Source organism: Xenopus tropicalis, chromosome 1 (genome assembly GCF_000004195.4).
Source record: "Xenopus tropicalis strain Nigerian chromosome 1, UCB_Xtro_10.0, whole genome shotgun sequence".
NCBI classification, from domain to species: Eukaryota; Metazoa; Chordata; class Amphibia; order Anura; family Pipidae; genus Xenopus; species Xenopus tropicalis.
Genome location: NC_030677.2, coordinates 67,735,744 through 67,879,922, shown reverse-complemented (window position 1 = coordinate 67,879,922; position 144,179 = coordinate 67,735,744). Strand labels below are relative to the sequence as shown.

The following is a 144,179-nucleotide window of genomic DNA, read 5'->3' as shown; positions in this document are numbered from 1 at the left end:
CTTTAAAATTGTGTGTGTCTTATAGGGTGAAAAATACGGTATGTCTCTTACAGTTAACACAGGTTGCGGAATTTACCGGAAAAATTGCAGAAAATATGACCAGTTCTAAGACTTTGAAAAAATACGAATTTATTTTTTTTCGGGCACAATCGGCCTTTAATGAATTAGTTTTCTTGAATTTTAATAAACTTTTTTTTGAATAAACTAAAAATGTTTGCTTTATTATTAAAAATGTTCAATATAAAAATACTTTATATAATCAAACTATGGAAAAAAATCGAATGAATCAAATTTGTATTCTAAGCATGATTTTCAATTGGTCCACAAACTCTCCAAAAAATTTGAATTGAAAAAATGCATACATTTTGCCTAGAACAACTCCCATTGAACTTGCAAACTTCTAGATGCTAAAGTTCTACATTCAAGTCTTTGGGTTTTTTGTGCTTATTAAATATTGAACATTCAAGTTTTGGAAACCATGACCAGTACTAAAGCAGTTGCTTGTAAAGGTGCTCATTTTTCTGACTATACAGGAATAAACAAATAATTCACATACACAGTAGTTTAAGCCTTTAAGAACCTGACACCTCAAAGAGGGATTTGGGGGATAAATATAAGGTAAAGCCTTTTTTATTTGTGAAAACAAGTTTTATTTAGCTTTACATCTTAGTCATGTTAAAAACTAAAGTTACATGCTTTTATTATTTTCTCAAATAATACTGATTTTATTTTGCTTGACTACAATTAATTGTGTTTATTTTTCTACTTTTCTACTGTGCTATCCATGATCAGCAGGATCTTTACCATAGCATTTTAGAATTATACAGGTCACACTCTTTTATAAAACTTTAAACCTAAAACATTAAAAAAAAACTCCTAGCACCACTAAGCATTGTTCATGTGAGTGTGCCAACCAATTGCTTTCTCAATTTGAATTGGATATGTTCTAACTATATTTCACCAGCGCTACATGCGAGTGGGCATAAAATAATTTTTATTTATGAATGCACCTGCAAGTGCTTTAAAATGGACCCAATGGAGAGCACATACTGACATAATTCATTAAGGTACTTGAGTCTTAACATGCCCATGGACTTAGTTACCAATGTGTCCATTCAGGCAGTATTCTGATGAATGATGTGCAACTACTGAAGATCACAGCAGTTCCAGCTTTCATCAACAGTGCTGGTGACCTGTTGGGCATTTGCAGCTTGGCGGGCAGCAAATAATTTCCTGCATGAGAAGTTTCAGGCCTATACTCCTGGCTAAGCTCACCAGTGAAACCTTCCAACCTGCTTCCCCAAACTGTCTCTCTGGAGAGTGACTGCGGGTGCCTCGCTCTTGTTGCCCATCAAATCAAGAGTCCTATCAGGAGTCTCCCGGTGCTCCTACCCAGCATTCTCTGAACTTTTGCTCAACAACCTGGCCAGCTAGATCACTCCCACTGCCTACTGCCTATTGATGCTGGCAATCGGTGCCAAGCCAGACTTCCTAAAATATAGCTGGAAGACTGTACAGATTTGGGAAAGTGCCTTTTACCCCTCCCCCCAAAACACATATTTAAAAGTTTTAAAAGTGAAACTGAGCTAAATAACATTAATTAGTAAATATACATACAAATAAGATGAAAATCCGTAATCCAGTAATAGAATGGAACTGATTTGCTCCTACAATGCCATAATAAATGTTAACTATCCCAACATTAATTGATAATGAAAGCAAAAATAACCTTACTTTTAAAAGCTTTAGTAGATTTTGGGTATCATGCTCCATATTACAGAAAGTTCTTTCTCCAGAAAACACCAGGCCCCAGGGGTTCCAGATAATAGACCCCATGTCTGTATACATGTGTTAGAATGTGCTGAAGCAATAACAATTGGTCTCCTTTATACTGTGGGTTCACAATGCTCATAGCCTTACAACAGAAGCTTAAGTTTGTGTGTCTGGATATTAATATATATAATGTGTGTCCAAGTCTCTGTTATTTACACACTTCCAATGCATATAAAATTTGACTTGCTTCACTGCACTCTGACTTGCACATCTGGGCACATTTTACAACAGCTTGATAACAGCAGTAAATCAATGGCACGTTAATGGACTGGTTCCACTGTTCTTTACTAGGTGGATAATATGAGTGGAATTTTGCAGATATTCTTTAAATTACTGTGACAGTAGCAACAAATAATTCCAAGGCACATATTTTCATATTTTTCCCAGATGAAGAGGACATCTGCTAATAAGTCCTATACTTCTCCTTTCTAGTTTAGCAGCACAATAAATTAAAATGATGCGTAAAAAAACCTTTAGTAACTCAATCTCCCTCTTGGCTTCAGCTTTTCTTACTAATTGTACCATATTTTGCCAAACTATGAGTGGTGGTTTTGTGCGAAGGGTTTGAATGTTTGCACAGAGCCAAGTTCATGAAAACATTTCACGTTACTTTAAAACATAAAAGGCTGTCCTAATCCAACCTGAGATATCAGAATGTATTACTCTGCTTCTTTGGCATCACAGCCTCTAAAATATACATTTATTTATTTTGTTCCAAAAACAGTTTTAGCAGATTTAGTCTAAGGAACACACTGTGCAATTGTTATGTATGCACATAACAGGCCCCTCTCCACAACTGTGTCACCCAAACCGCCATTCCCTTTTACCTTGGGGCCTAATGCAAAGCTGAGCAGAGGGGTAGGCAACTGTCATGTTTTGGCTACAATCATATCCCATCAGAGCCTCCATTTCTTTTATCACCATGTCTGCGCAGAAGGATTGTTCTTAAATGCTTTAATTTACATCTATTTTTTATATCAATGTAGTGGATATACCAAGCTTTTTAAGATCTTTATTCACATCAGTGTTACTCCACCATAATTCATTAATTTCTAGCCAACCCTATCACATTGGTGCTATGGTTTGATGTAACACAGCCACCCCAGATGCAGGATTTATCATGGTTTTTGCTTGTAGGGTGAAAGGAATACTAGTACAAACAAAAGGTTACATTATCCGGAGTGATTACTGTATCTTTTTGACCTCCAAAAATTGCTATTTCACTGAATTCCCCAACCAGCGGCTCACAAAGCAACATGTTGCTCACTAGCCCCTTGATGTTGCTCCCAGTGGCTTAAAAGTAGGTGCTCGTTTTTTGAACTTCTTACATGGAGGCAAGCCCTTATTGGTCACCCCCAGGCAGGGCCGCCATCAGAAATCACAACACAATTTTCTGGGCCCCCCTCCTCCCACGCCCTGCCCCCCAATGGCCCCTCCACACAGACATTGGTAGCCAGGGCCTCCTAAAACATTGGTAGCCAGGGCCCCCCTAAAACATTGGTAGCCAGGGCCCCCCAGCATCCTCCAGTTAACCCCCTCCCCGGTCCTCCAGCTCCAGCATTCTCCAGCTCCCACCCCCCCAAGCATCCTCCGGCTCCCCCCCAGAAACCTCCAGCTCCCCCACCAGAGTCCTTCCCAGCATCGTCCAGCTCCCAAACCCCCCAAGCATCCTCCAGCTTCCCCCCAGTTCCCCCCCCAGAGTCCGCCTGTGGCTTCCCCCAGCTCAACCCCCAGTGACTTCCTCTGGCTCCCCGCCCCAGCTACTTACTCCCGCCCTCCACCCCAGCTACTTACTCCCGCCCTCCACCCCAGCTACTTACTCCCGCCCTCCACCCCAGCTACTTACTCCCGCCCTCCACCCCAGCTACTTACTCCCGCCCTCCACCCCAGCTACTTACTCCCGCCCTCCACCCCAGCTACTTACTCCCGCCCTCCACCCCAGCTACTTACTCCCGCTCTCCACCCCAGCTACTTACTCCCGCTCCCCTGCGGCTTCCTCTGGCATCCTCCAGCTCTCCCACTGGCAACTTTCTTCTTCTGCATCCTCCCCGCTGCATCTTAACATTTTAAAAGGTTGCGCCCGTGCGTAGGGACGCACGCACGGGGCGCAACCAATAAAATTTCCCGCTGGCCACCAATGAACCAATGGGGCCCGGAGTTCTTTAAAGGGGGCTAAAAAGCTGTATCATGGCCGGGCCCCCTTTAAAGCGCCGATCGTCCGGGCCCGGGACAACTGTGCCCCCTGTGCCCCCCTGATGGCGGCCCTGCCCCCAGGAACCTTTTTCATGCTGCATAATTAGAAATGAGAAAATTAGTTTTAAAGATTTTCCCTAACATTTTATGGGTTGTTCACCTTTGAGTTAACTTTATTAGGATGTAGAGAGTAATATAGATATCTTAGATAATTTGCAATTGGTCAGAATTTTTTATTTGTAGTTTTTTTAATTACTTCAGTTTTTGTTAAGCAGCTCTCCAATTGGAGTTTCAGCAGCTGGTTGCTAGGGTCCATAATATCTTAGCAATCAGGGCGTGGTATATGATTAAGGAAAGGACCTAATTAGAAGAACAAGCAATACAAAGTAACAATAACAATAAAACTGAAGCCTCACAGAGCATTAGTTTTTTTGGTTGCTGGGGTCGGTATCCCCAAATTAAAAGTTGCAAAGGGTTAGAAGAAAAAAATGATGATCAATTAAAAATGTTGCTTAGAATTCTATGACATACTAAATGTTAAATGAAAGGTTAACAACCCCATTTAAGAAAATATATTTAACATCTGCTTATAGACTGAGTTAGTTAAAGGAAGCTCTAGAATTGTGCAAATAAGATCATATTCTTTGTTGCCTCCACACTGTTCCTTCTAGAAAAATATCCAGGGAATGTCAGTAAAAATAATAATAGAAAGTAGAATCAAGCAGTCCTCCTCAGCCATGTGGATAAAGGTGTGATGTAATGATGAGTTTGCTACGCCCCTCAGTAATTATTTATGCTATACTGATACCTATTATCCTTAAAAGTAATAACTGTAATGCATATTTGCTGAAACATGGAATAAAGTTTTCAAGAAGAATTACAGCTGCTCCAACTTCATGGAGAGGAGATGGATTTTCCTTGGCCCAATATCTCTCTATCTCTTGTTTTGTTTAGGATCTGTTGCCAAAGCACTGTTGCTGTATGGGACAATCAATGCAAATGTTATAAATAGCAAAACATGTTTGCGTCAGAAAGGTTTTATAAATGTCAGTCCTTAACTCCTCAGAGACCAAACCAATCCTTGATGCATCCCCAAGAAAGGCTTTTAGGTTATCCGGTATTGTCTTGAAACTTTTGACATGTAGCCAAGTAAATTAGACAGTTAAATATCACATACATAAATAATAATGCACACTTCTATAAATTGAATTAAAAACGTGCTCTCAGGAAAACCTGCAGCCTCCCCCCCCTCATGTTAATTAAGCACTTTGTTGTGAAATGATGTTTGCTCTTGGACATAAGATGCACAGACACAAGCTTGTATTGCTTTGCTGCATAATATAAATAATACATTGGGCTCTGTATGCTTTATAACTTTGAATGGCATGGTTTTGATATTGAGATTAACACAAGTTCAACACAGTTATGGAAAGTTGTTTTTTACTTTACACCATAAACTGAAGATAAAATACTTGGTTTTTGGTTGTGGGTACCTTCATATGGAAGATGAAAGGAGTTACAGAGTAGAGGAATACAAACGTGAGATATAAGATATTAGAGATTATAGATAAGAATCTATACATCCAAACAGTGACAATTATACATCCAAACAATGACTTTTTGGACAGTAGCTCTCTGGTTTGGAATTTCAGCAGCTATGTGGTTGCTAGGGTCTTGTTTATCTTAGCTACCAGACAGGGGTTTAAATGAGAGACTGAAATAGGAGAAGGATTATATAAAAAGATCACAAGTAACAATAATAATAATATAATTGTAGCCTCACAGAGCAATTGTTTTTTGATCTTTGGGTCAGTTACCCCCACTTGAAAGCTGGAAAGATGTAAAAGTGAAAAGTGAATAATTATTATATATTAAAAATAAATAACGAAGACCAATTGCTAGGAATAGTACATTCTATAACATACTAAAAATGAACTGAAACGTGAACCACCCCTTTAAGGTAGGGATCATCTGTATGATGGTAGGGGTCCTGTCAGATATTGGTAGTATGTAGTAAATGGGTACCTGGCATTCCCTTAAAACCAAAAATGTAAGTCCTATTCAATACTTTACAGGCTGCTCTTTTATGTCAGTTACTCTCCTTGTATTTATTTAATGTACAACTGGATTAAGGATAACATGGGAAGAGGAGATCACAAAAATGTAGAACTTGCGCTCATTACACACGTTTGAAGGAAAGTCACAGAGTTTGCTTGTGGCTCCACACAAGGTATTAAAGCAGTGAATTGTGAGCAGAGGACCGACGGTCCATAAAAGGGGAGTAGTTTCATTGGATGCAGATTGTCATTGGTTAATCCCAGATTGTGATGGTTATCTTGCATGCATGTTTAATAGTTAATAGGCAATAATACTAAATCAAATAATAATAATGCAATGGAACAACCTGCAACTTACCTATAATTTTGAATGAGAACAAACAATATTTTGCTTTACTGCCTCTTAAAGCATTATCTGTGCTAGTAAAACATGGATGCTTTGTTGGCCCGGGGATATAAAGGAGTTATTTGGATAATTCATTCCATCATTCCTTGAGCAAGAATTGAGAACTCTGATGCTATGTGTGTAAGATAAGGTATGAAAATACTTTATATTTCCCTGAATTTATTGCAAAGTGATAGGGCCTTTTGTGTCCTGTCAGTCCTTCTCACCTAGGGTTGCCACCTTTCTAAATAACTGTTATCAGCTGGTTGGGAGGTGGGAACAAAAGGGGCGGGGCAATGCCATAAAAGGGGTGGGTTGATGACATAAAAGGGGCAGGCTATGATGCGCAACAACCAGAGGAAAGGATCTGGGAAGAAAAGAAGTTTGGGCTAGATTGGGGACAGATTAAAGGCAGGCCAGGGGCTTATTTTAAGGGAATTACAAATTTACCAGCAACTACATTGCCTGTAAATTTGTAATATTGGTCCTGGCCTTGACTAGTGTTTTACAGCCTAGGCCTTTAAAATATTAGCTGGGTGACAACCCTCTCCTCACCCTGTTCTTTCACTTGTATACCCCCTCATACGCTCTGGTTCTTTCATTTGTATACCTTCTACGCAAAATCCATGGAATCCAGGAATTTAGTCTCATTAAATTTAATCTCATTAAATATCCTTATGCAGGCACCAAAGTGACTTGAAGCCCACCAATACACAATTCATTTGCATTTCTTTGTTTTATGAATAGGGTGTCCTTGTGTAAGTAGCTTAGTGATGCAAATTTAATTTGCATTCCTCCCATCCTAATTAAAATGCAGTTGCCTACCATACTCTCATCTTTCAGTTAAAGTAGTCACAGATGTTTGTTGTACATGGAGAAAACAGCTGCTTATGGAGTACTTGAGGGCTTTCCTCCAAATACATTGTTTTATGTGACAGATATTGTTATAACACCTACTCAAAAGGAAATGCATTAGGAAGCTGGTTGAAAATTACAGATTTAATAGAGACTATGAGTATATTGTCTTTGCTAACAAACACTGAACTAAAACTCTTTCTTTTATTGTGAACACAAGTGTGCATGGATGTAACTAGTTTTGTTTTTTGGATAATAAACCGAAACTGAGTATGAGACCTATTACCCAGAATGCTCGGGACCAGGGGATTTCCATATAAGGGATCATTCCATAAGCTGGATCACCATACTTTGTCTAATAAAAATTAATTAAACATTAAATAAACCCAATAGGATTGTTGTGCCACCAATATGGATTTCTGCATACCTCACTAGTGTCCCTGTTAAGGTGGAATTATTTGTGGAATTATTGCGTTACTTTAAAATGTTAGTGGGGTTTGGAGCAGATTGCTAGGAATATGTCTAAAATTTCCATAGAAGGACCCAGTTCATTGGTCAGGGGTAATTAACAGCACTAGGGGTATGCATAGGAACCTCAGAACAAGGTAAGCCTATAGCTCTGTTTGAATAGGGAAGAGGAATCTGATTCAAAACCAGCAGTGGCACAAACAGGGGAATGATTCCTCACAAGTTGACTTTACGTAGCCCCAGCAATCTTTGGTAATTGTATTGCTGCAGAACTATGACACTTTCCCTTTACTGCATGAGTCCCAGAAAACTTTTTCACATTCTCAAATCATGTCTTGAATGTGTCATTGTTGCCCTGTTTTTTGATTTTACAGGTGATATATTGAACAGACAATCTAAGCAATGTCGCAGCCAACACATGAGCGTTTCATTCCATAGGGGCAATTTATTACACTAATTAGCTAAACGCCTTTATACAGGTATACTAACAGAGCAACAATGTTAGCATATAATGATATGCTTTTACAGCAGTATATTAACCTTACTGTTATGTATTGCATTTAGTGGCTTTATGCCTCTTCTGTTATAAACAGTACACTTTCTAATTTGCTCTGCTGTTCATTTATTCATCTTGCCACAATGCCTAATTCTTCCTCAACATGGTGCAACAGTGACTCCTAGTGGTGACATTTTTATACACAGTCACAATACAAGGCTCATTTCTCAAATATTTTTTTATCAATTAGCCATCTCAGTTGATTGGCCTCATTTGCAAAGCCCCAGGATTCAACTGCAAGAACACTGAGGCACAAGACCGCATATATGTGTCTCCCCCCACCTGTCCCTCACCAAAACAATGCTGGAAGGGGAGCCACAGATCCTCTGCCCCATAACAAAGTGTAGATGACTGTGGCTATTTGTACACAACTGAACACTGTGCAAAATGCAAAAAAAACCAAACCTTGAATCTTTAAAATCAGTAAAGCTAAGTATCCTAAAAATATACATACAATTGGCCTATTTATCAAATGTAAAACACCATTGCCATATCGACACTCAGGATTGCTGCATAAAATCCAGCATAATTGTAAAGCTATGATTTTAGGCCTATGCAAAGGTCCTGTTTAAAATTCCAATGGAAAAAAAGCAACTTGAAACCCCCTTAAAGGAACAGTAACACAAGAACCAAGCACCAACCTCTCCCTCTGTTCCCCAAATCTAATTATTCACCATGCATCACCATTTATTGACCTTACTGAGGTATATTATTTGTATGGGAATGGGAGTTAGGAAAGACTTTACTGGCCCTTTAACAGCACCTGTAGTAACCAGTGAATTAGCTACAGAGAGAGGAGACATTGGTAATACTACAAGCATTGAGAGAAGGGCAAAGCCTGGAGCAGGAACAAGAAAGAAGGAGAGAGAAGCTGAGCAAAAATCACAACCGCAAGAGCTGAATGGGAAAACAGTTATCCTTTGTGCAAGAATGAGAATTTCCCTTCTGTGGAGTTAAGTGAATGACAGTACTTCACTATTAGAGGCCATTTTATCAAGAGACCTGTTTAGCTTATTAGTTACAATTAGTTAGTTAGTTACAATTGTTAACTTTCTAGGCTCTCTGCCAAAAGCCCACTTATTTAATTAAATGTGAGAAACAATGTTTCTATGTGCAGGTGACGCTTGTTAAGATTTATGGTCTCTTTGCCAAAAGCTACTTTTAATAAAATGTGAGAAACAATGTTTCTAATCCACAAACGGATCGAAAGCGGCCGAATGCGTTATTTTCGTAATGATCTGTATTTTGCGATTTTTTTTCGTCGTTGTCGCGACTTTTTCGTAGCAGTTACGACTTGCGCTAATTGTCGCGACTTTTTCGTAGCCGTCGCGAAAAAAATCGGAAAAGTTTGCCCGCCGTTTACTAGCGTTCAATAAGAAAAAGTCGTGACAATTCGCGCAAGTCGTAATGGCTACGAAAAAGTCACAACGGCGAGGAAAAAAATCGGAAAAAAATACGAAAAAATCTAAAAAAAAATACGAAAAAGTTGCAAAATGTTCGTTTCCAATCCGATTTTTTCCCATTCGGGATTCGGATTCGTGGATTAGTAAATCAGCCCCTAAATGTAGCTGAAGCTTGTTAAGATTTCTGGGCTCTCTGCCAAAAGCTACTTTTTAATTAAATTTGTATCTTTTTTAGCTTCAGTGCAGGAGATCGAAGAGAAATGAGGGACTTTTCAGTAAGAATTGCGGACTGTGGGCTGATCTGTCAAAAGAGGGTCTGTCCCACAAAAATCGGGACATTTGGGAGGTATAAAAGAGGCTGATTGTGGCTTTAGCACTACTGACTGCAAACCCTAGAAAGATTTGCAATCCATTTACTAATACAACACAATTTTTTTACTATTGTTTTGTTCATGAGATAGAGACCAACATTGTTAATTTAGATCAAAATTACTTTTTCCTTTATCCAGCACTGGTGTCTGTCCCTGTGTTTACAGATCACAAAATAAGCAAGAGTTTAGTAAACAGAGAGGTCGCCATACAATGCAATACATAGAGCATAATTCAAAAATGCTTACAGGTACAAAGCCTTTGCCTATGCCAACTATAATTTCAAAATCTAAACAATTTCTAATCTAAACTTGCAAACATATTAGGGAGGTTATGGAAACCTTTTATAAATATATTAATTTACACCTTTGAACTACGAACAACACTGGGCACGTTGCATCATTACGTGACGTGAGTAATGGTCAATGAGTTACGGCTGTTGAAAAGAATACCATTCAACAGAAGGGCATTATAGAGGTCTGCGATCAGTTATACAGAGACCTATTATCCAGAAAGCTCAGAATTACAAACTGGACATCTTCCCCAGACCTATTTTAATCAAATAATACAAAAATGTAAACCACATTTCCTTTTTAAACCATATTTTCCTTTTTTGTTCCTAACTAAAATATTATTAATCCTTATTAAAATATAACAACCCTATGGGGTTTAATTAACATTTAAATTATTTCTTGGTAGATAGTAGAAGTACAAAGATGCAAATTACAATAAGACTCCTTATCCGGAAAACCCAAGGTCCCAAGCATTCTGGGTAACAGATCCCATACCTGTACAGCATTTGTGTCTGAAGTAACAGGTTGCAGCTCCCCTGCAGATACCAATATATTGTGCATAGGAGCTTTATTCCACGAATGAGCAAAAAAAAAAAAAAAAGGCAATATCACTTAATGGGGAGAAACTGAGCGTCGTGTTCATATGCTCTATTTTTAATTAATTTTCTATGTAGACAAGGCTCTTGACTTCTTGGGCTAAGATAATTAAAAGGAAAGTTCTGTCATTCCATATTGTTTATCACACAAGAGGTATAGGATTGCTATTCATAACATAAAAGCGGGACACCTAATACATGGGCAACATTCTGTGAATAATGAAAGGCTCCCCGTGACTGTGACGGACGACATTTAATATCTTAAAATTAGAAAACAACATGACCTTCAGCTAGAGAGTCGTACCCTCTTATGACAAGCATGTATACAGAACATTAAAGAAAGGGTTGAAGGGCTGGAGGAGAGAAATTATGATTAAGAAATTATGATTAAGATTATTTCTGCTTAATCAAAGTGAATTTGTTTTACAGGCAGAGCTAAGTTAGGTGCAAGCAATCAACACAGGTCCTAATGGAGAATGAGCGCTCAAACAGAAATGTCACTGCAGTCCAACAGTAAGTTGTAGAGCGACACAACAATCATTGTAATTCATTTCAAACAAAGATGACCTGTTATAGTAACTTAGCAACAACATTATTTTCAGCATTAATAAAAACATATGCTTTAAACCTTTGTGTGCCAGAAAAAAATGATTAGCAATCTTATGGGTACCTTGTTGTTTTATTTTACCATATTTTGTTTTTGTGTTTGACATGTTTCCCAAAAAATCAATGTATTCTGCCAGTGACTATGTTGTATTTTCCAAAATAAATGTCTTGCAGCAAACCTGCTGAAGCTTTTTTCCTATTTTTTGGATTTCTACAATTGTATTTGGTTGCAGCACATATCAACAACTAGGAGCTAAAGCTTTTTGTTTTTCACAAGTATTTTATACAACGTTCACCAACAATTTTTATTTTTTGAATGTTGTATTTTCCTGTCTTCCTAACTGATTTCTGACCAAGCATAGATCTGTTAGGGAGGCAATATACGTCCCTGAATTGTCAGCTTTAAGGCAATGAACTGTGAACATTTTGGTTTAAAAAAAGGTTTTACCAAAGAGAAAATCAATAAACAACTGTAGATATACATATAATCATCATTTATGACCCCAAGTGCAAGTGTGAGCCCTCTACAATAGATGTATGTTTGTGCACGCACTTCTGTTATTTATTAAAGGTACAGGTATGGGATCCGTTTTTCTGGAAACCCGTAATCCAGAAAGCTCCAAATTAAGCCCATCTCCCATAGATAATCATAAATTAAAACTAAGGCTAATGCCACACGGGCATAATCTCGGAAATCCAAAAAACAATTGCAGAGAATACACCCCGCTACTGTAAATCCAGCCTACTTTGTGCCTGCACCCGAATGAATGGAATACGCTCGGCTGCAGGCACATGTAGCCGATATCAGCCAAAAAACGCGAGACTTCATATTTTCCATACGATATGTGCGACATTAGCCTAAGAGCTGCACAAACCAATTATCTTTGCAGGTGCTAAACCCATTTATTGAGTCATAGCAAATTCAATATTTTGGGAGGACCCCTGAAAAGTTGAATTGATTATGGCTCAATAAATGGGTTAAGCACCCGCAAAAATAATTGGTGTGTGCAGCCCCTATTTTTGATTTGCACACAAGTTAGTCTGGGCAGTGCGGCCGGTTGAACAAAGAAACTCTGTCATTTCCATAGATATCCATTATGCTCTCACCAACAAGCATAATGCTGTTTATAACGTATCCACCAGAAATGAAAATGTTAGCTATCAATTGTTCCCAACTGCAATAGCAAGTCTGCACAATAGCTTGAGTTCTGATGCATCACATGCAGTTGCAGCAGACATAATTTGAAGCAGGGCCACAATGGTGCTGGAAGTCTGGGACACTTTCTACATTGTGAATAAAAAATGTGCTGATTTGTTCTCCAAATTTGCAGAAATGATTCACAAAACTGTTATTAAATAGTCTAACCAGACTTTTTATTTGACCTTCTATTGTGACATATGATTGAGCTAAATTAGTGAAGGCTGAGTTCCCAAAATGTTGTATTGTGCTTAATAATATACACTAGGAATATATGATTCTAATCCTTACTTCACTTCACTTTTGGATTTAAATAAATACATTTCCTCAAATTGAGCCTGGCACTGAACTTTCTCCATGGCCTGACCAAAGCTATTCAGGTCACGATATTAATCAGGACAGCATTATTTTAGATATAACAGTATGGGACCTGTTAAACAGAATGCTTGGGACATGGGGTGTCCTGCATAAGTCATTTGGATCTTCATCTTTAAGTCTGCTAAAAAATAATTTAATAACTTTAATTACCCAATATTCATTAATAATATATTAGTTGGGAACAAGTACACGGTACCCTTTAATTATCAAGAAAAAAACAGAATCCAGCTTTTTGGATAACATATCCCATAACTGTACAATAAGAAAGAAATTAATAGAACAGAGGTCATTACATTAATAAATACAAATATATATATATATATATATATATATATATACAGTATCTAAAATTATTAATACTATAGACAGGAGGTGAAATGTTACGTTTTCTGTGGATAGTGACCATTTGATATAATATTGTAAGCACAGTACTGCTTTACAGTGTCTGCTCTTTATGTATTTTATGTATAACTCATTTATGAATCCTGATATATATCTGTGTGTATATATATATATATATAAATATATATATATATATAATTGTTATATACCTCTATTATCTGCATACTGTAAATAGATTTGTTCTGTAGCCATTTCCAGGATTGTTGCTGCACTCATATCTCACCATGAAATATAGTTCTGCTTTGTAATGGTTTCATAATTTCATAAACAAAAGCATCCTTGTTAGCCCGTCATGGCTGCAATTCATCTAGCTGTCAGGCAGCAGATGGACTTAAGTCTATCTGTCCACCATTTCAGTTCATTATTTTCACAATTCACATACAAGTACTCATTTGCAAATATGCCTGTATCTGTAATTTTATGTGAAACTAAATATACATTATCCACAAACCATAATTTTTTGTTCAATACAGTACATTCAGTTCTATTCAGCCTACCATTCCAACGTTCATATTTAATACTGTATGCTTTGTGTTGAAAGATTACTTTGATGTGTTGACTATTGTATAGGGGAGGGGAGGGTTCTTACTAACTACCAAATCACAATTTGCTCACAAGTTTGTATGGGGAAGGCTGTCTTTTCTCAAGTTATCCAAGTCCACCACTTTTTTTCCTAGCTTGCTTTGTATGTCTTAATTTTATGGTGCTTCCGCTAAACACGGCCACTATCATGTACAGCAAAACCATGCTCCATTTTTACCATTTGATGAAAAGCAGACAGAATACATTTTCAATATAAGCCTCTTTTATTGTGCTTCTGTTGAGCATAGGTATATACTGTCCATTAAACAGTGGCAAGAAGCATAAGCAGGTTAATCTTAATGCTACCCCAGCTGTATCCATGGTGTGAATGTTACAATTTGCAGTGGCATTTTTTTATGACAAAGTAAGCAAACTGTAAATCAGTTGCCATTACAATGGATTATATAATGTGTATGGTCAGTGTAGAAAGTCCACTGTAGAAGTACTTTTCATCCTTGGTGTGATTTGTAATAAATGCAACTATTTATGCTGCACAGAGAATTTCTTCTTTATTGTAGTATGTTTATGTATTCTGTTGTGTGATGTATTTCTTTAAATATGTTTTTGATGTTCTGACTACTTCTCCAAAGATCTACAACACAGTAATGTGAGCTGTACTATAAGGTAATTACTGTGTGCAGTTATGCATGACAATTACCATCACCAGTATTTCTATGGAAAATTATATTTGGTGTCCCTGATTTTAATACTTTGGGGCACATTTACTGAATCCGAATGGGAAAAATTCTGATTGGAAACAAACATTTTGCGACTTTTTCGTATTTTTTGCGTTTATTTCGTCGGCGTTACGACTTTTTCGTAAATTGTCGTGACTTTTTTGTAGCCGTTACGACTTGCGCGAATTTTCGCAACTTTTTCGTAGCCGTTACGATTTGCTCGTATATTGTCGCGACTTTTTCGTATTACATAGTTACATAGTTACATAGTTACATAGGGTTGAAAAAAGACCATTGTCCATCAAGTTCAACCCATCCGAGTAAACCCAGCACACAACCTATACTAACCAATCTATACACTCACATACATAAACTATATATATACAACCAGTAATACTAACTGTAGATATTAGTATCACAATAGCCTTGGATATTCTGATTGTTCAAAAACTCATCCAGGCCCCTCTTAAAGGCATTAACAGAGTCTGCCATTACCACATCACTAGGAAGGGCATTCCACAGCCTCACTGCCCTCACCGTGAAAAACCACCTACGCTGCTTCAAATGGAAGCTCTGTTCCTCTAATCTATAGGGGTGACCTCTGGTGTATTGAGCGCTCGTAAACGGCGGGCAAAACTTTCAGACTTTGCATGATTTTGGAAGCCTCCCATAGGACTCTGCATCTCCAGCCTGGCCCAAGGAAAGTCACGATACTGAAGCTTGAATGAATATGAAACTTTTGTACTCGGCGCAGCAACTACGAAAAAGTCGTAACGCTGTGAAAAAGTCACGACAATTTACGAAAAAGTCGTAACGGCTACGAAAAAGTCGCGACAATTTACGAAAAAATTGCAAAATACCGATCATTACGAAAAAAACGCATTCAGACGCTTTTCGGACGTTCGTGGATTAGTAAATGTGCCCCTTTGTCTTGACTAGGCTCCCACATATCCTGTTTTTCCACTAAGTATTCAAAAAAATGTGACACTGTCCTGTTTTATGCCCTTCCTGTAAAAATGCAAAATTACAACTGATTAATTATGGGTTTGGCTAACTCCTGTTAAATTATTTATTAGCGTATGAAGGGGACTAACCCCCCCACCCCCACCTTCACAGTCTCTAAAATCTATAGACTCATTTTTTAATATAAGAAAACAATACATAGATGCTCTAGCTGATAGAATAAGGGGGCGCCTCCCATGCCACTTTATTCAAACAGCAAGATCATCTATATTCTTGCTGATCAGCCAAGCAACAGAAGGGGGGCAACTAAAGGGTGGTAAGGGGAACTATACCTCAGAGGATGCTAGTTTGGGGTCCTATTTCTCAGCCCACTTCAACAGTACTCTAGTCATCAGGTAATCTTGAGTTTTATTTGTGCTACTACTCCCAGGGCAAAGCTCAGTTACATTCTGCACCGCATGTGTAGGCTAAAGAAATGGGGATAAACCCCCAGGAATAAAAAGATATGGAGAACCTAATATGAGATAGGGAAGAACTGAAACACTTATCTGCACTTAACAACGAAATGCATTTTGCCTGGAAAAGTGAATCAAAATTTAGCAGCTGAACTTTGTTAAATATAAAAAAATATCATTCAATGAAGTCATTTGAATACACAGGCAGGCTTGGGAATAGTCCCAGGGTTACCATTTTTACGGTGGCAAGCACCCTGCATGCAAAGGTAATGCTGTACTAGAAGTTTTAGCCTTGCTTAAACTGCCACTGTTAGTTATCACCGTCCATCATTATCCTATGGGCAGGCTAGAAATGCCCATGAATATCAACTTCAAAGACAACAGCAGGTTCGTTGGGCACACTTAGTTTTTACTATATCTAGTTGAAAGACCTGTGTGAGGCTGAGCAAAAATCTGCATTTCTGTTTATATCTGTAGAGCAGTGCTGTCCAACTTCTGTAGTACCATGGGTCAGAATTCTTCTGGCCTACATGGCGGAGGGCTGAAGCAGTTTTGACCACTCCCCTTTTTAAACAACACCCAAGTTAACACAACATTTTTAAAACCATATCCACACCAATGGTGGTAGCACACCAAAAAGACAAATGGTTGGTGCTCACTGCAGAGAATACAACCATCACTCATGTGTGAAAGACATTTATTATGAAATATTAAGACCAGCGCTGCCTAAGGGGTCCTGTCTATGCTGCCCCCCTCGCGTAGCTTTTTTCATGTAAGATGGGGATGAGGGGGGCCGCATCGTTAGTGCAGAGCGTGCAATAGAAGAGTTGAAAATTCCAATTTAAAAATAGGAATTTTGGCTCTTTAAGTTACCAGGAGTGGCTTTTTACCACCCCTGGTAATTATCCAGTGCTACTGCCTGAGGCGAGTGTCTCAACTCACCTCATGGCAGCAGTTCCCCTGATTAAGACTTGCCCTTAAATCCATATGCCTCCTCCCCTGTGGATAGCACAGCAAGCCCCAGCAGATAATTATACACCTTAGGGACCCCTAACAACTATTTACAAGTGATAAACTCCCAGAACAAATCCCCACCAGGTTACCTCCCACAGGCAGAATAGGGCAGGTAAAGAAAGTATGGCACACACAGGCAGCACAGGGCAGGCAGAGTATGGCACACACATGCAGCATATGACAGGCAGAGTATGGCACACACAGGCAGGGTTCGAGTAGGGAAAGGGACAGGGAAAAGGAAACCAATCATAACTATGCAAGTAAAAGATCTGAAGTGTGAACGATGTAATGACATACAGGTGTGAACAATGCAGGGCCTTAGATGTGTGAACGGTACAGCCTGAATTACAGCCCAAATCCAAGGTGTGAACAATGCAAGATAGCCAGATAATCTCAATACTGATACCATTTAAAGTTTATACAAAGGTAAGCAGTCACAGCAGCGAGACAGATGTGGTCCACACAGCGTGGGCCGCGGGCCACATCCGGCCTGCGAGCCACCAGTTGGACAGCACTGCTGTAGAGTATTAATATAGCCATTTAGGAGCACTGACCATTATAAATAAAGGACTCTCCCATTAATACATATTGTTCTTGGAATCTACAGATCAGGATCTTTCATTTCATTCTCATAAAGAATCATCAAAACTATTCCATGTGGCTTATTAGTTCTAATCTTGCTTATCATATTTTACATTTATGAAAATACAGAGGAGGCCTGGCTAAAATAACTCTAAAAGTCTTATAAATGTATGATATACAGGACCAACATACCAGAGCAATAACAAATGTAAGGTATCAACTTTAATTATAAACATTATTATCCTTTAAATCTGTTAGGATAACATTGCTTTATGGTCACATTTTTTAGTGTACATTTACATTATGGTCAGAAGCATAGCTACACAATTATATCAGCAATATATTATAATTTATTTATTATTAATGTTTAGATTTTTTTTTTATTACTAGAGTACATATTTTGCAGGACGATATGGGCCATTAACAAATGCAGGTGCAGTGTGTAAAATACTATTCAGACACAAATTGCCGTGTTTTTTTACCCACAATGCAGGGTTTTATACTTCCAGTGTAATTTCAACCAATTTGCTAAACTGCACACAACTGCTTTTGAATGTTTTTATACTTTTTCTCTGTAATAATAAAACTTGTACCTAACCCTAAGTAGGGAACCTGCTCAGCCTCAATTAAGCTCACTAGCATGGCTACCTGTTAAGCAAAGGATAGCTTACAAAATCCTTCTGCTAACATTCAAAGCCCTTCACTCCTCTGCTCCTCACTACATTTCTTCACTGGTCTCCCTGCATATTCCTGGTCATCTCCTCCGCTCCTCTCAGAGCCTCCGTCTTTGTACACCATCCACACCCACTGCGCTCTCTCGTCTTAAGCCTTTCTATCTCGCTGCGCCTTACCTCTGGAACTCTATCCCTGAATCCCTCCGTAGGGAACACACAGTCACTCTCTTTAAGAAAAAGCTTAGCTGTTACCTTCTGGAGCACTAAAAAATTATTTTGCTCAGTCCTGCGCTTAAGGGCAAATGCCCATACCTGGTGCGCTCTTACCTTCCAATTTGTGCCTGTATGTTACCCAACCACTTAGATTGTAAGCTCTACGGGGCAGGGACCTCCTTCCCACTGTGTCTCTTACCACATGGCACTTATTCCCTGTGTATTTATACGTATTTATTGTATTTATTATAACACTTGTCCTCCCTGTGTGTAATTGTACAGCGCTGCATACCCTTGTGGCGCTTTATAAATAAAGTTATACATGAATTTTGCATGAATTTTGGTGGCAAAACAATCCTAACTGGATTATTTCAATTTAAATTATTTTTAACAAAGTATGGTGATCCAAATTACAAAAAGATTTCTTATATAAAAAACCCCATGATCACAATCATTTGGACAACAGATCCACCTTTGCCTTGAATAGGGTCATTACGCTCAATATTTGCCATTATTTTATCGCATCCACACTTGCACTTTTAGTCATAAACGGATTATAAATGTTATCTTCCTGTTATATTCCTCCTTGAAAATAAAATTAAATTATAATGTATAAGTGTAAAGAAGTTACCCTAGACCCCATTACCACTACGAAGATATAATCCAGCATACCAGATCATTAAACTCCTTAATAAAACTTGAAATAATAATTACTTATCACCTCTACTTACAAAAAAATGCATGTGCTTACACATCTATAGATAGGTCTACAGAGACCATTCTTACTCATTATCTGCAGCCTGAAATTCCCCTTTGCCTCCTTTCACAGTGACCAATGGGAGTTACATAAAAATGCAAGATTTACAATGGAAACACAATAAGAAGCAAAATGCTTTTTGCCGCACACTTAAGTTGTAAAGTTTAAAAAGTGAAGATTGGCTAAGGGACTACAAATAGAAGGCTTGACAAAGAGTCCAGGATGGCCCAAAACATTGGCTTCTATTGTGTGGTCCTTGGGTTAATAAACTTTTTGCACTCTACAAAACTTCACTGTAGCAGTACTTTGTGCTGATATGGGAATTTTTGAAGCCAAAAAAGGCTAACAGTGTGGTTAGAGCTCTCCACTTTTGTATACATTTTTTAATAGAATCTTGAAAAGGACACATTGCTGTTATAGGTTACATAGTCACACTCCTTGTGGATTCCTTAATGTCTTGAGTCTTCAGGGACAGGAAGAGTTTAAGCTTTGCTTACATTCAGCACCACTATAAATAGTGTGCATCAGAGAGATGTTGATTATTTATCCCCTGAAATGGAGCACAAATAGATTCACCTCACTTTGAAGACAGCACTTCATCCGGAATGTGCAGGAGTTGGCATGTGGGTGTACCCTAGTTTGTTCTTTATTTAAACAAGCAGGCCAGGGTGTGCCAGGGGCCAAAAGGTGCTGAAGAGCCTTGTTCTCACAATCTACCAATGGTAGGTATTAAAAGAGAAGGAAAGCTAAAATCACTGGGCGGGTGCTAATTATTATAGTGATTACTGCACTGGCCTGGGGCACTTCTGAGCAAATTCTCTCTTCATCTTCTTCACCCTTCTTAATGTTAATACCTAAAAACCTTGGTTAGCACAAAATACACAAAGTATTTGGCAAAAACAAATACAAAAATACTTTCACTGTACATATTTTTTTGTCTGCAATATCAAATATAAACAATATTTTTAAAAAAATTATTGATTTAAAGAGAATTAAGTACAAGTGCCATCTGTTTCTGCCGGAGGTACTTATTATTTATTACAACAATTCCAGACTGATCAGGGTATAGTCTCCTAAAATAACTACTATTTGAACATTTTAGTACAATATATTAAGCTGTGAGGATTAGTGTTAGCGTTTTGCTGAGTGCATCTCAAGCTGCTACTAATCCCTTTTACATTGTATATCAACAAGAGTCTGAAAACAAAATCGGAAAATATGTTATCACACACAAAAAATGATATTCGAGCTGCACATTTGTCTGAGCTTGCAGGCTATATGACAGCATTATATTTATATGTATGAATTCAATAGGCATGTGAAATTGCACATCAAAGGGAACCCCTTTGCTATATATTTAATAACATGAAAGAAACCAGATGTTTATGTTTTAATAGAAAAAAATATTGGCATACAATATTGAGTGAATTATATTGCTGAGAAATACTACTCTCATATGGAGAGGACCATTCCCCAACAATGGCGGTTTTACAATTACAATATTTAGTTTTTTTTTAAACAAAATAGATTTCACATTTGACTGCAGAAGACAAGGAAGCAAGTTTTACTTGAATTGGCATATCATTCTTCCACCATTTCTCAGCTGTTGTTAAAATTTACAAGGCATTTTCTATAGGGGACCCAGCATTACCTGGATCCTCTGTGAAAGAACTATTAGATTTATGTTACATTTTATGCCATTAATGTCCAACTTGCATGGGGCTGGAACTAGAAGTAGGCAGGAGAGGCATGTGTCAAGGGCTCAGTGAGGGGGGAGGGGGTACTACCACTACCACTGTCGGCTACCACTAGTCCGGGCCCTTGTGACTATGCATTCTTCTGCTCAAACAAACATGGTGGAGGGGGGGGCGGTGGGTTGACAGCCAGGTTGCCTAGGGCACCCGGGGGGCTTGGCCCAGGGCTGCCAACTTGCATCTCTTCAGCTGTTGTTAAGGAGCTGTAGTTCAAAATAAGCTGGCGGCATGCTGGTTGGTGGTCACTACCGATTTGAGGGTTCAGTGACTAAGCTGGCAACCTTGTAAGTACAAGGTTAGAGGACTAGGAATTTGTTTTCATAGAGCTTGGGTATAAGAACATTAGTATATCAGATGTTAGCCAGAACCACTCGTGCATTATGCAAGGGTCAGAGGGCATAGTTACCCATGGTGACACTGTGACCCAATTAAGTAGAAGTTTGTATGGTTTGCATTAACCTGCGCCAGCTGTACGAAATTGCATTTCTCCATTTAGAACATAGGTACTGTGGTTTCATGGGGCTTTCACTGTAATTTCAATGTTCTTTCTGTATTACTGCAATCACTTGTTCAACTTATGCAGTGGACATGCTATTTTGTACTCTCATGTTCTGTTTAGTTTCAAGTAGCCAGCTAATAAAAAAAGAATAATTAGAATTCCAGTGAAATATGAGGAGCAGGTTTACAACAAATTTATGTTTAAAATGTGTATCACATACATTTGGTTTCCAGGGATTTTAATCTCATTTATGTATGTCATCATAAATATGTAGGCTGTTTCTTTTATTATACATGTACTATAAACTATTTAGAAAATGAACTTGTGCAAAATGAACCGTTTCATATAACAAAAAAAAATCACAAATAAGAGCTAATTTTCAAATACAGTGGAATGTGTAAGGTGTAGAGTTTGGAAGCCAATTACCATGTTTTTCAATTAAAAATTTCAAGAATAATTCCAGTATAAATGTGGGCACACACTCATTTGCATCCAGTTGCTCACAATCCACCTATTTTGACTCCAATTGCTGTGATAATGGCTAAGTTTCCCTTGAGACCCCTCTCCCTAGGCCTGTATGGCCAGATAGCAGAACTCACCAGACACTTAAAACAAAGGTCCAAGACCAGATGGGATTCATCCCAGGGTATTAAATGAGCTTAGCGCTGTGACTGCCAAACCTTTTCACTTAATCTTTCAGGATTCATTGAGGTCTGGCATGGTGCTGAGAGACTGGCGGATTGCTAATGTGGTGCCGTTATTTAAAAAGGGATCCCGTTCTTAGCCTGAAAACTATAGGCCTGTTAGTCTGACATCAGTAGTAGGAAAGCTTTTGAAAGGGGTAATAAGGGATATGGTACTTGAATACATTGCAGTTCAAAATACTATTAGTTTGTGCCAGCATGGTTTTATGTGTAACAGATCTTGCCAGACTAATTTAGTCGCCTTTTATGAGGAGGTGAGCAGGAACCTCAATGCTGGAATGGCAGTTGATGTCATCTACTTGGACTTTGCTAAAGCGTACCTCACAGAAGGTTAATGATAAAATGAGGAATATTGGCCTAGAATATAATATTTGTTATTGGATAGAGAACTGGCTGAAGGATAGATTACAAAAATTGGTGGTAAATGGAACATTTTCTAATTGGACCAGAGTTGTTAGTGAAGTACCGCAGGGGTCAGTCCTTGGTCCTTTGCTTTTTAACTTGTTTATTAATGACCTGGAGGTGGGCATAGACAGTACTGTTTCTATTTTTGCTGACGGCACTAAATTGTGCAAAACTATAAGTTCCATGCAGGATGCTGCCACTTTGCAGAGCGATTTGACAAAATTAGAAAACTGGGCAGCAAACTGGAAAATGAGGTTCAGTGTGAACAAGTGCAAAGTTATGCACTTTGGTAGAAATAATATAAATGTGAGCTATCTACTAAACGGTAGTTTGTTGGGGGGATCCTTAATGGAGGAGGATCTGGGTTTTTTTTGTAGATAACAAGTTGTCTAATTCCAGGCAATGTCATTCGGTGGCTACTAAAGTAAATAAAGTGCTGTCTTGTATAAAAAAGGGCATTGACTCAAGGGATAAAAACATAATTTTGTCCCTTTATAGGTCCCTGGTAAGGCCTCGCCTTGAGTATGCGGTGCAGTTTTGGGCTCCAGTCCTTTAAGAAGGATAATAATGAGCTGGAGAGAGTGCAGAGACATGAAACTAAACTGTTAAAGGGGATGGACGATTTAAGCTATGAGCTTAAACTGTCAAGGTTGGGGTAGGTTCTTTATTTGGGGTGGATAAACAAATGCTGGAGCGGATAAACAAATGCCGGAGGTAAAAGAATATTGCTTTCCTAACCTCTGGAGCAGCTCCTCACACATGGAAAGTATGAACAGTAATGGAATGATGGGAGGAACTGATATCACATATAAGGAAAGGGTATGGGAGGGTTTACAGACTTAGAAACAAACACCTTGCAATATGACCTTGGTCACTAGGTAGCAGTGTAACAATGTATATGCATATAAACCCTTAATTTTAAACATAATACACAAATATTAACTGCTGGGACAGCACACCAAGAATTAGTATACATTTTGGTAAATCATGTTCAATTAAGTTGTGGTACAATTTTTTAATCCCTGGATTTGACTTTAAAGAGTCTAACTTTCAGTACATGGCTTTAATAAGACCAGTAGCTTTCAATTTACTTGGCTCAAGTCAATTACCACCAGGTCCTCACTGAGTAAATCAGTGTCCTTCATGCATCTTTATATTCATACATTCTTTATAATTAATCAGAGCAGGCACAAGGGCCTCTTTAGTGCCAGACGCTAAACCTTTCTGAATAATATCAATGTACACTCTACTTTGTATTATTTTAGTGCCTTGCACTTACCCATGAAGTTGAAAGCTTGTCGCTGTTAGTGGGTAACATTTAAATTCTGACTGTTCTGACAGGATAACACCATAACACAAAATCCTAATAGAGACAGGAAAGTCTATAGTATATCCCCAAGTTTATTTTGTAGGACTTCCCAGTTTGCAGATTCCAACATGGGAGGACTGTGTGACTGGAACATCGCCTTGGTTGCTTAGGGCAGAGGTCCCCACCCTTTTTAACACGTGAGCAACTTTTAAATGTAAAAAATGTTGAGGAGCATGCCAGCATGAAAAAAATTCCTAGGGGATGACCAATAAGGGCTGTGATTGGTTATTTGATAGCCCAGTGAGGACTGGCAGACAACAGGAGGCTCTGCTTGACAGTACACATGGTCTTTATGCCTCCAAATCTTGTCTTCAAGTCGTAAATTAAAAAATGAAAACCTCTGAAGCCACTGGAAGCAACATCAGAGGGGTTGGTGATCCACTGGTTGGGGATCAATGGCTTAGCAAATGGCCAGAACTGTCCATTTACTGATACCCTCTTACCTTCAGTTACAGCTGCTGAATTTAAACAAGCATATCCCACATAGCCAATACGAGAACAGGTAAGAGAAATCTTGCAAAAGAAAATGGCCAAACTCTATGGAGTAGATTTTCTAGATATTATTATATAGTAGTATTCAAGCTTTTGTTACTTGTAAGAGCCATGTCAAATCTAATGCCACATATATCCCACCCCATCAGACAGCAATTTTTCACTATTCAGCATGGGAGATATTTCTATTGATGTGGACTGCCCATTTGCTATAACCTTGAATGAGAAGGAAAGGTAAAAACTAGGTAAGATTTATCAGAAAGGTCTATGTATATCCAGCCATAAGCACTCACAGAAATGCTTCACTGAGTCCTCTATCAAAAGGATTTTGTTTCCCCTTTTTTGGTAACATGTTCTTCAGTATCAAACTTTCTCTCTTTTAGGGCTCCTTCAGGTTTGGGGTTGAGTCTACTCAGTTCTCTCCTCTCTCCCTCTGCCCTCCCTTCTCCTGCTCCCCCCTCCCATTAGAATGCATAAGAACTCACTTCCCCCACCCTTAGGAATGTGTGATCTGAGCTTCCAACAGCTAAAACTGCAGCAGGAAGCTACCAAGACCAAGCTAAAATAGCAGCTGCTTTAAGAGGGAGCTTCTAGGGCTCTTTACTCAGGTATAGTAAAGCTTTCTGCTGAATAAATATAGTGTTCTAGGTGGCACTAATGTGGCGAATCTATTGGCAGTAAAATGCCAAAATGACTTTTCTTCTCTTTAAACAGTAAATTACAGTAAGTACATATCACTAAACAGTCTTCAGCTGGAAAGGTAACCTAAGGCAATGGAGTACAGTTTAGATCCCATTTGTTACAAATAGTATTTTACAATTGACTAATTGTGAAGACACATACATGCATTTTGCATCTCATAAGAGGCTATCTGGCAATTCACATAAATTTTTTGTCTATATAAATATTGCATCAGGTTTAGTTTGCTGGTGCCAATAAAGTTTTATTATATTGATTTTTAAAGTTGTCATTTATTTGTAGTTTTATTTATCTTGAAAAAATGTACGTTGTTAGTTACGGTGCAATTACAAACACTTGTATGTATGTATGTATATCTTTATTTATAAAGCGCTACTTATGTACGCAGCGCTGTACAGTAGAATACATTAATACAAACAGGGTGTTAATAAGATAATATTAGATAAATACAAAGTATAACAATAAATACAGATAAATACAGCTGCAATGTTAAGAGTCGAGGACACAAGAGGATGGAGGTTCCTGCCCCGTAGAGCTTACAATCTATATGGGAGGGTAACTTACAGACACAAATATAAGTGTTGCAGGTCACAGTGGGTGACACTACAATATAAGTGCCAGTTCCCTGGTCAGGTGCTGGGTGAGTGCTTATGGATATAGTAGCTGTCACCTTATATGATATGTTCTTATAACCCTTCATTTCACTAATACATTTATATGTATTTCACTTCTTAATGATATATTTTTATATACTCAGTATACACATGTGATTACAATGGAGAACAGTTTGTCTGATTTGAGTCTGAATCGTTCCTGAGTTACAGAAATACTGCCCATAGGAATTGTAACAACCTATGCAATGCTTTCTGAATAACTACATGGCAAGCAAATGCACAGTTACATACTGCAGACATATGCACAATGCACAGTTACATACTGCAGACATATGCACAATGCACAGTTACATACTGCAGACATACAGCAGATGAAGGGTATTGTCTGGGGGGTTAGTTTTTAGACATCAGGAAATGTATAAAATGCAAGAGAAGCACACTTTTAGCTTGGATCTCTGGTCAGAGTTAAGTGATCTATATTAGTTAAATAGAGACAATCCAAGTTTACTACAGCAATTAAAGTCAGTGAAGACAGTATACATATTAACAGTCTAATGGATGCATATGGAATGCCATTTGCCTTGCTCCTGTGTGTTGGCACAATAAAATTAAGTACAGAGGTTGATTCTGTCTGTGAGTACAGACAAATAAGCAATGGTGATTTGGATGGATAGACTGTAACATTTTGAACAAAACAGATTGGAAATGGTGTCTGAATTGTCTGAATTAAAACTGGTGGGTGTTAATCCCATTAGGCATGGATTTGGAGCTCCATTAGATGAAGGGCAGCATTATAACAGATGTCAACACCAATGGGGTTGGAGAAAATCAACTTATTAGTTTTACTAAAACATATGGACCAAAGATGATATCATGTAAAAGAATACATGGTAATGGGGGAGTTTAGTCAGCAATGATGACAGAGGCCTAGAACTGAGCTCTGAGACCTTCCAAAGTGGAAGAATCTATCAAACTCTAGCTGCAGAACAGCTGGAACTAGAGATGCCTGCCAAATCCCCTAAAAAGGCAGCACAAGCAGCTGTTTCACTCACATCAAGCAAAACTAAACCAGCTATGTAAGATGGAGCCTATTCCTCTAATCAAAACAAATATATCAGTGAAGCAGGTAAACCAAATAGACTTCTTTATAGCTACAAGATATACCAGTTATGGTAGGAATAATAGGAAATCTACTGATCCAGATGGAAAAATCTTTACATGATAGTATAGAAGCTATAAATTATTATTATTATTATTAATATTGCTGAAGTAGGTGACTGAAAAAAAAGGACAAGGTCCTCTACTCTACACAGTTCTGCAATAATTTTACTCACCACCTTGTGCAGAGAACTATTTCTTAGGCAACAGATATAAATGGGGTCTTAAGGCCATGACTCAATACATAGCCTAAATGCTATTTTCTCTTCTTTTCTGTCCGCTCTCTTTTTCTAAATTTAACTTTTTTTGTAATGGTGTTGATACTGAATAAGTTAAATGTTGTAAACTTATCAATTATTTTTCTCACACCATTAATATAGAAACTAAATATTCTATTCTTAAACGTTAATGAGCTTAACTTTAAAGCTTTAAAAAGCTCTCACATATGGAGAAAATTGTAATATTGAAAGTGTTTGCTTCCTAGAATCCCATTTTGCTAAATTTAACTCGCCCAATTTATTTTCAAAACCATTTCCAACACCATTTTAATCTAATGATTAATGATCTAATGAAATTCCTATTCTGTTTAAAAATTCATTACAAGTCAACATTTAAGATACATGTTCTAATAATCTAAGATGATTTGTTATAATCACTTTTGAATTTTATAATGAACAATATACTTATATTTTTAATTAAACACTAAAAAAAAACAACATGTTGTAATATGTGGCAATGTCAACTCACCACCAAAAAGAAAAGCTTTAAAAATGCTAATAATTAGTCAATGGGATTTTTAAATGCAATTAAACAATAATCTTTATGCTGTATAAAGCATACATATCCACATAACATACTCCCCAAAAGACCTTTTGATCAGATAAGTTACTAATGCAGAAAGTGCAAAAGTCAGTGGATGGATACTTGAAAGAATTTTTACAAAAGAGTGAAAGTTGAAATTTTATGTATTATCACCAAAAATAAAAATATATCCTCTAACATCAGAAGTTTAGTATATATGTACGTATATCTTTATTTATAAAGCACTACTTATGTATGCAGCGCTGTACAGTAGCTGGTGACTTTAATATAGCCCCAAACCTAAATCTAGACATATCAGCACAAGAGATCCTATTCCTAAGGCGCAACTCAACCAATCTAAAACTTTCAGGAGCATATTACATACTCATGATCTAATAGATGTATGGAGACCCAACACCCCAACAGCCAGAGATTATATGTATTATTCTCCTTGGTTTCACACCCAACTAGAACAGACACATTCTTGGCAGACCCCCAATTTATCTCCCAAGTTACAAAAGCCTCTGGATGCAGAGAAGGCGTTTAAAAGGGTAAACTGGGACTATATGGAAGAAACGGCACTAGACAGGACTGTCCATTGTCATCCTTAATTTTCGCAAAGATAGTAGAGCCTTCGGCTGAGAAAATCAGAAAGATAGGGCTTTTTGCAGTTGTTATTTTATTGGTTCTCACCAACTCTGCAATATCCCTCCCCAGTCTCCTCAAAGAATTGACTGAATTTCAAACGATCTTATGGTACAATATCAATGACACCAAAACACATGCACTACCTATCAATATTCTGCAACATATACTCCACGGTTATAAACATAGATATAACTTTGTCAGGATAGATTTTCATATTACTTACTTGGGCATAAAACTTCCTGAAGAACCAATAAGCATATACCACTTAAATTATCAAGTACTATTGAAAATGGTGAAAGCAGAATGCACTAGAGAACAAAGACCATATCCTGGTATCCCAAAGATTTTATACCTATTTAGGACTCATACATATAGCTTTCCTCCCCAATACTTAAAGTCATTGCAATGCATCATTAACAAGATTATATGGCAAAATAAACCACCAAGAATAGCCTTTGCCTGTTCACAGTTTCAAGACTCTGGGAGGTTTAGGAATACAGAACATAAAAGCATATTACTTAGGGGCACATTTACTAAGCCACGAATCCGAATTGGAAAAGTTCCGATTGGAAAACGAACATTTTGCGACTTTTTCGTATTTTTTGTGATTTTTCCGGCGCCTTTACAACTTTTCGGAAATTGTCGAGACTTTTTCGTTACCAATACGATTTGCTCGAAAAAACTCGAGTTTTTCGTAGCCATTACGACTTGCGCGAAAAAATGCGAGTTTTTCGTAGCCATTACGATTCGCTCGTATCTTGTCGCAACTTTTCGTATTGAGCGCTCGTAAGCGGCGGGCAAAACTTTCAGACTTAGCATGATTTTGGAAGCCTCCCATAGGACTCAATGGCACCCTGCAGCTCCAACCTGGCCCAAGAAAAGTCACCATACTGAAGCTTGAATGAATCTGAATGTTTCGTACTCAGCGCAAAAGCTGCAAAAAAGTCGCGACTTTTTAACGCTACGAAAAAATCGCAACATTTTGCGCAACTTTCGGAATGGCTACGAAAAAGGCGCGACAATTTTCCAAAAAATCGCAAAATACAGATTCTTACGAAAAAAACGCAATCGGACGCATTCGGCCCGTTCGTGGGTTAGTAAATGTGCCCCACAGTCTCTATCATAGAGAATGTGGTGCATTTGCATTCTTCAATAGGAGAATAGGTAGACCACGAAACAAGCTTGACACAAGATGGAAACTTACTTCAACTCCTACAACCAAAAATCTACTAACCAAAACAAAATTATCATTAACTTGTGTGAGACAAAGCAATAACCAAACACAAACTCTGGGTGCTGATCCCACAAAAGACACTGTGCACCAGGTGGAATACACTTTGGAAGGGTCAGGGAGTGCTGGTGAGTTTTCCATTAATCACTGGGGACTAACCACAATGGGCCACCTTTATTCAGCTACTTTTATTAAGATATTTTGAGGATTGGGTGGAAAAATACAACCTACCACAAACTCTAAAACACACCCATCTTCCAATATTTCATCTAGTAAAACACTTCTCCCAGATGTCAAAACTGGGATACAGGATACTATGATAGAATACCTATGCAACAAAGCCTGGAATAGCAAAACAATTCTCTCTGAATGATACAAAGAACAATTAAAAACAAAAGAGGGACACAAATTCTCATATATGTGTATGGGAAGAAGAGCTTCAACTTCAACTTACACCTCAACAATGGCAATATATCCTAACAGTCCCTAAAGGAGCAACTAGCTACTGTACAAATCACTCAAATGATTTATAGATAACTTCAACGAAAAGTGGAATTCATTCAAGCTTTGGTATTGTGACTACCTTTTGGCCAGGTTGGATCTGAAGAGTGCCATTGAGTCCTATGGAAGGCTTCCAGAATCATACATTGAAGGTTTCAAAGCCAGAAAGGTTTTAACGGTGTTTACGAACATTCGTATCCGAAAATTTCATGACTTTCGGAATGCAACCACAATATTTTCGTATGACCGATAAAATAATTTGTCACATTTTTGAACATCAGAAATTATTGTGGTTTCCACTCATGATTTTAACCACCCAAAAATTGTGGTTTAATGAATGGGCCCCTTAGTATCTCTTTGATGTATGTGATGTGATAACCATGTACACACATGTTCTTTTATTATTTTCCTCTTTGCAGGTTTTCCTGCCTGAACTCAGAGATGCCAGAATAATTGTTCAATAAAAGTTTGAGTTACAAAAAAAATAAATAAAAAATGCTTTGATAAATGTGTGAATTCATGTAAACACTTTTCTGACACTCAAAAAAGTATCAATAATTCTAAAAGTCTTTGAACTGCTGGGAATTCCTATAGATACCTTTCATTGGCTTACTAAGTTAATTTAAAAAAATGCAAGCTCTTGGGACTACTTAGGTACCTGCTCCTAAAATCTCACATTTAATAAAGGGTATCACCTACTCTATATTTTCTGATGCTGCTGAAGATCAGGTAACATAAAACATAGTTTTTCACCACTAGATGGCGCACTAGCACACAAAATGGAGCAATTTATTATATACAGTTAAACATACTTTAAGACTGAAACATTTTTACAGTGGTGTAAAAGACAGCAAAGAATTACATTTTTACAGTGGTGCTGTAAAATGCATTACCTTTTGCTGCTTACCTTGTAAAAGTAGCTCATTTGGGAACGGTGTGGAAACAGTAATGCTGGGAGTAAATATTTGATTAAAACACTACAATTGTAAACTTGAGTTAAAACCAGTGAAATCACTTTGTAGAAAAGTTGCAGATGATACACAAGTTTCTTAAGCAATTTTACTGACTACGTTGGTTTCTAGAGCTTTTCAAGAGGCTCCCTTTCACTTTTATAAACTTCGACTTAGTTGAACACAGCATCATCCACAAACGGCTGACTAAATATCTAACTAAGTCTAAATCCTCCACAAAAGCCTGACTGAATATCTAGCTAAATCTAAATCCTAATTTGCTTAACAACTGACAAAAACAAAATTGCATCATATGTTCACAAAAAAACTTGCATCACTTTTAAAAGTCATGTGAATTTAAGGTTTTAGCGAATCCGAGCACTTTTTAGTTTGGCATATTCATGAACTGAATTATAAACTATTCCATGTATTATGCTGAACTAGAGCACCTGGATAGAGCTACACAGTGCTACTTATTTGTAGGTCACTGCTAGCTGTCAGGTTGCCAAATAAGCATATCTTTCCTATATTTAGCGACCAATGCTTGATGCATCCCTTGCCCAACAGGATTTTCCAGTCAGCAAATATGCAACCCGACACATTCCCAACCAGATATATTAAGTAACAAAGTGTCGGGAGACATTTCCTGTTGTGATCTGCATGCCGGCCCGAAACCCGCAGATTTACCCTTGGGTCAGGGGGGTTTGGGCCCACACTCACACATGTTCGGGTTGCCAAGCTCTTCCTGCTGCCTTCCCCACCCGTGACCTAACTGTACCCCTTCCGCCACCATCTATTTATACACGTGCACCTGCTCCACCCCACCCCCTCCATGACATCAGAGATGGGGAGGGTGCAGGTAAATAAATAGATGCAGATCCTGGTTGAGAAAAGGGTTAGGAACGGGATTGAATTTTTGTCGAAAAAGGGGGGGAGTCAAGTTCTTGAGGGAGGGGGGAGAAGGAGAGAGGAGAGAGCTGCGTGTCTCTGACACAGGAAAACAAAGAGACAACAAATTCTGTTTGAGAAGTCAGTGCAGCGTTTCTGTGAGTGCTTATGGCTGTATTTACATAGACCTTTCTGATAAAGCTTACTTAGTTTTTACCTTTCCTTCTCCTTTAAATAATCCATTGTAAGTGGCATCATTATTATGACCTCAGTAGTACTTGAATATTCCTCTGGAGATTCAGAAGGCAGCACAATGCAGCTGGTGCACTTGGAAGACTTACAGGATAATGTAAAAAGCACAAAGTTTGCACAAAGGTAGCATTCTCTGGTCAACCTTCTGAAAGCAATCCTCCGATTTGTTGCTGAGTTCATAGACCTGGTACAAACTTCTTGAAAGGTTGGTAACATTCTGGGGATTTGTTTAACAACATGTATGTTTATATGATTTTATTACAAAGTGCTACAGAATATAGTGGCACAGTATAGACACTTGTTAATAATAATAATATTGTTATTGTAAAACCTGCCCCCACCCATATCACCTCCCTGTTTACTATACGAAAAGTTCAGGCGATGAATCATCCCTTCCTTTGGAATATGCTTCAAAATGCTTCAAAAATGGACAAGTGTCCAGACTTTCCGGAGCCCATTGCTTCCTCTACAGTAGTATAAAGCCATTACTTTGTGATAGAGGTTTACATTTGTATCATAGCACTGAACTGAATTGTACCTCAAGGTTACATTCTAGGGCTTCTACCATGAGGTGGTATTATGTCCCTGAGAAGTTGCATAAACTCTTCCTTTCCCTTTTAAGATGTGTTGGAGTTGTAGCTCAGTCTCCTTTAAACATATATGGTTTACATTTTCTGTAATTAGACCATATTGGTCACAAAATACACCTTTACCAGTAAAAAAACAAAAAGATATTGATCTCCCTTATACAGATTTACCTCTCCTTTTATCCCACTTTGTCAAAAAGCAAAAGTCTTTGCTATCAGATAGGTTAGCTCTCCATTTGCTACAAGCATGGAAAGCTTTCATTCCTAAAATGTGGAAAATGGTAAAACCTTCTTTAGTGGGCTGGGTGAACATAGTTGATTATGTTGTTTATTAAACAACTAAATATCTTATTACTGGGCCTAAAATCTCTAATATATATATTGTGACATGCTGACTGCCTGTACACGCAATTTTGAGGGAATTAGCTATGGTAGGCAGGCATGCAGAGGATCTGGAGCATAGACACAGGAACACCACGTCTTCAGGCAAAACACAGGTTTATTTAGGGCCAAGTATTCCCAACAGCAACATAAGACAGTTCATCAACATACAGTTCAGGATTATTGTTTGTCCCTTCTTCAGGGCTCTCACCTAACACACTCAGGCTTCACCTTAAGCCTTGCTGACTCCTGTCAGCTCTCATCTGCCTGGTCATGACTCCCTCAGCTCCTTGTAGTGGCAGGAGGCACCCCCAGCTCCTCTGGGAGTTCCTAACACAGGCAGGCAGCCTTCCTGTCCTGTGCCCTGCTCTGAGAGACCTTACTCAGTGACTCCTGGCACTTCTCTGGGTGACTACTCACTTGGTTACCGCTCCCTCTGCTCCTTGCAGTGGCAGGCAGCACCCCCAGCCCCTCTGGGAGTTCCTAACACAGGCAGGCAGCCTTCCTGCCCTGTGCCCTGCTCTGAGAGTGACCGTCTGAGTCAAGAAACAAGCTCCAACTCCCAAACCCCTAAGTAATCTCACAGCCCTTTTATTTGCTGCTCACCTGCAGCCTAATCAGGCAGCTCCCTACAGCTGGCCAACTGAAACCAATAAACGGAGTATGGAATGGAAAGTCTTTCCTGCTCTCCCTCCATTCACTCTGCAGACCTATTAATTTGGCTTTTCCTAAGCCAGTAACAAAAACAAAGCATTACCTGCTGTGAAACCAGGAATTTTACCTGGTGCTACTTGTATTCCACCTTCAACACTGGTGGAAACCACACCAAACAATGATCTTTTCCATTGCACCTCTCACAAAATATATACATATGTAATGACTTGCTTGTTAACCCTTGTTCATGGAAACATGTGAATATTCATGAGTGATAATACTAGCTCTGTAATACCCTTCCTCCCCCCTGTCTTTTTCTTCTTTCTGTACCCCTTTCTTGATAATTGAAAATTCAATAAATGAAAGATTTTTTTTTTAAAAAGAAAGTTTGTTATGGGAATGTAATAAAAGTGGTAAATGAAAAAAAAAAAACAAAAGAACAAGAATTCACTTGAAGGTGGCTTTTTTTTGTGCATAAACAAAATGCCAGTAAGATATTCTATTGCATACAATTGGCACCCACAATAAACAGCTTTACCCTGTGCACAGCCTTCTTTATCAGAAGGTCTATACTGTGCTGGTGGGCTACAGATGGGCAATGTTTTACCTATGTGTACAGTCACAGCTATATCTCTATATAGGGGATTCACAACCTTTTTTACACGACTCACATTCAAATTATTTGGTGTGCCAAATAAGGACTGTGATTGGCTTTTTGTAGCCCCTGTGTGGACTGGCAGCCTACAGTAGGTTCTGTTTGGCAGTACCCCTGTTTTTATGCAACCAAAATTTGCCTCTAAGCCAGGAATTAAAAAATAAGCACCTCCTAAGATCCACTCCTTTATCAGGGGAGCAAGCACTAGGGGACATGTGCAATTGCAACTCTGCTCATCCTCCGTTTATGCTACACTTAGGCAGTGCTTAGGTACAGGTTGCATGCTATTTATCATTTTGCGTTAAAGTATTTGGCCGATGATTTTCCATTACCTATCTGATCCCCCATGTTCGATGATGGGGCTGCCATATTTGTGCTGCAGTAATCAGATTGGTTAAACAGTCAAGTTTAGGAACTTTAAGGGGGTTATGTATTGCAAGGCACTAAGTTTACCCAGGAGCAGTAACCCATAGCAATCAATCAGCAGGCAGAATGTACTGGTCACCTGTTTAAAAGCAACCATCTATGGGTTACTGCTTCTAGGCCTGGATTTTATTACATATGGATTTTATTACATACATATTACATATTTACATTTATTACACATGGGGGCTAGTAACAATTACTGACAAAAGCAGCCCTATCAGCAAAAAACAATCAACATAACCTATAGGTAACTTTTAATTTACAATAATATTTTAACAATTAGTTTTTTAGTGTCAGTATCACTTTAAAACATTATGATTCATTGCGAGTAAATTACATATCACTCAAGGAGATTCCAATGTGCATACCCAGGCCTTATTGTGCGTAACATCCATAGTAACCACACGCTTACAAAAATATAAAGTACAAAAAATTAAAAACACCTGTGAACAACCACACCTTTTTTGATTGTAAATACATCATAGTAAATAAGTCATGAAGGGAAGTAAATAAAATCAGAAGCAAACTGACAAATGTAAAAGCATTGTGCAACAAAAAGAAATATAAACAGAAACATGTTTCTTTTTTTTACTTTTGGTTACAGAATTTTTACAACCAAAACTTTCATAAGAAGTAGACTATAGAAAATAACTTCCCCTGGTGTTTCTGTTTGTTGCTTTAGGGATACTGTCTTGCAGTCAGAGTTTTTACCTTTGTCCCCCATTGTGTAATTCAGTCACAAGTAGCCCCAAATGTCCCACTTGATCAGCAATCTAAAGGGTTACAAAAATGGCAGCCCTGGTTATTGAAAACATTTGATACAGGAGGATGCTGAAGAGCTGTGCAGTGTACTAATGCAGCATTGGATAGTAATATCATGCCTTCAAGGGTCCCTGCTGATTCACGGTAATGGAGCAGCGCTGGCTGAAAGAGTTTTCTTTAAAAGCAAAAATTACAATCATTAGGACACTGGATTTAGCATTTAGGAGGCAGATGTGCAGGAGTGCAGATGGACATACTAAAATTAATGAAGCAAGTATGTGTAGTTATCATACATGTAAGCAAACACAAAGACAGAGGTTGGTGCCAAGCCCAAATTTTGCACCAGGATACAATGATGTCTTCAGGGATGGCTTGCCACCACATTCAAATATAGAAATTTGTCACAACAGGCCATGCTGTTCATAAAAAAAAATAGGCAAAATAACTGCAGGTGTGCTGTGTTTTTAATTTTCTCTTTTCAATTAGTGTTTAGTGGATTAAATCTGACACTGAATTGCTTTCTCCTCACACTAATTGCAATATCTCTATGTGCTTAGCAAAAACAAAAAATCTGGGACATTTCCAGACACTGTTATTCCAGTTACTGACTAAATTCAGGACACATTTCAACTGATAAATAACAATAGCACAAAACTGGAAGAATAAATAAATACAAAGAAAACATTTACTGATATGCAATGAATTGTCATTTGTTGCTTTTCTGCCTGTGTACAATTGTACACATGTGGCAGTGCCTCAGACAAGATAGCCTTAGCGGCTCTTCAGATGTTATTAAACTATAAATCCCAGTTACATTTCAGAAACAGCTGGCCGTTACACTGCAGGTTAAATAAGAGCTCTGATATACAGTGGCTTGCAAAAGTATTCGGCCCCCTTGAACTTTTCCACATTTTGTCACATTACAGCCACAAACATGAATCAATTTTATTGGAATTCCACGTGAAAGACCAATACAAAGTGGTGTACACGTGAGAAGTGGAACGAAAATCATACATGATTCCAAACATTTTTTACAAATAAATAACTGCAAAGTGGGGTGTGCGTAATTATTCAGCCCCCTTTGGTCTGAGTGCAGTCAGTTGCCCATAGACATTGCCTGATGAGTGCTAATGACTAAATAGAGTGCACCTGTGTGTAATCTAATGTCAGTACAAATACAGCTGCTCTGTGACGGCCTCAGAGGTTGTCTAAGAGAATATTGGGAGCAACAACACCATGAAGTCCAAAGAACACACCAGACAGGTCAGGGATAACGTTATTGAGAAATTTAAAGCAGGCTTAGGCTACAAAAAGATTTCCAAAGCCTTGAACATCCCACGGAGCACTGTTCCACCGATCATTCAGAAATGGAAGGAGTATGGCAACTGTAAACCTACCAAGACAAGGCCGTCCACCTAAACTCACAGGCCGAACAAGGAGAGCGCTGATCAGAAATGCAGCCAAGAGGCCCATGGTGACTCTGGACGAGCTGCAGAGATCTACAGCTCAGGTGGGGGAATCTGTCCATAGGACAACTATTAGTCGTGCGCTGCACAAAGTTGGCCTTTACGGAAGAGTGGCAAGAAGAAAGCCATTGTTAACAGAAAACCATAAGAAGTCCCGTTTGCAGTTTGCCACAAGCCATGTGGGGGACACAGCAAACATGTGGAAGAAGGTGCTCTGGTCAGATGAGACCAAAATTGAACTTTTTGGCCAAAATGCAAAACGCTATGTGTGGCGGAAAACTAACACTGCACATCACTCTGAACACACCATCCCCACTGTCAAATATGGTGGTGGCAGCATCATGCTCTGGGGGTGCTTCTCTTCAGCAGGAGCAGGGACAGGGAAGCTGGTCAGAGTTGATGGGAAGATGGATGGAGCCAAATACAGGGCAATCTTGGAAGAAAACCTCTTGGAGTCTGCAAAAGACTTGAGACTGGGGCGGAGGTTCACCTTCCAGCAGGAGAACGACCCTAAACATAAAGCCAGGGCAACAATGGAATGGTTTAAAACAAAACATATCCATGTGTTAGAATGGCCCAGTCAAAGTCCAGATCTAAATCCAATCGAGAATCTGTGGCAAGATCTGAAAACTGCTGTTCACAAACGCTGTCCATCTAATCTGACTGAGCTGGAGCTGTTTTGCAAAGAAGAATGGGCAAGGATTTCAGTCTCTAGATGTGCAAAGCTGGTAGAGACATACCCTAAAAGACTGGCAGCTGGAATTGCAGCAAAAGGTGGTTCTACAAAGTATTGACTCAGGGGGCTGAATAATTACGCACACCCCACTTTGCAGTTATTTATTTGTAAAAAATGTTTGGAATTATGTATGATTTTCGTTCCACTTCTCACGTGTACACCACTTTGTATTGGTCTTTCACGTGGAATTCCAATAAAATTGATTCATGTTTGTGGCTGTAAGGTGACAAAATGTGGAAAAGTTCAAGGGGGCCGAATACTTTTGCAAACCACTGTAAAAGTTATATTTAAGAAAGCATATAAAAAAATAAATTCAAACACACAACTGCCTATTAACTTGCATAGGGTTTTGGAAGTACTTCTAGGGTAGGGCTGAAGGCCTGGATGTGGCCCTCCAAAGGACTTTTGTCAACACCCCATCTGCTCAAAGGCTCCATATACTTTATTGTATGATATCATTATTTTCATTTAATCCAGTCCTTAAAAGTGTCACATGAGAAATAACGGGCCCACTATGTGTAATAAGTTGGACAGCACCGTTGTAGGAAAATGTGGGGTGAATTGCCACTTCACCTTTAATAAATGTCTCAAATGCGCCTTGCAAAAAGACTACAGTACGCCACAGTTTGGGGGAGAGTGGAAGTGGAACTCTCTGAATAAGACTTATCCATGACATGGTTATCTGACCATACTGCTCGATACAGGAACTTCAGCAAAAATCATTGGGCTGGGCCCCCTACTGCTTAGTTGTTAAGGTCCCCTAGGGGCCTGTGTTATTAGCCCACTAGCCACTCAGGCCCCCTACTGCTTAGTTGTTAAGTTCCCCTGGGGGCCTGTGTTATTAGCCCACTAGCCACTCAGGCCCCCTGGTGCTTAGTTGTTAAGTTCCCCTGGGGGCCTGTGTTATTAGCCCACTAGCCACTCAGGCCCCTGGTGCTTAGTTGTTAAGTCCCCCTGGGGGCCTGTGTTATTAGCCCACTAGCCACTCAGGCCCCCTGGTGCTTCGTTGTTAAGGTCCCCTGGGGGCCTGTGTTATTAGCCCACTAGCCACTCAGGCCCCTGGTGCTTAGTTGTTAAGGTCCCCTGGGGGCCTGTGTTATTAGCCCACTAGCCACTCAGGCCCCCTGGTGCTTAGTTGTTAAGTTACCCTGGGGGCCTGTGTTATTAGCCCACTAGCCACTCAGGCCCCCTGGTGCTTAGTTGTTAAGTCCCCCTGGGGGCCTGTATTATCAGCCCACTAGCCACTCAGGCCCCCTGGTGCTTAGTTGTTAAGTCCCCCTGGGGGCCTGTGTTATTAGCCCACTAGCCACTCAGGCCCCTGGTGCTTAGTTGTTAAGTCCCCCTGGGGGCCTGTGTTATTAGCCCACTAGCCACTCAGGCCCCTGGTGCTTAGTTGTTAAGGTCCCCTGGGGGCCTGTGTTATTAGCCCACTAGCCACTCAGGCCCCTGGTGCTTAGTTGTTAAGTCCCCCTGGGGGCCTGTGTTATTAGCCCACTAGCCACTCAGGCCCCTGGTGCTTAGTTGTTAAGTCCCCCTGGGGGCCTGTGTTATTAGCCCACTAGCCACTCAGGCCCCTGGGTGTGCGGGATCTGGCACCTTAGTAGAACCGGACAATCACCCAAATAAAGAGTTGCTCTATTCCTTCAGGACGGCAGAGTGGCCTGTAAACACCCACCTTCCCATACTGGTATATACAATATGTATCACTTTATATAGCGCTAGAAGCCTTCCAACATGCCACTAAAATGCCCAAACTACCCAACCAAATTTGGGCAGATATAATCAGAGCTCTACTTTCTATTTTGCAGAAGCCCATACAAAATGGATTTGCAGTCGTTGGCAAGCGCTCTGGTGCAAATGCGCGCCTCAGGGACGCAGAAGCTTCATTATTTTTCCCGCCATAAAGCTTCAGCTCTGCGGGGCCCCCCCCACTAAGGAATAGGTCCCAGCTGATCGCCCCCAACTTGCAGGCCAAATAAAGACAGAAGCAGCCGTGCTGTCAGTCCTAACAAAGCCATGCCTGTGGGTTATTATGAGCAGTACGGAGCCCTCCTGGCCTGTATGTTCCTGGCACAGACAGTTCAGTTGCTGAATAAACACACCCAGCTGACATGCTCGGCTCCAGGCCCGCCCCCGCCCTGTGCAGCGGCTACAGCAGGAAACGCTTCTGTGCCCGGCCCGGTTTTACTGAGCGCCCGGCCTTGCCGGGACACTGCCAGAACCAACACAGCGCAGCAGCGTTTCCTTTCTATGTGCGGCCGGCACTGACGCGCTCCTGCTTTTATCTCGTCCCCCGGCTGGCGCTGCGGGGCGCGGCTGTGTGTAAGTGCAGGAGGCGGGGCTGGAGTTCTCCCCAGGAGACCGAGCGCTGCGAGGGGGAATGAGCGCAGTCTCGCACTGACAGCTGAACATGGAGCGTACGGCCGGCAGGTCCATAGAGGAACAGAGTAGCTCTACACTAGGCTACCCGGAGGAGCAGCGAACATCTGCTGAAACGTTTAATGGCAGAACTGTACCTCACTCGGACATCACACACAACGCACAGGTGAGGAGAGCACAGTTATACGGTATCCTGCTGCTGCTCGCAGTATGGACTGAGTGGCTCATAGGCGGTAGGATTGTGTGACCAACCACCACCCTGTTGTGCTCAATGTGCTGAGTAAGTGGGTGAGTGTCAGTTGGATTTTGTGAGGATATGGTGAACCCGTGGAATGTAGGGGATACTTAAATATGTGTATATTCCACATCCTGGCAAATAGTTCAGCTATCTCAAGCCTAACAGAGCAGCACAGACTGGTAACTGATCTACTCTGTAACACTACCAATGTCCCAGGCGTCACAGACCAGACTTTACTGGGCCCCACAGCAAAATTATTTTTGGGAATAAGACATTTTTTATAAACATATAATGATTTGTTTTACCAATCCTTTTCCCTGTGTTCTAGGCAGTTGCAGGGTCTGCTTCCTCTATAGTTGCACCGCTGCATAAAGTACTCAGACTTTTTCACATCAGTCTTATTTTTACAAGTTTATTTTTTTTTTTATCCCACTCACCATAAATGCATAACTGAATTCCTATCTCCAAAAATCCCATTTGGAAAATATTTTTAAATTGAGTAGAAGGAAATTTGGTCTTTTTCCCTTCAGGCTGTACAACCCTTGCTCCATAAGGGACCAAATAGGAACTGTCATGAAAATGGCAATGCAAGCAATATTTGTTTTTGTTTTTTAAATTTTGGATTAATGACATATAGAAACTTAATGACTGGAAAGATGTCTGCACTTTGAAGTATATTTTTTTTTTATAAGTGAATTGTAACACATTTAAGGGCAGCTATTCATGATGATAGGGTTGCTGTGCTGATTCTCAGAGCCTATTTAAGATTTTGCACTCAGATCTAGTTTTCCAGCACTATCTAAAAGACCAACAAACAGAAATTTGCACCTATATACTCCTATATAACATATCTTAATATGCTTTTGTGTGTTGTGGGTCTTTAAAAGTGCCTTCCACCCCACTTTCGTATTAAAACCACCTAAAGCTGAAAGTCTGGGGCATGTTTATCCAGACCCATCGAATATTTGTGAGCTTTTACATTCAGTCACCCTTCAATGATTTACCTGGATCTACCCCCACTCTCTGCTTTCTACTGATATGATCCTTTTTCTCCTGTATGTTTGGAGTACAGTACACATGAGGTACATCCCAGAGTGCTTGCATTATGGCTGCTGAACCAGGCCTTTTTATTGGCACCCCCCCCCCCCCATTCTTATGCCATTGATTCAAGATAATATGAAGCCTCATGACTGAAGATTCAATGTTTACAGACTCAGAGTTCTCTTATTGACAGTAGCAAAGCATTCAGCAGTGCTGTACATTTCAGTTCTACTTTGGGGGAAAAAAAATTCAGGTAAATACAGTCTAGTTTTAACAATTTTAACAAGTGGACTACCAACCATATAGCAGACCACGGGGGTTCCCCTGGGGCAGAGCAGCCAGGTTTGCTGTTTGATCTCTCCCCAGCCCCTTCTGCTACTTTAATTATGCTTAGATGTCAGTAAAAGGAATTGCTTGGCAAACAGTATGAAAGGGATATAGAAATATGGGCAGTATGGGTAATACCATAACACTATAGTTGTTCTATCTAGACCTACGTTTCCAGGTTGCTCCTTTCAGTTATATCTTTGTTTGCAGTTACAGATATAATCTGAGGAATGAGTTTGTTTATATTTGTCATGTAGTACTAATAATGTTATCAGAACTTGTTTTGCAGCATTTCAGCATACCAGCCTTGTAGTTGTATCATAATAATAGTGCAACCATAGCTGGAGATTCATACAGACTTCCTGGTCATTGTTCTATATTTGGGGATAACATTATTCTTTAGAATACCTTGGGAACATGAATAGTTTACAGGAACTATGTTTTATAAGAGGCAGTATCTATACAGTCACTCTTAATTCCTTGCTGGTTCCATGCTGGCTACCATTTTCTAATCAACAAACCCATTTCTGGGGGTCCACTGAGCCTTCACAGTTGATGTGGACAGTGTCTGCGAAAGCACCTACATATATATAATATATATATCTTGACTTTAATTTCCAAAATAGAATAGGTTGCTGTACACAGAAAAGTACATTTGAGTTTTTTTAATATCCGTGTTAATTTTTATTGAGGTGATCTTGATTACTCTTATAAGATAGCATCAACCACAGACTGTAATAAAAGTGTACTCCAGTGGTCATGAAGGAATGCTTGTTCCCTTTTAATATTCAATAACATTAGTGCAAAACCTAGGATCATTATAGTTTTACTGAGGAAGCCAAGCCTTGCAAAGCATGTGTTATCTCCAAGATACTTGCTATAATGTTCCTTTAGCATTGACACATTCTTTAGCATACACAGATAGGACTATTGCTTATTTAAACTGGGTTTGCTAGTTTATCTAGTTTTGCAGCACATCAATTTCTTATTGATCTGCTTAGAACTCGCAAGACTACAGGAACATTGAGAGGGATTAACTGCACATATATTGCTACATTGTAATGTATTTTTTGTTTTTTTTTATACAATCCTTTCCTATGTAGCATAGTATTTGGTTCTTGGTGGGTGTATGTATATAGTTATATGTAGGCTACAATAATGTTGGAAGTAGCTTATGAAATTTCCGCCTATTTATCATACGGTCAGGTTGCGCATGTTGATGGCTAGTGGGAAAGAAAGCATTAAGGGCAGTTAGCTAAGATACTACCAGTTTGGTAGGTGCAATAAGCCAGTTTTGGAGAACCATCATTGTGGCCTTGGTATTTACACTGAAGCTAACCTGAGTTGTGATCTAAGCAGCACTTTCCTGAGGAGTACACCTCCTCCTCACAAAAGACAACACCACTAGTCACAAAACTGTGACTTTTATTTATTCCCATAAATCAACCAGGGTACATTAGCTTGAGACATGTGGAGGTCGTTGTGAGTGAAGAAGCAGGTTAAAAGATTAAATGAATGTTAATATTAAAGAGATCTGGAATGGTGGAGACCAAAGGTGGAAAACAAGCAAAAGTGCAACTAAAAATTTAAAAAGTTAAACAGAAAGTCAAGAGGGAGAGCACAAAAGTAAAGTCAAAGGGAATGATATGAGCAGAAGGAAACTTTCTAAATATAGGGCAAATAAGAGAAAATAGAATGGAATGAACTCAGAATGGCAAAGAAAAATCAGTTGAAAAGGTGGAAGAACACAATGCTTTGCTAACTGTTCATTTTACCTATTGTCACTGAGGCACACTATATGCCATCACCAGTGAATGAAAAGCTTTTTGCTTACAGAATCATGCAAGTTGTCTTAATTTTATCAGTCAATCTTGGTATCATGCTGCCACAATCTTTCTATGGTATAAATCTGCAATTCACTTTTCATTATCCCCTGTGACTATCATGGGGTTCATGGCACACAAGACTATTTAAAGCAGGGGTGGGCAAACTTTTTGGCTCACGGGCCACATTTACTTACCCCCGGGCCGGACCGGGCCAGGGCGGGCAGGGCCAGGCCAGCGTTACGCCCCCTTCGTCTCTTGAATTCCGGCCCACCAATGACACCAAGTCTCGCGTGATGAGACTTGTCGTCGGCGGCGGGCCGGATTAAAAAGGCCAAGGGGCCGGATGTGGCCCGCGGGCCGTAGTTTGCCCCCCCTGATTTAAAGCATGAAATTAAAACTCCCAGAGTACCAAAAGCCTTGCGCTCAAGTCACAGATTCAAGGCTTGTCTGCACTGTACAGATTTCTTATATAATGCCATCATTAATGAGAGAAATGCCACCTGTTCTACCTCCTTGATTGGCAATGCACGTATGTTTTTATGGGTATAGCTTGGGAAAGCACACATGCTTGTACAACCTGATTTGCTTAAAAGATAAACTGACTGCTCTGAGTAATTAAGAAAACATGCAGCACAACCTGAACTTGCCCAATAAATTGTCATTATTAATAAAAAAATATTTCGTTATTATGCAGTGTACAGGCCAACTTTAGAACATATGGTTAGTGTTAAAGGGAAGTGTATAGGCATGAACCATATCACCGCAACAACCATATTACTTTGTAAGTTCTGAACCTGATTAACAACTAGTTCCTCTATCAGTCTGCCAAAATAAATAAATTCCTGGCATTCTTAAAGCATGAAGGTAATCAACACAAATATAAAACTGTTAATTAGCCCAGTACACCGCCAATAAAACATACCAATATATTAGAATTCATCCTTTACCCATGTTTCAGTATCTATATGTATAAACCTAAACTATAGTTTTTAGAAAAGTAAAGGCACCACTCCAGGGTCGCCTGTCGAGGGGGAATGCATTGGGTACTGCACTTAAATGAGTATGAGTAGAGTTCAGTAGAGAAGAATGAGCTGCATTTCATCCTGTAGTGGAACACAGAAACGATCCACCTCAGGAGAATGCAGGGCAAAGCACCTGTATGTAAGAACCCTGAAAGTGTCATTTATGGGGGGGGGAGAGGTTTAAGCATACTCTGGTGTAACTGGGGTGTGTTGCAGGCATGGTTGTGCATTTTTTTTTCACTGGGACTTCATTCTGCATATTGGCATGGTCCTCCACCTCATATGATCAATGAGTCAATAACTGGGCACCCTGGGGGAAAGAAGTATGGGGCCCTGATGGCAGCCCTGTTGACATCTGCCATGTTTTTTCTTTACATCTTGACTTATTTTCTCATACACATATATAACAATGGTAAAAACAAAAGCTGCAGAACTAAGGTCAAAATATCCCTGTTTAAGAAGACTAAAATATGTTTGCTGATGTTGTTAATGTGCAATGTCTGCACTAGTGTATAATCATTTGGGCTACTGCACTTATAGCAACCAATTAGCAATTAGTTAATTTATGTGTAACTGCACAACTGCAATTCAACACCAATTTTATTAAACAAGTTCCCTTTTGTCTGCTTTTTTTTTTTTTTTTTTTTAATTAAAAACATTAGTTGCTAGTTATTTATATGGTAATATCAAACACATTTTAGTAAAACAAAAAATATTATTGCATTGGTGTTCTTGGTAGTAAAGCGCAGCAGATATAGAAAAAAGTAACCTGAATGTACTAAAAGAAGTGCCTCTCAAAACAAATATGTGGAATAGAGGTAATACAATATGTTCTGTACCCTGTGACATATAAGAGAACATTGACTTACCAAAGAGCAGTGAGCAAAGTGCAATTTCAAGAGAAATCGCCATGCTTTTTTCCAATTCACCATTTTGTCCAGGAATTCTGGCATCATCATGGACGCAAAAGAGCAATACTCTTGATTCAGTAGTTCTATGCGTACTGCAGTTGCGTCTGATATGCCAAAATGGACAAAGCTGCACCTGCTTTTTATCATAAATAGTGCATAATTGTGCATAAAGTCTTAACCTCACCATCCTTCCGAACACATTATTAGAACCCATGTGGACCTTTGTAATGATCTTATGATTATGTAACTAGTTGCATCTCCAGCCAATAAAGGTGTTATGGAAATTTAATTTGCTGTTGGAAAAAGAAGATATGAATTCAGGTGGGACCGCTTCTCTCTAGGGAATATCTTCCACTGGCATTTAATTAATTAGGCAAGCATTAACTAGCTTAAAATAGCACCTTCTGTACACTTCTTGTATGCAATGAAATCTAGTATTTAATCTGATTAATTGCCTGCTCCTCTTAATTAATTATTTTTGAAGATCCAAGAAAATCACTAGGGAGAACTTGCAACAAATCACACTATATTGCTAGCACATAAGCAAGTTTACATACTCAAAATTAGTTTTATAGTTTATAGAGCCTATATTTTAAGGGTGGTTTATCTGTACTTTAACTTTTAGTTGTAAAATGTCCTATTCCTAGCAACTTTTTAATTGGTCTTTATTATTTCTTTTATAGTTCTTTAATAATTTGCATTCCTCTTTTGCCTTATTCCAGCTTTTAAATGGGGATCATTGACACCAGAAGCCAAAAAACTACTGGTCTCTGGGCTACAATTTTATTGTTCTTCTAATATTTTGGGGGTTTTTTTTCATTCAAAGTTTTTGTTACACAGAAAGTAGAGTACATTATGTACAGATATATAAACAGAGTTTACAAAAATATATTTTCTTATACATTTAGGAGATATATATACAAGATTCCCAGAGCTCAAACGTGTTCTTCTGCTATACATTTAACACAGAATATCAGAATGACAGATATTTCTTTTAAAATATTTTTTATTAATAAACAATCGGAAACTTGTGGTGTCCTATTTTCGCCTTATGGAGAGAGTATTACACCCTTTATTTTATTAAGTTTCTGTGGTGTCATATACTACCTAGCTATGGTTTTATAGCCTCCTTCTCTTAGTAGGGTGTTAGTAGAAGCTTTAAAAACCTTCTCATATATGTCTTTCAATACATCCTCCTCTAGTGGGCCTCCTTGGTCTCTCACCCACTCTAATTCATAGCTGGTAATTATTCATCCCCTCCCCTTTTTTAAATTATTTTAGCCAGTGTAACAGTTGTATATCTCTAAAACTCTCTGGCTGGGATGTTATTTTTTCCCCGGCGCTCATTAAAAGTTTTTATCATGTTTCAGGTAAGCAGATTGCCTACTCCTGTGATGCTGTTCTAGATCAGATCTAGATCAGCAGTCCCGATGCCACCCCGTCTCCTGCTCCACGCTTACAACTTTTGCACTAGCAAAGCCAAATTTATGTTTTAAAAAACAAAAAATTTTGTCTCTTAAAGTTACCAGAGGCGGCTTTTTTCCGCCCCTGGTAACTGGCCACTTACTGCCATCCAAAGCATGGTTGTTACCTTGACTCATGGCAGGAGCAGCCCAGGGTATCATTAGTAAGTGGGCTTTACTTAGCCATCTAAGTGAACTATGCATGCGGGGGGGGGGGGACTGCTTAATCTCCATTGGGGAGGTTTTGCCCTGAGTGGAGTGACTGTTCCAGTTTGACCCATCATGGCTGTCTAGTCTCAAGATGCCAAGAATGCATTTGTGCGAGTTTGCCCTCTTTGTAATAAGTGTGGAGATCTGGATCCCCTAAGCCCCTATTGTATTTAGATTTCTGTAATATTTTGTTATTTGTTCTGGGTTTTTTCCCTTCCTATATTAATTGGCCCATCGCCTGCTGTGGAGATTTGCCCTCTTGTCTGGGGAACCTCAGGGATAAAGTCCTAAGTAGTATTCTAGGTAGAATAGTATTCTAGGTAGAATGTTCATTTTTCAAGCTATAGATGTGGCCCAACCAAGATATATTGTAATCATGCCATGATATCATATCATTTTTCAGTTTGGTAATTAATGGAGCATAATTATATTTAGATATGTCCTGATAAGGTTTAGGTAACATTATCCTCAGGTATTTGATAGCAGCCTGTTGCCATTTGAACATACCATTTCCGTAAATATATCTTCATGTCTTTTTATTTTACATTGGGTCTCCAGATTTTTTATTGGAGGGTATATTAACCTCGGGGTGTCTCTAAAGCTGGCCATTCATGCAAAGAAATTATCAGACGAAACCTTGTTTTGTACAATATTCGGTGTGTGTATGGTGGATGGACGAGACGGCCGATATCAAAAAATCTTCAGATATCAGTCATCTCATCGATCAGGCGGGACAAATGTACTCTAGCCCTGCACTGTTAAAAGTTGTGTGTTTGCTACAGACACCCTACTATAATTTATATAAATACCCTGCTGTGTAGCCACTGGGGCAACCTTTCAAAGATGAAAAAGGAGAAAAGGCACAGGTTACATAGCAGATAACAGATGAGCTCTGTAGAATATAATGGTGTTTTATCTGTTATCTGCTATGTACCCTGTGCCCTTTCTCCTTCAAATGGCTGCCCCCATGGCTACACAGCAGGGTATTTATATAAACTATAGTAGTGTTTCTGAGGCAAACACGCCAGTTGTACCAGTGCAGGGCAACATGATATCGTTGGTGTTACTGTTCACTTTTGAAAGTGAGTTAGCCCTACACTCCAATCGGCTTTCGAATGTTACTGCACCCAGAACCACTGTGCTGGCAGAGGTGCAGTCACACAGAATGGATTTTGATGCCAGAATGTGCAAGTATGCATTTTGGTGCCAAAATCAGCTCCATGTTCTTGCATCCGGACCAACACAGTGGTTCCACGCACAAGCATATGGAAAGACTGTTCAGAGAGCAGGGGCTGATTCTGCAGGCCATAACATAAACTTTTTGCCTGTGTCTGTTGTTGAAATACACTGCTTTTAGTGTGTGGATGTTCATTTAGTCAGGACTAGGCCCCAGTGGAATCCAGACTGGATAAACAGAGGCTTAGTGATTAGATATCAGATATATGGTGCGATAGAGGTGCTATTAACATCCATCTATTCTGTTAATGTAGCCATCAGAAGCATGAAATTCTACAGTAACTTCTTTGCGTGTCTACAGCTACACATTAGCAGCTACATTTACTTTTTTTTTTTTTTACAATTAACCTGAATTTTGGGGTTTATTCATTACACACCGCCAATACTAAGGAGTTAGAGTTTTTGCTGACTTCTAGATAGCAATGCATGCAGGACCTTTTTGGCAGGAAAAAAATCTCCTATAAACCTGCTATGCTTTATTTTATTAATAGTACAATTACTTTAATATAGGCATTAGACATTAGTCAGCTACCATATGTGGAATTTTAATATGTTAAGTGTATGGTTAGGTGATATTTGTGGTCTTATAATGTACAACACAAAACTATTATTTAGATTTGTTTCTATTTTTAAATATGACACAAAACATCTGTAACATTGTTTGAGCATCAGAATGCCTTGGGTAAGGTGTGTCTTTAATTAAAAGAAGCTGATTCACTGCAGTTATATTCTTACATGAGCATTAAGTGTCAGAATATATATAAATATAATATAGTAATTAAGTGTACAAACAAGGGAGGTTATAAAACAATGCTATAGCAAGCAATCTGTGCCCCTGACATGCAGAGTAGTTACGTGCCCCACTACAAATCTCCTTTTGGTCAGAATGAGACACTTGTTTGCTTTGCAGGGAGAAAAAGATGTTTGTGAATAAATGAGCTATTATTGAAAAATGATAAAACATTTTTGTAGAATCAGTTTGCAGTAGGGTTTAAAGCAGCAGGGTTTAATTATAGCTTTTATTTTGACACCAGATTTTTATGTAATGGTAAATAGTAATGGTTTCCCTTAAGTTTCAGTTGCATGATCTGTTAAATTCTCTTTTGATTTTGCATAAAATCAAAGACATACCATTTTGCCTTTATTTTCAGCATGTCATAAAATGCTTGATATGGGACAATATTCCATTCTTATATAATTTCAATAGAATGTTTATTACAGTGCTTTGGCTTTACAAGACTGGTCAGGACAATCAAGAAGAATATACAGCCATATTAACCATATTTTAAATCAGTGCTGTCCAACTTCTGTTGTACCGAGGGACGGAATTTTTCCGACCTACGTGGTGGAGGGCCGATAATGGAAGCCAGTTTTGACCACTCCCCTTTTTGAAACCGCACCCACTTGAAACCACACCCATGTTATCACATGACCATACCCATATTAATGGTTGTAGTGCAGCAAAAACCTGCCATACTCTGCCTTCCCTACCCTGCCTGTGTGTGCCATACTCTGCCTTCCCTACCCTGCCTGTGTGTGCCATACTCTGCCTTCCCTACCCTGCCTGTGTGCCATACTTGGCTGGTTTGTGCCATACTTGGCCTGTGTGTGCCATACTCTGCCTTCCCTACCCTGCCTTTGTGTGCCATACTCTGCCTTCCCTACCCTGCCTGTGTGCCATACTTGGCTGGTTTGTGCCATACTTGGCCTGTGTGTGCCATACTCTGCCTGCCCTACCCTGCCTGTGTGTGCCATACTCTGCCTGCCCTACCCTGCCTGTGTGTGCCATACTCTGCCTTCCCTACCCTGCCTGTGTGTGCCATACTCTGCCTTCCCTACCCTGCCTGTGTGCCATACTTGGCTGGTTTGTGCCATACTTGGCCTGTGTGTGCCATACTCTGCCTTCCCTACCCTGCCTGTGTGTGCCATACTCTGCCTTCCCTACCTTGCCTGCGTGGGCTATACTTTCACTGTGTTTGCCATTCTTGGTTGGTTTGTGCCATACTCTGCCTGTGTGTGCCATACTCTGCCTTCCCTACCCTGCCTGTGTGTGCCATACTCTGCTTGCCCTATGATGCCTGTGTGTATGGCACACACAGGCAGCATACAGTGACACAATGCTGGCACTGCTCCTACAGTCTGCACAATAACTATATATTAAAAAACTTTTTAATTGCAGTACCACCTCAGTATATTTTCTTTTTGTAGTGTGCAGGGATTATTTGTGGGTTTCTACTGCTCCTGATGTGTGAACAGGGGAACAATGGGAGTGATTACAGCCTGAGCCTGAGGTGTGAACACTGCAGGGGGTGAACAATGCAGAGATTAAATATGTAATCCCCTGTGTTGTTCACACCTTTTAAACAATACAGAGGGATTACAGCCTGAATCTGAGGTGAGAACCATGCAGGGGGGGCAGTTAATCACAGTACTGATACCATTTAAAGCTTACACAAGAGTAAGCCATCAAAGCAGCCAGACAGGTGGGGGGCCACACAGAGGGGGGTCGCGGGCCGCCAGTTGGACAGCGCTGTTTTAAATGATTTTCTTTATACTGTGTTATTAAGTCTCAAGTTTTAAACCATAAAGCAGGGATCCCCAACCTTTCTTACTTGTGAGCCACAGTCAAATATATAAAGACTTCGAGAGCAACACAAGCATCATAAAATTTCATGGGTCTGAAATAAGGGCTTTGCTTGGCTATTAGGCAGCCTCTGTGCACACTATCAGCTTACAGGAGGCTTTATTTGGTAGTAAATCTTGTTTTTATTCAACCAAAACTTAGAGCAACATACAAGGGGTTGGTGAGCAACATGTCGCTCTCGAGCCACTGGTTGGGGATCACTGCCATAAAGGAACAGTAACCCCAAAAAACAAAAAAGTTTTAAAATAATTAAAACTGCTGTGTTTTTGCTTCAGAAACGGTACTGTTGCCCTTCGCTGGTAAAAGTTGTATGTTTGCTTAGGAAACACTACTGTAGTTTATATAAACAAAGAAATCCAAGTCCGGCTTGGGACTCCTTCAGATACATGGGAGCAGGAGAAACAATAGGTTACCTGAAAGCAGTTCTAATGTTTAGCGCTGGCTCCTTCTGAAAGTTCAGACTCAGGCACAATGCATTTAAATGGCTGCCTACACACCAATAACTAAAACAAATACATTTAAATGATAGAGTGAAGTATTTGCTATGTAAACCATTTAATTTTTAATAAAAAAATAAAAATCATGTTCTGTTTTATAGATAGAAATCATATGGTCTAGTTCTTTTTATTTATTTGTATTTATTATTGGAATGACCCATGTTTGTTCTATTAATTTACTGTTCTTCTATACAGAGCTGCACATGAGTAGCATGATATAAAATATCATGTACTTGAAATTCCATGGCCTATATTGAATTTCAGTCTTGACCTGCTGGGTGTATCCTTCCTGTGGTTGGAGTGAGGAGGGGAGAAGGGCCAGTACAGACGACCCCTGTGAATGTTTGGCATTAGTTCTTATTTAACTTTCTTCTTAACCAGAATCTCTGAAGCTGTGCAGTATCATAACCATGCCATGGAAAAACAAACACATAATGCTGAAATAAAAGTGAGTGTATTAGAAACATAAAAGGGAATTTTCGGTGAAACTTCCCCATGATTCTGCAAAGTTAGCAGGGGAACTTGGGTGGAGCTCTTTCCCTGTCTAAACTGTCCCGTATTATAAATGTAGCAGCATTAATTTCTAACCGACTCATTTAAGGATATAATGAGGAGCTATCAAAATATCATATTTTGTTTAACATACCATGTTTTCTACTTCACATCCATTGCACTTTTCGGAAAGCTCCAGTGATTTTGCATAGAACTGCTGTAGTGTTGCATAGAGCATCTTAAATTACACAGCTTAAATTATGGTGTCTGCAAGGTAGAATTAGCCTGCTGTTCTGACTGCAGTAAGAATAGTTTGGCCAGTGTAAAAAAAAAACTTGCCAAAACATATGTGCAGTCCCATTGTTAGGGCTGTTGACAAGTTTCAGAACAGTAAAATATGTTCTTGCCTTAATATACGATGAGTAAAGAGAAACTATGTTTTAGTAGCTGATCGGTATGTCACCAGTGATCTGGATTTTATTGATATCTATACTTTTTCCATGCATAATATTGTGCAAGCAGCCCTTAGGAATGCAGTTTGCCAGCCTGATTTTTATGACTATATATTAAAATAAAGAATGTTTTTACAATTTAATTAAAATTTTACATTTTTAAATGGTAGAGTGAATTATTTGTTATGTAAACAATGTATTTTAGATAAAAAAAAAGTACACCATAAAAATCAAGATAGAATCCCTTTAAGCTCCAAATTTGCACAATAACATTGTAGGACTGTTAATATAAGAAGAAAGGATGTGGAAGGATGTACTAGTGCATAAGACATCAGAGAGTTTATTGTATGGTCTTCTTATATATTTATATGTAGTTATAAGCAATTCTACTCCAGTGTAAACATTCACAATTTGGGCAGCCTTCCATACCCTTTATTCACTTAGCTGGCCTTCTCTGGACATTCTCTAGTTGATTAATGAACTGGAGATCAAAGGTATACTGCGTATTCTGAAATATATTTTGCCATCCTGGAGATTATCGACTTTCCTAACAATGGCATTTAATAAAAGGCACAAAGTTTGCACAGGTTCAGTAACCCATGGCAATCAATAAGATGTTTGCTTTTAAAGAGATGGCTAGTAAATGATTCCAGCTGATCTACAGCAAACTTTGCACCTTTTATACCATAGCCATCTATAAAGTCATATCACATGGACGGTTGTATACTTAGTCTTGGCTAAAATTCTCAGTCACTTTGTTTCCAAGAATGCATATTTCCTGTAATTTGTTGCAGTAGATATAATAATTTTTTTTTTTATTTGTACTAAATATTTTCCTGCATTTTTACATTAGAAACAAAAGAGTTAATGTACTAACAAAAGGTCTGTGTGTGCTCTTCACCTCTAGATAGAATTTTTCAGTAGCTGTATGAATAACCTCAGTATTTTGAAAAATATTTGTGGCTACGTGAATAGAAAAGGCCAGTGTCTTGCTGTGTGCTGTATAAATAAAGGATAGTAATAATCAATGGTATTTGTTCATATTGGAGCTAATAATAAGCATTATTACCTGATACTTTACTGGTGGTATTATTTTATAATCTACTTTTTGGCCTATGGGTCAAACTGTAAATTATATCCTTATAAACGGCGTGTACTGATGTCAGAACGCGCCGTTTATAACAACTAGCACATCCGGCTGCTGCACTCTCCAAGCAGCTAATTTACCACCCAGTCCCCCTCCCACCTTCCCGCACTTCCTCACTATACAAGGCGCTGTCACTGACATCTCCTGTCTCACCCCCTTTTAAGCATTTGTCCATCTTTCCTACCTTGTGCCAATCCCTCTCTGATCTCTCTCACCTGCCCCTCCTTCTCCGGTCCTGTTTCTTGTTGTACATTAGCTTAACATGATTGTACCGAGTACTGCAGTTGGTACAATAAAGTGACATGCTGCACAGAAAATGTAGATTATAATGCATAATGTACCCCCTACTGCAATTTATAAAGATATTAGTAGTCACCTCGGAGTTATGTGGCCTCATGCTTTTATATGATCACATAACTCCTTGGTAACATAATATCTTTATAAATTACAGTAGGGGGTACATTATCCACTATATAATGCTTGAAGTTAATCCAGGAAATGGGGCCTGGTTTATTTATTAGCCTTAGGTTTAGGGATGCACCGAATCCTGATGCTGGCTTTTTCAGCAGGTTTGGGCAAATTTTTTTAGGGGCGGGGGTGGCAATGCAGCATTGTTATGCCACTGTTGGATCCCAGGTCCACAAGCCATAATATATACATAACAGAAACAATGTTTTATGCAAGACTTTTATTACTGGCAGCTAAAAGGTTTAGCAGTAATTGTTCCTTACTGTGGAGCCTGACTCATATCAATGTCACTCAAGGGAATAGCTGACTCATATTGGGATCTGTCTAGGAGAGAGGATCTGGGTTGTGTTACTGACAGGAAAACTCTGCCACTAAGTCTAGAAACAAAATAAAAATTTATGGTGGTGTGCCAGATTGGACTTTTCTGCAAAGATACTACTTATAGGCATGGCAGTATAGTGTCTGTATTGCAAGTTGAAATGCCCGTGCTGCAGCCTAAAATATATTATAACTGTTCACACTAAAGGATTGACACTGCACATCACCTCAGTGCTGCCACACGTCTGTTACCATGCAGAATAAATTATCAGATTAGTACATGATTATTTGTTTAGGACACAGCTTTATTAAATTCCGTTTTGTAAATTCCGTTTTTGCGAAGTTGCCTGCAGGAGGAAACTTTGTGAGACTTCGGATTACCAAAGTGATGCGAAAGGCAACGATAGAAGTTGCCGGTAAAAGCCCTTCACATCGCTTTGTTCCTGCAGGCAACTTTGTGCAACTTAGAAAAATTAAGCAATACAAAGGGCTTTCCAGCTGCGACTGCTATTGTTGCTGGTGGAAAGCCATTTCGAAGACACTTTGAGCTACTTAGTCGTAGCTACTTGTTATGGCTATTAAACGCTAGAAAATACCCTGCCATATACAATACTGAGCATTGCCTCTGTTAAAACACACATGGAGAACATTATCCGTAAATTATCAGCATTGTCTGTTTCTGTAGCCATGGCAAGTTGCTGCTACTAAGTAGCTCAGTGTGTCTTTGCCCTAATAGGCAGATTGGTTGGATTTAGTTGCCAGAATTGTAAAGTAAAAATGTTGCTTGGAGATTTGGGCAAGTGAGAATATGCTCATCTTTTCTCCACATCAAGAGCTCATCGGACTTTGCAAAGTTAATCGTATATTTGAGAAATACTACTAATGCAGTGTAGGCCCATAATGATTTTTACTGTGGGTATAATAATAGGAAGTTATTTTATCCTGTGGCATCAGTGATGTGAATTATGCAATATCCTTATTTATGTTGTGTGTAGTAAAGTACTTCACTGTACTTCTTGTAGATTGTAAGCTCTTAACCTCTTTTATTGGTTATTGATTGCTTTATATGTTACTCTGTATGTCCAATGTATGAAACCCACTTATTCCGCAGCGCTGTACAATATGTTGGCGCTGTATAAATAAATGTTAATAATAAAATAATAATAATTCACTGATATTATCATCCAAACAGAAGGGTATATAATGGGGTATTACCATTTTTGTTGCTTTTGCTCTTTTTCGGCTGATTCTGTGACTGATTTTCAGCCTAATCCGTCTGTATAAAAGAAATAATAATAATAATAATAATAAAAGAAACTGTGGGACGCGGGCGACTAATCTCCCCGAAATGCCATCCCACTGGCGACAATGCAAATCGCCGGTGGGATGGCATACGCGGCAAAATCGCGGCACTGCGTATGCCATCCCACTGGCGATTTGCATTCTCGCTGATTAGTGCCCGCAACAAGGGAGATTTGTCGTGGGCGACTAGTCTGCCCCGGCCCTAAAGGTTGCCCAAATACTACCAGTTATTTGTCTGATCTGATAAACAGTCTAAATAATTTGATATTGCGCAGTTTGACTATACATTCAGATGGCAAAATAGCATTCATCTGTTGTTACTGGCTGCCTGACAAGTGTATCTCATGCTACTGCCCCTCCTGAAGCTGTATGTGCACCTAGATAGCCAGTAAGTTCAAAATCAGTTTAAAGTGCTCCGACTATTTCTGGGAATGATTAACAACATAAAAGAGAAAGTAAGGTTTTACAAAGAAGTAAAGGTGTTTGGAATGTTCTTCTGGACACTTTTGCACAGTTCTCACTCTCTCCTCTTCAGCCTGTTTAGTATTTAATGACACCTCTATGTGCTGACAGAAGCGAGCTTGCCAAAAGGACGATAAAGCACTTGAGCATTTTAGGTGCCATACACACAACTGTATTTAGCTGCATGCACATATGGATGGATAAAAAGAAGCTATGAGAAATCTGTAAATAAATGTGCACATCGCAAAAATGTTTTACTTCCATATGTTGACTTGGATGTTTGTGGGCCTTGTATGATCTGATTGTTGATAAATGTTAGTAGTGAGAGGGTGCATGTTGATTATGTTCTCGGGCTTTGTTCACTTTGTACCTGTTTGTGTTACAGCTCTATCACCTATTATTGTATTGTATTGTATTGTATTATACTGTAAGTAGGGATGCACTGAATTTACGTTTTTTGGATTCGACCAAATCCCGAAACGAATCTGAACCTGAATTTGCATATGCAAATTAGGGTAAAGAAGGGTTAAATGTCGCTGTGTGCTCAGAGCGTGGCAAAACATTTTCAACTTCCATGTTTACATGTCAAAAAGTCGTGATTTTAAGGATTTGGTTTGGCCAGGAGCATGAATTCAGCCGAATCCAAATCCTGCTGAAAAAGGCCAAATCCTGGGTTCGGTGCATCCCGAACTGTAAGGTACTGCCCAACCTTCTTGTGGTATATAAATAACTGATAAATTACTTAGTGATACTGACACTAAAAAATTACTCGTCAAAATATAAATGTACGTCAAAAGTTACCTATAGGTCATGTTGACCGTTTTTCACCAACTGGTCTGCTTTTGTAAGTAATTGTTACACTAAATATGGCAGCCTCTTCATATAGAGCCATGGGGGATCAGATAGGTAATATAAAAGCATTGGGCAAATAATTTTATGCCAAAATTATAGCATGTAAAGACAATGTTATAAGATAGATGTAAAAAAGTTTAATTTTTGGTGTCTATCTCCTAAATGGGAAAATCCACCAATGTTAGCAAGCACCTATGGTACTTTTACACCACTTTTCCTGGAAAATATCTTCTCATACATAACTAATAAGAATCACTGGTGACCATGTCACATGTTCAAGTTTAGCAAAGTAAACATTCCTGTTGTCACTATTTGTCACTGAAAACTGAGGTGTTTTATATTCTATTCTGAGTGCAAATGGATCTTGCATTGCCAGTTGCTCAAAATTATTTCTAAAAAACAGAATAGGTTATACTACAAGTGCTTTATTGTGCAACTTTAACAGAGGCAAGTTGCTACATCCAAATGTCCTGCATGCTCATATGATGCTTCCCTTTTTGTGTGTGCCATACTCTGCCTGCCCTATGCTGCCCGTGAGAGGTGATCCTGGCTGGGGTTTGTTCTGGGAGTTTGTTAGCATTTGGAAATGATTGTTAGGGGTCCCTAAGGTGTGTCATTATGTCATGGGGGTTGCTGTGCTTTCCATAGGGAAGGAGGAGGCTTATGGATTTAAGGGTATGTCTTAATATGACATATAAACTTCTTTCATATATTATTTAAGGGTGATATCCCTGCAACGAGAACCATTTTTTTTTTATTTATTTATTTATTTTTTTGTGTGCTACCACCTATTAATGTAGGTATGGTCTTAAACCTGGGTTTCAGCGAAGGGTGTAGTCTGATTATGTAAGTGCCTTGTGTCTGCATTCAGGAAGTTGTGGTTACTAACGATATACATCACAGTAATTGTAGTAACGGTTGTACTTCTTATCTAGCATTCTTTATTTCACTATAACAGAACTTCAGGAATCAAAAGAAAATTTAGAGATCTGTTCATTTCAATATGTTGATCCCTTTAAAGAACAAATTATCTATTTGATAATAGCTTTTTTAATGAAAAATAGACATTAATTTATCTCATAATAAACAAGTGTAATGATTCATTTGACAGCATTGATAAACACTGGTGCACCATTTATATAGGGAATTATGCACCCTATTGTAGAACATAATGATATTTTATAATATAAGCATTTACTACTTTAAAATGCAGAAAGCTACTGCAATATGGGCCATTTACCTTGACTCCATGGGCCTACTGTGTAGTGCTTACCTGTAAGCACTGAGGGGATTAGCAATGCTATACATATGTATATTTAAAGTGATCTCTACCATAGATGTGTAGCCAGTTCAATTGGAAATGTACAACAACCTGCCCTGTGTACTGCTTAGTTGTAACATCACTAAGCACTATAGAGAATAATATACCCACTGTTGTTAAATATAAGGCTGATATTATAGACTAGACTCGATTTTTTTTTTAACAAGATTAGCCTCATAATTTAGGCCAAACCACCTATGTTATTGGCAGTCTACTGTGGCCACCCTACAAAAGTGATCATTTGGCCAGCTGTTTTTAAAGTAAATCTAAAGCCTGTAAGCATCAAGAATTATTGTGTACGTGAGATTTTGCATAAGAACAAGCTTTATAGAAGCCACACATGTTATAGGCAATATTCCAAAAGCAACAAGAAAGTGCTAAATGTTCATGTATATTAGGCTCACTACCTTGCTGCACAGCTTTGCTTTAGGCTAATGCCAAACGAGGCATAGGGCAGATATTTTCTGCAAGCAGAAAAGCGCTTGCTGAAAATACCGCCCTACCGCTTGAGAAAATATCCCCCTACGCCTCGTATGGCATTAGCCTTAGGAGATCAGGTACACTGCAATGCTGTCTTCAGGTCCATTGGGCATTAGGCAGGGGGCAGGTAAGGATTGTACAGGGGCATTAATAGTTAATAGGAGTGAGGCATTATGGGAACTTTCTTTACACAGCTCAGTGTTTTTTCTTCCTGTTTGGCTTCTGATCATCTAAACGAGAGAAATATCGGGAGACTTAAGGGTACTATTGAGAGAACTGAAGGTATGCCTGCAGCTTGAGATTAACTCTTTATTAGCCTTTCCTTCTCCTTTAAAATGTTTTGGGGGGGTTTAGTTTTATAACCATGTAAGAAAACTAAGAGGTAAGGTTTTTGGTAGTATTCTAAATAATAAAGAAAAAAAAACATTTTTATCTAAAATTTTTATCATTTTGTAGGTACCTCCAGAGCAGAACAGCACAGACCAAGAGCACATCAAGGATGACTACAAAAAATTGGGAACCCTTTTTGGCGAACTGAATAAAATTCTACTTAGCGTGGGCTTTTCCCGAATGTACTTTGGCGAAAGGACTGTGGAACCAGTGCTGCTATTATTTTTTGGAGTTATGCTTTGGTTTCTTGGCATTCAAGCTTTAGGACTGGTGTCTATTCTCTGCCTGGTCATTATTCATATACAGTAATGTGACAGACCTGCTGTTGGAGCTCATCGGATTCTTTGATGTGAAATTCTTGTATTTATAAGTTGTCTTAAAAAAATTTGTTTCAAATATGAAGGCACAGACCATAAAACAAACTATATGATTAGTGCCAAATTTTGCGTTGATAAATTAAAACCATTTTTTAAACATTTATGTAGAGTTGAATGGCAATAAGCTCTTTTCTTTACATCCTTTAGGCCAGTGCTGTCCAACTTCTGCGGTGCCGAGAGCCGGAATTTCTCTCGTATAGATGGTGGAGGGCCGCTAATGGAAGCCACTCCCCCCTTTTAAACCACACCCACTTCAAACCACATCCATTTTATCACAATGGTGGTAGTGCAGCAAAAACCCAAATGCTTGGTCCTCACTGCAGGGATATCAACCATCATTCATATGTGAAAGTATTATATTATGTCATATTAAGACACACCCCAAAATCCATATGACTCTTCCCCTGTGGATAGCACAGCAACCCCCAGTACATAATTACACACCTTAGGGACCATTTACTGGCTATTTCCAACTGGAAACTCCCAGAAAAAACCCGTGCCAGGTTCACCTCCCACAGGCAGCATAGGGTAGCACTCTGCCTGCCCTACGCTACCTGTGTGTGCTATACTCTGCCTGCCCCATGATGCCTATGTCTGCCATATGCTGCCTGTGTGTGGCATACTCTGCCTGCCCTATGATGCCTGTGTCTGCCATATGCTGCCTGTGTGTGCCATACTCTGCCCTAACCTGCCTGTGTGTGCCATACTCTGCCTGCCCTACCCTGCCTGTGTGTGCCATACTCTTCCTGCCCTACCCTGCCTGTGTGTGCCATACTCTGCCCTACCCTGCCTGTGTGCCATACTCTACCTGCCATATGCTGCCTGTGTGTGCCATACTCTGCCCTACCCTGCCTGTGTGTTCAATACCCTCCCTGTCCTGTGCTGACTGTTTGTGCCATACCCTCCCTGCCCCATGCTGCCTATGTGCCATACTCTGCCTACACACAGGTCTGAGGTGTGAACAGTTGAACAATGTGGGTGATTACCCCCTGCAGTGTTCACACCTCAGGCTCAGTCTGTAAACAATGCATAGATTAAAAGGTGTGAACATGTTTAAACAATACAGAGGGATTACAGCCTGAATCTGAGGTGAGAACCATGCAGGGGGGGGGGCAGTTAATCTCAGTACTGATACCATTTAAAAGTTATACAATGGTAATACATCAAAGCAGCCAGACAGGTGGGGGGCCACACAGAGTGGGGTCGCGGGCCGCCAGTTGGACAGCACTGCTTTAGGCTATTTCAAATGAATGATAATAAAGATATTTTTTTTTTTTTTTTTTTTTTTTATAATTTTCTGTGATTCCCAACCAGTGGCTTCTGAGTAACATCAACCCCTTTGATGTTGCTCCCAGTGGCCTCAAAGTAGGTGCCCATGTTTTTGGAAACACAATTTTACTCCAAGCAGAACCTCCTACAGGCCAGCAGTCCAAATAGCCAATCACAGTCCCTATTTTGCATCCCCAAAGAAATGTTTTCATGCTTGTGTGGCTTTCCAACATCGGAGTGTGGCTCTTGAGTAAAAAAGGTTGGGGATCCCTGCTCTTCAGGGTCATTAAAACATGGATATGTTTGCAGTTCTATTTCAAACCAGAGCTTACTGTTAGGAGTGGTGGGGAGCTACCGATTAGAGTAAGCACTACACTAGTTACACACATGCCAGAGGTGGGTTGGAGCAGGTAGCGGGCAGTTTATTATAGGCCAAGGCTGCCGGACAGACTAGTTTAAGAAAAAAAAAAATAATCTTTCCCCTTTAATGTGCGCCCCCCCCCCCCCAGTGATTGCGCCCTAGGCAGATGCCTACTCTGCCTACCCCGAGTTCCGGCCCTGATAATTGCATTATGTTAACTTGAATGCCGATATACACGTTACTGCACATATAAACAAGAAAGAACAACTAAATTAGAAGAGAACTTTAAAAGTATTCCTACAGTATGTGGCCTGTATGGGATCAGGCTTGGATTTTTAGCTCAAGACCTGCATTTGTCTTTATCCTCTATTGCTGTTATATTTCTAATTGTAGTTTTTAACTGCTATCTTCCTTTAGTTTCTCCCTCTACCTAACTTTCCTATCCCTAACTATATATTTCTATATCTCTTACACCTTGCTCTCACACATCAGTATACATTTTTTTCAGTCTTTCATCTGTCCTGTCTATCTTTGGTATGGGCCTCTATTCAAGGCTGCTGACCTGAACTCTGGTTGCACCACAGGAGGTTTGATGACCTGATTAAAGTGATACTGACACCAAAACATTTCTTATAAAAATATGAACCTACTTCCAAACCTACCTATTGGTCATGTTGACTGGTTTTTCCTAAAAGTCCTGTTTCTCTACATAAATTTTACTGAAGATCCTGAACCCGACTGGCAACCCAACATCATAAACTGGGAGGATTCAGCTTGCCGTTTGCTTCAAAGAGTTCCCCCTCCCTCCCTCGCATAGCATTGCATGGTGTTGTGTACTAGATAGCAGGCAGGATTGATCTTTCCGTTGCCAGCCTACTTTAAAGGGCTGTGCCCCCCCGTGCTCTTCCCACGAAGAATTAAATAGCAGGCCAGCTTAAGCTTTCCCATAGCTGCCTGCCTGGTTCTAAGGGCTCTCCCTCCCCATTACACATAAACAACGGAGCTGAGCTTGTCACACACCAGCAGAAAGCTGAAGGGGCGTTGCAGGTTTGTGATTGGGCATATTTATTCACTTGGGAGGCATTTCAGTTAAAACCCAGAAGAGGGGAACCAACATGGCTGCTCCGTGGGTCTGTAATTCGTGCTACCATAATTATGAAGTGAAAAAACTTTGCAGATTTAGTTTATAAGGAATTTAAAGGTGATACAAATTAAAACACAACAGCAGGTGTAAAAAAAAATAAAATAATTGGCTGTCAGTATCACTTTAAGAACATTTGTCTGTCTACATCTGTCTATTTATAAGTCTACATAAAGACCAGGAATGCTATGAGGTTAATGCCATCTCCCACGTGATTATAATCCCTTACCTGATACCTTGGGCTGGTGATACTGATACTGTACACTGGAAACTGCACCAGTCCAGGGTACTTGTCTAGGTTGATTTGTAAATAGGCTAGATGCCTTCAACTTTGTGCGCAGTGAGTTAAGTAAAGGATTTTGCATACTTTTGAGGAGCACCAGGTCATGATCTCACCCTTAGTAGATCTTCTCTTCAGCCCTTGGCCAGAACGTAGAAGAAGATCCAGGAGGAGAAGTTGATGGTGGCGTGGCACTCCTGCAACAGTACCTTGGATTGGTGCACTTTTCAGTAAACAGAATCACCAGGGCCAGGGTATCCTATAAGGGATTACAATAATTGGGGTGCATAACATTTTGGCACCCCCTAGCGATCATCCCTATTCCTTAAGACCCCAGGAGAGTACTCAATAGTTTATCACTCTAGTATTCAGGAGATGGGTATAGCACATTAGAAATTGCAGTTATATATTAAATACTGATGGTCACAGTTCTGTGTGGAACAGGAAATGCCATGGGTTATTTAATCCTGTATTTTTTAAAAAAAAGAAGTGTTTAGATATTTCAGCAAAGATCTGGAATCAAATTTTTCCTTCTAAATATTTAAAATTCTAAAACAAGCTGTACCATTATATCATGCTAAATGGTAAACAGCAGAGTTACTGCGTGTCAGAAACACCTGGGGAAATAAAGAGGGAAGTCCTGGGAAATACATTTTGGAACACTACATCACCATAGTAATGCATAATGGGGGGGGGGCAATACATCATTGCTCTTACATATTGTGGGTATGAGCTTTTGCACAATAACTCACAGCTTCAAAGGATGCCTTTTAAATCACTTGAAATCACCTGTGAAGAAAACATCAGCGTTTTGTTCCAAAATCACTTTCAGCCTGAATACACACCGTGGGGGCATTTGTAAAATTCATGCAGGGTGGAATTATCCGCACAGTGAAGATATTTCACCTGCCTGTATTTATATTTATTAAGTTGAACAAGACTGGTGCATTTAATGCGCAAACATAATAGCAAATATTTTATTTGCAGTGCAAAAAGTTTTTTAAACATGGTGTATTCTCAAATTGTGTTTATTTATGTGCACACTTTGCGTGCAACTTACACCACAACTTTGGTGGCACAGAAAAAAAGTTCACTAAACTGATTTTGCAAATTGTGAATTTATATAACTAAAGTGAAAAGCGGCGCTATATTCACGCACAATAAACATGTACAGGGGGCATGCTCACGCAAACTGCAATCTCATTTGTGAATTTTTGTGTAAAGTAAAGACAGCATAGCAGTGCAAAACAACCATTTGCGCCAAAAAATATGCGCTGCACAAACTTTATAAATGACCCCCTTTGTACACCAGCTTTGTGTGACAGTGGCAGCTTTTTAAATATAGTCAATACAACTTATCACTTTTATGTGAGCTGCTGAGAAATTCACATCTGCAAGCAAGCTGGTTAATGTTTTACTCTGAATAAGTCTGCAGCAAATATGTTTCTCTACTGTAATCTGCTGATACTCCTGATCTACAGATGAAAGGTTAATGTTTTTTTTTTTTGTTTTTTTTTACTAGAGAAAATTCTTCATTAAAAATGATAGACTAATGCTGGCACCACACTATCCTCATCTAAAGCTTTGCACCATTGGCTGCGTAGTTGCATACCTGGTAACACGGCTTCCTGTGAGTGGCCTTATGGCACTGATTTGGGTTTTGCATCAAAATATCAAATGCCAACAAAAGTGGTAGTGTTTCTATTAGCAGTTTAGCTGATATTCTTCTACATAAGTCAGCAAGGGACATTGATATGGATATGCCATTTTGAGCTTTGATTGCCCATATCTAGGATTAGGTGCCTAGGTTGTTTTTATCCTTTTGGCACCCCATGTTCAGGTGGGTTGTGAGTTTCTGTTTTCCAACAAGGATATGTCTGTGGGTTTGCTTTCTTCATCTCCCTGGGGCAGGAGCTACATAATTAGGTGGCCATTCAAGTCATGGCAGACTTTCTCTACAAACTACTACATTATTTTAATAAAAAAGGGAACCTTGCAGGTGACACAACAGAAATTCCCAAATAAGAATAATAAAAGTTCCATTTATTTTATTTCTAGCAGACAGCCCTATCATATAAAAATGAGTGGGGGGTGCTGTTAGGAAATGAGGACCATTAAGCACCACCAGTGAGATATTTTAATACCTGCCCTACACTGCAGATAACTAACCCATTGCAGCATTTTAAAGAAAACAACTGTTACATAACAAGCTAAAGGCTAAAGACCTTTTGAAGCATAGAAGACCTGTGATTTTAAGAGGAAAGTGGTGCAGGGAGTTAAAATATGCAGTTCAATTACATCGGCAAGTCCTCTAGACAGCAGGGATTTGCAGGCCGTGGCATCAGTGCACCTGATGGTGTGATATTCAGACCTTCAATGGACCACCAAGGTCAGTGGTTCTTGGTCAGGTCATTGGTTTCCTTTGTGCTGGTCACTTTGTCTGTGGTAAGTGCTCCTGATAACCTTGATCTGCCTGTTCCTGAACCTGCTTGCTCACTACCTGCCCTGGCCCATTGCCTAGAATTTGAATTGCATTAGGTAACTACTTGTGAGCCTTGTTGTGGGCTTTGCTTTACTTCCTTGCCTACCCTGCTTGTTACTTTTTCCTTCCCTACCTACTGCCTTGACTTGATAACCTTTTCTGTGTCAGTGCTTTGCCTTTTTACCTTCCCTATCCCAGTGCCTGTCTTTTCCCTTACTTTTGTTGCAATAAAGCTACAGAAGTGTCTGTTTTCAAGTAACTGCTTGCCTGTATTCTCAATTCATCCTCCTCCTTGGTCGTTGCTAAACCCTTGAAGGGAAAATAAAGCCACCTTTTGTACATTAGCTTATTTAGCTGGGCTTATGTAGAAAAGTTGGTCACATGAAAGATCGTTCCCATGCTCCACTGATGTTCAGCTGAACCATCAGATATGGAGGTAGAAACAATAGGGATTTTACCACCGCCTGACCATTTAGCCCTAAATGTAGATTTTGCTCGGGAACCTTCAATGGCGCCTGATCAAAATCTTTTGTCCTGCCCAACTGACAAGACAACCAAAATCCAACGCTCTTGTGATATCGGCCACCTTGTCGATCCACCATGCACGCACCGAATATCATATGAAACGAGGTTTCGTACAATACTATTGGTGCATGTATGGCCAGCTTAAGTCTACTAAAAATTATTTAAACATTAAATAAAGTCTCCAATAAGGATTAATGATATCTTACTTGGGATCAAGTACAAGGAACTGCTTTATTATTACAGAAAAAAATCAAATCATTTTTTAGAATGCTTATACAGTAATGGAATCTGTGAGATGGGCTTCCTATAATTTGGAGCTTTCTAGATAACAGCTTTCCAGATACCAGATCCCAAACCTGTACTTCAAGAAATTTCCCAATCTGCAATACCCGCAGGCAAATAATTTCATGAAAATGCCTCTCCCTACATGTGGCAATCTAGTATTAGGATTATAATGCCTGTAAGGCTGAGGGCACACAGAGAATTGGCTCCACTTTTCTCAGTCTGAATTTTTTTTCAAAAAAGCAAAAAAGGAAAAGAAATGTTTAATTCAAATATACACTATAATCAAAAAAGCAAACTAATGAAAGCTGTGTGAACAACGAAAATCGTACCAAATTAAATGTTAAGGTCCGGGTGTAAACACCCCGAACCTCACACATGCGTTGAAATCAAGTCAAACCGCTGTAAAAGCTAATAATCCATAAGTCAAATTCACTCACCCGGGTCTCAAAGTGGTCCGGGTGCCCAGGGCCCCGAACCCGTAGCCTGGGGGTGATCCCAAAATTCAGCCAAGAAAGAATAGGCCTTTGCTTTTAATGGATCAATAAAGACAGAGTTTTTTTATCCGAAGTCCGGAGTGTTTGGAGCTTCTTTCTTGGCTGAATTTTTTTTCAGGCTTAAAAAAAGCTCCACCAACCCCAGCTCAGTTGATCTGCGCTTAAAAGTACAGCTTCTGTTTGCATGCAGGCGCATACAGGGAAGTGAAGGTCAGACTGAAAACACAAAAGCGGACATTTTCAGCCCGACCTTCATTCCACTGCGCGTGCCTGCACACAAGCCTAGGGCTGATGCCACACGGGGCCCTTATGCTGATATCACCCTTGCCTGCACCATTGTGGCAAGCTGGATACAGGCACACAGCAGATATTGGTGAAGAAAATCTAGACTTTGCATTTCAGAGCCAATATCCTCCATGTGTCCTTGCACCTGGGCTGATGTAGTGGTTCCAAGTGCAGCAAGGTAGAAGGCTGATGCCAGTGGAGGGGCTTATTCTCAGCCTCCGTATTACTGCAAGCCGAGGTCTTAAGTGGGATGGGGAACTGGTGTCTGTGCACCTAGATAAACAATTATGGGTTCCTGTATGGCATAAGGTACAGTATGTTTGTAAAGAATATACATTTATATTTATTTATAGAAGTTTAAATCTGTGTATTCACCTTTTCTACATAAATTTTACTGAATGAGCTTATATTAAAAAGGGGGGTATATTGTCTCTTAAAAGGGGCCAGGGGGCCCTGATGGTATGCTGTGGCCTGTTGGTTTCCTGACACCTGCATAGTTCCGAAACAAAATCATAGCCATTGTTTTTAATGTCTTTAAGGCTGTTGACTTCATATCTATGTAGTGTTACATACTGTATATTTTATGTCAACTAGAAGTCTTGTTTATGCCCCTAAAATGGAGGAGGTAAAAACATCCCTATAACTAACATAAGTCTGAATTTGAATGTATACTGTAAGTAATTTTTTTCAATGTGCTACACACACATACAATTATATGTTCTCATTTAATCAGTACTCTGATACATTAAACCCTGCACCTTTCTGATCTCCTTATGTGTAATTATGTGTCGGTGTGGTTATATTTAAACAATGAATGAAACGAATGCGTTGAAAGAGTAACCTGAATTGTTTTGTACCTCTGTAAAACTGGTGAGATGAATGTATGCACTGTATGTATAACTTTATTTATATAGTGATATGTGTATGCAGCACTGTACTTTTCTCAGTACACAGTGGGACAAACATTGCAATACAATTTACACAGTAAGAAACATTAAGAGACCCATGTTAAAAGCCATGAGAGCAAAAAGGACCCTGGTCTGTAGGGCTTACAATTAGTGATGAGTGAATCAGTCCCATTTCTCCTTTGGCAAAAAATCTGTGAATCTATCAAAAGACTTACGAAACAGCATAAAATGTTGCGCGTCAAAAAAAAAATGGTTGCTCACGTCATTAGTTGTAACACATGTGTCAAAACAATGACGTTCGTGACAATTCTTTTTTTTTATGTGCACCACTTTTTTTTTACGTGCTGAATTTTTCCGCGGATCCATGCGAGGCCACAAAGACCCGGGTCTAGGGTGGCAAAAATTTAGGGGCGGCATGCCGCCCCGCCGCACTGGGACCTCTCCCCACTGCTCCATTTGAGTTTAAATGTATACCCACGCGAATGCACATGCACGGGGAGGGGGGGGTTGGAGAATTGGGGCGGCCTCAGGGCACCCGGACAAGAAATCCGAATCAATTCAATAAGCAACATATTTTTGCCAGTTAATTTTTCTACATAGTTCTGCACTACATAATTAATGTCCTATGGATAACTAATCCAGAGTAGCTCTTGAGCTGCCTACGGTTTCTGAGTTAAACAATTTAAACCATGACAGCGGACATGTATGAATACACAGCAATATTCTTCTTTGACCTATTTCATGCATTGTGAAATTTGTCTTTGAAAAATAATCCAGAGTAAGTAGGTCATTAGCCTACTCCTTTTCTTTAAATGTATTTAGTTGTGACATACATGACTAAAGGTGACCTGAGACAAAACTATGATTTTAAAGATTGAAATGTTTGAAATTGTCAAAAGTCTTCCTGAAGGGAAGGTTTCACTGGGATTGAACCCAGGAACTTCTGCAAATAAATCAGACATGATTGTCGCTACACTATGAAACCTAACCTTAAGTGCATCTTTGGGGGGTCCAGGGTTGAAATTTCTAAAAAAAAGTATAGTTTCCACATTACCTTTGAAAATTTGAACCATGGTAACAAACATATTTCAAAACATCAGCAATATATTTCTGATTCTATTCATTGATTTTCTTAGTTTTGACTTTTTTTTATTTCTGTAATTTACACTTTAAATCTTATAACCTCCCATTGTCTCCCAAAGGCTGTTTCACTAAAGGTGACCTGAGACAGAAGTACTATGATTTTTAGGCTTGAAATGTTTACATAATGTAGGGACCCATAGGGTTAAGCTCCCTATGGCTTTAAACCCTACCTCTTAACACGTTTATTGTTATTGGGTAAAGCCCCTGTACTCAGGTTACAGTTTAAAACGCTATTCCTTATAGGTTTAGCCAGGTTGTACATGCCCCCTGCAGACTGATATAGTGTCTAGCAAGGAGGAGTGGCTTCCTCTTTTGGCTGCGTGCTGTTTCCCAAGCAGAGCTCCATCTGAGCCTGGGAGCAGACTGTAGACCCCAGAAGCCATTTGTACCCCAGAGTGACAACATCCACACTGGAGAAGTCGGGGACAGAGCCCCGGGAACAAGGTTTAGGCAGACAGCAGATTTGTCATAGCACTCTCTAGGAGAGTGAGGTAGTCAGGCTTATTTAGCAAGAGCAGCTCAGCTCTAACAGGATAATAGCTCTGAAAGTACTCTTTCCATCCAGCAATGTTGCTTCAGCAGTAGGGCCACGGAGTAGAGATAGGAGACAGGTTAGAATAAACCCTGATCCCTACTCACGGAGGACTCTCACGCTAGGGGTTATCAACCTGAGGAACAAGGTATCTATTCAGACTGTTTCCAAAGGGTGCCAAGCTGAGAGGTGCATTTACCCTGCCCAGATTACCTACAGAGGTGGGGTAAACCAGTGTGCATCCTCTCTTGTTCCTCAAAGTACTCAGTGTCGGACTGGCCCACCAGGATACCAGGAAAACTCCCGGTGGGCCCAGGTGTCAGTGGGCCCTCCTGCTCCTGACCATTTGGCCTGTTTCATGCTCATTCCCTATTTCTGCATGAGTACAAAGAGGAGAAATAGATGGAAGGATAAATGTTAGCATGTAAATAAAAGAGACTGTGCTTGTATATAGGGTTGGGGGTCCAAACTGAGCCAATCAGGTTAGATGGCGTATCCATAGCCTGATGTGGTTCTTATCAGACTTTCTGATCAATGTATGTCTGTATGGATGTCAGTGTCGGACCTGACCCTTGCTGGCACTCCCCCAGCCCGACCGGTCCTCCCCTGACGCGTTATATTACGCGCGATTGGGGGAGGACGTCGGGTGGGGGGCCCTGCGAGGGGGGTCAAGGGGGCCTCTGCAGGGGGGGAATTAGGGGACGCAGGGGCACCTGCAGGGCCCCAGGTGCGGGAGCCCCGGTGGGCCCTTCATCCCCCAGTCCGACCCTGAAAGTACTGCTATCTATTACCATCTGCATCTACATAGTAAGTAACAAAGTAAGTTGGGTTGAAAAAAGACATACGTCCATCACGTTCAACCATAATGCCTATAGATAACCTGCCTAACTACTAGTTGATCCAGAGGAAGGCAAAAAAAACCCATCTGAAGCCTCTCTAATTTGCCGCAGAGGGGAAAAAATTCCTTCCTGACTCCAAGATGGCAATCGGACCAGTCCCTGTATCAACTTGTACTAAGAGCTATCTCCCATAACCCTGTATTCCCTCACTTGTACTGAGAGCTATCTCCCATAACCTTGTATTCCCTCACTTGTACTGAGAGCTATCTCCCATAACCTTGTATTCACTCACTTGCTAAGAATCCATCCAGCCCCTTCTTAAAGCTATATAATGTATCAGTCAGCACGACTGATTCGGGGAGGGAATTCCAGAACTTCACAGCTCTCACTGTAAAAAATCCTTTCAGAATATTTAAATGGAACCTCCCTTCTTCTAAACAGAGTGGGTGCCCTCGTGTCCGTTGGAAGGACCTACTGGTAAATAAAACATTAGAAAGGTTATTATATGATCCCCTTATATAATTATACATAGTTATCATGTCACCTCTTAAGCGCCTCTTCTCCAGTGTAAACAGACGCAACTTGGCCAGTCTTTCTTCATAACTGAGACTTTCCATACCCTTTACCAGCTTAGTTGCCCTTCTCTGGATCCTCTCTAACTCAATCATGTCCCGTTTGAGCACTGGAGACCAGAACTGAACAGCATATCCTAGATGGGGCCTTACCAGCGCTCTGTAAAGGGGAAGAATAACCCCCTCCACCCCCTCCTCTGCTTGTATTGTGAGTATATGATAACCTTGCATCATCATTTCCTTGTCTTGGACAATAAACTTGTTAATAGTTCACCGCAAGAACCTTTCTGGCGTCCATTCTTACAACTGCACTACACAGCTACAGTGAGTTGCAGTCCAACTACACCCTCAGCTCCGTTCAGGTCTCTTCCACCTAAAGCGAAGACCCATCCTATGAAAGGGAGTTGCATGTAACACATGCTCTCCATATAACTACTAGCCTGGTTAACCCTTAAAGTGGACCTGTCACCCAGACATGAAAATCTGTATAATAAAAGTCCTGTTCAAATTAAACATGAAACCCAAATTCATTTTTATATTAACACATCCAAACCCATTATAAAGGCATTTAAAAATCACAGCTGTCAATCATATATTGCTTGCCCCGCCTCTATGCCTTAGGCATAGAGGCGGGGCAGACAATAACTTAAGCTTTCCATTCAACACTTCCTAGATGTCAATGCACATCTCACTTTCCCCCTCCCTCCTCACCCTCTAATTGTGTAGCCAGTGCATGGGCATCTGGTCCCCCATTCTGGCACATAAACAAGATTTTGGCATGATACAAATCTTGCCTTAATAACAATGTGTCCACAAAATGGTGCCTGCCTGCTTGCTTTGATTGAGTAATTCCAAGACGGAAGGAAACAAGGTTTCTATTATTTATATAGAGTAAGTAAAGTTTATTTTGCTCAACTAACAATATAGAAAATAATTTGGACTTATTTCTTAGGGTGACAGGTCCGCTTTAACACCAATATCTTTTGGTTTGAAATTGTCAAAAGTCCCTTTCAAGGGTTTCACTGGGGATTGAACCCAGGACCTTCTGCGTGTAAAGCAGACGTGATAACCACTACACTATGAAACCTATCCTTGCATGCGGTTGTAGGATGTTCTTGGTTGAAAGGGCAATGACATACTAAGTCTGAATTTCAGACTTTTAAAAGTACGTTTGGGAAAAACTCAGCCGAAATACGAAAATTTCTGATGTGCGTTAATTGCGTGAACATTTGCATCGTGGTCGTACGAAAATATTGTGGTACGATTCTAATATTCTGAAATTTTCGTATCTGCACGATCGAAAACGGCTGGAAAAACTTTCTGACCTTGAACCTTCAGTGCATGTTTTTGGAAGCCTCCCATAGGACTCATGGCACTCTGCAGCTCCAACCTGGCCCAAGGAAAGTCTCCCATAGGGCTCAATGGCACACTGCAGCTCCAACCTGGCCCAAGGAATGTCATGATACCGAAGCTTGAATGAATAACTAAACTTTTGTATTCGTTGTGACAAATACAATTTTTTGTCGCACAAATTGTCGCAAAGTACGAAAAAGTTGTGGGAATTAAAAAAAAATACTATTTTTTTCCATTTGTACTTGAAATGTTTACATACTGTATATACTCGAATATAAGCCGAGTTTTCCAGCACACAAAATGTGCTTAAAAAGGAACCCTCGGCTTATACTTGAGCAAGTACGAAAGGGAGCCCATATTACCTCTGTACAGCCATCAGGCGCGTCCAGAGCACTCCTGTATTATCCCGCTTGAACCCCCCCGTCGTGCAAAGGCAGGCTGTATTTTCCTCTCTACAGGCTCCAGGTGTGTACCGAGCATTCGGTGCATTCGGGGGGGGGGGGGGAGATAATACAACAGGAATGCTCTGGGTGCGCCAGATGTCTGTAGAGAGGTAATAGGGCTGCCTTTGCACTGGGGGGTGTGAGCGGGATAATATGGCACAACGGCTATATTAATCTCTGTTACTTAAAAGCACCAAGAAATTTCCCAGGCTGTTCTCCGGTAACTACAAGAGAAAGTGCTTGAGTAACATTTAACATGTAAACATGTCACTCATAAACATTTACTGGCATAAGAATAGAAAGAGTTGTGGTGGCACGTGGAAATCAAAACACCTTAAGTGCCATAACCCTAAAGGAGTGTGCAGACCAAGAAATGATTATTATGTTTATACAACCCAGATAGACTGTTTTGGTTTTGTGTGTGATTGTGCTTGTGGTACAGACAGCAGCCATTGCAGGAGCCGGGATATCACTGTACTGCTACATGCAAACCATCTAAATGATAACATTTAGATGGTTGGCCGGTTGGACAAGTAATCCGGTGCTGCCCTTACTACTTTGCACAAGCTAGAGTGCAGGTGTGTTAAAAGAAATGGATGCCTAGGCTTATACTCGAGTCAATAAGTTTTTCCAGTTTTCTTAGGTAAAATTAGGTACCTCGGCTTATATTCGAGTATATACAGTATCTTTTTGTTTGAAATTGTCAAAAAACTCCTGTAAGGAGTGGTTTCACTGGGGATTGAACCCAGGACCTTCTGCGTGTAAAGCAGACGTGATAGCCACTACACTATGAAACCTAAACCTGTGTGCAAGTTTAGGATGTCCTGGGTTGAAAGTTCTATAACGGCAATGACACACTAGCCAATTAGTCACGAGCGATGATCCTCTAGCACAGGGGTCCCCAACCGCCGGTCCGCGGGCTGCTTTCTAGTGGGCCGCCTTTGTTCCTGGCCGCGCTGAATATGCGCGTATAAAAGCGTGCGCGCACTCCGCCCACCCACCCCCCGGTCCTTGGAAAATTTTACCTGCTTGCCACCGGTCCTTGGCACAAAGAAGGTTGGGGACCACTGCTCTAGCACGATTGACTAATCTCCTGCATATGTTTCCCCACAGGCAATAATGAGAAAGATACATGGCACAGCTACTTTCTGATGTAATTTGAAGTTTCCTCAAGAGGCTACTTCGGGCTACATTGCAAAGCTGAAGTGACACGTATGTTTCCCCACCAATGATTCGCATTATTGCCAGTGAGGAGACATATGCAAGAGATTAGTCGCCCGCGGCACAGGAGGTCTGTTGCAGGCATCTAATTCTATAAAATAACGGTATCTGTGTAGCTTTACAAATCTGAACCATGGTAATGAACAGATTTTCTGTTCACTGCACTCATGGCAGTGGGTCACCTGTATGTATGTATCCCTGCCCCGCCAGGATTGGACGGATTAGCAAAGCAATTAAATCCTCTCCCTCCACCTTCAGTTCTTTTTTCTGTCGCCACATCAGGATGTCAGACTCACCCTAAGTGATTACTCCAGCCAGGTCTCAGGCTCTCTCTTCCTGGTTGAAGCCCTGGGTGAGCACTGGTCGTAACCAAACCGCTGCCCAGGGGCCCCCCTTTATGTGACCAGGGTGCTAAGGCAGCAGGAAATTTCAACAGGAGCACAGCTGGAAGATACATTTTGACAAATCCTATTTGAGTCCAGTTCAGTGTCTTCAGTATCTGGGGGTAATGATAGATTTTCAGACGGAAGAATTGTTGTATGGTGAAGGAATGTCTCAGTGTTATAGGCAAACTAACAGCAGCTGCAGATGCAGCTCAAAGACCCTCTCAACCTTGAACAGAAGATCTTCTTGAAAGGGAAGACCAAGGAGGGCCTCAGGTGGTGGCTCCATCCTTCCATCTTCAAGAAGGGGAAATGCTTCTCACTGCCCCACTGGCAAACCCTGACAACAGATGCCAGCAACCACTCAGTACACTGTTTAAGGTAGAAAGAGAAGAGGAGATGGTCTTCGAACTTGCGAGAGCTACAGGCTGTCTGGGAGGTTTTTCAGGCCTACCGGCGGCATCTGAAATGATTAGCTGTGAACGTTCATTCAGACAACACAACAGTGGTGAGTTATTTGAAGAGACAGAGGGGCACCAGATCCACGTCCCTAATGAAGCTGACAGAGAAGATTTTACAGTGGGTAGAATGCAATCTATCTCCAACTAACTGAAACATATATTCCAGGACAACTGAATATAATGGCGGATTATCTGAGAAGAGCTAAAATTCACCCAGCAGAATGGTTTCTGAATCCTTAGATATTCCTCCAAATAGAGAAGAGATGGGGTCCAGTGGAGATAGAACAGACATACAACAGGAAGACGTTCAGATTCCATTCCAGGACCTGGGATCACCAGGCAGAGGAAAGAGTTGCTTTTTCCATTCCTTGGAGGCTTTTTCTAGCTTACCTTTTTCCTCCTTTTCCACTAATTCCAAGGACTCTGAGAAAAGAATGGGCAGTGGCATGGCAGTGGGTCACTATCCCTCCCTATGCAGTGGCATGGCAGTGGGTCACTATCCCTCCCTATTCTAACTTGGGGAAGTTAGAACTGAAGGTGGAGGGGGAGGAGTAGGATTTAATTGCTTTGCTAATTAGTATCTGTCCAATCCTGTCGGGCATGGATACATACATACAGGTGACCCACTGCCATGAGTTTGTTCCAGGAAAAGAAAATTACGATAAGTATGATATATTATCTCTTATATAATTGTGGTTCTATTTTTTGCTATTCTTAGTTTTGACCTTTTTAATTTCTTTAATTTAAACCTTAAATCCTATAACCTCTCATTGTTTCACATCTTTTGCAAATGTCCCATGGAAAAATAGCCCAGAGCAGTTCATTAGGCTACTTCTTTTTTCAACTGTGGTTGTTGGGTATTAAAGTGCTTATATATCTCCTACGTTTGTCAGAAGTCCTAGTAACAGTTTGGTTTTAGTGGGAATTTAACCCAGGACATTCCACATATACATAAATAAAATAAAAACACATAGGAATACACACCAATTTTTATGCATTGTGAAATCTGCCCTTGGGGAGTTGTGTAGAAATTATTCCATTCATGTCTTTTTGTCTATTTTTATTCAGAGTAATGTTTTATGTTAAATCTTGTACCTTTTTATTCTCCAACGTAATTGTTTAAGAGATCCTATGGAAAAATAATCCAGAGTAGCTTAGTAGCCTACTTCTTTTCTTTAAGTATGTTTAGTCCAGTGAAATACTTGACTAAAGGTGACCTGAGACATAATTATGATTTTTAGGCTTGAAATGTTTACATATCTTTGAAATTGTCAAAAAACTCCTACAAGGAATGGTTTCACTGGGGATCGAACCCAGGACCTTCTGCGTGTAAAGCAGACGTGATAACCACTACACTATGAAACCTATCCTTGTTAGCAGTCTTAAGGCATCCTAAGTTGGAAATTCTATAAGGGCAATGACACACTAGCCAATTAGCCACCTGTGACAGTTCTCCAACATATGTTTTCCATTTATAGTTTGGTTTCATTGGGGCTTGAACCCAGACATTCCGCAACAACAATGATAAGATAAATACACATAGGAATACACAACAATATTCTTCTTTGACCTATTTCATGCATTATGAAATCTGCACTTGGGGAGTTAGAAACTATTCCAATTGTTTCTCTTTATGTGTTTTTGACCATTTTTTTAATGAAATAATCTCAAAAACCTCCTACAAGGTGTGGTTTTACCAGGGATTGAACCCAAGACCTTCTGCACATAAAAGAGACATGATAACCACTATACTATGAAACCTAAACCTGTGTGCAACCTTAGAATGTCCTGGGTTGAAAATTCTATAAGGGCAATGACACACTAGCCAATCAGTCACCAGCGATAGATCCCCTTTACTGTGATTGACTAATCTCCTGCATATGTTTCCCCACTGGCAATAATGAGAAAGATACATGGCACAGCTACTTTCTGATGTAGCTTGAAGTTTCTTTAAGAGGCTACTTCAGGCTACTTTGCAAAGCTGAAGCGACGTGTATGTTTCCCCACCGGTGATTCACATTATTGCCAGTGAGGAAACATATGCAGGAGATTAGTCGCCCGCATTACAGAAAGTCTGTTGCGGGCGTCTATTTGCCTAGTGTGTCATTGCCCTAAAACAACAATTTCCATGTTAGCTTTGAAAATTTGAACCATGGTAATGAACAGATTTGAAACTATCAGAAGTACCCTTCACAGCTTGATTTTACTGGGCATTGAACCCAGGACTTTCGGCATACAATACAGATAAAACAAACACTATTATGAAACCTAACCCACAGTGTGCATTATGAGGCCTTAAGTTTAAACTTCAATAAAATAACAGTTTTGGGTAACGAACGGTTTTGAAAACATCATCAATTTATCTCGGATACCATTAATTGGTATTCTAAATTTTGACACAAAAAAGTAAAACAAATTTTGTTAAAAAATTAAAGTTAATTAGATTACTGTTGTGTGTAATTATTTCAAAATATGTTTCAGGTGTAGTCTCTACATCATACAAAGTGCACCCAGAGCTGTGTGCTTATACTGCCAAACACTAGTACTGTAATTCTCGAGGGAAATACTCCAACATCTTACCCTAAGTGGCTTTTAGTTAGCTTCACCCATCCATTACTTTAGTTCTTCCTGGGTGGGAAATGCCCTATTATAGCAATAAGAGGCTTTCAAAGTGAGAAACAAGTACTAGGGCTTCTGCGTGATAAAAATGTGATGAAGGATCCACTTAATGAGAACATGGTAATAGGTAACTCTGTATAAATATTTTCCACTTCTCACTCAGTACTTGATGACTGATTTTGCTGGGAATTGCAGTTAAGCGCCAGGAGACACCAAGTGTTGGTTCCACTGCTCTCAACCTGCATTTTTTTTCAGGCTAAGAAAAGCAGATCCATAAATCCGTTATCCAGAAATCTGCAAATTATTGGGAGACTATCTCTTACAGACTCCATTTTAATACAATATTTCAAATTTTAAAAATGTTTTCTTTTTTCTCTGTAATAATAAAACAGAAGCCACTTCAGCCCTGTAGGCCACTACCTAAAGGTTGACTTGCCCTACCCAACCTTTCAGTACACTTAGTAGCCAGCCAGCTTGTTTATGCCCACTGGTGGAGGCAGCAGTAATTGGCCTGGAAGCACTGGCTAACCTACCTTATAGAGCAATATCCTGCCACTACACTACAACCCCCGCGTCGTGAAAGCTTTCCAGTAAACTCTTAAAATGGCCCATGGTGGGCATCCAGAATGGTCAACATGGATCCTGAACTGAGATAATAAATTTTTGCCCCACTTTGCACTGGTTCCTGAGATGACAACGTGAGCAATGGCGGGGTTTTTTCCGGTATCTCCAATTAAGGCACGCTTTTAGGTTTCCAATTTTCCCATTGTCCACTCTCTTAAACCGAGACAACTTTAGAGGCATACCTTCGTAGACCAGATTTATCTAAGACAGTGACATATCTATATGCCATTTTGATAAATTTGCAACCTAATAGTCTCTTCAAAACTAAGCAAAACTGGACATAAGCAGCGCCGGATTTCAAATCCGGGCGCCCCAAGGCCGCCCCCCCATTCACGCCCCCCGCCCTCTCCATGCGCGCGCATGCGCAAACAAACCTCTCTCTCCCCGTACCACCCCCTCCCCGCCGCCGCGCAGGGCGCATGCGCGCCCATTTAAACTCTGATACGGAGCAGTGGGAAGGAATCCCCATTGCTCCGTATGGGAGAAAATTTCACAATTTCATTGTGGCGGGGCGGCATGCCGCCCCTGCATTTTTGCCGCCCTAGGCCCGGGCCTTTGTGGCCTCGCCACAAATCCAGGCCTGGACATAAGACATACCGTACGTACCATACGTAGATGAGGAGATGTGGGAAGAGACTGGGTGCCCCAACTCACTATATCAGCCAGGGACAGGTACATTCAGATTAAGTTTATTCATAGAGTCTACTTTACACAGTAGCACTGTCCAAAATATATCAGGAGATCCTCTGATCAATGTCCTAAATGCCGCAATTTATTATTATTAACATTTATTTATAAAGCGCCAACATATTCCGCAGCACTGTACAATAAGTGGCATTTTGGAAGATACTAATCAATGAAACCCTTCCCAAACAAGGGCTGGTATATTTCATTAGGGGGTGCCCAGAAGTGACAAAATTTGGAAACTTGGCTACAACAGCAGGAATAGTCTTAGTCTTGTATTGTATTTAATGGTGTTTGGTGCTTGAATGCATCTTCTCCCCCAGGCTCTTCTCTCTCGTCTTCTTTATTTCTCTTTTTCTTTGTCTTGTTGTACTTAAATGCTTGTAAAATTCTAACAAACTCATTTTCACAAATGTCTAACATTTATAAAAAAAATCTGAACTGAAAAAGCAGGTGCGGGAAATGCATTTTGTTACAGCAGCACCACCTACTGTTCATTTAACATTAAGTAGGCAGGGACGTTGCGGAGTAAGTTGGCAGGAGAAAGACTGGCCTGATGTTCTTCTGGTTAGGAGAAACATAAAAAGCCTCAAATAACTTTTATCATGTCTTTTCTAACCAGAAGAACATTAGCCCAGCCATCTTTCTCCTTACAACTTCCTTGACAACATCCTTGACTTTGTGAAACGTGACCAGTAGCTGATGCGGTTGTAACAATATTCATTTATATTAATAGTACTTTAAACACTTAAAATCTTGGAATTAAAAACAATAAATAATTTAAATTGCAAAAGTGCTTAGAATAGGAGTCTCATCAATTTTACATCAACTAATTTTAATGGTTTACTTATCCTGTACCCATAAACCTCAGGTCCCAAGTATTCTGGATAACAGGTCCCATACCTGTACCATAAAAGGATAATGTTGCTACATTAAGTATTCGGAAGAATGATGCACTAATATATTAAAACTTCACTTTTATTAATTCAAAATAAAAGTAAAAATGGTAAACTGAATGCAAAAAAAAACAAAAACAAAGGAAAAATATTTTAAAAGTCTGACCTTTGCTCAGTCCTTGCACTTATAATGCTCACCTCAGGAGCCTTTGAAATGTATCTTATATATACTAGTGCAGGGGTGGGCAAAGTTTTTGGCTCGGGGGCCACATTTACTCACAGGCGGGCCAGGCCGGGCCAACGTCCTCCCACCAGCTCCCCCCCCCACCAGCATCCTCCATCTCTCCGACCTGCAGCTCTCTCCATCGTTCCGCTGAGTCTGTTCCCCGGCTCCCCGCTGCATCCTTTTTTATGGTTGCGCCCCCTGCGCACGAGCACGCACGAAGCGCAACCAATCAGGGCCCAGAAATTATTTAAAGGGACCCGGAGTCAGCGGGCCGGATTAAAAAGGCCAACGGGCTGGATGTGGCCCGCGGGCCGTAGTTTGCCCACCCCTGTACTAGTGTCTACTGCTGGGTGTGTGGAGATTTTTAGAGACTAAGGGGCAGATTTACTAATCCATGAATGGACCGAAAGCGTCCGAACGCGGGTTTTCGTAATGATCAGTATTTTTGTGACTTTTTCATCACCGTCGCGACTTTTTCGTATGTCCCGCAATTTTTTCGTCGCCAATACGACTTTTTTGTCGCCGTCGCGAAAAAAACGGATTGGTTTTTCCGCCGTTTACTATTGCTCAATACGAAAAAATCACGACGCCGATGAAAAGACTCTTACATCAAGCGCATGTGCATAATGAGCTAGCGGGAAGACTGGAGAAAAACCCGATTGGCTGGGAGCCCCAGTGCACTTATGGAAGAAAAGGAGGATCCAGAGAGTACCTGGCTTTGGAGCCAAAACCAAGGGTGGGGTTGGCAGGTTTTTAAAGGGCCCCTGCTGCAGTGCCAGCCATAGAGAACCCGATCCAGAGGAACAGAGAGCAGCAGACAGGTGATTGCACTGCCAGTAACCAGAAAGGTTACAGAGTGCTCAGCTGGTTTTTGAGCTCCAGCCTAAATGGAGAGAGCATTCTGCATCTTGTTAAACTGCCAGTGGGTTTCTGTTGTTATCCTTGTATGTTCCCTGTGTGAGGGCAGGTGTTGATCGAGTGCCTGCAATGTGGAGCAACTGCCTATCCAAAGGGAGTGGTACTTTGGGGCAGGTAGCACTACAGGGGAAACTAAAGAACTCTTGGGGAAGGGACTTTGCCAGAGACTGAACTGGGAAAGGGTATTTCCACCAGGAAAGAAGTGTGGGACTGTGTCCTAGGAGAGACTGTGCCAAAAGTTTAGTTAAAATGCATGTTAAATGAAACATGCATTTCCCAAAGCAGGGTCATATTATTTGCCTTTTACAGTGATTACATTTTTCTAAATTGCTATATAAAGTTTATCTTTTCTGCAAACTGTGTGTGATTTATTTTTCTAGTGGAATCCCCCTGAGGTGTGCTCCTCAGTGACCACTAGGTGGAGGCACTGCACTGTAAAACCCAGTTCCCAGAAGTGAGTGTAATCCAATTTCTGCAGAAGTGTGCCAAAAATAGGTTACAGGGGAAAAATGAGAGGATGATAGGTGCACTTTAAAGCTTATTTCCTTTTAAATGGAATTTGGTTCAAGCTACAGACTTAAGCCCTACCTCCCGTTTTGCTGCCCCAAAAGCTTGCTAGCCCTAGCCTCCCATATGTTTGTGCCTGAAACTGTTTCCCTATTTAAGGGGTAGCTTAATTAAATAGAAAAGTCATTCCTGAAAAATCCCTTGCTAGTTACTGGCTTTTACTAATGAGGGACATTTAACAATGAGGTGCTCAAAAGACTTCTGCCCTTTTAGATCAGATTCTGTTCAGGCTACAGACTCTGACCTTATCTCCCAATTTGCTGACAAGTAGCTTGCTGGCCCTATCCTCCCCTTAGTCTGTGCATATAACTGCGTTACTATTCTTTCTTGGGATAGCTTGAGTTGAAGGAAAAATATTAGTGCAGGACCAAAACAGCTCCCTAGTGTTCTGTTAATTCAACCACATCGGATTGTCCTAACCAAATAGGTCCCTAAACTCCACCTAACCCAGAAAACAGTCAAGCCACCCAGGGCGCGCTGGCTTTCTATTAGGGATGCACCGAATGCACTTTTTTTTTAGCATATGCTAATTAGGATACGGAAGGGTTAAATTTCTAACTTCCGTGTTTATGTGACAAAAAGTCACGTGATTTTTAAGATTCGGATTCAGTTCTGCCAGGAGCCGAAAAAAGCATAATCTTGGCCAAATCCTGGATTCGGTGCGTCCCTACTTTCTATCCACTACCTGACATATAATGAATAGAGTTGCCTCCCAGCAGTTATTTTACAGGCCTGACCAATAAAACTGAAATTTGATTCCAACAGTACTAATAGACAAGATAGCTACCAACAAGAGAAGGAATGGTATTTTTTGTAGAAAAGGTGGCAACACTAACAGTAATTCACCAGCTTCTCTATGCACACTCATGACAACCAGCTCCCCTAATGATCAAATACCCCTTGCAGCCGGTTAGCCTGCTGCCATGTTGTTTTAATTACTGCTGGCTTAGAACAAACTGGCCATACACACATCAATAAAATCATACAAAACCTAGTCTCAAACAATTTTTGGACCGTGTGTGGTCTCAGAATAATCGCCCCCAAAGTTTGTCAGAAGAAGAACTGAACTTGTATGGAAAATAAGGAAGATAAGATCCAGCCACAGCAATGTAAAATGTCCCTGTGCACAGGAAATTGCAGCAGACAGAACAATCTTTATCTAGTGTCCATTTTAAGATATCTGTGTGTGTTCAACTCCCTCCCCACCACAGAAGCCCCCCCCCAGCTCCCTACCTGTCACATACCCCATCCGACTAGCTCCATACTCCCCCTGACTTCCTCCCTGTTTTATCCATGCTGTAGCTTTCTACCTTGTCTACTCCCTACTCTGTGATTCTTTGTGCTGCAGCATTCTATACTACCCGCAACCTGTTCAGTGCAGTATCAGACTGGGCTGCTGGGGTACTGGGAAAAAAACCTGTTGGTCCCCGGCGGGCCAGATCCCCTCCCCCAGGGCTCTCCCGCGATCCACCGTCACCCTCCCCCAACATACCGCAGGTAAGTTTCTTTTAGAAGCATGGTCGGAGGGTGTTTGGGGCCTCTGCAGGGGTTGGGGGGGGCTGGGGTTCCTGAGGCAGAAGCCCCAGTGAGCCCTGCACCCCCCAGCCCGACCCTGTTTCTGTGTCCTATAGGGTTCTCAATTTATTGCCCATGAACCTTTTCAATGATCTATATATATGCTGTGCCTTTCCAGCTTTCATTTGTATTTTGCCTGACGAAGGGGCCTGGGTGCTTCAACACAGGGTCAGACTGCGGAGTGAAGGGCCCACTGGGGCTCCCGCCCCAGGGGCCTTGTAGGTGCCCGTGCAGGGCCCCCCACCTGACATCCTCCCCCGAGCGTGTAAATTTAACACGTCAGGGGAGGAGCACTCGGGCAGGGGGAGCATCGGCAAGGGTCGGGTCTGGGCCGCCAGGGCCCACTTTTCCCGGTGTCCCAGCGGCCCAGTCCGACCCTGCTTGGACAGCTTGCAATTTTTCTTACTCAGCCAATAAAAGGTATCAGATTTTCTGCATTGTTTTTAATGGCTAACACAGTACAACATCTTAATTCCATAGGATTCCACAGTGAACAAAGCTTTTTGCTTTTAACAGGAATACTGTTACTGTATTCCTGTTTACCTATAACTTATTTTGAGCACTGTTAGAAATTAAATTGCTACCACCTGTCAGGCAATGTGGGCTGGTACCTGGTTTAACACAAATACAGAAGGAAAAATCGCCTGGCAGTGAATGGGTTACATATCTGTGATCGCAGGAATCAAAGGGCAAACCAGATTCAAGCAATAATATCAAGTAAAGGTAGTTTAACATTACAGAAAGACTTTAATCACAACTCTTTCAGATATATTTTGAGGGTTTTGCAGGCTGTGGGTTTATATAGTTACATGCACATGGTAGGAACCACTGAGACTGCTTTGTGTCGTGTGAGGGGCTGTTTATAGTGCTGCACAGGAAGAAGGGGTGGAATCGTTCCTGGGAAGTAAAGGTTGTGTGTCAGTCAGTTTCTGTGCAGAAAGTGGAACATGCTGGCTGTCAGGGCATGGGGAAGAACATATAATACCTTAGTCCAGCGGAAACTAAACGCTGCCTGTCCCACTGGCGCCCTGCCAGCTGTCACACTGCGGCCCTTGCACTGCTCTTTAGTTGCCAGATCCCCGGAACAGAGCCTGAAGGACAGCAAGACGTTTGATCCTACCCTCTTGCAATTCCTGGTCTGCCCTCTCTCAAGGAAATCGCTGAGGTAAAATACCTGGCACTGGGTTAAAGGGCTCTGATACAGTCAGTATACTGCTGCTGGGTGGGGGGGTCATTAAGATCACCTATGATCCTAAGCATTGCTTCCCCCCAGAGGTGCGGGCTACAATACAAGGATACTGCCCCCTGCAGTGCTGGGCTGCCCCTAGTTTGAGCAAAGTGTCCCATCAGACTTGGGTTTCTCTGACTTAAAGTTATAGCCACGTATTGTTCTATTTATAATTTCTAATTAATTACCCTTTAGAAAGACTATATTGATATTAACCATTAGCCAAATGTTAGGGCTTATATTGAAAATATCGCTGCTTATTTTTATTGAAAGGGGAACTACAGTTTATGAACCAAAATTTGTTAAAGAGCCCAACACAGAAACCCCTAATATACCTAGCACTGTAAACTGTTTCTTTCTGCTAAACCTTCTAACCTTCTTTCTGCATTATTTAAAATCCTGGGAAGAGGATTAAAGAAGAGGGACTAAAACACTGATGTTACAAATTGTAACAACTTCTCCACATCTTACAGACAGCACTCAGAAACTACATTACCCACAATGCATTGCCCAGTGATGTTATTTTCCCTATTCCTTATTATATGTGCGGGGAATTGTGGTAACTGGAGAAGGCAGGCTGAGGACAGTCTACTGCATTTTATTTGAGTCTCAAAGTAGTCAGTCAGGTCAGCAGGGGAACAGGGTGTCCCATACACCTAAGCCTGTACTCTGTATAGGGAAATATTCAGTTTATTAACAGCAAGCAGATGTCTCTTTGCTATTTCAAGCTTAACTAGAACTCCTAAATGCATTTTATATATATTATATATATATATATATATATATATATATATATATATATATATATATTGAAAAAAAGACCAGCAACACCGGATCTATTGCAAACAATCAATTATATATTGAAAAATACATGAACAGCCAACGTTACGTTTCGGTCTTGAGAAAGGTCCCGACGGGGACCGAAACGTAACGTTGGCTGTTCATGTATTTTTCAATATATAATCGATTGTTTGCAATAGATCCGGTGTTGCTGGTCTTTTTTTCAATATTTAAACTCTTTTACCGTGCACCCGGGACAAGGATTGAAGCGGTGTGCCACCCTTGGCTCGATATATATATATATATATATATATAATATTGATTATGGAATGACGCTTGTGGTTTGAAATGTACTGATTTTGGTGATCAAATTTCCCGACATTAAATATAAACGGCTGTGATTCCCCATTCATTGATCCAGATCTGATTGTTTATATGTCATTTTTTTTCCCTAGATATGAAGAATCTACCAATGAGTTAATTAATGACGAGCTGGGTATAGCTTACCCAATTGTTGATGGCATCCCAAATATGATACCACAGGATGCCCGCATGATTCATAAAGATCAGAAGCCTGAGAGCCCAGACACAGAGCAGACAACATAGTTTTTTGGATTTGTTCCTGCAAACAATAAAGAAGCCATGTTTTTCTCCCTCCCTGTGCTGACTGTGCTCATTCCTCTGGTGTCTTTGACAGGGTTATTATACTCTGCCTCAGTGGAAGAGGATTTCCCAAATGGATGCACCAGTACAGCAAGCTTGTGTTTTTACAGCCTTCTGCTTCCCATCACTTTGCCTGTCTATGTGTTTTTTCATTTGTGGACTTGGATGGGACTCAAGCTCTTTAGGCACAATTAATGCATAAATGAACAGAAAATATCTCATTCATCCTTCTGCTTTCAGATAAGATATGGAGAACATGTTTTCAGATTGGTCGGTTACAGCTTTGCATAGAAATATTAACATTTAATAGAAATAAAATGAATGTAATTGTTTTGATTTTTGTACTTTCCTTTCTATTTGAGCTCCTTTAAAGACTCTATTCCTAAAGGTACACTTACCTGGGTGCTGCCCCATTTGTAAGTTAATAGGAGCTGCTCTCTGGCAGCTTATGTGCTTAACAATAAAATTGAAAGCAAAAAATGCATCCTAGTTACTGATGCAATAATTGTCGGAGTGTGGGGTGCAGGGCTCACCGGGGCTGCCGCACGTGTAAATTAAAATTACTTTTAGCACGTTGGGGAAGGGAGATCTGGGGCCCAGTCCTACCCTGCTTGCTTTCTTTAAAGTCATTTAAAATCGTCATTCCAAGTCCCTTTTCTATATTATTATTGACAGTAATGAAGTGCTGGCTGCTGGGGTCAGTGACTTCCATTTGAAAGCTGAAAAGAGACTGAGGAGAAAAGCAAATAATTCAGAAACTATAAAGAAATGAATGCCAGTTCTATAACATACTAAAAGTTAACCTAAAGGTGAACCACCCCTTTTATGCCTTAGTTTATACATTCAGTATATACATCCATGCAGGCCCTTCTGGGAGAACATGAGGTTTCATCAAGTAGTGGTTATCTACTTTACATGTGGAAGGGAAATCATTGTAGGTGACTATTGACAATGTCATGAAACCAAAAGATAAAAGGGGATATTTATAATGGCTGCAAAGTGGAAAAAGACACAGTTGGCTGTTTTTTACACTTTGCCAGAATGGGGCATTGTGCAAATAGCCACAGGCCTCTAAACTCTGGCAGAGAGAACCTTGAATCGACTGCTGCCTGTGCTAGAGAGAGCTTAGTTCAAAAGAGGCATGCTGGGAATGTACAGATACAGGCAGTGAGTTATCACATTTTATCACAACATGGCACTATTCTTCCAATACATTGATTGAAATGCTTTCTTGTGATGGGCTTAGGCCATGGTCACACAAAGCATTTGCTCTGCTTCTCTTTGCCTGCGGTTTTCAGTCAGGCAGAGAGAAGTGGATCGGCTCCAATATGCATCTCCTGTTGCTGCACTGACAGGTATAGCTTCTCCTGGCATGCAGCAGAGGTTGGGCCAAAAAACGCGACCTGCATGCAAGCGCTATACCTGTCATTGCAGTTTTACTGGTGCATATGGGAGCAGATCTGCTTCTCTCAGCCTGCAGAAAAATATGTGGCTAAGAGAAGCAGGAAAAATGCTCTGCATGCTCATTGCAGTACATATGCCCAGGTTTTTGCAGTTCCAGCTCAGGGAGTGGGAAGGTGGGATGAAATCACCCCAGGGGCCCTGAACAACCGCAGACACATATAAATACTGCTGCCTGTACTTCCTAAACCCTGAAGTGATCATCATGGCTAAACTATTTCTGTTTTATTAAACTTGAGAACCCCCCTCCAAAAGGTTATGTCTTTGTCCATTGATCATCTGCTCACTTGAGTCTGTCTTCCTTATGCTAGGCAGTAGGGGCTTCTTCCTTATGCTAGGCAGTAGGGGGCTCTTCTTATTAGGGCTGGGCGATATACTGTTTAATACCGAATACCGGTGTTTTTTTTAAAAACTATATTCATTTTTCAGATACTGCCATACCGGGGTGTCAGGGTACTCACCCGTGCGGCCCGGTCTCACGCGTCCCGCTGTCCGCGGGACGTTGCGCACGCGCAACATATCCGCGATGCGCTGACGGCGCCAGTTCTGCGCATGCGTGGGGGGTATTTAAAGCTATCAAACGCCTCCTCCTGTGCTATGTTGTCTGCGGCCTTGCCTGGGAAACTAAGCCTGCCTGATTTACCTTACGACTTTCTGTTGCCGATCCTTCGCTTGCCTTTCAATACTGCAGTAATTATTCTCTAATTTATTAGGAAATGGGGTTAACACCTAATCATGCATGGAAAAAAAAATACCGTGACACCGATATAATTTTGAAAAATACAGTGATATAAATTTTTGGTCATACCGCCCAGCTCTACTTCTTATGCTAGGCAGTAGGGGCTTCTTCCTTATGAGTGCGCTTGTTATAATAGTTTAAATTGACAAGAGTAACTCCAAAATTACAGGCAAGAATAGATTTCATAATGTGGTGGTTATCAGGTCTGCTAAATGCCGATGGTCCTTGCCTCCCTTCTTTAGTGACTAATAGGGCTGTCTCACACGGGGAGATAAGTCGGCCACAACAAATCTCCCTTGTCGTGGGCGACTAATCTCCCCGAAAAGCCATCCCACCGGCGAGAATGTAAATCGCTGGTGGGATGGCATACGCGGCGCCGCGATTTCGGGGAAATCCATCCCAACCCGATTTACATTCTCGCCGGTGGGATGGCATTTCGGGGAGATTAGTCGCCCACGACAAGGGAGATTTGTTGTGGGCGACTTATCTCCCCGTGTGCCACAGCCCTTAAATTACACAGCAAAACTTGGGTTTTTAATCACCAATCTTGCTGGGCAGTCATTTGTATTCCTTGTTTATTTTATTGTATGATACTGATTGTATTGCATTCTGTAGTTATGCCTGTATTTTACTGGGCTAAACACAGTTACAGAAAGGAGTTATCTCACAAGCTACTCTGGATTATTTTTCCATAGTACATGTGGGAGAATGGGAGGGTACAGGATTTAACACAAATTACTCTGAATAAGAGAGGTTGAAAGTACAGAGAGAAAAAATATAATCAGTAAAATATTGCTTATTTTTGCATATTTATTGATTACTTTGGTTCAGATTGCCCAAAGAAACACAGTAAACAGCCTCAGGGAGGTGCCAGCCTTTAAAATATAACCTAAAGAGTTAGGACCACCATATGGTGTTTACCTTGAGGTGGTATGTTGGCTTGTCAATTTTATGGTCATAACTTTGTAAATAAAAAGCGTTGTTTTCGTTAATATATACACTTGTATAGATACCAAATGACTAGTGAAACACGGGTCCAGGGAATAAGCATTGATCAATTCTCTTTCTTTTGTATTCTTGTATTTGATTTGGCCAGATTAGTTGCACTTCTATTATACTTATATATATAATTATATTTTTACTTTGCCTTGGACTGCTGCCACAACCCCCCTTTTTATGTACTGACATAATTTTAACTCAGGACATCATTACTCATTACCAAGGGTTAGGTTTCATAGTGTAGTGGCTATCACGTCTGCTTTACACACAGTAGGGCATGGGTTCAATCCCCAGTGAAACCACTCCTTTAAGCAGATTTCTGACGATTTCAAACGAAAAGATATGTCAAGATTTTAGTCTAAAAATGTTGGTTCTGTGTTAAGTGAACTTTAATCCTGTATTTCACTGGACTAAAGACAGTTAAGGAAAAGGAGTAGGCTAGTGAGCTGCTCTGAATTAATTTTCCATAGGATGTCTGGGAAAGTTAAGAAGGAGAATGGGAGGGTACAGGATTTAACATTTAAATGACTCTGAATGAAAGAGGTTGAATGTAAAGACAGAAATAAACGGAATCAGTAAAATATTGTTTATTTTTGTTTGTGTTGACTGCTATGGTTCAGATTGTCTAAAGGAACATTGAAAACAATTTTAACCCAGGACATCCTAATACATCACCTAAGGTTAGGTTTCATAGTGTAGTGGTTATCACGTCTGCTTTACACGCAGAAGGTCCTGGGTTCGATCCCCAGTGAAACCACTCCTTGCAGGAGTTTTTTTGATCATGTCGCCAAGCATATTTAAAGTAAAAGAGAAGGCAAATGAGATGCTATGGATTATTTTTCTATGGGACATCTGCAGAAGATAAGTGGGAGAATGGGAGGTAAATGATTTAAATTATAATTTACTTGAAATGAATTAGATCAAAACTAAGAATAACAATCAATGGAAACATTACTTATGTTTTTAAATCTGTTCCTTACTATTGTTTGAATTTTCATAAGGAATTTGGAAACCATAGTTTTTACAAGAATTTCCACATAAGACCTCCCAAAGTATATCCTAAGATCAGATCATGGTGTGGTAGTTACCATGTCTGCTTTACAAAGAGTAACGCCTGGGTTCAATCCCCAGCACCACTGCACCTTAAAAGGCTTTTTCATAGTTTTAGCCCACCTTCCTTATCCCTACCTGTGTTATAGAAAAAAAAATCCAGCGTAGTTGTTAAGCCTACTCACATTCTTTAACTATGTTTAGCCTTGTGAAATACAGGGCTAAATGCAGAATGGCATAAAATCTGTAAAATATAGTAAAACCAATCAAAGGAATAAAAATGTACTGCACAATAAGACTGATGATCAAAATTCTAATCCCTGTCAGGACCTTTCTCATGGCACCTTATATATTGGCTGTTCATGCATTTTTCAATACACAACTAATTTTGCAATAAACTCTGTGTTGCTGGTCTTTTCAATATTTAAACTATTTACCTTGCACCCAGACAAAGACTGAAGCGGAGTGCCACCCCTGGCATTTATATACTACTCAAAATGAAATAGGTCAAGAGTAAAGTGAGGAATGAATGGAATCATAACTAAAAAATTGCTTATTTTTGCATATGTGTTCATTACTATGAATCAGAATGTCAAAAGTAACACATTCACAGTCATTTTCAAAAAGTGTCTAGAATCTTTCCACCACTTTTTGTACCTGCTAACTCCTATGGTAAAATGTAAATACGAAGGCAATTCTGTAAGTGTCCCTTTCTTTCGTTCCTACAGTCAATAACCTTTCCCTAGGGATAGATTTCACTTCTTCCACTTCATAACTTTGTTTAGGAATAACTCCACAGAAAATCCCCAGAAATGAAGATGTAAAACAGAAGCCTCCATGCAACCCAACACTACCCATTAAAAAGAAGTGCACCCCAAAGAGAAACAGAGGATTAGGTAAATCATTTCATCATGTTGCCTCTTTCCTAGTACTGAATAAGGGTCCTGGGTTTGTTCCCTCACAAGTTAAAAGTACAAGAATCTAGCAACTAACATTGATAGGAATTTAACTTCATTAGGGTTGCACAAAAATGACTTTATTCCAGAGTAAGAACAGGGCTATATTATTGCATTAAGTGCATAAACTATTAATACTACAAATTGCCAAACAAAACTAAAAACCTATCTTTTCAGGAACACAAAGCAATTACTATCTTGCAAAGTAATCAGAATGTAATCAATAAACACCACAAGGGATGAGCGATAGTTATGGACAAATCTACTTACTTAGCAGAGGGAGAAAAACACTGGGGGTACTGCAAATAAATCTCATATGATACAGGCAGGAAAGGAAATTGATACAGAGGATGGATATGGAAGCATTTAATAATGGGGTGATAGATCAAGAAGTTCTTACTGGCTAAGGATTGCAATACACCACCACTAAATTTTCTTCACTAAATGCTACATAACCCCTGGGATGTGGCCAGAGAAATACTGACATTTATGGGATATAATGAAGCAGAAATAAGAACACTCTACCTTTACTCCTACCTTGTGTGATACCCTAAAGCTTTGTTGGCTTTGGATGAGTTTTAGACTTATTAGGGACCATTAACTACTGCTCTGCATGCAAAAAAAGCACACAAAGCTTATGGCAGGTGTAAATACAGGGCTGCCTTGTACATAAAGGTTCTGCACCCCTTCTTAGTAAAACTGATAGTGATCTATTCAAACTAAACACTGGAATAAAATAAAAAAAAATCAATTAATTCATTATAATTTATTGCATTAGCAGAAAACAGTGGGCAACATTTTCCAGTTTTTTACAAAATTGATATCCTAACAAACTTTTGTCCTAAAAAAAAAAATATTATTCTTTTTCGTTCAGCTGTTCAATGGGAAGCCCCAGCCGGAGAGGATTTTGCAGACGTCTCAAGCTTTCTTCTGTCTGCAAACAAAGAGAGACGCTTTTGTGAAATGAGCGGCACAAAGCAGATATAACTTTATTTGGAGATGAAGGTATTGGAGAAAATTTTAAACAAAAATAATTGACATAGTGTTTACAAAAATTGAAGGGAATAACCACTCCAAAACTACAGTAACAGTAACATGAAAATATGTTTATCCCTTATTCACTCCAAAACAGCTATGAAAATAAGCCTCTCCTATTGTACTTTTGAATGCTTCAAGTAGATTTTTACCCCTGACCAGAAGGGAGCTCCCGGTGCGGGCGGCCATGTTGGTAGGTAATAAGCAATCTCCCCGCTCACTTACTATGCACATGCACCAGACATAGGAGCATGTCACACACATGTGCATAATATGCGAGTTGCGGCACTCACTTATTATACGCATGCATGTGCCCCAACATGGCTGCCCGCACCGGGGCTCCCTCCTAGTTGGGGGTAAAAATCTACTTGAAGCCCAGTGCTTATCTTTTATTTTATCTCTGGTTACACCAGGATTGTGGAATCTCACTGTTGATGAATGAAGCCATCCAGCATATAACTAATTCTACTTGCTGATTGGTTGCTATTGGTTTGCCCCAGGGCAAACTTAGTACCTTTTATTACATAATCCCTTAAATCCCTGGTAAATATTATACAGCACCTATAATGGCCTATCAATGTGGAACCAAAACTTTCTGATTATTTCCTAGTAAAGTTTATTATCAATATAGCACAGATGGCTACACAGCCCTGGTGTAGTTAAGGGGCAACAGACTTACAGTGGTGCCAGTGCCAACATAATAAAATCAGCAAATAATATTTCTGGTTCCTGTTACCTACGCAAGGATCACAGAATTAAGTCTATTCTATTTCTAAGATTAAACCTTCTTCTAACTTTTTCTCAGTGTTATCCCCATATGGCCTACAGAAGAAGGCAACCAAAAAGAGAAAAATATGGGTCCCCCAAAGAAAGTAGAAAATAATAAAGTAAAGTTAAAAATTATTGATTTAGAAATAAAAGCCTGACACCAGAAAATGGCAACCTACAAGTTATATATGAACATAAAGAGAATAAAAACTATCTATTATTTGGCTGACATTACACTGGTTAAAGTCCGCTTAGGGGACCAGCAACAAGTGCCAATTCATAGGCTACAAAAGGTACAGGATGGGCATAACAGGGTATGGTGTGGAAAATTGGGGGCACAGTCATGTATTTTCTATTTAGTCAAGCATTAAGATGTAGAATATTTTTATTGGGTCTCTTTCTTCTTAGCTGTCAGAGTTTACCATCCAGGGGCCCAGCTGTTGGCTAACAGTCTGGGCACACAGGTTGGGGGGAGTCCCTGCTAACTAAGTAATATGGTCATTTCTAATGGTGGTTCTGTCACCTTGTAGCATAGAAAATGCACCAGTGTATTTTTACTAGAGAACCACCAAATACTTTTGGTTTGAGATTCCTCCAAATCACAGCACTTTCCAATAAAGCACTTTGCAGCTGAAGGTTTTCACATGCTTGTACCTCTGCAAACTCTTCCCGTAACCTGTTGTACTCGTTCACATCAAACCGCTGTGTCTTGGCTCTCTTGTAAAAGTAGTTCAGCAACTGGCGCTCTCTGATAGCTGGGTAAACGTAATCCTAAAACACACAAATAACTGTATACATCTCAGAATCATTAGCAGATGATGGATATCGAAAGTCAACAAAGATTATGGGACCATTCAAAAATAAATAAATGAATCACGAGTTTGCCGGTAAAAGGAGATTGGAATTCTCTGCCACCTTTATGTAAAGTAGATCTGCCAATTGCAAGCCAGGCGTCAACTAAATACAATTAATCTTACAAATACAGGTAAGGGACCTGTTATCCAGAATGCTTTGTTGCATGGGATTTTCCAGATAAGGGATCTTTCTCCATACCTTAAGTCTACTTAAAAATCATTTAAACATAAATTAAACCCAACAGGATTGTTTTGCCTCCAATAAGATTTAATTATATCTTAGTTGGAACCAAGTACAAGGTACTGTTTTATTATTACAGAGAAAAAGGAAATCAGTTTTAAATATCTGAATTATTTGTTTAAAATAGAGTTTATGGGAGGAGATGGCCTTTCTGTTATTTGGAGCTTTCTGCATAATGTGTTCCTGGATGACAGATTAAAGGACCCACAGAGCGGTTCAGTTGCCCGTGACAGCAGAGATCTGCAGGAGGAAACTTTGCACGACACCGAACCAATGCAATGGCCTTTCCACCAGTGACTCCTATTGTTGCTGGTGGAAAGTCATTTTGGAGCAGTTAGTCACCTGCAATATCAGAGATCTATCGCAGGCGACTGAACTGCTCTGTGGGTTCCTAAAGGCCTTAAAGGAGACATATCATATAAAAATTAAGAATGTAGCAGTGAATTATACTCCTCTAAATACAGAAGGATTGTTCTTAAAAAGTTGTGTTTCGGATTGATTTATTGAGAAATTCCACCAAAACCCCACTAGTCCCGCCCATCAGTTCCACTTCCTGCTGGCTGAATTCTCTGGATGAGCAGGGGGCCGGTGGCTCTCAGTACCCTGCACTGTAGGATAGGAACCAATCAGCAGCTAGGCTGACCTGATAGGGAACTGAAGCCTGCCTTTGCTTGTGTGATTGCAAGGCTGTGATTGGCTCTCCCCCTCCTACTGTGCTTCTGGCAGGGACCGTTAGGACACGCCCACCCTTCATTTGAAACACGGACAGAAAAATGAGAGGATCTATAGGGAGCTCCAATAAAGGGGCTATTTTTACAGATAGGATTAATTATTAGCCCAAAGTGAAACCAGCATCATATATTATTCATAATTGCCTACAAAATTAGGGTTTTATCCATTTATCCAATATGTCTCCTTTAAGGATTCCATGCCTGTGCAGCACAATTTTTCTGCAGGTCTGTGTCTCTGTACCTGCCATCCATCCATTTGCTACCCAGCAAACTATAGTCCTTGTCCCCACCTTCCTTCACACACAATTCTCAAATGTGCCAATCATAAAATCTCTTTCTTTGGATCAGTGCAGCCAAGAGCTGGGAGCAGAGGGTTACAGCTGTAGGGGTCACAATCATTTCAGAGGCCCTGAAAGCCAATATTTAATATAGCTCGGTATGTCACAAGGGGTCACAAATATAGCACCTACAGTGGCTTGCAAAAGTATTCGGCCCCCTTGAACTTTTCCACATTTTGTCACATTACAGCCACAAACATGAATCAATTTTATTGGAATTCCACGTGAAAGACCAATACAAAGTGGTGTACATGTGAGAAGTGGAAGGAAAATCATACATGATTCCAAACATTTTTTACAAATAAATAACTGCAAAGTGGGGTGTGCGTAATTATTCAGCCCCCTTTGGTCTGAGTGCAGTGAGTTGCCCATAGACATTGCCTGATGAGTGCTAATGACTAAATAGAGTGCACCTGTGTGTAATCTAATGTCAGTACAAATACAGCTGCTCTGTGATGGCCTCAGAGGTTGTCTAAGAGAATATTGGGAGCAACAACACCATGAAATCCAAAGAACACACCAGACAGGTCAGGGATAAAGTTATTGAGAAATTTAAAGCAGGCTTAGGCTACAAAAAGATTTCCAAAGCCTTGAACATCCCACGGAGCACTGTTCAAGCGATCATTCAGAAATGGAAGGCAACTGTAAACCTACCAAGACAAGGCCGTCCACCTAAACTCACAGGCCGAACAAGGAGAGCGCTGATCAGAAATGCAGCCAAGAGGCCCATGGTGACTCTGGACCAGCTGCAGAGATCTACAGCTCAGGTGGGGGAATCTGTCCATAGGACAACTATTAGTCGTGCACTGCATAAAGTTGGCCTTTATGGAAGAGTGGCAAGAAGAAAGCCATTGTTAACAGAAAACCATAAGAAGTCCGGTTTGCAGTTTGCCACAAGCCATGTGGGGGACACAGCAAACATGTGGAAGAAGGTGCTCTGGTCAGATGAGACCAAAATGGAACTTTTTGGCCAAAATGCAAAACGTTATGTGTGGTGGAAAACTAACACTGCACATCACTCTGAACCCACCATCCCCACTGTCAAATATGGTGGTGGCAGCATCATGCGGAGGTTCACCTTCCAGCAGGACAATGACCCTAAACATAAAGCCAGGGCAACAATGGAATGGTTTAAAACAAAACATATCAATGTGTTAGAATGGCCCAGTCAACGTAAAAAATGTTTGGAATCATGTATGATTTTCGTTCCACTTCTCACGTGTACACCACTTTGTATTGGTCTTTCACGTGGAATTCCAATAAAATTGATTCATGTTTGTGGATGTAATGTGACAAAATGTGGAAAAGTTCAAGGGGGCCGAATACTTTTGCAAGCCACTGTATACAGGCCCCCATATTGAATATTGATTTTGAATTAGGATCTGGCTGCTTCGGTCCTACTTAGGATGTTAGGGAAAGGGAACACTATGCATATGCCCCCCACAGCATCGGCCTAAGTGCAGCTATGTGTATTGGAGCACATCTCTGCTTACCTTTAAAACACAGGCAGAGAGAAGCAGGGCATACTCCTAGTGTGCCCTTGCACTTATATGGTATATTTTTAATCTGACCTAATAAATTAACTTTCTTATGACAATTTATTGTGACAATGATCATAAACTTAAAGTGTATGGCCAGCTTTACCCTAGCAGCCAGGAAGACTGGAAGATAAATAAAATTTCACACTTGGCTTTATTGCTCTGGTTGCCATCCCATTATTATTCCATTTGGATTCACTCACCTGTTTGGTTAAAACAAAGTATGCGTAAAAGGCTATGGCACTTCCGTAGGTAATGAAGTAAGTAACTGGTTCCATGATATCCCAAGAGTAGACCCACCAAGTCAGCCAAGCCAGAGCTCCACCTTGTGTAGACATTAGTGCCAGTCCAATCCACATGAGCCGCGTAGTCTTGGCATCTGATTTGGATAATATCATTGACTTCATCTGCAGAAATGGAAAATATTCTTGCTCTAGAATATTTGGAAGTTTCTTGGTTTTTAACATAAAATCATAATACTGTAGTTCAATCACTGGCATAAGGCATCAAGTTGTTAAACTACAACTACCAGAATTCCACTGACAGCTGAAACCCTTCAAGGGATAATTGGAGATGTAGTCCAACATCTGATGCCCAAAAGTTGGGCATTTCTCCTGTAGTTTTGCAGTATTAATGTGTATTCAACCAATAAATTATCTAGTTGGTTCTATTCGCATTTTGAAGAGTTCATTAAGCATTCATGTTGCGCACCTAATAAGGCAATAAATCTTGGAAATTATACATTTTTACAGCTATGGTTTTATTAGGCAATAGATCAAAGGTTTATGATAGAATATGCCACATCAGCAAAAATCATAGTATTGCAGAAAAATGACAGTCTAACCCGTTTCTAGCATTTGCAAAGTTTAGACCCTGCTATTGGTCAATGCCTGCAAGGGGCAGCTTCAACTATCCCCTAAGCCTGCTGACCAAAGGATCTGAACAGTGACCTGTAGTTGTGCCAGAAAGGTTATCATATCATATGACTGGCTAAACTGTCAGTCCCAGTATGTATGCCCGGTCCCCACTGGCACTACTCAGCTGAGCTCTATGGAGACTGGGGGTGCATGTGTGCCCTAAGGTGTATTAAGATTATCATGACCACCATGGCCTGTAACATGTAGCACTGTTTACTTTCTGACTAAAGCACAAGGGCCAATTCAGACCCCTATATTAACTATTTCTACAATATCAATGCCATTAGTAGGGTTGTAGGACTTTCTGAGGAAGGAGCATAACAGATTCTCTTGCAGCATGTGTGTTTATCTGCTTACCTCCCATGTCACATAGCAAAATATTTCTCTTAAGGCATGCGCAGACATTTTATTTTAGCCTTTGAAGCAGTTCTACAGAGCATGTGACAGCCTAAAAACTTGGCATTGCATGTTATGTAGTACATGCACATCAATGAATGGCTGAACAAAGGAACCTTGTGTCCTTCTACCATTTTTTTTACTAAACATGATAATAACCTAATGTACATTTTGTATTTATTTTTTAATTTTTTTTTATATAGCCCCAACACATTCTGTAGTGCTGTACATATATTATACATTGTTCACTTTAGTCCCTGCCCCAGAGGAGCTTACAATATAAGGTCCCTATCACATTCACACACACTGTCATCAATTTATTCAGAAGCCAGTTAAGCTGCCTTGTATGTTTTTGTAGTGTGGGAGGAAACTGGAGTACCCAGAGGAAACCCACACAGACACAGAAAGAACATACAAACTCCTTGCAGATAGTGCCCTGGCTGGGATTAAACTCAGGACACCAGAGTTGCAAGGCAGAAGTGCTATTGCTGCATTGCTGTTTACATTTACTTGGACTGTGAGTAATCCAAGTTCTCAGTAAATTAAATAGGACTTCTCACAGGAAAGAGAACTCACACCACATGGAATGGGCAAAGTTTGGGGAGGTTTTGGTATAATAGGCCTGAGCTGAAGCAGATCAGGGAAGTGACAACGAGTACACAAGTCAATTTCTTTTATTGGGGCCTTGTTTTGTTGGTAGGGCCCACTGCCCAAGGAGGCTTAGGCGACTGGTGGGTAAATAATTGGTCCCCACTTAAGGTAAACCATCACTGATGGGAGCCCATGATTCCTGATGCCAGCCCTGCTGGTCAGAATCAAACCTAAGACATCAGAGCTGCAACACAGGAATGAAAACCCACTAAGCAAAGTCATACTGATTTGTCCCTATGTACATTGTTTGGTTAGGGGCTTAATTAAGAAGGCTCTGCTTGTTGGACAGACCTGTTCCAGTGGTTGCAGTTGCTCCTTAAGACTGTCAAGCCTCTTTAATAACTCCTGTTCCTTGTTAAGCTGATATTCTTCCTGGTGCAGAGCTGCATACAGACGATGAACCAGAGTTTTAATGGTGTCCATTTCACTAGAATCTTGAGGACAAGGTTTATCTGAAAGAAAGACAAACATTAATTTAAAAAAACAAAAACTAAATACAGATATGAAATCTGCTATTTAAAAACACGTTAATCAGAAAGCTCCGCATTATGGTAAGGCCATTTCCTTTTTCTCTGTAACAAGAAAACAGTACCTTGTACTATATAACTAATCCTTATTGGAGGCAAAACAATCCTACTGGGTTTATTTCATGTTTAAATGATTTTGAGGGGGTATTTATGCAATGTTTTCACAATTTATTATGTGACAAAACTTAGACAATTCCAAATGCAAAAATATGCCATCTAGAAACCTTTCGAGATCACGTAGAAGTCAATAGCAAATGACCCTTTAACAGTTGGAAGATCCTTCTTTGCTTTGTAGTTTCCGTGCTTTATTGACGCTGACTTTTGTGCAAAATAAAAAAAAAGTCACGGTTACTGTGTACCAACTCCAAAAAGTTGCATTTTTTGTGATATTTCCACTTTTCTTTTTCATTTATGCTTTTTTAAGTTTGGATCTTCCATTTGTGGAAATGAATTTTTTGAGGTTTTAAACAAATATAAATCTGAAAAAAAGAGTTTTAGTAAATCCCCCAAGTATGAAGATCCAAATTACAGCTTACCCAGAAACCCCAGGTCCCAAGCATTCAGAATAATGGGACCCATACCTGTATTACAGTAGTAGTGGGTCACAATCTAGACCAGGGATCCCCAACCTTTCTTTCTTGTAAGCCACAGTCAAATGTAAAAAGACCCGGAGAGCAACACAAGCATCATAAAAGTTCATGGAGGTGCCAAATAAGGGCTGTGATTGGCTATTAGGCAGCCTCTATGCACCCTATCAGCTTACAGGGGGCTTTATTTGGTAGTAAATCTTGTTTGTATTCAACCAAAACTTGCCCCCAAGTCAGGAATTCAAAAATAACTACCTGGTTTGGGGGCACTGAGAGCAACATCCAAGGGGTTGGTGAGCAACATGTTGCCCCGAGCCACTGGTTGGGGATCACTGATCTAGACTGTATTGGCTTATTGTGACATTATTTGCCCCAAATTCTTCTTGGGTTCCAGTTAAGCTGCACATGTACAGTGGCTTGCAAAAGTATTCGGCCCCCTTGAACTTTTCCACATTTTGTCACATTACAGCCACAAACATGAATCAATTTTATTGGAATTCCACGTGAAAGACCAATACAAAGTGGTGTACACGTGAGAAGTGGAACGAAAATCATACATGATTCCAAACATTTTTTATAAATAACTGCAAAGTGGGGTGTGCATAATTATTCAGCCCCCTGAGTCAATACTTTGTAGAACCACCTTTTGCTGCAATTACAGCTGCCAGGCTTTTAGGGTATGTCTCTACCAGCTTTGCACATCTAGAGACTGAAATCCTTGCCCATTCTTCTTTGCAAAACAGCTCCAGCTCAGTCAGATTAGATGGACAGCGTTTGTGAACAGCAGTTTTCAGATCTTGCCACAGATTCTCGATTGGATTTAGATCTGGACTTTGACTGGGCCATTCTAACACATGGATATGTTTTGTTTTAAACCATTCCATTGTTGCCCTGGCTTTATGTTTAGGGTCGTTGTCCTGCTGGAAGGTGAACCTCCGCCCCAGTCTCAAGTCTTTTGCAGACTCCAAGAGGTTTTCTTCCAAGATTGCCCTGTATTTGGCTCCATCCATCTTCCCATCAACTCTGACCAGCTTCCCTGTCCCTACTGAAGAGAAGCACCCCCAGAGCATGATGCTGCCACCACCATATGTGACAGTGGGGATGGTGTGTTCAGAGTGATGTGCAGTGTTAGTTTTCCGCCACACATAGCGTTTTGCATTTTGGCCAAAAAGTTCCATTTTGGTCTCATCTGACCAGAGCACCTTCTTCCACATGTTTGCTGTGTCCCCCACATGGCTTGTGGCAAACTGTAAACGGGACTTCTTATGGTTTTCTGTTAACAATGGCTTTCTTCTTGCCACTCTTCCATGAAGGCCAACTTTGTGCAGTGCACGACTAATAGTTGTCCTATGGACAGATTCCCCCACCTGAGCTGTAGATCTCTGCAGCTCGACCAGAGTCACCATGGGCCTCTTGGCTGCATTTCTAATCAGCACTCTCCTTGTTCGGCCTGTGAGTTTAGGTGGACGGCCTTGTCTTGGTAGGTTTACAGTTGTGCCATACTCCTTCCATTTCTGAATGATCGCTTGAACAGTGCTCCGTGGGATGTTCAAGGCTTTGGAAATCTTTTTGTAGCCTAAGCCTGCTTTACATTTCTCAATAACTTTATCCCTGACCTGTCTGGTGTGTTCTTTGGACTTCATGGTGTTGTTGCTCCCAATATTCTCTTAGACAACCTCTGAGGCCGTCACAGAGCAGCTGTATTTGTACTGACATTAGATTACACACAGGTGCACTCTATTTAGTCATTAGCACTCCTCAGGCAATGTCTATGGGCAACTGACTGCACTTAGACCAAAGGGGGCTGAATAATTACGCACACCCCACTTTGTAAAAAATTTGTAAAAAATGTTTGGAATCATGTATGATTTTCGTTCCACTTCTCACGTGTACACCACTTTGTATTGGTCTTTCACATGGAATTCCAATAAAATTGATTCATGTCTGTGGCTGTAATGTGACAAAATGTGGAAAAGTTCAAGGGGGCCGAATACTTTTGCAAGCCACTGTATGTGCTATTCCAGTTTACTCATATATTATATAAGTACAGGTACCGGTAACTATGAGGTGCAGGAAACACACAGGAAAAATATAATAAACAGAAGAGATAAAACAGCTAGCCAGCAATATTCTATGACTCGGCCCACATACAGGTAAAGTCGACCATTAGAACAAATATTCACTGTACAAACTTTAATTATCACTGCTACATATTGTGCGCTTAAAACATTAAAATGGACAGATTGCAGTCCCACTTGATACCCTCTTACCTCTGGAGGGTGGCTGGACATGATACGTGCTGTTGTTAATTACGAGTTTAAAGTCATTCATTAGCAAAACATCCATTAATGTGGAGTTAGAAAACTTGGTATCATCTGTAGGAGAGAACAAATATTAGTGAACAAACACAAATCCAAATTAACATGAAGTACTAGCCAAAGCTTGGGGCTGGGGTCTGAAAAGTGCAAGTAATATAAATTCATGGGAGAATTGTGCCAAAAGGATGGTGGTTCCCTGAGGTAATCGTCAGGCAACTGAAACAAATTGTGCATCTTCATACCTGTGGATGTGGCAGCAATCACATCAATGCCTCTGTCTTCCTTTTTAATGTCTGTCAAGAATGTCCCCAATGTGGTTGTTAGGGGTTTGATAGTGAACTGGCAGCGTTCATTTCGAGAGGGGAGTGTAAGGGTTATCACAGGGAGGCCATGGCTATACTGAACAGTTACATCTATGGTCATACAAAGAAGTGTTAGTATCACTTATACAACATGTGTGGGTCATATGAATAGAAACATTTTAACAGAGTGTATTTTAATATTAATTTCATGTTATTTAACTTGGTTAAAAAAAACAAATTATTTGATTATTTTACTGGTAAATGCAGCAAGAGAACAACCGGGTCTTTTTAGAAATAGGGGTTAAGAAGGGCACACTATCAGGAGGAATAAATATTTGGAAAATTTGTTAAAGGCCATATAAAGTCTATTTCACTGGGGGGTGCCAAAATGTTAGGCCCCAGTGGAATAGATCGCTACATTTTTTCCCCAGGAAAACCACACCAGCCCATGGAAAAAAACGAGCGCTGCGCTGGCATCTCCTTACCTTACTTTCTTATTGCTTGTCACTTAGCGTTATACGCATGCGCAGTAGAGTAAATATTGATGGGTACACTCTAATGCACATGCGCAGACAAGTATTCACGTAGGAGATGCCTAGGACGCCAGTAAAATGGCGCAGCGGAGCTCAGACAGTTTTTTTCCCACAGCCTTTGCCCCCAATATAGGTTTGTAAAATCTCTTGTTTTTTTTAAACTGCATGTTTACAGTACTTACATTTTGCTAGGAGGGTTTGCGTCCCCTTTAAGTGAAGTTTTTAAATAGTGGGTTCAAATTAAGACAGAAAACATTTATGACAGAATGTGCTTCTATAAAATAAGCAGAATCTAAGCTATAAAGTAGGAGCTATGGTCAAATTAATTCTGGGAAACCCATTGCCCTATTCAAGCACAGAAATAACTAACTAATTAACTAACTTTTTCAAAATGTAAGATTATCACATTTCTTTCGTATATCGGTATTGAGACATTTATTATCTTGTTTTCTTCTGATGACCAAGACTTTCCAGTGCTTTTATATTAAGCTCTGTGTGGCAAAGTCCAAGCAGGCATCTAATCACAGTATTAGGATTTTTATATTTAAACTCACCACTAGAGGGAAACTGTGTGCTGTAAAAGACTGCAGAGCTTAGGCGAAGATTTCCAGTTAGACATTTGATCTGGAATGAAAAATACAATAAAACTGGAGCCATAGCTTTATATGATCTAATTTGTTGCCGCAGTTCAAATCTTTTATAAAACCACAGGCTTAAAGAAAAAAATATTTTCAGAATCTGTGATATTTTATTGGCTTCTGAGCTTGTGCTTCTCAAGTTTGTTAAAGAACAGAAAATATTTGTTAAACAGCAACTGGACTTGTTTGGTTCATTGAAGACGTTTCACTACTCATCCGAGCAGCTTCTTCAGTTCAACTGACTGGTATGGGAAGTCCTCAGCATATATACTCTTCCACTAATCCAATCACAATGGCACATTGTAACTCTTCAGAAAGGTGACATCTGAAACTCACAGAGGTGTGAATGCTGTGGAGTTACTTTGAAAGGATTACCAAAGTATCATGCAACTCTTTAAACAGGTGTTACTTGTTAGAGTTGCATGAATGGATGTGTGAAGAGTTCTGAAACTGCCAGGGTACAGATGTTAGAACAGCATTGTATGTAGCAGACAGATGGTGTCGAAGTCCCCCGCCTCTGTTTAGGGATGGTTTCTCCACTTTGACTTGAATGGCCTCTTTTACACCTCTTTTAAACCAGCGGTCTTCTTTGTCCAAAATTTGGACATTACTATTTTCAAAGGAGTGTCCCTTGTCTTGAGACAAAAACTTGTACACCCAAAGGATCCAACACCAACAGCAATGTTGTATACGCAGTCCAGTGTAGCGAGGAGTGCACAGACCTTTACATTGGGGAGGCAAAGCAACTGCTCTCCAAGCGAATGGCTCAGCATAGGAGGGCGAACACTACAGGCCAGGACTCTGCTGTATTTCTACACCTAAAAGACAAGGGACACTCCTTTGAAAATAGTAACGTCCAAATTTTGGACAAAGAAGACCGCTGGTTTGAAAGAGGTGTAAAAGAGGCCATTCAAGTCAAAGTGGAGAAACCATCCCTAAACAGAGACGGGGGACTTCGACACCATCTGTCTGCTACATACAATGCTGTTCTAACATCTGTACCCCGGCAGTTTCAGAACTCTTCACACATCCATTCATGCAACTCTAACAAGTAACACCTGCTTTGAAGAGTTGCATGATACTTTGGTAATCCTTTCAAAGTAACTCCACAGCATTCACACCTCTGTGAGTTTCAGATGTCACCTTTCTGAAGAGTTACAAAGTGCCATTGTGATTGGATTAGTGGAAGAGTATATATGCTGAGGACTTCCCATACCAGTCAGTTGAACTGAAGAAGCTGCTCGGATGAGTAGTGAAACATCTTCAATGATTACCAAACAAGTCCAGTTGCTTTAAATTTATTTATACTAGATATACCATGACCTGGATGAATGAAAATCTTCATAGACATTTGTTAAACAATTATCTTCTGTCTTTTAACAAACTTGAGAAACCGAAGCTTATAAGCCGGGGTTTGGAAGGTTTTCAGATTTTATTACTGTTACAGTTATAAAATACTAGGCACCTGTAAATGGAATTAATACATACTGTACATGAGGTCCATTATTTTGTGCGTGTTACTGACACTTTAAAACGGAGAGTGACTTTATTACTCAAAAGACCTTTTCTGTCCTTTACTGATGAGCTGCATAAGAAAGAGTACCTTTCAGCCGGCTTCAACTTGCGGAATGGAAAAATAACTGGCCATCACTAAACCACATATGCCCAGAGTATAAGCCCTAGCTGATTAATAGACAAAGTGAGAAGCAGCCACACAGGCACAGAGGTGCTTAAGGAAATTCTGGCAGGCATTCTGGGATCAGGTTTTGAAAATAAGCAGCAACAAAAACATTCAACATTGGCTTTAATATACGTTCTAGTTAAAGAATCATAAGCAATAGTTATGTTAAGCTAGAGCTGTTGCTTAACTGGCCTAGCCAGTAAAATAAAAGCCAAGGCCAGGGCCGGTATTAACAATTTCCCGGCAATGTATTTGTACTGTATCAGTTCACTTTGACATCATCGTCTAGCCCCTTTTAATGGCTGTACATCATTACCTCACCATTTGCATCATAACTCCACCCATACCTGTCCAGCCCCGCCCCCATACCCTGGCTGGTATTATTCCTAGTGAAAGATGGCAAAGGTGAGCCTTCAGTAATAACTTGCTCTTTTTGATGAAAACTAGATAATATAACTGGGCAAGGAACAGGGGCTGAAGAGAGATAAGCAGACAGATGAGTCCTGAAGAAAATCCTATTAAACATGTGACACAACAGCCCCCTTATCACTCAATGCAAACAGAGCTGTCAACCCCAGACAGTTGATTCTTGGGGGACCCGCCAATTTTTTTTCATACTAACTGGAAGTTTGCTCTCACGTCCGGAAGTGAAGTCACGTGCAATTGACCCGCTTAAGTCAAAAGTGCTCAAGAGATGTCACTGAATGCTGACTGCGGACATGCACCCAGAATTTAATGGAGAGCTTTGGTAGATGGAGCAAAAATTGGGAAAATGCTATCAACTGACAGGAGACTTGGGGTGAGAAGCTAAAATCAGGAAACTCCAGAAAAAATAGGAGGGGTTAACAGCTCTGCACAAACCCTCCTGCCTATGTTTACTAACATTGAAAACTCTATTGAAAACTATACTCTAAATACTTATACAGATAAGATTGATGAGGTAGCTGAACAAGCAGCTCTTTCCCAATATGCCAACCTACTGTGAGAAAATCAAACATGCATGATTGGTGAGAAAGGCCTGTCAGAGGATTCACATGTGAATAAGCAGGCAAATTGGTCTGAAGAGCCTGAATAGACATCTTAAATCTGTCCATGTACGCGCAACTTAAGGAAGATTGCACACAGTAAGATATCTTGCCAGCAGTTAAATGTGCGCTACTGCATGCATTAAATCTACTGAAAATGACTTGCCATAGTATAACATTAACATTGCCAGAAGTAAAACCTAGAACTGAATCGTGGAATAAATTGTGGAATAAATCGTGGCTTCCTTGCGTGGTAGCACAGATTTAGCTGTGGAAGACAAATCTTACCTTGTGCCATCACCTATAGAGCCAAACTGCTCCCTAATCTCTGGCAATGACAAAATCTCACCTTCTCCACCAACAGATACCGCACTAGGTATTCATTTGGATCCACAAAAGACTACATCAGGTTCTTCTGGTTTCTAGTGATGACAAAATATCACTAGCAACAAAATAACTGGATAACATAACATAACAAAACAAAGCACTGACATTAGATTCTTTTGGAGGAAATACTACCTAGATCACTCCACACACAAAATCATGTGCACTTCAGCAAATGCTGTGCCAATGCACACATGGTTCTGTGAAAAAAACAATCAAGACTGGCAGTTTGTAAGCAGCAGGGGAACATGTACAGTACATCTGTCCCTGTCAGAAAACACTAGCATTCTCATTTGTACAGTGGGAGAATTCAAATGTGTCTTTTGTCCCTCTGACAGAATGTTCTGAAGACTCTCCTCAAATCTAGCTGTTGTGTACTGGGGAAGCAACAAGAACATGCTCTCTAGTTAGGGGTATAAACCAACAGAGGGTGAAGTGAGCTCAAATTTACTGAGAAGCAGGGGCGAGAAAGAGCAAGCAAAACCAAAGGCAAATATCTGCAGCAGGCTGTGGCAACAATACTGTAAGAGAGCATTTGCATCAAACAAGCTAGTTCTACATTTCCAACTAAATCACAATACAGTTATGGGACCTGTTATCCAGAATGCTCGGGACTTGGGGTTTTCCAGATATGGAGATCCAAATTATGTAAAGATCCCTTAACTTAAATCCACCAAAAAATAATATAAATATTTAATAAACCCAATAGGATTGTTTTGCCTCCAATAAGGATTAATTATATCTTTGTTATATCTTAGTTGAAATCAAGTACAAGTTTCTGTTTTATTATAATAGAAAAAAAGGAAATCATTTTTAAAAATTAGAATTATTTGCTTATAATGGAGTCTATGGGAGACGGCTTTTCCATAATTTGGAATTTTCTGGATAATGGGTTTCCAGATAAGGAATCCTATACCGGTATATATCTATAGCAGGGGTCAAGAACCTTTTTGGCTGAGAGAGCCATAAACACCACATATTTTAAAATGTAATTCCGTGAGAGCCATACAATATGTATGGCCACGAATGCTGCGGGGCAAGGTAGGGTGGGTCCCAAGGATGCCGGATGCGATGCAGAGGCGTGGCCTGCATTTGGCGGATAGAAGACGTGTTCTAAGGCTTAGAACACGTCTTCTATTCGCCAAGCGCAGGCCCGTTTTTTTTTTTTAAATTTTGCAGCGAGCCAGATGCAGCCATCAAAAGAGCCACATCTGGCTCCCGAGCCATCACCAATAGAGCCCAACCTAGGCATACATGTAATGTCAGAGCCAGAGATTACACTGCACAGTTCAGATGAGTGTGGGAATCAGTACAACGTTCCTGAGCACTAAAGAAAACTAAAACCTGTTCTGGGACTTCCAGACTCCCCCTTAAAGGCAACAAAAAAAAGTGAGCAAGAACCTGTATTTCTTCAAAACATTAGGCAGTGCATTGTACCAGCAGATATGGGTAATAGGTGTGTGTCAGCGTAAATATGCGTTATCACATTTTCACCATCACGTTTTACTGCATGCCTTTATAGTCTCTCGCACTGGAGTTTATTTGACTAAAAGGATTTTGAAAAATAATTGAAGAAAGTTTCTTGTTTAAAACAAGATGTATTGGCTCACACACAGGCTAAAGACTTTGGGATTATCATTCCATAAGAGGGTGATGACTCCATAACTTTATGCATCCTCATAATACCCAAGCCAGATGTCTGCATTCTGCCCGACTTTCAGTTGTGTAAATGATCTAGTCACAAAGCCTTTTCCACCTAGAAACCAGTTAAAAATCCATACAGAGTAAAGCATTTTAGCAGCATTTGTTCCCAGAGCCTAAGCAGGTTATTATAAGGGCTAATGGGCCGTAACAATAGAAAGGACCTAACCAGCTACTGGGTTTTATGGCAAAGTAATCCGACATGCAATGTCTCCGGTTAATAAACTGCCTAGCAATAATGTGGATTGTATAAAACCATCATGTAGGATAATAATAGCAGGAGGATGGGTTGTTGGTCACTGCTGGTTCTTGAAATTCCACCTTTCTTCCTACAGAAAGTGCATGATTCTTTTCCTCTACCAATACAAAGGGTTAAATCCTTCTAATATATCTTTTCATTTGTAACTAATCTCAATGTTGATTCCAATAGCATCATTTTAACACCGTCTTTAACTTTAACATAGAGATCCTAGGGCCAGATGTGACAGCAATTGTTTAAAGTAGTAAGGCAGTGTGCAAAGTAATAGCAGACTGTGCCTATTTTTTGCACTTTGCACACTGTTTTCCTAGTTGTAAGTAAACTCTGATGTTTTGCAGACACTTCCACAAGCATAATATTCACTACAGCACAACTTTCCTTTGAAGTAACAAACTGTAGAAGCCCCGTGTGCTTGATTTTTGTTGAACTTTTCTTAAACACAGTGATACCACACAAGTGGTAAGGCTTTCCGCTAACATTTATGAATCCATTTTCACAAACAGTCCAGGGTTTCCTCTGTGGTTGAAGAAATACCAAACAACTTCTAGGAACTTCCTCACATATGTTTGTGCATGATACAAAATGGACCAATATGCATTTTAATTTCAGGTGCCCAGAATAAGAATGAAATATTTCAGGGCACATGTATTCTTAAAGTGAAAAGTCCCAAAGGCACATCATTTGTATCACAGAAGTCTCAATCAAGGCAATAATGGCAACTTTATAAAATCTTTGACCCTGAGGTTAATCAGTGCTGTGAGAGTCACATCCAAGAGATAAATATACTGGGTACTAGACTTCTGGTTATACATATAAGCCCAGCAGTAAAAAAAAAAAAAAAAAAAAAAAAAGGTAAAGATCAATTCCATGTCACCAACTAAGATTAGATTATAAAGCATACATGATAATTGAATGTTGTTTAAACCAATGCCCCACTGAGAGATTAGTCGCCCACGATAAATCTTTGCTACCACAAGAGACTAATCCCTTTCAACCAGCAACAAAGAGAATTACCGGTGGAAAGGCAACTGTGCTTGACTACAGAAAAACGAAGCTATGCGTAGGCCTTTCCAGCGACTATTCTGTTTGTTTGTCTCTTTCCACTGGTGATTATTTTGTCAGGGTTGCCATTCATGCCAGCGTTTGCAGGCTGGTGTAAAACTGGGGGCATTGGCATTTTCTCCCCCAGCAGAATAAAAACATGTATGACATTACAGATGAACATCCAGGCAGAATACACAATCAGATTTTTTATGAAACAAAGTGTTGGCCACCATATCTGCTTTCCAGGATCCTGCCTGCAAGAATAGAAGCTAATGGAGTGAACGAAGACTGGTGGTGCAGAGGTCTTTCACGGGCATTAAGGAGGGCGCATCTTGGTAAAAAGGGCCAAATAAACTAGCCTGGGGCCCAGTGGGATTTTTTCTGCTACCCCAGGTCCAGACCTGATAACAGCAGTGTGTATGGGAGTCACTACCTGAAGAAGGGGGGCCCAGCTGATATAAACATTTAAACTATATAAATCCATAAATATGTTGCACCTGGAACCTGTTAGTGCTGCTTTTAGAAAATATTATGATTTTCAGCAATAATTTACAGAATATTCATTTAGCAGGATAGATATCAGAGCACTGCTCTAATTCAATTATTCCTTGACAGAGACAAATTGCATGCTTACAAACCAGAAGCAGCACCAAAATGTTAAAGCACTGTAATTCTTGTGGGCATTCAGCTCATGTAGAAATCTGCTTGTGGGGTACAGTTACCTTCCGCTCCATTGCACTGCTGCCCCAGAAGTGGGCACACCCAGAGCCACAAGCAGATACAAACAGCTACAGAATTCTGTATCGGATGTAGGACACATGCCATAGGTGCATGTACAGGCTGCAAATGTTTTATTCTATCTATTTAAATTGTCTATATCAAAGCCCATGCAATAATCTGGTATCATCATCTAGATAAAAGTGAAACTATATTTCTGTTGCTCGGGTAATTGCTGAACTATATTAATCTCCCTGCTGAGCATCCAGACAAAAGCAGCGACATGACCAGGGGCACCCAGCCGCTCATTAAAAGGGCAGTTTATAAGGACAGGATTCCATTATATTCTCTGCCTACCTCCTATTGATTTTCTGTCCGGTTTACAGGATGGGTTAATAAACAATTGCAGTGGAGTCAGAGGAACAACATATGGGTTTGACTTGGGGAAAAGTTCAGTTCTGAGTGATTTACTGTTCTCAGGCAAAATCCACTAACTATGCTCAACCAGGCAGTGTTCTATTCATTATAGAGGTCTTGCCCTTCCATATAGTTTATTGCTGGTTGCCTGATAAATCACAGCTTCTTACAGATATAGGCTCTTTCCTTATTCATTCACCGAACACCTGCATTTTAATGCAAAATAGCTTGTACACTGCAGCAACAGGCTTGCACTGTGCCAACTCTGGGTCTGACTACTGAAACATTTCATTTCAAGCGCCAGGGGCAAAACTGTCAAAATTAGAACTTCCTACTGCAGAGCAATACTATTTATATCTTTATTAAGTCTCATTCTTGCTTGTCTTACTGACCTAAAATGCTTAGAGACTACAATTACAATTTTGCCTTTATATAGATATGTTGCTGACTTTGATCTTCAAAGAAAGCTCCTCAGCTAACAGCCTGTTGTTAGCAGTCTAAAACGGCCAATATCTCAGCAACCATTAAAAATAGAAAATGAATGTAAATTGCAAAAATGCTCAAGAACAATACTACATCTTTTTTTTGGGGGGGTGGGTTCAGTTCCCTTTAAAGTGTGGCTGCACTGCAGCAGGTATTACTGAGCAGCCTTCCTATTCACAAGTTTTGCTTCAATATGTCCAGAGTAGTGATGTGTGGAAGCCTGCGGGGCAATCCCAGGTGGGTTTGGGTTGAAATTTGGGTGACCATTGCAGGTTCGCACTTAGACTGGGGAAGTACACTCCTCTGCTCCCAAAGATTCCCTGTCTTGGAACCTAAGGGATGCACAGAAGTAGCAAGTGGAAAGAGGTGGGTACGGGTTGGGTGCTTATTTACTACGGAAACAATAATTTTGTAACTCCCTGTGGCTGCCACTTAACCAACAGGAAACAATAAGGGGCCGATTTGTTAACATTCAAATGCAAGTTTTTACTGCAATTAAAATTTTTGGAGCTAAACCATAGAAATTCAGAGTTTCCAAAACTTGAATGTTCAAGATGTAAAACATGTAAAAATTCTTTAAGTGAGTTTATGTAGAAGTCAATGGGAGCTTAGAGATTTTTTTTTAAGTTGGAAGACTCATTGAAGATAATGAGTACAAGGCGACTGTTCTGCTTTGAAGTTGTTTTCACGTTTTAAGTAAACAAGTTTTCAAGATTCAAGTTTTTTAATAAATAAATGCACAAGTTTGGTGAGTTTTCAAGGTTTTTCAATGAAAAATAAAAACTTGATGTTTTGCTAAATATGCCTCTAAATCAGGGATCCCCAACCTTTCTTAATTGTGAGCCACATTCGAATGTAAAAAGACTTGGAGAGCAACACAAGCATCATAAAAGTTCATGGAGGAGCCAAATAAGGGCTGTGATTGGCTATTAGGGGCCTCTATGCACACTATCAGCTTACAGGAGGCTTTATTTGGTAGTAAATCTTGTTTTTATTCAACCAAAACTTGCAAGTCAGGAATTCAAAAATAACTCCCTGGTTTGGGGGCACTGAGAGCAACATCCAAGGGGATGGGGAGCAACATGTTGCTCACGAGCCACTGGTTGGGGATCACTGCTCTAAATGTAGCCCTAATGTAAGAAAGTAAACTGTTAAAAGCAGAAATGGAAGGAAGTGCAAGCCCAAGTTACCCAATGCTCTCATACTGTAGTCACAAAGAACAAGTGAGAACTTGCCTGTGGGTGCCTATCACCTGTTTTATAGACCAAACTTGCATTTTAGTTTCACAGTAGTAGACTAAAAGTAGTATTCACATTAATAAATTATATTGTTGGGTGGAACAAGTAACAATCATTGAGGTCAACATCCATAAACTGCTGTGATTCATAGTATTCATAAAATAGCAGATAAGCAACATGGCGCCATGTTATGTGTGTGTTCCCTGAATTATCCATACAGCTAAATGACTGCTTGCCATACACCTGCTTGAATGATGTTGATGAGAAGTACAGGTATGGGATCTGTTATCCAGAATGCTTGGGACCTGGGGTTTTCTGGATAAGGGGTCTTTCTGTAATTTGGATCTCAGTACCTTAACTCAAAGGAAAAATAAACATAAACAAACTCAAAATGTTTTGCCTCCAATAAGGATTAATTATATCTTAGTTGGGATCAAGTCCAAGGTACTGTTTTATTAGTACAGATAAAAAGGAAATCATTTTTTAAAAATTTAGGTATTTGATAAAATTGAGTTTATAGGAGATAGCCTTCCCGTAATTCAGAGCTTTCTGGATAACAGGTTTCTGGATAACGCATCCCATACCTGTACTCTGGGGTGCTGCTGCCATGAGGTGAGTTGAGAAACTTGCCACAGGCGGCATCACCTCCAATGTTACCAGGGGTGGCAAAAAGCGAGATAGGCAAAGCAGGATGCAGAGTGCAAAATAGGTGCAAGCTGCCATATTTTTCGCAGTTCGTGCCCCACTTTTAGCACCTCTGCCTACAGGTCTTTGTACTCCAGAAGCGTGCACCAACGCTGTAGAGTAGTTATGAGTTATGGGCAGTAGGAGACACGTAGGCATCCCCCTTCCCACGAGGCACAATAACAGCAACAGTAAATTTAAGGAGAGCCATTAACATGCCATCTCAATTACATTGGGCTATAAACATTTTAAGTTTATTCATAACTAAAAGAATAAAAAATAATTAAAGATGCACTAACATGAAACATGTTTAAAATTTTATGTAGTATAGGTGAATGCTTACACTATAAATAAGTTTATGTCTCTATGGGTTACAAACAAAGTATTGGGAAGTTTGCCATGGTCATGTGACAAAAGCAATACTGGAATGAGTAAACTAAAAGCTCTGCAGCCTTTCATGCAACTTTTTCAGGTATGATTGTGAGCAGAGCACCCCCACTCTGAAGTAGGGATGCATCAAAACCAGGATTAAGTTCGGTTTTCAGATTTGGCCGAATCTATGCTCCTGGCCGAACTGAATCTGAATCCTAAAAATTGTCTTTTTCTGTTTTTTGGAAGTTAAACAATTTTTGCCGCACATTTAACCCTTATGTATGATTCGGATTTGGTTCGGTATTCGGCCAAATCTTTTGCATAAGATTCTGGGTTCCTCCTAATCCGAAAAAGGTGGATTCGGTGCATCCCTATGGATGGAATGTATCCAGATAGAAAGCATTGTGCGAGGTCTGTTTTTGCAATTGCCCAGTATTGGTAAAATTAGATATAAATCTGATCTAACCAAGTTAAATGAAAACCTATAATGTGAATGTGTCCTTAGACTGAGAGAAGGGCTTTGAAAAGCAATAAGGAGGATTATGGAACCCAGGAGGCACCAACCCTATACCTTTCTATAAACAAAGGATTTCCCTGATACAATATCACACTGCATATCATTCCTAGTTGGAAAAGAGGAATGTTTGGGGAATGTCGATGATACCTTTAACTTAGGTATTAGGTTAAATGCTACAGAACGAACTACTTAGAAACTTGCATTTTGCAATGTATAATGTTCCCTGCATACTTTATTGCATTGCAAACATTACTTGAGCATTTTGCATTTTAAAACCTGCTTCATAGTGGTGTGATTTGCCAAAATACCTGCATTTCAATAAGACCTTTTATTCCATTCGTTGCACACTAGTGTAAATGCCAAAACATGCATTTTTTTTTCTGTTGGCATTTTCTTTTGCTGTTCACACAGCATTTTCCACAGAGGAGAAATGCTTGTCTTGCATTATTTTTTTTCGCTAACATGGTTTACTACATCAGGCTAACTATGCAGAACCCTCAATCACTGTGATTAAACTGCACTGTATCAAAGGATGAAACCCATTTGTATCGCACATAGCAGCATCCCACAGTGTTCACCAATTGCTCATGCACCCCCATAACCGTATGTTTCCCTTTAACAATTGCCAAAATAAAAACCATATATTGCCCTAGTGGGTGTATCACAGAATAAGGGCTAGAATATGGTGATATCGATAGGTTTTATAGTTGCAGTTAGGAAGGTAGAAAGGTCAATAGTGTTGTAAGTAAAGAAAATTGATTGTAAGAAGCAGATGTTTCAGCAAAGTTTAATTAAATTCTAATGAACAACATAATCTATGACTTAACATACCACCCTGCATTCTGCACTTCTGTAGGTGCAGTGAGTTATTACCATGTCAGTATTTCTTCCTATTATGTTTTTTTTCTGCTCCACTGATGTCAGGTAATCAGCCCACGAGGGCAAGGATATAATCACATAGGTTCTCCTCACTCTGTAATAAACAATTAATTTACCCTTTTTACTGCCCTTAAAGGCAAAACTATAACCCGGTTTTCTACAGGAGACAAATATATTGTATTGAATATATTTCTATATAAATAAAAATACATAATGAATATGTTAGGAACCAAAACATTGGTAAATAAACCTTTATTTCACTCTTCAACGCTTCGTGCAAATACCTGAGGGTGCTGCTCATCATGCTGCTAAAATATATATATATATATATATATATATATATATATCCCCTCGTTTTTCAGTGTTTTCCATCTCTTCTCTCAGCCTCCCTACCTTATTAAGTAGCAGTTAACTGTTGCCTGCCTCCCTGGAGTTTTTTTGCCACATTTCTGTTTCTAAATGTTATTTCTTAAAAAACCCTCTATAGTTTTGATTTCTTGTAATGGTATTTCACACTTGCCTCCTTTGTTAATCACAGCAATTGTGTGAGGCACAGAAGCTATTTAATTTGATTTTCCTTTCCATTAAAACCCCCTGCTTGATAACTACCCCTAAATGTCTGAGCATATGCAGCAATAAGCTATTATGAAAGGTTTTCTTGTTAAGATCACTCATCCTTTCCTATTTTTATATGTAAAAAAACCTCAGGGTTCTGATATTCATACACTGCACTACTTCCCATGGCCAGAAGCCCTATAATATACACTACTCTTACAATTTACTACACTTATTCCAGTATATTAGTGTTAAATATAAATATGCATTGATATGTAAGCCATTTTTAATCCCTAGAGGCAAATTTATATCCCATAACATCGGTAATATTCTTTTTTCTTACAGATTACAGACTATTTCTGTAGACCACAAGCCCTTTGCTACATGGCAATACTCTATAACAGGGCATTTAGATTGTGGCAAATGTTATGAGGCCTAATAGCAACCGCCCATACTATACAACACAGGTTTTTATTGGTGGATTAACCCATAATTCAGGACTATTGTGCTGGTAATGGGAACTTTGGGAGGTATGGGGAGAACAAATCATTTTTGTATATATTTATATCTTTATAAATCACCCCTTAAACATAAAGGCTACTTTTATAATATGGTTTTAAACTGAGATTCTAAAATCCTACTGGAATCAATTAGGGTTGAGAGATTCAGGGCTGTGATATGTAGGAATGGCTATTTTTAATACATATATGCTTAACAATTACTGCAATCTTATTTGTAGTCACATTTCAGTTTCTTAAATGTTTTGCAACATGTATCATGATATTGTAGGAGACCAGCCGTATAGTGGATCCTGGGGTGACTTGTCCTGGTACATTGCAGAGAGGATTTACTATTTGGGAGGACAGATGTATGGGGGTATTTCTAGATAAAATACTATCTGTTGTCTAAGGTGGAGAGAAGCGAAGATCTTATAAAGTGACACCTATTACATGACTAACTAATACTAATCCATTTTAGAACAAAAAAGCAAGAAATACTTTATTGTGTGCAGAGAGTCTTTCTGCCAAATTGTTATAATGAAGCAATTACAGGACTCAATGTTCCTTGCTTGTTAGAAGCAAATGACTGTAATAATGAATGAAGGTAATAAAATGAAATTTGAATAAGGCTTTATTATGGTTTCTTATTACCCCAGATCATTTCAAAGTAAGTTTATGAAACCTTAGAATTCCCCTTACTCACCCCCTGTGGCATTAGCACTGAACGTGTTATTTTACATTTCTTAAAACTATACCCTCGAACAAAGTAGGTCTCGATAAAAATATATCTCATAAAGCAGCTCAAAATATATCATATAACCCTACTTCAGCTAAAAAAAATTTTTTTTATAAAAATATAAGTTTTTTAGTACAGGTATAGGATCTGTTATCCGGAAACCAGTTATCCAGAAAGCTCCAAATTATGGAAAGCTTTTCTCCCATAGACTTCATTTTAATGAAATAATCAGATTCAGATTTTTCAAATTGATTTTTTTTCTCTGTAGTAATAAAACAGTACCTTGTATTTGATCCCAACTAAAATATAATTAATCCTTATTGGATTAATTATACTGGATTCCAATTTGGTAAGATTTTTTAAGAGCCATTTAATTATATAAATCAGTGCTGTCCAACTTCTGTGGTACTGAGGCCAAAATTTTTCTGGCCTACATGGTGGAGGGCCGATAATGGAAGACAGTTTTGGCCACTCCCCATTTTTAAACCACACCTGTGTTATCACATGACCATACCCATATTATTAGTGGTAATACAGCAAAAACCTGCCATACTCTGCCTGCCCTATCCTGCCTGTGTGTGCCATACTCTGCCTGCCCTATGCTGCCTGTGTATGCCATACACTGCCTGCCCTACCCTGCCTGTGTGTGCCATACTCTGCCTGCCCTATCCTGCCTGTGTGTGCCATACTCTGCCTGCCCTATGCTGCCTGTGTATGCCATACACTGCCTGCCCTACCCTGCCTGTGTGTGCCATACTCTGCTGCCCTATGCTGCCTGTGTGTGCCATATTCTACCTGCCCTATGCTGCCTGTGTGTGCCATACTCTGCCTGCCCTACCCTGCCTGTGTGCCATACTCTGCCTGCCCTACCCTGCCTGTGTGCCATACTCTGCCTGCCCTACCCTGCCTGTGTGCCATACTCTGCCTGCCCTATGCTGCCTGTGTGTATGGCACACACGGGCAGCATAGGGCAGGCAGAGTATGGAACACACAGGCAGCATACAGTGACACAATGCTGGCACTGCTCCTACTGTCTGCACAATAACTATTTATTAAAAAACTTTGTAATTGCAGTACACCTCAGTATATGTTCTTTTTATAGTGTGCAGGGTTTATTTGTGGGTTTCTACTGCTCATACAGTCTGAGGTGTGGACAGGTGAACAATGTGGGCCTTACAATCTAAGCCTGAGGTGTGAACACTGCAGAGGGTGAACAATGTAGGGATTAAAAGGTGTGAACAACACAGGGGATTTTTAAACAATACAGGGGGATTACAGCCTGAATCTGAGGCGTGAACCATGCAGGGGGCCAGTTAATCACAGTACTGATACCATTTAAAGCTTACACAAAGATAAGCCATCAAAGCAGCGAGACAGGTGGGGGGGGGCACACAGAGGGTGGTCTGCGGCCCGTGGGCCGCCACTTGGACAGCACTGATATAAATTATCTGTTGGTTACAGTAAGTATTCATTCTGGGAGTACAGTTTTCTTTTAATCTTTGCCATATCCAAACAGTGCAAACTTGTCAATAAACATCTTAGCTATTGTAATCTGTATTCTCTAAAGTGACTATAATCGGGGGGCGCTCCTGGGAAGAGGCAAGGTGAGAACCTTGGCTCAGGTGGTAGGGCCTACAAGTTACGAGGGCAGCAAAATTCCACTCCTGGTAACTTTAAGAGCAGAAATTGAGCTGTGATATGGCCTAGTGATGCGGCCTCCCTGGACCCCCTCTGGCGCAGGAAAGGTAAATGCTAGGAGGGGGCTGCATCACCCCCGGGTACAATGTACTTTCTCTTTATAAATGCAAAAAATATTAAAATGTAATTAATGCAAAATTGTCATATTTACAAATGGGTTTGGGCAGGGGAAATCTTATAACAGGAAGCAAATACCCATAGGCCACTAACTTTAGGGATGTACCAAGTCCAATATTTAAGTTATGAAAGGATACATATTTCCATTTTAAAACTCTGTTTCGAATAACAATAATAGAAGGAAGACAAGAGCAATCTCCAGAAACTGTCAATTAGAGTATCTTCTATTTTATTTCCACAGTTAAAAGTTAGCTTTTTATTAATAGTATGCAGAATAAATAATGTGACTGTGTCAGCCAAGTACAAATAAATTTAGAGGTGCAGACCATAATGCAGATTGCTTTTTCTAGTACAGCAATAATTTATATTTCCTTTCATTCCAGCTCATTCTCCCTGAATTGTGCAATATTAAATCTTGTTGTTTGACACCTGAGGGTGTTGCTGAATTCCCTGGGCAGATCAGGCTGCACATTTGCACTGGTTAGTGCATGCTTTACTAAACCCTGTCCCAGCTCATGCGCCAGCAAGTACTGGAGACACAACAGCCGCACTGTGCACACTATCACTGTTTATTGCCCTATCTTTTAACTGTATCCTCTAATTACCCATGTTTGAAGAAGTATAACAGTACAATAGTGTTATTTGTTAAGTTAATTATGTGGTTAATAAAACAAAAATCAATGAAAAAACTAACCAGACTACCCTGTCAATTCCATAACATCTTCTGGAATGGGTTGGTAAGGAAATTTGTACTGGTTACAATTACTATTATCCAGAAGAGTATTATCAAATAAACTGCAATTCCATTTTGCAGTGACCTAGTTAAACAACGTGCACCCCTCAGTTGTAAGGCACTACAATATATGTTGCCATTATTTAAATACAGGTAATGGATCTGTTATCAAGAAACCCCTTATCCAGAAAGCTACAGAAAGGCCATCTCCCAAAGACTCAATTTTAAACCAAAAATTTTAAAATATGTTTTCTTTTTCTCTGTAAAAACATAACAGTCCCTTGTGCTTCTTCCCGACTATAATATAAATAATCCTCATTGGAGCCAAAACAATCCTATAGGGTTTATTTTATGTTTAAATGATTCTTAGTAGGCTTCAGGGCCGGAACTAGGGGTAGGCAGAAGAGGCAGCTGCCTAGGGCGCAACAATTGGGGGGCGCCAGGCAGCAGCCTCTCCTGCCTACCCCTAGTTAAGTTTTGCGTTGCGCCGCTGTGAATCGCACACCGCGCCGCGACAGCGCGTGCGAAGTAGTGGTGCAGGGGCGAGGTAGCCGACCGGGTTGCCTGGGGCGCCTGGTCGGCTCGGCCCGCCCCTGGTAGGCTTAAAGTATGGTGATCCAAATCACGGGAAAACCCCTGGTGCCTAGCATTCTGGATAACAAGTCCTACACCTGTACATGTTAATAATAATTATAATATTGAAAAACTTGTGTAAGCAAGCTGGAATATTTTAGAATTATTTTTGAGTCCCAGACAACAGAGGGGATAACAATACCTAACAGAATGCAAAAGAAAGGAGACACGTACACTGACTTTTCCTTTATTATTTCCCAATGCAAATTCAAAAAGACTTAAGATAAAGAGTGAGTTTCTTTAACTTTAGGTATTCAGTGTTAGCAAATTAGAAATCAAGCAAGCCACTAACTATTAATGTGTACATTCACGTGTTCTGTAGGTAATTATTAGAGGACGCTGGGCAGATGCATTTGTGCATCCCTGCAAGTTGCTAAGGAGCATGTGTGAACTCAAATACCTAGCATCAGTGCACGCTCATTTTGCATTTAGTGCTTATAATTGAGCCATAATCTCCCATCATATGTCATATATGACACAAATAAAAAGGAAGTTTTAAATAACTACTTCAAAGGCTTATTATACCCATATCACTAAAGTAAACTTGCCAAACCAGTTTTCCCTTAGAAATGATTTCAAGAGTCTAACTGTTCCCATGTAGATCAAAGTTGCACAAGCATTGGGGTAAATGCCAGGTGTGGCTATGCCATTCCAATGTTTTTGCTTGCATCTACAATAACATACTAGGACGTGTTGGCTTGGAGCTGCCCAAATCTTAACCATGAAATTCAGGCTGCCCCCCCTCCCCATGCCATGGCTCCAAGCACCCCAGGAGAGACAGCCCTACAGTTTGGAAACCACTGCTTTTAGGCAAAAGGGGAGGGGTAGGAAGTTTGGGTAAGATGCAGAATGCACAGGCAATGTGGTCAGGATTACAGCAGAAAATCATTTAAAATGATAAGAAGAATGATTATTTTTAGCTCTGTACTGGTTGAAGATATCTGTTTGAAGGAAAAAATGTTTTTTACTTGCAGTATTATTATAATGTTCTCCATCAGAACAATGTCTGCTGACTATTGGCTGCAATATTAATGCATGTGAGAACAATGTCTCTATGTTATTACTACCTAGAGACTAACCCTCAGCAAAATTGCTATCATTATGACCTGTAACACTTGGTCTCTGAAAATTACAGTAAAATTGCTAAAGCTATGATATATAGCCTAATATCTGAGCTTTCCTTAAGGGAAATCTGCAGTTTTTTTTGTCCTGTGTTTCTATAAAATACCTTCATGTTTATCACCAATTTCATGACCTTAATATTCATTAGGAAGGGAACGTCTTTTGTTTATTTGGTTTATTGCACATTTCACATTTAGCATATATTAGGCATAGCTAGATTTAGAGAAGGACAAAGAGAGAATTGACCCTGGCCCCTTCCAGCTACTTCACAGGGGTTCTTTTGTGGAGCCAGAAAAGTGTTAATGTCAATAGCACAGCAATATTAATCTAGATCACAAGAACCAGTGTGTAGGGCCACAGGAGCACAAGGAGACTGTGCAGGGGCCAGGGCCAAAATGTAAAGCAGGATCCCTAAGTCTATAGCTCTGTCCCAGCACATTATTTCACAGCTCAGAAAACACACTTTTTCACCTTAACCTGAATAAAAATAGGTATATTTCCATTTCCATAATATGGAAAGTGGTTTAATATACAGTATATGATAAAAACCAGACACACTGCATATAGACAAACAAAATGACAACCAATGAGTAAATGGCTAAACCATTTCCAGTAGTATAGTTACTAATGCCACAAGAACTCTGTGTACAGTGGTGCATATTAGCAACTAAATCATCTCCTTGCTGATTATGTTATTAATAAGGCCAGCTAGCCAACAGCCCTGCATAATAGTTGCCAAAATTTTAAAGTAATTTCCAGGCACACCCTGCTTATGTTCCACAGAACACTGGAATAGTTGGAAGCATAAATGATTATGATGCATCTGGGGCTAAAGTACTACCATTGGGCTGATCCGCACTAATGCAGTAAACCATGGCAAACAATCAGATTTTTGCTTTCCTAGTTCTTCGTGCACCTGAACAAAGCTGCGGGTTAACTGCCCAGGTGCTAATTTGCTTAGGGTTAGTAAATATGCCTAACCACATTTCACACACCCATTTTCAATCATTATAAGTTGCAGCATGAGAACAGACACCAGGAACTGATTTTTGGCCACAAGATCATTGCAAAAATGTCGGGGCAGCTCGCACATTTAGAAAAAAAGTGACAAAGATTTCTACAAACTAGAGGGGCAGTCCCTGGACTAAAATGCACATGGAGCATTTGCCCCACTAATGATGGTACAAAGGCCTTTAAACAGCCCATAAAACTGTGTTGGCACACAAATTACTGTAGAAAGCAACTGCATGGCTCCACAAGGACTTGATTCCAAATATGACTGGTCACGATTATCAAACTATGGGGCCAATTCACTAAAGGGCGAAACAACGAGTTTTATTTTTAGCATGCGTTAAAAATATTATCACTTATCATTTTGAGAATTAACGATCGATTAACAAAAAAAGACACTTGTCTGAATTAATAAGCGATTTTATTGTCGTTATTTATGTTGCAATGACATATTTTTAAGCGGTATTTTAAAACAAGCAATATATTTCTGCGTTATTTTGTAGCACGCAATATTAGCGCATGCTATTACGCACGTAACCGTTACTTTCTGAAAACTACTGTTCTGAAAATAACAGGTTCCCTGAAACTCTAAGATGCATCACTCTCTAGGGCAATCACATACCTGATTTTCTTCTTCACAATCCAACAAAAATCCAAGTGCAAACTCCATGTTGTCTTCACAAACACTCACGAGCCGCAATGTTTTTTGGGTAACGCCTACTCCAAGTAGGTGTTAATATTAGCACTAATTATCACAATATTTCATGCTTTTAATGCATCAAATATGTCTGTGAATTATGCGTTAGTATTATTTCTATTAGATAATTATCGCAATGCGATGGACATAACGCTTTCTTCTGTAGAAGTGGGCATATTTAGTATTTTTCCAACAATGCTTGCACTGTTCCTTTCCAGAAAAGAGTTTGAGATGCATGATATCAACAGTATTAAAAGATATATAGCATCAAGGAATATCAACATAACAATGGCTGCCAGGGCTGTATGCCCAGGGCATCTTAAAATAATTCCATGGTAAATTTAGAAGATACTGTATAGAATCCCGATTTGTGAATCCTGTTTTCATGTGTCTAATATAACTTATTTGTGCATTAATGACAACAGTAAATAAACAATAAAATAAATCCTTGCAGCACCTCACCAGTGAGCACACCGAGAAGACTCATGGGACAATCAATTACCCTGTGCCAATCAGCACATATTGCAGGATACACACATATAAATTACATCTCATATTAATAATATATAAACCATCCGTCCAAACCAATCAATAAAGTATGAACTGAAAGGTCTTCTCAGAAAAGACTTGTACTGTGTGTGCAATCATGGATCATTAACGAACACATTTATAAATGCTTAACAAGGTCCAAAAAGCCAGGTATAAAGTAGACATACAATCCTTAGTCCATTACAGCTCTCAAATAGCACACATCTTTAATACTAATTATAGCTTATTATGCCTTTAACAGGAAATTGCACCAAAAATACGAGAAAACCCTTGCCAATGATATTATCTGTGACTGCATTACACTTGCTGTTCTTTCTAAATATAGCTTCATTTTATGCCACTTTGTCACGCATCAAACAGCTGCCTGAGGAGACCATTTCTTCTTCAGGAAATCGCAAGCTTTTCTTTTTCAACGGTTGGAATCATTAACATAATGTGTAATCTCATTTCAGGAAAAAAAAAGTTATATGTGGGTGTGTCTACTATAGAGGCCACAGTGGTCTAGGCTAATGCACTACGTCAAGGGTGATAAGGTCCCCATACACGGGCCGATTCTAGCTGTCGATATCGGTCCCTTAGACCGATTCAGCAGCTAATCAGCCCCTGTATGGGCACTACCGACGGGACTGCCCGACCAATATCTGGCCTGAAATCGGCCAGATCTCGATCGGGCAGGTTTAAAAATCTAGTCGGATCGGGGACCACATTGGTTCGTTGATGTGGTCCCCGGACCGACTTTGCCTATGCCCGTCAATATAATTTGATCGAATTAGCCTGGATTCTCCCGATATCACCCACCCGTAGGTGGGGGATATCGGGAGAAGATCTGCTCGCTTGGCGACATCGCCAACGAGCTGATCTTAAGGTGTATGGGGACCTTTAGGGTAAAAAAAAAAGGGAAATAATGCTCTTAAATAACCATAGCTTTGAACATTCTGCCTGGCTTTGGGTATGTTTGTGTTTTCTTGATGGGAGGAGTTTCATACTGAATGGAATATAAAAGAATAACTATAACTGTTTGAAAATAACTATAAAGGCATATATTGATATTCTACCATTGATAACTATTACTCTTTTAGAAGGACATGGATGGAGAGCTTCAAACATACACTAGATTAGAGCAAACTCCCCCAATAGAAGATGGGGAATTGGGGAATATAGGCTTAGGGCACAACTGTAGGTGTATCTTGTTGAGGGTGCTTAAGAAAGTTAGCATGCAATTTCCAGTTTTTGCCTTTCAGCCTCTATTACCCATCATTCAGCTTCAAAAGACATCTTGGCTCGCCAAATAACAAGATTGACAACAAAAATACGCTGTCCCACCAAGCATATACTTTCAGTGCTATAGATCCAGATAAACCTATTGATGTGCTGTCTGTGGCCCATTCATTGATAGGGCAGTAAAACATTAAACTTAGTTTGTTCAGCATGATGGGAGTTTCTGATGGGAGCCCGGCAAAAGTGGTTTCTCATTCTTTAGGCCTCTTTATCATTATTTAAGATTTTAAGATTTTTTTTTCCAGCACAAGGTAGTTCTTAAAACATTAAAATTAGCCCACCATCTCATGCATTACAGATGAGAACAGCAAGAATGTTAGGGAAGGAGAGATGGATTACTATCTCAAAACTGAGTAATATTTCCTAACTGCAAGCAAGCCAGATTTGTCAAGCCTGGAAAAAAAATCGGTGTCAGCATTTGACTCTGGAAGATTTAAAGACTTTATGTAACAAAACTGCTGAAATTCATAAGTAGGAAATGCATTTAAAAACAGTTTTAATATTAACATGTGATCCTTTATGAACCTGTGCATTTACACCACTGTGAATAATATCATTTTAATGAAAAATAGCAGAGCTGTGTTCCTTTTCCTGATGGCTTTCATTTGCTCCACTTGCAAATCTAATTACCACTTGCTTCCTTGAAAGTCTAACATTTTTATATTTATAATTAAGCAAGCCTGCTAGTGAAATATTGGGCTTTGCAAACGGAACAACTGCAATAAAAAGTCAGCAGGAACAGATGGCCTGCAGGCAGTTAGCTCTCCAGATCTGGCCTGTGAGGTGCATGCTAATGAGCACCCAGGCATCTCCTCCTTCTTCCAACAACCAGAACAAGCATGTGAAAATGTGAAAAGTGAGTTACTTTTCATTAGTAACCATACTATATATTCAGATGCCTTGACTAAGTTTTTTGTTAAAATTAGATATAAACAGACTAGCAAAGGTCTGTAAATACATTCTGAAAAATAAAGGGATGAAAACTCCAAACGATCATGCAACCTAAAGCTTTATATAGTCAAAAATAACTTTTTTAAAGAAAAAGTTTTTAATCCTATCACCAAGCTGACGTTGCCCCAGCTGGAGAATTTTATCAAAATGGTAGGTGGTCTTTCAGACAAAATCTATTTCAGGACCTCACTCATTTAACCTATGGTTAACTATGGTGGCCTGTGAGGAACTCACATTACTGAAAAGGAATTATTTGGTGCAGGGTTGGACTACCTGTGATGGCCAACAGGTTGCTGAACAGGTGCAGCGCTGGAAATGTCTGATCTTGGAATCATTTCAATAGTAAATCTTACAACAATTTGTTGAGATTAAGCCAAAATGATACATTCCCCGTATCAGCAGAAACAGTCCTAGAGCTTCATGAAGTAAGCATTTTGTTTCTAGGGATTCAGGCCATAATCAATATTGTAGAAGCTCATACAAATCATTTTTACACTCTGCTTCTTGCCAAATGAAAATAAAAGCTAATCAATGTCAATTTCTCAGCTATACTTTTAATCATGATGTTACAGATTTGTTAACCCCCTTTCGAGCACACAAGATATGAACTTTTAGTGCTCATATCAACCAAAGATTCTTAAAAAAAATGAGTGTGGACATCTATTAATATTAATATTGCCTTTTTCTCAGATATTTATATTATAACCGTCAATCCTCCAACCCAGTTCCCCTTGGCTAAGCACATTCTTTTCTGAATATTCCTCTTCTCCTTTGCATTCCCTCTCTAATTATCAGTGCTATATATTACACTACAACGTAATACAATATAGTTATGTTACCACAATTAACTATAAACCAGCTATATTACTACTATTGCTATAGATGTGATTTTATAGCATGAAAACACTACCATCAGCAATTTTAGTGCAACTCAAGGTTACTTCTAAGGTAAAAAAGAATAAATAAAAATTCATCTCAAGGGCCTACTCTTGCCAGCTGTGCCCTGGAGCTAAAATGACAATAAATGAGAAAAATTTGCAGCTGGTTCGGTAACTTACCTTTATTTTATGTAAAATGGAATAGTTTCACTGAGTGTTTCCCCTGGGAACCAACCACAGGACATTATATTAGTAAAATAAAGGGAAAACATCATCCCCATAGTGAGTGGTACACAGATTCTCCTCAAAACAGTGGGTCTTTAAGGCTCAGAATCTACCGCTTCACATTGGAACAAAATGGGAACAACACAGCCAGACTATCATGGTTTGCTTTTAATCAGTGGGATCAGGTATGTCTGTTTAAAGAAAAAATATTTCTGAAATGAGTTCATGTTAAGAAGAGTGGTAATGTTTTCCTTTAATTCTTAAACTTGAAGGACACATCTTTTTACTACATCAGGACCACAAAAAACCCCATGATTCTATAAATATATTTCCATATTCTTTAGGGATGTATCAATTTTACAATTTTATTCATTCATTTTTTTCCTGTTAAACTCTTCCACAATACATTTGTAAATATACAGAACTGAATCCTCATTTCCATAGTAATAGTTCACCATATCTGTCCTAAATTAATTAAATGTTCAGCTTGTGTGAATAAAAAGACATTTTGTATTCAGTATAGTGGCACAGTGAAGTCCTGTGATAAGAAGAGTTCAGCCTCTGTTCTGCTGAATGCTAAAGATTCCCTGAGTCTGGATCATGCAAAAATCCTGCCATCTGGCTGGCTTCAAATCCTGCATTATTTTTCCAAAGTAAGCATGAGTTTGCAAAAGGAAGCCAAAACTAATGGTTTACATTTTATGCAGATTAACTAATGGGCTGAAGATGTTTTTCTTACAATAAAAACATTGCACATTGCATTAAAAAACATTCCAGTTATACTAATTAAATTACATTTTTCTCAGGTAAAGTAAAAATAAGGAGAGTCTAGCATTGAAACTCGGTGCTTGTTTAACTTTTTGTTTGTTTTTTAATAAGCAACAATGTATTTTGTAGCCAAGCTAAACTGTACTACAAAAGTAGGTCAGAGTGGCCTTGTGCACATTCCAAACTACAGTCTAACAACACTATGGTATTTTTTTCTGGCAAAAAAAAAACAGATCATAAAAAACAGAGCATAGCTGTGCAACTTTTTACATGTAGTGGGGACAATAAAAATTTCTTGGGCCTCCAGCTGTGAAGCTTTCCTCTACACAATCTAATTCATAATTAATGACACACCACTTAATTTATCTATAAAACCATAACATTTACATCTTCAATAACATGCAACCTTCTGGCTGAGAAAACCCATAAAGCATATAACTGTTTGAGGATACGTATAGAATATATCCCAGATCTATTATTAAACCTGTTACCCGAAAACAGGGGTCTCAAACTCGCGGCCCGCGGGCCATTTGCGGCCCTCGGTACAGTATTTTGTGGCCCGCACCAACGCCTTCTCAAAAGCAATGAATGGATCGCGATTTTTATTGCGATTCAAGGGATAATGCAAGGCACGGCGGGCGGGAGCTGCTGATTGCGGAAATGACGTTATGCCATCATAACAGTTATTATGGGAAGACGTTCTGTGTGCACAATTAGCTGCTAAGGAGCGAATTGTGCACACAGAACGTCTTCCCATAATAACTGTTATGATGGCATAACGTAATTTCCGCAATCAGCAGCTCCCGCCCTCCGTGCCTTACATTATCCCTTGAAAGCCAATTTTTTGTGAAATCCCTTATGCGGCCCAGCCTCATCCTGACTTTGCCTCCTGCGGCCCCTAGGTAAATTGAGTTTGAGCCCCCTGCCCTAAAAGCTCTGAATTACAGGATAGCCATCTCCTATAGCCTCTGTTTTAATCATATAATTACATTCTATTTTAAATTATTTTCTTTTTTCTATGTAATAAGGAAACAGCTCCCAGCTAGGGTAAAATAAATCTTTACTGGAGGCAAACCAATGTTACTGGGTTTATTGAATGTTTAAGTATTGTTTTAGTAGACAAAGTATGGAGATCTAAATTACAGAAAGAACTTTTATCCAGAAAACCCCAGGTACCAAGCATTCTGGATAACAAGAGCCTTCCCTGTATTATTGTTGACTGGTGTTGCACTCTTTTAGCATTTCCAACTAAGTGCAGATGAAGGCCATACATTGCAAGTCAATATTTTTTTAAACAATATCCTTGAAAAAGATCATAATCTTAATCTCTTAGTTTATTTACCAAAACTGGCAAAATTGTACCTGGGGAGTAACCCATGGCAGGCAAACATTAATTAACTTTGGTCAGCCAGCTCCAGGCTCCAGGCAATGAAAGAAAAATTTCTTTGGTTCCTGCTCTGGTGCAACAATTGTAAATTAGCCGGACTGGCCTTCAGCCCTTTCATAAATTAGGTCTAATATAAATGTATAGGAATAATAATAAGCTTTGTTCTGTAATGCAGGGATAGGATCTATTATAGTACTGTTTTATTGTACAAAGAAATAAGGAAATCATTTTTAAAAACTAGATTTGCTTAAAATGGACTTGATAGGAGATGGCCTTCCTGTAATTCGGAACATTCTAGATAACCTCATTCCAGGCAAGAGATTTCATACCTGAATACGCTTTTTTATTAAATGCTTCAAAATAAGAAGGCTCACACACATTATACAGAAGCAAAACGTTCCCAGCAAAATGTGTGTTGTCTCGTCTTTGTGTGTAGCTGCTGGACTAATTCCAGTGACAGCACGTTCCCTCCGAATCTACTTGCTGTTTGCTTCTGTCACATGCTATCCGTCTCACTGCTACCTTAAGACACTGCTTTTTTTACGCCATCAGACATCGTAACCAAGAGACTTCAAATTATTTTCTTATTTTGTCTGGTTTTTTTCCTTTTTGACAATCTGCATAACACATAAAAGTAGATTGTTGCTTCGACACATACAAAACAGTTATGATTGTTCCATTAGGTAGCCATTTAAAAAAAATGTGTAAATGGTTAAAAACACACTTCATAAGTGCCTTATTTCTCCCTGAGTCGTCAACTAGACAAGTGAGAACCAGCAGAGACGCTTGTTGGGTAGTAATGCTGCAGCCAATGCTTGTAGCAGAGATGCTAGTGTCCACTGCTGAACTGGGCAGTGTTGAACATCACCCAGACAAGGATAGGCTGCACTGGAAACCTTGGTGACTGAGAATTAATAATAACCCCACTAGTAATGTTATGGGAATTCAAGTACTGACATGCCATTCTGCTTGACCCCTGCAGCTAAATTCTGCTAAAAGAAATGTCAAACGAGCCACTAAATTAGGTTTCCTAAGTCTCTGGTTTGCTGCACACTTAAAGGAACAGTAGCACCAAAAAATATGTATCAAAGTAATTAGAATATAATGTACAGTATCCCTGCACTGGTAACCGTTGTGTGCTTGCTTTAGAACCAAGGCTGTGGTTTATATAAACCAAGCTGCTGTGTAGCCATGGAGGTAGCTATTCAACTTGAAATAGGGCTAAATGGCACATGTTACATAGCATATAATAGATAAGTTTTATAAAACACCATTGTATTCTACAGAGCAGAATAGTGGTTGTGCTGAACACTGAGGAGAAATGCTGTATTACAAACAACAGTGGTGCATGGCAGGCTGGGGATTGCATATGCATGTTGGCAGCTGGATCAGAGCATCCTTGCATCACTGATCAGCTGCTGTACAAAGCACAGGATCATAGCAGTGGAAAGGCCAGCGGTACCATATCTTCTTAGGTAAAATTCTTGGGATAATACGTATACATTTTGCTGAGAGAAAGAAGCTATAATTGGTTATAGTAAGTCATGTGGGTCAAGGGTAATTTAGTAACACCAGGCATTATGCGCACTATTGGGTGCAAAAGCAGCTACATTCTGTCCCCTTGTGCTGGTTGTGCCTTTAATGCACAGGAGTGTGATTGAAATGTTATTTGGTGGTGGTGGTGAGCCGAAAACCAGAGCTGAGGGTGCCTCTTCCCCTCCACCCAGAACAGCACCATGGAAAGGCCTACTCGAATACAATACATTGTAGCTCTGTGAACACAGTGTTTTCAACGAAGACCTCTTTTAGAACTTATTGTGCTATTCTGCCTAACAGAGATATCACACTGATATCAAGTTAACTTCTGGCACCTTGGGTGCATCCAATAGTTCTCCATAGTTCACTAGAGGGGAACTCTCAGCTATGTTTTTACTTGTATGTCACTATATATTCTATACAAGTAAATACAGACCTGGGGAGTTCCCCTCGAGTGAAGTATAGAGTGGAGTAGAGATCAGAATTGTAGAATTGTAATGTGTATGGCCACCTTTAGTTACCGGAAAAGAAAACAAAACAAAACATTTGCATACCCATGAAAAAGTTATCATATAAATAGCAGTTAGTGCACAGAACTGTGGGGCAGGAAATCCTGTTTGATTAACATGTTATCAAGTAACTAGATCTTCTTCTGAGTTGTAAATGCAAAGTATTTGTTAAATGCCATGTATGTAACAGTGAACAGAAACATAAATGCAATAATGTAGATTCTACATTATTGCATTTATGTTTCTGCTTAGTGTTACATTGTAGAAGCTGGGTGTTTTTGACAAAACGAACATCTGTGTCAGAACCTGGTAAGCAGAGTGCTGGTGTAAAGGACTTTCCAGTTCTACCTATACCAGCATTCAGGTTTCCTTTCCCCTAGGTCATGCTTGACCTTTGGGGGTTAAGTTAGGAGAGCTATGTTTATGTGTATAACAAACAGAGGTCACAAATACTGCTGTGGGACTGTGTGGGACAACCTGTTTGCACAATGGAATAATTTGTTACACTGTCCATATTTTATCCTTTAACAGCTTTCACTACATCCCTCCATAATGATCTGAAAGGAGAAGCAAATGCTAAAAGGGAATCAGAAACCACCTGTTATGTAAGATATTTGCATAAATTGTATTTATACGACCATAAAAGAAAGTGCCACTATTGTGGGACAGATATAGGATCTATTATCTGGAATGCCTGGGACCCTGGGTTCTCCAGATAAGGGATCTTTCTGTAATCTGTTTCATCATGCCTTAAAAGTGTCCGATGACTGCTGATTTGGGTCATTCAGACAGATGCAGCAGCTTATCTGTCCATGTATGGGCACCACCGATGGACCTACCCCATCAATATCTGGCCTAAAATTGGGAAGATCTCATTGGGCAGGTTTGATTTTCCGTCATACAGGGGACCGCATCGGCTCATTGATGCAGCCCTCGGTCTATCTGCACCTATGCCCTAGGACCAAACAATCGAATTAGCCAGATATCCCCCACCTTTAGGTGGGCATATCTGGAGAAGATCTGCTCATTTGGCAACCTTGCCAAACAAGCAAATCTTACCATGTATAGCCACCTTAATTCTGCTACAAATCATTTAAACTGGAAAACTACAAATGTCGCTAACAAGCTATTAAGTTAGTGATTACCTTTCTGGGCCAAAGAAGCTTCACCAGCAAGCATCTCTAATGACTTTTGTGTGCTGCCATAAACTGTCATATTTGGAGGACTTTCGGCATCAATTTATTACTACAGCTCATCCCTGTGTCCCCCTCCACCCATACAAACAATGAAATTAGAGCAGGTGTAAAGGTCTCCTTTAATCACAGGTTCACACACCCACAGACTTACTGCCCTTTTATAACTGTACAAATATTTGCTAGGTAGGAGTTTATAGTTACAAAGACTTATGGTTGGTAGTCAAGAAAAGGGGAAATAAGGGGGGATGGGTATATTTCTCTATAAATTCTATATAATGGAGTGATAAAATAAGTTTTTCTTAAAGGACATGTAAAATCCCCATAAAAAATGTAATCAATGAACAGCCTTTCTGAAATCCTTAAATACCTACCACTCCAAAGGTTCATAGTAAGGCTGCAGTCTCTTAATTACTTGGGATTTCTTCTCCCCCTGCACCCCCCCCCCCCACCCCATCACATTACATATTGACTTTGGCTCTTGGCTAACTGAACATGCTCAGTTCTTATCAACACAGGTTACCAAAAAGACCCTCCAGTCTAGCTGCCAATGAAGAGATGGCACTGCTAGTTTCCATAGAAACTCTGCTCTAGCTGTGCACTCTGCTGGAAAGACATGTTTTTTTCTCCCAGTCTCCTCTCCTGAGCTCAGTTTAACTATTACAGTGCCCAGTCCAAGTAGAACTTTTTAGCAAAGTAAGGTCTGCCTGTGTAAGCCTGCATTCTTCAGTGCATGAACTTTACAGGGCACATGTGCTGTTTGTAATGTGATGACACTGGTGAACGAAGGGGATATGTGCAGTACAAATGGTGTGGTTTGGGTGGAGGAGATATGCCTAACTTATATACATGGTAGGAAAATGTGGAGTTTACATGTTCTTTAATACACGGAAACCAATTCGCTTATACAAAGGGGCAGATTTAGGCCTTTTTACAGATTGTTCCTTGTGGTAGATCTTTCATGCATTCCACCTCAAGAAACTGCATGAAGAAAAACAGCCTGTTCTTTTCAAAGAGTTTGTACTCGGTCTGCCACAGGGAAGCACCAAACATAGGTGGAAACAAGCACAAACTTACTGAAAAAACACAGGTTGTGTTAACTCCTGCATTCCTCTATGGTGGAACACATACAAATCCACATCAGGGGAATGCAGGGAAAGCACGTCTGTAAGAGCTCTTAATAACATTTAAACTGGGGAATTCTAAAGAATCCCTTGCAGTTTAAATATTATCATAATTATTAACACTTTCCTGACAGTTTTTATCAAAGCAGAAGAAGGCATCAATTCAATATCTTCGAACGCTTTGAGAAGTGGTAACTATCAATACTGCTCTGTAAAAAATAACAATGCTTAGTAAATTGTGTCCTAAGAGTAGATGATTGTCCTTTCAGCACTAGATGTCATATTTTATTAGTAAGGGGGAGAATCGCCCCTTTACTGAATTAGTGTCTGTTTATAAATGAGGGCATCAGAGATGCACAGTAACCTGAAATGTAGCAATGAGAAAAATGTTAAAATACAGGACCTAGTCATACAAATGCATTAAGGTTTTCTCTGGATTTATGTATTATCTTTCATTTATATACTGTAGGGGGCTGATTTACTAAGACACGAATTCGAATCCGAAAAATTCCGATTGGAAAACGAACATTTTGCGACTTTTTCGTATTTTTGCGATTTTTTCGGCGCCTTTACGACTTTTCGGAAATTGTCACGACTTTTTCGTTACCAATACGATTTTCGCGAAAAAACGTGAGTTTTTCGTAGCCATTACGATTCGCTCATATCTTGTCGCGACTTTTTCGTATTGAGCGCTCGTAAGCGGCGGGCGAAACTTTCAGACTTAGCATGATTTTGGAAGCCTCCCATAGGACTCAATGGCACCCTGCAGCTCCAACCTGGCCCAAGAAAAGTCACCATACTGAAGCTTGAATGAATCCGAACGCTACGGAAAAATCGCAACATTTTGCGCAACTTTCGGAATGGCTCCGAAAAAGGCACGACTTTTCGCGCAAGTTTTAACGCTACGAAAAAATCGCCAGATTTTGCGCAACATTCGGAATGGCAACGAAAAATTTGCGATAATTTTCCGAAAAATCGCCAAATACCGATCATTACGAAAAAAACGCAATCGGACGCATTCGGCCCGTTCGTGGGTAAGTAAATGTGCCCCTTGGTGTATTATTCACACCAGTTTCTGCCCCAGTGGAGCTTACAGTCTGCATCCCCTCACACACTATGGCTGATTTTATCATTAGCCAATTTACCCAGGACAGTTGAACAGAGATCAAGCAGAGGGTCAGGAGAGATTATAAAGGAATGTTAAAGCTATGATAAAAACCAATAAGGCAAATATAAATTGCTGTTATAATGAGATTGCAATCTAACAGTCAATGATACTGAAACAGAACGATCCATTAAATTCCCTGCCCTTTAATATGTAGTATTACCCATAATGCCCCTAACTACTCAAATGAGTTGTACATTATATTTCATACTGGTAAAGAACTAATAACTTTACATAAAAGGCTGATGTCCAATTTTTCTTTAACAGAAAAAAATAATACATGCTAACGTTCATTTTTTTATCTTATGCTGCTATATGTTCCTTCAATATAAATATTTCCTTTTCACTGGCAATAAAGCTGCTTTGTTTAGCCATGGAGTCCACATGTTCCAGTATGTCTGACTATTATTATGAAGAATTGCTGTTATTTCCTCCATTTTTTTCATCTTATCCATAAGTCTGACCCAGTCCTGATATGTTGGGAGTTCTGTACTTTTCCAATTTTTAGGAATCAGGGCCTTTGCTGACCGAAGCATGTGTATTATTAGTTTGTTCTTTATTATTTTGTTTGTCTTGAAGAATTTGTTTTGGTATGAAGATTCTCTGTTTTTTAATTAATCAGAATTCAATTCTACAGAAACCAAGGGTAGAAAACGGAGATTGTTATTTAGAAAAAATGCTAAACTGAACTGATCGATTTGCCACAAAGTAGGGCTCATTTATAAATACTGGGCAAGTTTGCACCTGGGCAGTAACCCATAGCAAACAATCAGTGATTAGATTTTTCAGACAGCGGCAGGGAGAACAATAAAAGCAAACATATGATTGGTTTCTTTGGGTAACTGCCTAGGTGCAAACTTGCCCAGTGTTCATAAATGGGCCCCAGTGACTTATACACCTCATAGAGATAAGCAATTGTTACACACAACAGGAAACCTACAGCAGATCAGGAAATTAATGCTACCCGCTAATTGGTTGTTAGGTTATTAAAACTGAGGCAACCTTTGCACCTATTATTACACTGCTTATGTAACTTTACTAATGAAAATATCTGCAACACTTCCCACAGTAGGGCATCTCCTATAAACTGCAGAGAAATCTCAAAATACAGTAATTTGCATAATGAACGCAAATATAATCCTAAACCTCTTTCTAGTACACACTAATGAAAAAATGAAATTGGTTTTAAAGTTATTAATGCAGAAATTAAGATTTTGTTTGTAATTATGTTTGCTTCATTTCATCAGTAGGCTGGATGATAAGTTGTAATTAGTTGCTTGAATTAAAGGGGCAGTAAATCCCTTTTTAAATTTGACTGCAATGAATAGCCTCTCCACCATTTGCTGTGTCCTAGTATATGACCTATTATAATAGTTGTAAGGGGAATAACTGCTCATTAAAATTACACAGGACACAAACACTTAATACAAAATTGCTCAGCAAGGCACTGTTTTATCCTGCGCCTTGAGCCATGGAGTTCTATTTAAACATATGGTGGATGCTGACAAACCTGATCTTCCTCTTTATTAGAACAACATGTTGTATTGTCTGTACTATGTTTCCAATAAGGAAAGCAGCCAAGTGTTTAAAGGAGTTTCCTGAAGTGTCTGATGGCAACACACCAAGTACCCATAAGGGAACATGACTACATGGGGTGCCTGTATTTCAGGTTAAACTCCACATATCTGGCCAGAACACAATGCACAAGGAAAGACTAATGGGCTCATAGTCATCTGCTGCTCAAACAGTTCTTAGGGTGCTGCAGATGGTATAGAGTTCGGAAGAGTGGTGAAAGGTTTTCAAAATAAACTCAGAAAAGTCCAGTTGTTTTAAACTTAATTCTACTAGATACGGTATTTTCCCTTTTTCTTTGTAACAATAACACAGAACCTTGTACTTGACAGTAACTAAGCTGCATGAATCCATATTGGCAAGGAAATAACCCTATTGGATTTCCTAATATTTGAGCTTTTATTTGGCAGACTAAAGGTATAGTGATTCAAATTACAGAAAGATCCTTTACCTGGAAAACACCAGACCCCAAAGATTCTGGATAATAAATATACATGTACAACATCATTGCAGCAGTTCCATTAGCTAGTATGTAATAACATTTATTAACAGACTTTCCATTTATGCAGCCATTAAAGGGTGAACTGTTTGGTTTGCATCATGAAAAAAGATGTTATTCTTATTAAAGTTCTAATACACATTAATTAAAAAAAATTATATTTTTAATGGCAGTTGTAAATGAATGTGCTCTATGAAGTCAGTGTTTATTTATCCCATTCGGTTTTCTGATTCTGATCCATGAAACCATGTAGGAGGTTGGCTCCTGCTCTACAGTTTCAGGAGACAGAACCCAAAGTGCAGAGAATGCAAACAGATGGACAAATACTGCTTTTAATAACATGACATTTACTATTTAACTTTAAAACCATTTTATAATTAATATATGTTGTATTTAGATGTATGTATATTTAAGTTGCTTATAGACTGATCCACAGTAAAACATACACCGATTTTAAACTTCCTCGTATTTTACACCAGTTTTTTTTGTGGTCCCACCAATATAAAATACATTTCCCTGATTTTAAAAAATTTGTTTCTACTGTATACATTTCTGTGTATATAACAAAATATACATATATATATAAGTAAAGGAATGTTTTTTCTTTAAGGTATTTTACACATTTTTGGAATAGTCATAAAAAAAAAAAATCTGTGCATAAATTGTTTGTGACTGTTTGTCATTGTCATGCACAAGGGAAATATGCTTTTTTTCCACCTATCAATTTATTGCTTTGAGGGAGGGGTACAAATAACTACAGATCAGCACCCCATTTAAACCTTATGGGAATGATCATGCAGAACAGGGACGATGGTGGCAATTTAGTGTTTCGTCTCCCTCTCTTGAATGTGCAATTACCTTTAAAGACATCTACTAAAAAAAACGATTCTTCATCTTGAAATCCTTTGGACAAATAAATCATCTAGGATATTATAGTACAAAAAAAATTAGAGATTTTTAGATTTTGAGACTTTTTTTTTTCATTTACCAGCAGTTTTTAGATTTTAGGGTCATCAGAGCTAAATACTCACATTGCATAATATCTTTGGGTGGGTGTTATATATATATATATATATATATATTGACTGTTAATGCTGAACATAATTATACTGTATAAAATGTTTATGTGCTACAATTTTACTAAGTTATTAAAACAGTAGCCTCCCAGCAGATATAAAATTGTATTTATTGGCACTAATGAGAACTCTAAATCACATGCACAGATCAGTAGCTTTCCCAATGTGAATGATGAACCTTTACAATCTTTACTGCAATAATGGCAAAGAAATGGTAAGCCATAAAGATAAAGGATGAAATCATAGCTCCTAACTGTCCCAAATTTTGCGGGACAGTCCCTCTTTTGACAGCTCAACCTGCAGTCCAGGATTCTTACTGAAAAGTCCCTCATTTCCCTTTGATCTCCTGCACTGAATGCTAAAAAAGATACAAATGTTTCTCAAACTTATTTAAAAAGTAGCTTTTGGTAGAGAGCCCCGAAAGTTAACAAAGCTACACCTGCACTGAGATACAATTGTAACCAATAAGCTTAACAGGTCTCTTGAGGGAACTGAAACTTGCAACTTAAAGGGCAATTTCAGCTTTTTTAACAAAACTGTAATAACACATAAAACAAGACCCCAGAACCCCAGAAATGTGTTGAAAATAACCTGCAAAATTTAGTCAAATGGGAGTGGTATTTAGGGGGTGTGGTCACACAAATGGGCGTGGTCAATACATTTATGCACAGCATTTCTTTTTGTCCCTCTTTCCATTTTCAGCATGTTGGGAGGTATGATGAAATCCTTACTTGTTCAAGATCAGCCTAGAAAAAGACTCTACAAGCTGACTACCAGACTGGGCTTGGGAGTCAGACTTTGAAAAATGGGATTTATGTTAAAGAATCCTGAGGTAGAAACATAAACAGAATTTATATAATCCTCAACAGTCAGACATTAGGTAAACTACCACTTTAATTAGAAATATACAGCATCAGCATTATCTGATGAATTATTAGTATAAGAGAAAGGGAATAAGGAAGCTAGAAATCATTGCTGATAATATAACATTAACTAATCCATTGCAACCTAGCAAAATGCATTGAGTCACAAGAGAAGATAATAAACGGCAGCACTGAAGGAGGAATCCTTCCAAATCTTCTTATACTAGATGGCATAATCTCAGGAGCAGGATCCCAGGGGGAGGAAGCAGTAAACTGGCACAGAGAATATTCACTTGCTTGTGTGCTCTTCATCTTACATTGCAGCCAAATGCAAACCTGTGGCCCTTTACATACTGCAGCCCCCTGACAAAACATAGATGAAGGCTTGGTATGTATATACTACATAATATCTGTATGCTGTGTATAGTAGGTGTGCCCAGGCTTTACAGATGTGGGTTCTTTTTACATGAGGTTATTACACCAGGGTCTACCACCACTGCCATGGGCCAGTGTTTATCTTTGCTAAAAAATGCCCCAGCCAAGGATATGTGCCTATCAACATTGCACCGGCATCCTCTTTTTCTTCCCAGTGGAGGCTTCTGGAGCTCTAAACACTGCGCATGAACAGTTTATTAGGGTTTTTGTGGGGGCCCAGCGGTGTTAAGATACACTGCTGATCACAGCAATTATGAAAACACACTATAAATTTCTTAGCAATTAATTGTGATTTCAGTCAAATATGCATGTGCATGTACAGACAGGTGCCTATTTATTAAACTGTGAAAAATCATCAGACATCACTGTAATAGTGCCAGGCTGTACGAGGAAGTGGGCATACGGAAGGACTCGCACTCAACTCCTTTAGGAAATGAGGTTCTTTATAGTGGCTTCAGCTTTACCAGTTTTCTCCCAGTCTCTATGGTAGCCAGCCTGCACTTAACAGTTCTGCCAGCGGAGGGTGCCAGGGCTGGGCACTGCTACTGCCTGTCACTGGAACATGTGGGTACACAGCTGTAATGGTTACAGCTGAGCAGTCTCTGTGATCTTCCTTGTGTATAAAAAAGGACTAACAAATTGGAATCCTTGGTAGCCACCTTTGTAAGCTAGAAAGGGAAAACAAACGCCCCTGACGTAAAAGGACGTCTAGGGTGAGAACCCACGTAGCGACTTATTTGCCTGCGACAGATCTCTGCTATCGAAGGAGAGTAACCACTCTGAAAAGGCTTTCCACCAGCAACAACAGAAGTCGCCAGTGGAAAGCCCTTCTTATCACTTTGGTAATCCAAAGTCACACAAATTTTCCTCTTGCAGGCAACTTTGCACGACTACAGACACTTTCGGAGTTACCCGATTTTGAATGTTCTCCCATCCCCCAGCAGCATTCTCCCAATTTTTCCAAAGTCTCATAAAGTAAGCCTCTCAGTGACGTCATTTGATGCATCTGCGCATGAATTAGTCAACTTCAGCAGTGATTTTGTGCATGACATCACATCCGGAAATGTACTTGACATCTGTGACGTCACTTCCGGCAGTGGGGAAATTTTCGACAGCATGTCGCATTTCCCTCTAGTCACATAGTCCTAAGGTGCCATAAAATATGGTGTTTTAGGCCATATATACACGGCCAATGTAACAGATATATCAGCAATTGTAATGGACCATGTCAAATTATGCAACTTTATAAACAAGCCTTTTTCATTTTCCATCATAAATCAAATTACACAGTCTGTTAATAGGCCCATTCCAATGTCCATGGTTTGAAAGGTCACCTTAAAAGTAAAATGAAATAGTTTTGCCTAAAACAATGTACAGTGACTCAAGCTTCCAGGCTGGCCCTTCATTCACCTACACACACCTTTACCGTCAGATTTCTGCTACAGTGAGATTACAAATCTTGATTTGATTACTATTTAACTGTAATACAAAATTATAATACTTTATAATCATTGCGACTTGATATATCTCTTTCTGTTTATCACACCATTGAAGGTAAAATACACTGAATGCAACACTAAGCAGAAATGACAGAAATAGGGCAAACAATGTAGGATTTTAACCAGGAGCCATGAGCATCTGGATACAATTCTACAATCCATAGCTGATTTGTTTTACATGGGTGTTTTATTTACTATTTTCCTATATACAATACAATGGCATCCACGCCATCAGAAGCAAGGGGATAAATACACCTTATTACATGGTAAAGTATTTATATGGAGCATAATGGCAAATAAGTTGCAAACTGCAAACCACCATTTAACCAATCTTTTGTTTCTCCTTTTCTTTCTAGAAGCAGAATTGTGAAATATTTCTGTATAAGTCCGACTTTGGCAATGTCAAGAAAATGAAGTAACACAGGACTATCATAATAATATCCCATGTAGGTAGTCAGTATGCCTATACTGATCATTATTACCTACCATTCTGCAGAACAGAGGTACATTATAGACAGATACTGTACAAATAGTATCAAAGACATCCAGACTCTAAATCTCAACATTGCTGTTATTCAGGCAGGTTCTACCAGCCACTGCCTTAAACTTCCCTAGGAGGGTCTGTCCCACAATCTATTTCGGTCTAATAAAGGCTAAACTAGGGCCACATGGGTGACTTAAATTGTCTGTGTCCCACAGCCAGCAGGGCCAGGCCACTAATATACCATAACAGCTCAATGTTATTGGATGCAGGCAAAATGGGTCACATGCAGTTTGATTCCTGTGTGCCCACTCTGCAGATCCTGCCATTGGCCAGCTATCCAGTAAAGGTAATTTGGGTTACTCCATGTTCAGGTCAATATGTTTAATAAACATCTGATTTCCAGTCTCTCTTATCGGCTGAGAATCTTTGGCTGCCCTCATGCTTGGAGCACTTCTTCTTTATATTGCTATGGTGAGACGACCTCCTTCAGACTAGCATTTACAAATCTGACAGTGGGATTCAACTGCAGCAATCGTTACTTTGATTTACTTTAAATGCAGGTTAAAAGTGTAATCCAAAAAAGCAGTCAAGACCCAATAAACTGTAGATTGAAAGGGGATGGATACGCAAAAGATAAAAATTCTGCTGTACCACTAAATATAATGACATTTAGTACATTTGGCATCTGGTCACACACACTGATCTGGGCAAGTTCTTACATTACAATAACATTTTGTCTAATGAGCAATTCTGTAAAGAAACTTTCCAGTATACATTAATTACAGGTATGGGACCTGTTATCCAGAATGCTATGGGACCTGTTATTCAGAATGCTCGGGACCTAAATAAATTAATAAATTAAACAGTAAGTAAACTAAAGGATTGTTTTGGCTCCAATAAGGATTAATTATATCTTAGTTGGGATCAAGTACAAGGTACTGTTTTACTATTACAGAGAAAAAGGAAATAATTTTTAAAAATGTGAATTATTTGATTAAAATTGAGTCTATGGGAGATGGCCATTCGGTTATTCAGAACTTTCTGGATAATGGGTTTCCAGATAAGGGGTTTGATACCTGTACTAATGTTCAGTGGTTTATAACCATGAATGTTAGTGAAAGCAGAATGTGTTCCATTCTATTCTCTGCCCCACTAGTCCTGATATTTGAAACAAGGCAGCAGAAGCCAGCTGCTTAACAGACCAAGTAAAGGTTGACTTGTGCTACAGTACGTTGTTTCAAGGAAGAGAACCAGCAGTGCAGAGCAGCCAGGGACAGACAGATATTGCCTTCAACTGCAGATACATTTATAAATAACTTAAAAACACTGAAAAATGGTTACAAAATGCATATTGGACAGTGGCTCAGAATTACCATACCTTGCATTAGTCAAATGTTCAATTTCTGGCTTTACAGCCGCTTTAGAAAATAAACCCTTCTGAAGGAAACTGCCACAAAAGATGTGTGATTGGGAAATGCCCTATTGCTGGTGAGTACACAAGTAAGGAAATAATGTGTCAGGTGGTCATTTTAATTACAGAATATAGAAATTGCATAATTATTTCCATATAGAACGTTGAGTCCAGCAAGGAAAATACCTTCCAACCCCTCTTCAAAAGTATATGGACAGCACAGGGTGTGACAACTCAGTGCATTGTATGTCTTGTTCCTGCACAATGTATTCTCCATAAGCATACACATTTATAGCAGAAGTGTAGTAGAAGAGCTTGCAATCTAATGGGTGGCCCAACAGAAAGGGTGTTGAGTGCTTAGAAAGCACAGGCTCTGATGAAGCTGCAATCAGAGGCGTGAGTCATATAATTGGACTGCAAAGAGGAAACAGAACAAATGGAAATGAAAGAAAGAGGCAGAAATGGTCGCCCTAGAGGGGGGAAGGCAGGGAGCAATGCAGGAGAATGCCATGGGAGAGGCCGGCGCCTGAGATCAGGGGAACATGGGGATTATGGGGTGTGGGGGAATCGGAGGGAGTCAGGAGTGAAACGGCTGGCAGAAAGTTAAAAACAAAGCATGGCTCCCTAGTAGTTGTCACTCGCTACTTGTTAGCCTCTAGCAACAGCCGAGGCTCTTGGGAGCTGAAGTCCAACAGCAGCGGGAAAGTTCCAGGTTGAAGAGGCACCCAGTTACACTGTAACACTATACACAACTATGCTCACACGCTCACTCAAGTTTCAGTAGTCTTACCTGGTATCGGGCAGCAGCGGGAACCCGCCTCCACAGCCCGACGAGAGCAGGCATGATGTTGGCAGCTAATTCTCCCGATTCACATAGCAGCGACTCCGCCGCGGATACTCACTGTGCATGGGAGGCAGCCCTCACTTCCTCTGTCACTCCCCAGTCATCAGGGGGCTGCAGTGTGCCAGGCCGGCCAGCAGGGGGCAGCCGGAGTAACATGGCACAGGGGATGGATGCTTTTACATAAATAGGAATCAGGGAGATTATTCTCCTCAGGGTAGCATTAAGGGCGCATTTATTCTGCAGCTCGGTGCAAATGAAATAAGTGGGGGGGAAAGGGCGGAGGAGAGCAGGTTTATTTTAAGCATTCTTTATATTCAGAGTAATCAAAAAAATCTGAAATGATGCTGTAACATAATGTATTTTAATGTGTTTATGTATTTGTTAAAGTAGATATAGATACATGAATACAACCCTTGCTTGAAATTAACAGGCCAAGCTCATGTAAAGGTATGATGTTGTGGCCAAATGATCCTCCTTCCATTTATTCTTGGAGGAGGGGGGGAATCATGGCTTCCATTTCCTAAAGTGCCATAGATATAACCTGAAGATATGAAAACAGATATAAATGAATTAGCCACAGTTCATTATATAAAACATTGCTAATAAGATAAAACTGTATTTTCTATTTATTAGTGTTGTCTTTTTGCAATGAAACCAAACAACACCTGCAATATTTAGAGCAACAGCTGGAACTGACCTGAGTTGCCCCCTATATCTCAAGGTTGTGCAAACAAAGGCAGCTATAGAAAGGTAGATTTAGTACCTCCCACTGTGCTAAAAATAAAATGTGCAGGAAGAAAGTTAAAAATATAGGAAGGTATTTTTATTTTCAGAAAAGGTGGCAGCCTAGTAAGCAGGGATCTGGATAAAATATATTGCCACATTGGAAAAAAAACAATGAAATATGTCTGTGTATCCTCTGCCATACTGGTTGACAGGCACAGCCCATATTGTCCCTACTAGAAGCACCGGCCTGCGTCAGCCCTTGGGGTAATGTTTCTTCTGACTTGTGCGTGTTCCTGTAAGGTACAGTGTAAGGCATACACCGCCTGTTTTTCTGTTGTCCTGAATGTGCTGTTCTTCTGATGAACATTCTAATAGATTTTGCTGTTGAGGTTTTATGGTTGGGGGCTTTGTGTTTAACCCTTCTGTTTTGCAGCACTGGAGTCCTCAGCTTGATTCCTTCCCACTCCAAAACCATTGAGGGAATTGTTTCTTAATCAAATTTACCCTAGTGTGTGAATGTGATAGGCACCTTAATGTGGCCAAACACGTTACAATTACGATCTTTCCTTCAAGCATTGGTCAGGGCTGAATCATCAGATATGGAGGTAGAAACAATAGGAATTCTACCCCTATTTGATGATTCAGCCCTAAATACATGCCTTTGCTTGGGCG

At 39.8% G+C, this 144,179-nt stretch overlaps 4 protein-coding genes and 4 non-coding genes across 9 annotated transcripts; 4 read left to right on the top strand and 4 right to left on the bottom strand.

Annotated features, from left to right (window-relative positions):
* Positions 1-40,546: 40,546 nt before the first annotated feature.
* fam241a (family with sequence similarity 241 member A) lies at positions 40,547-60,099 on the top strand. Its single transcript, NM_001016152.2, is given in 2 exon segments — positions 40,547-40,686; positions 59,686-60,099. Coding segments are annotated over 2 exon segments (378 nt in total). The 5' UTR covers positions 40,547-40,551; the 3' UTR covers positions 59,929-60,099.
* Positions 60,100-72,126: 12,027 nt separating this feature from the next.
* Positions 72,127-72,199, bottom strand: trnav-uac. The gene has a single exon. It is a non-coding gene; the product is annotated as a tRNA-Val (tRNA).
* A 1,433-nt stretch (positions 72,200-73,632) lies between these two features.
* On the bottom strand, positions 73,633-73,705 carry trnav-uac. The gene has a single exon. It is a non-coding gene; the product is annotated as a tRNA-Val (tRNA).
* Positions 73,706-76,265: 2,560 nt separating this feature from the next.
* On the bottom strand, positions 76,266-76,338 carry trnav-uac. The gene has a single exon. It is a non-coding gene; the product is annotated as a tRNA-Val (tRNA).
* Positions 76,339-82,806: 6,468 nt separating this feature from the next.
* On the top strand, positions 82,807-86,237 carry pigy (phosphatidylinositol glycan anchor biosynthesis class Y). 2 transcript variants are annotated; one of them, NM_001272016.1, is given in 2 exon segments: positions 82,807-83,004; positions 85,546-86,237. In NM_001272016.1, a coding segment is annotated over 1 exon segment (216 nt). In that variant the 5' UTR covers positions 82,807-83,004; positions 85,546-85,732; the 3' UTR covers positions 85,949-86,237.
* pyurf (Pigy upstream reading frame) lies at positions 83,987-86,237 on the top strand. Its single transcript, NM_001011216.2, is given in 2 exon segments — positions 83,987-84,247; positions 85,546-86,237. Coding segments are annotated over 2 exon segments (369 nt in total). The 5' UTR covers positions 83,987-84,029; the 3' UTR covers positions 85,697-86,237.
* A 3,399-nt stretch (positions 86,238-89,636) lies between these two features.
* trnav-uac lies at positions 89,637-89,709 on the top strand. Its single transcript has one exon. It is a non-coding gene; the product is annotated as a tRNA-Val (tRNA).
* Positions 89,710-91,730: 2,021 nt separating this feature from the next.
* Positions 91,731-142,912, bottom strand: mcub (mitochondrial calcium uniporter dominant negative beta subunit). Its single transcript, NM_001126576.1, is given in 8 exon segments — positions 91,731-91,892; positions 93,416-93,532; positions 96,667-96,870; positions 98,719-98,879; positions 101,812-101,916; positions 102,102-102,272; positions 103,249-103,318; positions 142,728-142,912. Coding segments are annotated over 8 exon segments (960 nt in total). The 5' UTR covers positions 142,782-142,912; the 3' UTR covers positions 91,731-91,814.
* Between the last annotated feature and the right edge of the window lie 1,267 nt (positions 142,913-144,179).